Source organism: Hemitrygon akajei, chromosome 5, assembly GCF_048418815.1.
Source record: "Hemitrygon akajei chromosome 5, sHemAka1.3, whole genome shotgun sequence".
In the NCBI taxonomy this organism is placed as follows: Eukaryota; Metazoa; Chordata; class Chondrichthyes; order Myliobatiformes; family Dasyatidae; genus Hemitrygon; species Hemitrygon akajei.
Window position 1 is genome coordinate 132,961,031 of NC_133128.1, and position 144,179 is coordinate 133,105,209.

General features: G+C 46.7%; 1 protein-coding gene across 3 annotated transcripts; it reads right to left on the reverse strand.

The window, feature by feature from the left end:
- Positions 1-6,415: 6,415 nt before the first annotated feature.
- On the reverse strand, positions 6,416-119,429 carry LOC140728184 (neuropilin-2-like). 3 transcript variants are annotated; one of them, XM_073046524.1, is made up of 17 exons: positions 118,554-119,426; positions 94,554-94,734; positions 87,442-87,623; positions 67,969-68,199; positions 66,532-66,687; positions 65,672-65,841; positions 62,031-62,186; positions 52,446-52,590; positions 51,027-51,385; positions 47,348-47,492; positions 39,975-40,091; positions 35,519-35,680; positions 33,437-33,699; positions 32,700-32,796; positions 30,869-30,916; positions 11,122-11,193; positions 6,416-10,043 (listed from the first exon to the last, which is right to left on the reverse strand). In XM_073046524.1, exons 1-17 carry the CDS (start codon positions 118,630-118,632, stop codon positions 9,739-9,741), a joined length of 2,868 nt encoding a protein of 955 aa, XP_072902625.1. In that variant the 5' UTR covers positions 118,633-119,426; the 3' UTR covers positions 6,416-9,738. The 3 variants fall into 3 exon arrangements, with proteins under 3 accessions (XP_072902625.1, XP_072902626.1, XP_072902627.1); XM_073046525.1 differs by lacking the exons at positions 6,416-10,043; positions 11,122-11,193 and adding an exon at positions 13,759-29,977 and having other exon boundaries at positions 118,554-119,429; XM_073046526.1 differs by lacking the exons at positions 6,416-10,043; positions 11,122-11,193 and adding an exon at positions 13,781-18,032.
- Between the last annotated feature and the right edge of the window lie 24,750 nt (positions 119,430-144,179).

The window sequence follows — 144,179 nt, forward strand, 5'->3', positions numbered from 1 at the left end:
CTGCCCCAATTTTATGAACCCTACTTAAGAAAGGATGCTGGCCAGCACCAGGAGAAGGAGAAGGTACAGGTTACTGGAACGATCCGAGGAATGGAGGATTCAGTAACATGGAGAAACTGGAGTTAATTTCCTCAGACAATTGAACATTATCAGCTGATTTGACAGAAGATGTTCAAATTATGAACTACAGAATTATGAGAGGAAGAGGTAGGGTAAATGCAAGCAGGCTTTTTCCACTGACATTGGGTGAGACTACAATTAGAGGTCATGGGTTAAGGGTGATCGGTAAAATAAGGGGAATCTGAGAGGGAACTTCTTCACTCAGCGGGTGGGTCGAGCTGCCAGTAGAAGTAGTGGGTAAGGGTTCGAGTTCAGCATTTGAGAGAAATTTGGATAAGTATATGGCTCAGAGGCAGGTCAATGGGACTAGGCAGAATAATAGTTCAGTATGGACTAGATGGGCTGAAGGGCCTTTTTATAGTGCTCTATGACTCTAGGTGTTTGAATTCACAAACAGACCCAGAACTGGAAGGGTTGGAATCAAAAGACGAGGCAATGGGAATGCTTTCCTCATGGTCTGACGGCAAGGCTAGCAGATGATTGCTTTGCATTCAAAAGTATACATTGTAAAACTGTGGTGATGGTCGGTGGGGGTGTGATCCATCCTTGAAACTCCATTAGTTAAGAAACAAAAGTCAAGGATTTCTGGTGGGAAGTGGCTGGCCTGCCTCCGACCATCTGTGTCTCAATCCAGCCCACGCCCATGGGACGTAGGTTTCTTGTCTCAGTGCCGGCACTGACTGTGGAACAATCTCACTCCAGGTACTTGCAGTGCGGCACGCAGCCCAGAGCTTGGCAGCGATTACAATCAAACTGGTTGCAGTGTTCAGAGAGGCTGCAGGAGCTGGTTGATGACGGAAAGGGAAATGCAGTGCGGATCCAGCCGGGAAGATTTTAGCACAGCTTTGAAATCCTGCTGCCCTTGGGGGTTTCTCCCATGTTTAACCGAGGCTGTAACTGGCCAAGACCTGCTGAGCTGAGCTTTAGAACTCGAACGAGAAAGCAGTGAGAGGGGAGAGCTCACATTACCCCTGCCGCAGCCCAGGCCTGTGATACAATGTTCCTTCCATCTAGCGATGTACGAACATCAGATCAGAATAGGCACAGTGGTGCAACTAGTGGAGTTGCTGCCTCATTGCATTAAGGCTCCAGTTCTGTCTGGGTGGAGTCTGCATGTTCTCCCCGTGACCGCATTGATTTTTTCGGTGCTTGCTTTCCTCCCACGTCTCAAAGACGTACAGGTTGGTAAGTTAATTGGATGCTGCCAATTGCCCCTAGTGTGTAGGTGAGTTGTGGAACCTGGGAGGAGCTGATGGGAATGTGGGGAAAATAAAAACGGGCTTAGTGTAAATGGCTGGGTGAAAGTTGGCATGACTCAATGGGCTGAATTTCCTTACCGTATCTCTGTATGATACACTGACAGAGGAGGCGGCCACTCAGCCCTTCCAACCTGTGCTGCCTTTCAATCTTGGCCATGGTTGGGCCTGTGACCCCACCCACTTCGCCCACCGTGGCTCAGGATTTATCCTGGAAAAGTAGCGCTCGGTCCTATGTTATCCGTTGGTCCCCGGTTTTTTTGCTTTAAGAGCTTTGCATTTCCACCACCACCACCCCCCCCCCCCCCAACATGAAGAAGTGCTTCAAGGCGCCACAGTGAACTGCCCAGCTTAGGTTTTGAACCCTTTGTGCTGGACTCTTCCCCTAGAGGAGTTGGTGTCTCTGTCTAACGCACGCCAACCAGGTCATCTCTGAGGCTTGGTGTCTGGTCGTGGTGAAGAGGCTTGTGAGTTCCTGAAATCCCAGGAGTGATACCATCTGGAGCTTAGCTCCTGGTAGGGTCATGCATGCCAGTTACGTCAAGGCGAAGGTTCCAGACAAAGAGTGATCCAACCAATCATCTCATCGGTGGAGCTGGTGGAAGGTGATGACACATCACAACCCAGTCATCTTGCACTCCATGCCACTGGACCCTGACCCTTTCACTCTGCCTCCTCTTCCAGCTGCCTATCACCTCTCTCATGATTCTGCCTGCTTCTACTACCCATAGTGCTTTCCCCTTACATTCCTTCTTCACCTTTCCTGCCTATCCCCTCCCCCACCCCTTGATCTTTCCTCTGATTGGTTTTTCACCTGGTACCTTCCACCCTCCCCCCACCTTCTTTATAGGGCCCCTGCCCCCTCCTTCAGTCCTGATGAAGGGTCTCGGCCCAAAACGTTGACTGCTCGTTTCAACAGATGCTGCCCGACCTGTTGAGTTCCTCCAGCTTGTTTGTACGTGTTGATTGGACCCTGACCCTGATCTGTCTACAGCCATGTGGTGGCTTCCCCTCCCATTAAACAAAGTCACACATAGATATTCTCTATTAATGGAATAACCATTTAGGAGAATATCGCACTCAACTCGAGTGATCGTACTACCACTATTGACCAGGCTCAGCGTTCTCCCCTCTTTACCTGCTGCTCTAAGTACACTATTTTTTCTATCCAATAGTGCTTCTTAACCTACGTGTAACCTTCAGTTCCATCTAAAAACTGGTTCACTCCAGTTGTGGACTTAACTCAAGTTCTGTTCCTATAGCTCCCTCCGTTCTGTGTTGGAAGCTTTTTGCCCTTCTCCAAATTGCCTTTAGGCTGAATTGCTGGAACAGCACCTCCACTACTCAAAACTACCAGCTCAAGAGTGCAGAAGTACACACCCCACCATCTCAAGGGCCCACAGGTATTTTATTTTATTCTAGAGATCATGAGCCGATGATGCCCAATCCAATCCATATGACCAACTACCCCTACTAACCCGCCCCTCTTCAGAATGCAGGAGGAAACCAAAGCACCCGGAGGAAACCAGCATGGTCACAGGGAGGGCGTGCAAACTTCTCACAGACGGTGGCAGGAATTGAACCGAGGCACTGGCGCTGTAAATCGTTACACTACCGTGCTGGACCTATAGCTATGTCAATTTATAGCCCAAGAATTTTTGTTTAGGTTTACAATGGGCTAAATTCAACTGTTACTCCATGTTGCACACATGATCCTGGCGAAGGGTCTCGATCCGAAACTATTTATTCCACTCCATAGATACTGCCTGGCCTGCTGAGTTCCTCCAGCATTCTGTGGGTGTTAATGTGGATTTGTAGCATCTGCAGAACCTCTTGCATTACTCCATGTATTGTGTCTCTTCTAGAGTTTGCCCTTGAAGCAAGACACAAGGACTAACGAGTGAAGGGCCTGGCACAACAGTTGGACTGGTTGACACTTTCTACCCCTTTCTCCAAAGCCCCCAGTTGACTCAAGCCATTAAATAACACCACTGGCAGCTTCACAATGACCATGGTGTGACTTTAATGAGTGTGAAACAGAATAATTCTGAAGGCTGCTCAGTCTGACCACTTGGCTTTGTTACATGCTCTCAGCTTATTAATGATCTGGCAAATGACAGCCTTCCGGGACAGTCCAGAATTGATTTCTCCAGCGCTGCAATACGGAGGCGTTTCAATTAGACTGAGGACACTGACCTTGTTTATGAATAGAGGAAAGTTTGGCTTTGAGATTCATCCCTCCTACACACTGAATCAAACCTTCCTCGTTTATTTTTCCACTACACCTTGTACTGCTCATTTCTAGCCACAAGATTATCTTTTCAATCTTCTTTTGCTTCATTAGAGCCTTCCCCATGTAGAAGAACATCTCGAGTAATGGCATGTGGATCCAGCGTTCTTAGTCCTCTGGAAAATAGTTACCTTGTAGCACATTTCAGGATAGATTACCCGGGTGTTCCCGACCCTCCTTCCTAATTTGCAAATGTGCGAGCTTCACACTGCTCTTGACAATAACTTGCATTCATGCAGCACCTCTGCATGTGGTTAACCATCCCAAGGTTCCTCTTGGAAGAAATTTGATCCTGAGCTGCATTAGGATGTACTTAGACAGGTGATGTGGGCTTTGGGGAACCATTCGTTGAGCTCCTTCACTCGGTCCCCACAAAAGACAGGCTTTCCCAATGGCCATCCATTTTAATTGTACTTCCCACTGCCATTCTGATACGTCAGTCCATGACTTCCGCTTCTGTCACAATAAGGCCATTTTCCATTCCCCATTCTTATCCTCAGCTGCCCATCACCTCCCTCTGGAGCCTCTCATCCTTCCCTTTCTCCCGTGGTCCGCTCACCTATCAGATTCCTCCTCCTTCAGCCTTTACCTCTCCTACCTATCACCTCCCAGCTTCTCACTTCATCCACCCTGCTCCTAGCCACCCATCTTCCCCCTCACCTGGTTTCACCTATCGCCTGCCAGCTTGTACTTCTTCCCCTTCCCTCCCCCCATCTTCTTATTCTGGCTTATTCCCCCTTCCTGTCCAGTCCTGACGAAGGGTCTCGGCCCGAAATGTCAACTGTTTTTCTCCTCTTCCACAGATGCTGCCTGACCTGCTGAGTTTCTCCAGTGTTTTGCGTGTGTTGCTTTGGATTTCCAGTGTCTGCAGAATCTCTTGATTTGTTAAAAAGGATTGATTTTATCTTGAAGGTCAGAGGTAATGGGGTATAAGGTAGAATGGAAGAGAGGCAGGGGGAAGGAATTTCAAGCCCATAGCTCCCGCAGAGTGGAAAAATGAACTTGGAAGTAGGTTGAAAGGCTGATTTTAAAAGAAAGCACATTGTATGCTTCATTAGTCAAGGAATTGATTTCAGGAGACAGACGGGGGGTTAAGTTGCAGCTTTATAAAACTGATTAGGCTGCATCTGGAGTGTTGCATCTAATTGTGGTAGCCCTATCGCAGGAGCTCAGAAAATGGTTACTAGGATGTCGGCTGGCTTCGAGGATGTACTATGAGGAGAGGCTGGACAAACTTGTGTTGTTCTCTCTGGCCTGATAGAGGAGCATGGATAGAGTGGACAGCCAGTGTGCTTTCCCCAGGATTGAAATACCTAATGCTAGGGAGCCTGCACAAAGTGAGGGGCAAGTTCAAAAGAGATGTGCAGGGTGAGTCGATTTACACAGAGAGGGGCAAGTTCCAGCAGGGCTGGTGGTAGGGACAGGTACAGTAGTGACATTTAAAAGCCTCTTAGACAGGCACATGAATGTGCAGAGAGATAGGGACATTGTGTAGGCACAGGGGATTACTTTAGTTAGGCATTTAATTGCTAGTTTTAATTAGTGGGGCACAACACATTGGGCTGAAGGGCCTGTTCCTGTACTGTACTGTTCGATGTTCCACTGTAATAGAAAAGTCAGGGCCTTGGCAGCTGAAGGTACAGTTGCCACCCAACTCCAAAAGCCACAGGGTCAGAATTGAAAGAGGACTTGTTTGGAAGCCAGTCAGACATCCCTTCCTGGCTTCTGCTGTTTGGTTCTCTCTCTTCCACCTTGTTTGAAGCCATTCCTGCTCTGCCTTCCTTACCCCCCCACCCCCTGCCCATTGCCACCTTCAGGGTGCTGGGAATACTGCCCCTGCCCAGGGTCACATGCTGTCGGTTGAGGTGGAATGTGGTAAACGTGCCAGCCGGCTGTGAGAGTCAAAGTCGGCAAAGCCTGCAGAACGTCTACAACGCTCAAGTCGGGAGTGGGATGGAAAACCCTCCACTCACCTAAATCTTCAAGAAGCTCGACACCCGATGAAGGACATAGCAGCCCTGCTAATAGGCACGTGATCCGGAGACATTCACTCCCTCCACCACCGAAGCACAGTAGCAGCCGTTTGTACCATCGACACATGCACTGTATCAAGTAGCCCCGACTTCTTAGACATCACCTTCCAGACTCACTACCTAGGACAAGGGCAGCAAAAGCAAGGGAACAGCAGCATCTGGACGTTGCCCTTCAAGCCAGACACCGTCCTTACTCGGAATTGTACCCTTCACCGAACTCCCTCCCAAACACCCACACCTGGACTACAAGACAGCCACCACCACCTTCTCCAGGGCAACTAAATGCTGGCTCTCCCTACAAAGCCCTCAGCTCTTGAATGATTTGGACAAAAGCTCCCTCAGTGATGGAGACCAAATTTTCTTTAAAAATTTTGATTTATTCATTGGTATATGCCTGGTCACCAAGGCAAACTCTTGTAGAAAATGGTGGAATACGATTCTGAGAGAGCAGGCCGGTCCTTTGTTTAGTGGCTCCTCCAACGAGGCAGCACTCACTCGTTCAGCATCTGTCCCGCACTGGGCTCTGTGTATCAGTGTGTGTGGGAAAGGGCAGGCTTGAATCTTCCATGATTACTCAGAGTCTAGAGTGTTTGAAGACCAATGCTGAGTTATAGAAAGGTTGATATGTGTAAGTGTAATGGGATGTGAATACTGGAAAAGTTACTAATTTTTCATGCAATAACACTCGATGTAAAAAAAACACGAATGTGCAAAGCTTCTCATTTCTACTTTTTTATGATGACTTTTTTTATTGAGGCATTTATCATACGGAAATATCTCATCAGTAATGTATTCAGCTTGTGAAGTAGCTGTTCCATTACAATGACTTTATTAAGACAGTATTTCAAATCTACAAGGCAAACATCGTCACAGGAGACTAGGTGACATGAGTACCTCCAGCACTGAACTCCAGTCATGACTGTCCTTCCCCACCAGTCGGTACTGGAACTAAGATAAGACCAGCTTAATGCAAATCCCTTGCCGAGGCCAAGACTCCTCGCCTGCAGGGTAGGGGCTGGCTGTGACAATCCCACCCGCACCTCCATCTGTACAGTGTCTGCTGGACTGCTGGGGAAGCACGTGAACACTCACGCGACTGTCTGCACACTCACGCATAGGTGTGCACTGACGCATGTACACACACACACTCACTCTCTCTCACACACATGACTGTCATCACAGCTACGATTTATGTGCGGGTGTATAATCCAGCTTGAATATAAAAATGGCATCATAAAAAATATACACACAGTGCCACACTGGAAATGGTAGAAATACATAGCACTTACATCACAACAACACTCAATGTGGCCCAACAGATTAGTGTCATGGTTGAAATTACAATTGAGCTCCCACTTTATGTCATCTCATCCAATCCACTTCTCCCTATCCCTTTGTCCCTCATGTACATAGAACATTCCCTAAACGGCATTTCACTGTTCCAGCTCACCAGGGCAAACCCTTGTAGAGAACGGTTGACGTTTCGGGCCGAGACTCTTCGTCAGGACGTATTAAGTCCTGACGAAGGGTCTCAGCCCGAAACGTCGACTGTACTTCTTCCTATAGATGCTGCCTGGCCTGCTGCGTTCCACCAGCATTTTGCATGTGTTGCTTGAATTTCCAGCATCTGCAGATTTCCTCGTCTTGTAGGGAATGGTGGAATGTAATTCAGTGAGGGCAGACCAGTCCTCTGTTTAGTGGGTCCTCAGACAAGTCGGAGGATATGGGACTTCTTGCTTGTTAAGCAACAAGACACCGTGACAATGTGATGACCTGCATTTTTCCACGGCTGTTTGCTTTGAGCGGGTTTTGTGGAGCTGGCCTCAAGGTTCAGAGAGGTCATGTGGTGGGAATGAGCACCATACAGACCATACCATTGGAGACAGTGTGCTGGTTGTGTTCATAAGTAATGGGTAATCGACATGAAAGCCCACTTCAGGTATAAATTGTGCACCATGGGTGTGTCACAGGCATAACACTGTACATGCTCTCATGAATGAGCTTGTGCAAGATGGACACTCTATAAAACAAAGTGTATTCCATAGAAAGTGGCGTACCTCACCCCCCCACCCCCCGACCTTGCTGATAATGTCTGTGCACATGGAACAGTTTGGCCAAAAATCTCCTCCGACATTGTAACTTCCTCTGAATCTCCACGTAAGAAGGAGACTGGATCTTCACGTGCACTGTCCTGTGGAAATAAACCTCTGAGGTGGGGAGAGTTGAGGTCTGGGTGACTTTTTGTTCCAGTCTCCCTCTGATGGGAAAGATGGCAACCTCGCAAAGGGGTTTGGTACACTACACAGAGGCCGGGTTTACTCCTTGGCCTGCTGCCTACTGTTACGCTCCCTGGTTGATCTCACAGAGCCAGAAGGTCATCTCCCCACAACCAGCTAGAAGGACAAAGGCAGCTGCTTCAAGCCCCTCTCTAGTACCTGCATCAGCCTGACTTGGTAATAAATCACCGTCCATTCATCCTCACTGGTCAAAGGTCCCAGACTTTCCAAGGTAACAGCCGAGTGAGAGCACCCCCACAACTTGGGCCCAAAAGCGAAGATGGCTCACCAGTCGCTTGGCAAGGGGAAGTGGGGATGAGCAACAAGTGTTCCTAGTTCCAGCTGCACCAGATTTGGCTTCCGTATCACTGAGTGACCTTCTGGTGGCTTTCACAGATCATGGAGTTGCCTGGGCCACTGGTAGCCAAGGAGTTGGCAGTGTCTGTGGGCCTGGACACCACAGCCTTTTTGTAGGGGGGGGGTGGGAGGGGAGGGGGGGAAGGCTAGCGAAGAGGGTGAGTAGCAGGATTCTGCTGAACCCCAAGTGCGAAGAGACGGCCAGCATCATTGTACCCAAACAAAGTACAAATCCAACATTATAACTGCAGGCTGATGGCTCATTTGAACCTATGCAGCCAAGGACCTTTGTAAACTCCCAAAAAGCCTCATTTGAACCCAGACTTGTAGAACTTTTACAGACCAGTCTTACAGAAGCCAGCAGTTCTTCTCGCTTTTCTTAAATTGTCCTACTGGCTACCTGAGTTTGAGGCTGTTCTCTGGTGATGAATAGGGTGCCCACTTTGTGAAGAAGGCCAGTGAATTCTGACAGTCAGCTCTGACCAGAGCTTTTCAAAATCTGTGAATTCGAACTCTTTGTGGTCCAAATGTTTCTTCCCATCTCTGATCCATATGAACAAGCCCCAAAAGAATTATTTGCAACCCCCCCCCCCCCACCATCCAGCCACCATCCTCCCCTCCCAAAGCAGACAAAAACCCTATCTGGGATGTTAATGCACTGTATATTAAATAATAATAGATAAAATCCTCTGATCAGGCACTGCACAGACCTCAAGGCAGTGTCCAATAAAACACTCTTCTGTCACAGACAGGAGGGATGTCAAAACTATTTTGCCAAAGCTAATAGATCACACTTGTCTAAAGGCACTCTGCATATAGTCCACAATTTTCTTTTAAGCTGCTTAAGTGGTTGAAGACACTTCACGCTGCCGACCCCGGAGCTGCAGACCTCGAGGGTACATTCTGGTCTGCCGGGCCTGAGGTGAAGGCCACCTGGAACCATCTTCCGGTTCGGACTGCCCACCAAGGCATTGCGGGCATCGGCTGTTGGCTCGGGAACAGTGAAGCAGGGAATCGGAACGTGAGAAAGTTACATGGCACAGTAGGCCAAACCTCGCGGCCCATGTGAAAGACACAGACTTCCTTTTGCAGCACGGATCAGAATTCATCTCGCCAGTGTCTCTGCAACAGGTGCACCCTTATATCATCCCAAAGATCACAGTCAAGGCAGTAACGATGGCTCATATCCATGGGAAAATAGTCAAGTTAAGGCTCTTTAGTGCTGACCAAGTGGTAATTAAATAGACCCCACATTCAATGGGGGGGGGGAGTGGGAGGGGGTGGAATGTAGTGGTTCTGGGCACATCAGAATGTAAATGGTTACGATTGAAAGGCAGGTCTTTTACACACTGCACCCTCTGGTTCATGGGTTCCAAGTTATTGATGATGGAGTAGTCCTGGGGTGATCAGGCCTCTGAGCAGCGCTTCTGTTGGTTCATCTTCACCTTGTGCTTGATCCCGTCATACAGTTCGAAGTTGTAGTTCTCCAGCGTGGTCGAGCTCCGGCTGGAGAGGCCAGCGTAGGAGCAGGTGCAGTACAGCAGGAGCCCGGCACAGACTGCCCCGAGCAGGACCCCCACCGAGCTCATCACGATGATGGTAACCAGGATCGGGTCGAGAGAGTAGAGCCAGTTCTTGTCCCTTCCGGACTTCGGGGTGACTGACATCCCATTGGAGGGCAGCATCGTACTTGCGTCTCCATCGGGCCCATCTGTAATGCAGCAGGAGTAGCATTGTGTTTTTATTTAGAGATACAGCTTGGCAACAGGCCTTTTCCAGCCCAACACGCCCGCTTGCCCAATTCCACCCATATCACCAATTAACCTACTAACCCTTACGTCTTTGAAACATGGCAGGAAGCTGGAGCACCCTAAGGAAACCCACATGGTCATGGAGAGAACGTACAAACAGAGAGCAGCGGGAATTAAATCTGGAACGCTGGTACTGTAATAGCATTACACTAACCGCAACCTTACCTGAATGTATATTCTCTAATTATCTTTTTGTATAGAGAAGGTGAGAAATAGAATCATATAAATTAGGAACATGAGTAGTCTATTCAGCCCTTCCAATCCTGGCTGATCGTCCAAATGTCCTTCCCTTCTCTCCTACCCCTTGATCTCTTTATCCATTAGACCCCCCTCCTTGAATGCATTGAATACTTTGATCTCAGCTTCCTCCTGGGGTAGAGTGTCCCACAGGACCACCATTCAGTGGGTGAAGAAATTCTCCTCGTTTCGCTCCTAACTCATCTGCCCTGTATTCTCAGGTTTTGACCCCCTGCATCTGGACTACACCACCATACCACAGCTGGTCTACCCAGACCCTTGTCATTTTTCTAAACTCTAAAAATAAGCCTAATCATCTCAATCTCTCTTCATGTGCTTTTCCTGCCATCCCAGGAATCAGTCCGACCAACTTTTGCTGCTCTCCCTCCAGACCAAAGACATCCTTCCTGTCAATGGCGCTATACAGCTAGAGTATTCCAGTATTCATTTCCTCTTGCTACAAAGGCCAACATTTGACTTTTCTGGTCTTCCCTACTATTCACTAAGATCAATGCCACTTTCCTTAACTAACTGTATATCCCTCAATTCCCTTTGTATCTCTAAACTCCCCTCTGCAACGTGCTCAGTGACTCAGTCTCCACAGCCATCTTCACTGGGCCTAATTTTTGTGTCGGTAATGGTTGCAGCTCAGTGATCAAACTACAGTGATCACAGCATCTACTTTTATTCTTTAAATAGTCCTTGGAAACGTGGAAATGGTGTCTTGAGATGGGATTTTACCTTCCTTGGAGTCAGCTTCCTCACCGGGCTCAAACAGCATGCCGTCGCCATCCACAGAGATTATTTCTTTCGCTGTAACACAAAGAGCAAGGTAGAATATTATATCAGGTGTGGGCTGGGTCATACAAACACCTCCACACAGGTAACATCTAGAGTGGCATTTATTCTAGATCAATTTATAGTCACTGAAGGTTTATGAAAGCTGATAAATTCACAGACTGGCGGCTCACTCAAATCAAATGAAAAAAATGTACATTTGCTGTGTTTAGTAGAGTCTTTCACTCCACCTCCACTCAGACTGTGGAACCTCTCTCACTGACCTAATGGATTATAGTTTCTATTCCACCTATCCACTCTGATTCCGCATCTCTCAGCAGCTTCCTGACCAGAATGAGGGTAACACCTTCCCTTATAATTCACAACGTCAAGCCCTGGAATCCATCTTAATTTTCCAAAGTGTTAAGGTGGTGTACGTGAGGATAATTCCAAGATCAGGGTGATAGTGGCTTCAGAACCTTTCACTGTGCCAAGTGCTTCCTTATCCATCTTCGGCCTTTGCTAGCAGCCCTTTTCTCTCCTCTTCCTCCATTCATAACGGATTCTCCATTACACTTCCTTAATCCATTTCATTGGTTGGCCCTAATCTCCCGGAGACTCCACAATCACCACCACAACAATTCACATTTGGCCTCATATGTAGTTTAGTTTCACTGGCCAATGGAATACAGCCCCTCCCCTACTTGCCAACACCTGACATGGAGCCCCTTTCACTGATTATAGTTTCCATTTCACCCACCTACCTTGATTCTACATCTTTCATGACCACAATGAGGACAACTCCTTCCCTTATAGTTCCCAAGATAGGCACGATCAAGTGCTTGGGAGACCGACAAGAAGAGTCTGCTAGATACTGCAGGGCTGCACATCTTCTGCCTTGTGGGAGCTCTCTCTGCGGCTGCATTTCTGACTTGTGAACTGTTTGGGTTACGAGCCGATCTCAGGAATGGAACCTGCCGCAACCTGGGAAGGATCTGTGTGTTGTTACAAACAGTTCTTGGAGAGAGTACAGGTCTCGGTCCGATCAGTATTCCACATTCTGTTTTAGTGACTGCCAATATAACCAGTGCAGATTTGGGATACTGGGGCTTCTATGTTGACGTGCAGTAGAAGAAACAAGTTTTGTGGGGGCTCTTGAGAGGAAGGGACCAATCAGTTTATGATATGTCAAACATACATTTTACAAAGAACTGGGTAACGTAATCCCACTGTGCCCTAGGTCAAGTGAGCTTGCATGATATTTTTCTCAGACCATTGACGCTTTCCCAGAAGCTCCAGTGACTGTTAAAGTTGTAGGCTCGTTCAATGTAATCTTCTTGTTCGAAGTCCGAGTAATAACACTGGAAAGTAAAATTCATCTGAGAACTCCTGAGGGTAAAGATGTTGGAAGCAAATTTCCAGGCTGTGCATGAACAGGGTTCAGTAATCATGAATGCAGAGGACCCAAGAGGGAATAAGTAACTTTGTTAATTCTCAGATGGTCTACTGAGCCCTGAGTGCAACACTTTTAAGGAGATGCCTTGGCAGGGGTATGGGGAGAATTCACAGGAGGGTTAGGCAGTGCAGGGATTCTCTCACATGGTGAATGAGACCATAAAACATAGGAGAATTAGGCTATTTGGTCCATCAAGTCTGCCCCACCATTCCATCAGGGCTGATATATTTGCCTTCTCAACTCCTGCCATTCCTGCCATGTAACCTTTGGTGGACTTATTAATCAGGAACCTATCAACCTGTACTTTACATATAACCAATGACTTGTCCTTCACAGCCATCTGTGGCAATGAATTCCACAGATTCACCACCCGCTGGCTGATGAAATCCCAACTCATCTCTGTTCTAAAGGGTCATTCTTCTATTCTGAGGCTGTGCCATCTAGTCCTGGGCTCCCCCACTATAGGAAACATGCTCTCCACCTCCATTCTTTCTAGGCCTTTCAATATTTGATAAGTTTCAATGTGATCCCTCATCATTCTTCTAAACACCAGTGAGTATATGCCCAGACCCATCAAACGCTCCTCAAATGATAACTCTTTCACAGTTCTGAAATCATTGTTGTGAACCTCCTCTGGACCCAGCACATCCTTTCTTAGATAAGGGGCCCAGAACTGCTCACAATACTCCAAGTGCAATCTGACCAATACCTTTATAAAGCCTCAGCATCACATCCTTGCTCTTATATTCTAGCCCTCTTGAAATGAACGCTAACATTGCATTAGCCTTCCTCACCCACCGACTCAACCTGCAAGTTAACCTTCAGAGAATCCTGCGTGAGGACTCCCAAGTCCCTTTACATTCCTGATATCTGAATTTGCTCCCTGTTAAGAAAATAGTCTATGTCTCTATTCCTATTCCCAAAGTGCATGACCACACACTTCCTTGAACTGTATTCCATCTGCCACTTCTTTGCCCGTTCATTCATTCGAGTTGTTTTCCTTCAAGCAGGTGGGCAAAGAGAGATTCCATTCTAGTGGCCAATTCCTACTGGAAAAGAAGGAACAATTCCCCATAGCCACCAGAGGAAGCAGTTCAACCAAAAGAGAGTTCTTTAAGTTCTACCCATATATTTTATGCTTTAAATAATAACGCAAGCATCATCCTTTTGGAACTCTTCATAAGAATGCAAAATAATATGGCCTGTGGTTGATAGAGTAATAATGATAGAAAAAAAAGTTCCTTCAATGCTTAAACCCGCCAACTGTGAGCTTGCAGTTCCGGGACTGAGGGACATTGATGAGCCTCGAGTGGATTTAGTAGGAGGCAGAGATGACCTGGCAGGAACAGGACACTGGGGCTTCCTGTGCCCAAGGTGTCCCTCCAGGTGGATCCTGCTTCCAGCAGACTTGGCCGTGCTGACTGTGGTGAGGAAACATGTTCCAGGAAGGGTGTTTCTAAGGGAAGCAAGTAATATTAAAAAGTAATCACAAGAGATGCTGCTAATGTGGGAAATCCAGATCAACTCACTTAAAATGCTGGCGGAACTCAGTAAGTCAGAGAATAAACAGCTTGGAAAATGAACAGTCAGTGATTCAGGCCAAGACCATCAGGACTGGAGAAGAAGGGAAAGAAGCTGGAATAAGAAGGTGGTGGGAAGGGAAGGAGTACAAGTGGACGGGTGATAGGTGAGACCAGGTAAGGGGGAATGAAGTGAGAAGCTGGAAAGTGATAGGTATAGGACCCAAGAGGTAGGAATCTGGTAAGGAAGGACAGTGGACTATGGGAGAAAGGAAAGGAGGAGGGGCACCAGAGGGAGGTGATGGGCATCTGAGAAGAGAAGGAGAATGAGGGGAGCCAGAAAGGGGAATGTAAGGGAGGGTGGAGACAAATCCGTAAGTTAGAGAAATTAATGTTCATGTCGTCAGGTTGGAGGCTACCCAGACAGAATATGAGGAGCTGCTCCTCCAGCCTTAGAGTAGCCTCACCACTGCAGCGGAGAAAGCCATGGACTGTGCTATGTTAGAATGCGAATGGGAAGTGGAATTGAAATGACTGGCCACCAAGAAATCATGTTTGATTTAAAAAGTGCTTGGTCACAGATACCCTAGACTGAAGTCAGGACTTCTGTGGGAATGGTACTCGCACGCTCTGACCTGCATTGGGATTTAGTGAGATTTAGCAAAAAGGATACAGGTGTTCCCCCCCCCCCCCTTTACAAAGGTAGAGCGTTCCTATGAAACTTTTCTTAAGTCGAAATGGCGTAAAGTAAAGAACCATTCATTTATATGGGAAAAATTTTCGTAAAAGCGAAAATCTTCTTTGTAATGTGAAAACAGGTTACCAATGTAGGTCTTTTGTCAAAGCAAAATGGCATAAAGTGAACATTCGTAAAATGGGGGACACCAGTATTATACATTGGACGTATAAATATGGGAAATTCCGTGGTTGAGCTAAGACTTTGGAGCAATGCATCATATGGAAATCCATAGATCAGGGGTTCCCAACCTTTTTCATGCCATGGACCAATAACATTAAGCAAGGGGTCCATGGACCTCAGGTTGGTGATCCTTACTGTAGGTGGATGGAATGAGTACAAGGTTGAGTAGGTCTCAAGCACAAGACGATGGAGCTGGATTATTGCATCGAAACCTTGCAGTTTTGACCAGAGGGAAGGGGGATAAGGACAAAGTTCATTCCCAGCCCAGAACTTTAAAGAGATCTTAGACGGCATATTGTTTGTATAAAAATAGCATCTTTATTCCATTCCACAGAGTACATCTCCAGGGCAGCCAACTTACATTCAAACAAACGCAAAGAAACGAGAGCATCCCCGCCCACTGAGTGAGTACGTCATGAGGCACAGGCACTGTACACACCATCCCACTGCAACATTCACATTCAAAAGCACGGAACAGTCAAATGGCGGGAGCTCAGGGTACCGAAAAAGGACACAGGCAAAGTGGGAGGGCAAGACAGATGCAGTATAGGGGAGGAGTCGGCATGCTGACTGACCAGGAGTGAAATCCCAAACAACCAAGAAAAATGTTTAAAAGAGTCACAGTGCATCCCAGTTTATATAAGGCTCTCCCACTCTCAGCTTCCCCCTTTACACTGGACAGTGCTTTCTTAAAGCATCTTCTGAAAATTGCACCCCCTCGCTTCAAGCCCAGCCATTGGGGGGGGGGGGGATTGGAGCAAGCTCCACTACTGATGTACTGAGGGGGCATCATGTTGCTGGAGGTGCTACCTCTGAGGAGAGACGAGGCTTCCTCATTTCTTGTGGTGTGAACGATCCCATGGTGCTACCTTAAAGAGCAGACTAACAGGCCACTGCAGCCCATCATCATACTGCTCTTGGAAAGAGGCTGCTTTGTACAAACTGGCTGCTGGGTCTAGCATCATCACCAGAGAGTCTCCTGAAACCTAGTGGAACTACGAGCTTTTCTTTAACTTACGGCCCTTGTGTCATCCTGTGGGTGGGTGGGAAGCAACTTGAGCACCCTTACACCTTCAGTAGTAGCGAGCAACCCTCTCAGAGGAGCTGCAAGGAGGTAACATTCCCTACCCCCCACGTTTCCCACCCACTCCCCATTATTTGCAAGGCGATCACCAGGGGACAGGACGGTGTGCTAGGGGAAAGGAGCAAGACTAGTAACCAGGGGTAACTAGCCAAGGGGGATCCAGAGTACCTGACCGGGTAATTGGCATGTTCAGTTTAAGTCCCATTCGTAAACTCTTCGCACATCAGACAACAATTGAACAGAAGGAAATCTCTGGTTAAATAACAGGCTAGAAGGTTTTAAATCTTTAAATGTCACCAAAACAAAAACTGTTTCTTAAAAAGAAAAGCTTTCAATTGACTTACCAATTTCCATGAGACGCAACTATCATGAAAAATATTTTGCACTACAATCTGCAACCAAACAACGGGACTCGTGGCACACAGCATTACATTCTCAGAGAGTACGGCCCACTAACGGTTGCCAGGAATGATCCAAAACAACATGACGGAACAGGAACAGGATGGTTAGCCCTGAAAGCCCGTTCTACCACACAGCTGGGTATGACTGATCTCCATCTGTCCTCATTGAACAAGATATCTACCAATCTCTCTTGTGAAGTTTCAACTGATGCCAGCCCCAGCAACTTCATAGACACAGAGAGATACGACATAGAAACAGGACCCCTTTGGCCCACTATGTTGATGCTGATCATCAGACAGTTATTTACCACCAATCCCACATTAACTCCATTGTTTATTCTCCCCACATTCCTGTCAAGTTCCCCTGATCCTACAAGCCACTCACCCACCAGGAGCAATTCACAGCAGCCAATTAACCTACCAATGTGAACAATTTAGGGAACCAGAGCAGTGGGAGGACACGCAAGCACGGCGTAGACAGTGCCCAAGGTCAGGATCGAACCCCCTGTCTCCGGTGTTCTGAGGCAGTGGTTCTTTCTACCTGCTAGACCACTGTGTCTTCATAGGATAGGGGCAGCTATCCATTCACCTCGGCTAATGTAAGCTGAGATTCATCATGTCATCTTTGCATGGTCTAGCTCAGATTTTGAGGCTGTGTCTTTGGTTCTGACCTCCTACCCCAGAGGAAATAGTTTCTTTTTTACCAAATCAACTCCTTTCACTGACTTAAAAACCCCTTAATCTCTGGACTTGAAGGATAATAAGACTGGTCACTGCAATCAGCTCTTGTTATGTCACCCTCCTGGTCTTGAGGGAACAGTCATTTCAAGGTGAAAATTGAGTGTAAGGTTAAGAGTCTAAAATTTGCTGTTTTGACAAAGTGATTTGCACATTCTTAAGCATTCTTCCATCTGCTCCTTTAAGTAGAAGTTAACTAAAAAAAAGGCTTAAAAGCCAAGCTAAAAAAAGAGGGATGCTGCATAAATGCGTTAAACATCATCCGTAGGGAATGTCAAGAGTAAATTCCAGGCAACTGTAAATGATCGAGCAGCTCTTATGTTGGAATTAGGGGTCACAGAATTAATGAGCATGTCAGCTCTCCTGTGGTGCTTTAATCAGCTCTCTTCCTCCATCCCAATGTAGGCCGCTTGCAGATCGAACGCTGCAGTCTGACATTTGAATCTAAAGCTTTAATTAACTCTGCTCTACCATTCTGGCATAAAACATGCTGTTAAAAAATAAAATCACGCTGCATACTTTCACCTATCTAGTTCCATCTCAGCTGTACATAACAGGCATTTGCCAATTGATTCTCAGTCTTGGCCAGGTTGGCAGCAGGGTAAAGCGAGCTCATGCTGGGATCTGGAACAGGGTCAGTAGCGGAGCATCAGTGGTGCTGTCCTTTAAATGATGGCATTGTGGTTAAGTTACTGGACCAGCAGCTGGAGTTCAGGGTCCATTATCCAGATGCGAATTCAGATCGCACCTTGTGGCCCTGTGGACACAAAATAATTATGTAACACACTGTAAGGTTCCACTGCTAATGCAATGGGGGTTTTTTTTTGTAATGTTCATTGCTGAAGTAACGGTTTCCCTGTAGCAGCAATGTTTGGGTTATGGCTGGAGATAACAGGACTGTGGATGCATGTTAGCCAATCAGGATTTTATCGCCCTGTTTTGTGAATCTGGAAGTAGTTGATTTCATGGGCTTTTGCGAGAGAGGGAGAGAGAGAGGGAGGGAGAATTGGTAGACTGCTGGATGGGGTGGACTCAGAGCGAGGGTCCGAGGGGCAGTGACGATTGGAGGAGGTCGATTGGGACCGATCGGCCTATGAGTGAGCTCCAACTTTGTGCACAGATTGATTAATAAGATTAGGCCCTTTTAAAAATTTTGTTTCTCTACTAACCATATAGTCAAAGTAAGAGTTATAAAGCTTAATCGTTTAATTGCATATTGTGTACGGTTTGTTATTTCGGGGTACTGATTTGTAACAGGGGGACACATTGCGCAGCATCCACCTAAACGAGATACCTTAAGTTTGGCCGGGCAGGGGGTTATCACCCCCTATATTGAGCTGCTAGGCGAAGCGAGTGTTACAGTTAAACCAATCCAGGATTAAAGTGTATCTCCAGAATGCTGACTGTGGGATTACTGGATTGTTACAAAACCCACACAGTTCACTAATGAGGAAGGGAATCTGTCTCCTTCCTTCAGACCTACCAACATGGGAGATTCTTATCTGCGTCCTGATTTCAGGCACAATTAAACAAGGACAATAAATGTTGCCTCTTCCAGCAATGTCCAGTCTACTGAGCAAATAAATGTACACTCAGTGGCCACTTTATTAAGTACGTCTGTGCACCTGCTCGTTAATGCAAATATCTAATCGGCCAACCATATGGCAGCAACTCAATGCATAAAAGCATGCAGACATGGTCAAACACCACAATGGGGAGTAAATGTGATCTAAGTGATGACCGTCGAATGATTATTGATGCCAGGTGGATGATTGAGTATCTTAGAAACTGCTGATCACCGGGGATTTTCACACAAAAGTCTCTGAAGTTCATAGAGAATGGTACAAAAACCATCCAGTGAGTGGCAGTTTTGTGGGCAAAAATGCCTTGTTAATAAGAGTTCAGAGGAGAACAGCCAGATTGATTCAAGCTGACAGGAAGATAACAGTAACTCAAATACCCATCTGTTACAACACTGGTGTGCAGAAGAGCATCTCTAAATGCACAACACATCGAAACTTGAAGCGGATGGGCAGAAGACCACAAACATACACTCAGTAGCCACTTTATTTGGAGGTCCCTAATAAACTGGCCACTGAGTGTATAACGTAATGGCTTTCTCACTTGGCAAGATAGACTAGGGCAACATGAAGAAGAGCAGCCTGTTCCTCAAACAATATTCCTTGGCTAAGCCAACATCACCAAAAAGCAGGGAACCTGATGTCTGCAGTGGCCCAAAGTGTAGGAGTTGGTTGTACTTTCCAAAGCAGTTGGGACATCCTAAGATCCTGGAAGGCACCAGGTAAATGCAAACTGTTACTTTCCATCTTCCACCCACATCACTGGCCTCATGCAACAAGCCTGCCCTCCCCCTACCTCCGCACTCATCCAGGGGAATATGTAAGGCACAAGGTTAGGGACACCTGGGCAGAAAGCTACTGTTTGGCATCCATGTGTTTCCCCACACCCCTCATACTCAGCATCTCTTATCTCCTGAACCTCTCCTGCTGACCATCAATGGTGTAGATGTGCCACTGAAAAGGACCTTGTGATCTGTGTCCATCAGGGATTATTTGCACCAGTCCATGGTCTCACTGACATTATTCACTAAGGAGAAGCATGTCCAGAAAAAGCTCTGAAGAGCATTAAGGCGTTCCCTGGGACACTACGGTGAAATGGTCACTGACTTTTTAAAATTGCAACATGTCTTCATATTATGACATAGGTGGCTATTTGGCCCATTGAGTCTATGCCAGCTCACAGAACAATTTTCCCTGTAACCAAGTCTCCTTACGTTCCTAATAACGCCTTTCAGATTCATCCACTCATCTACACACTGGGGTCAACATACAGGGGCCAATGACCCTACTGACCTGCTTACCTCTGGGACGTTGGAAGAAACTGGAGGACATAGCTGAAACCCACGTGATCAACATATAGAGAGCACTGGAGCTTGGGACTGACCCCATGTCCCTGCTGCTCTGAGGCAGTAACTCTATTGACTGTACTTTTGTCATGTCATGTCCATATGAGCCAATTATAAATTTCAGGATTTCCCAAGGCCACAGCTACTGTAGAAATGTGTCAAACCTGACTCCCACAGGTGGAACATACTTTTGGAGGAAAGCCTTGTGAAGATAGACCTGAGAAGAGAACCTGAAACATTCAAACTTTCTCAGCCCAGATGCTCCAAGTAACCTGCCCAGTCCTGTAACTCGTCTTTCTGCAGCAGATATAACAACCGAAAGACATGAGCAGGATTAGGCCTACAGCATTTAGTCTGGACATTCTGCATCCCAATGGAATACAATAAAAGTGATTTTTACAGGGGTTGTTTATCAAATAGTCAATTCTCTTTGGAAAGGCTGCACCAAATTTGAAGTAATTTGTCACAATAAAACTGCTTTGCTCATTCAGAAAGTATCAAATAATTGAAAACACTTGCTGGATTAGAGATAGGAGCTTTTCTTTGTATATGAAAGGGATCCATGCACCTGAACGGAGAGGGCTATCCAGAGTGTTTCACCTTATTGGGGTAATTCGAAGCAGACAACCAAACACTGTCCAATATGGCTGACTGTCACATTCCAAAGTCTAGGACTATATGCTGAGTGACACACTGAATCCTCTTAAAAACTCTGTGAAGGAAGGCTGCTGCACAAGACATTCCTGCCACTGTGCACTGAATGTTGAGCCCATATAAAAACCCTTTGGACTTGTGTGAAAGAAAGCTCACTATCGTGCTGATGTAATGTAAATCTCACAAGCAGACGGAATGCCACCTCAAGAAGGCAACGTCCATCGACAGATTCGTACCATTGGCTCATGCACTGACCTGCACAACCCTAATCACTAACTCAGTACGACCACTCTGTCCGCGGATTCGTACCATTGGCTCATGCACTGACCTGCACAACCCTAATCACTAACTCAGTACGACCACTCTGTCCGCAGAGGACTTCTCCTTCCAATTATATTCTTTCTTGTATAATTTTTTAATTTATGTTCAATTTGTGTTTTATTTTCTTGTGTACGTTTTGCATCAAGTGCAAGTAAGTTTTTCATTGCACCTGTGCATGCATGTACTGTATTTGTGCATACAACAATAAACCTAACTTTGACTTTCAGTTAAAGTGAATGTCCTCCATTGTAAATTTGATGAATAAAGTACAGTTTTGGGAGTAAAAAACAGTCGGAAGCTGGTGTGAGTGGTCTGTTCCCCTGGATACTCGGCAAAGTGTTGAGTGTCAACCTATTGCCATGAATTTAATACAACTCGAATATACCATTGTTACAGAACTGCTGATCCAAGCTTGATAGAGAGACAAGGGTGGAGCTGGTATTTATCCATTCAAATACACATTAGATAAACTTGCTCCCAGAGACATTATGTGAGACATGACACATGGTGAGACCAACAGGCTTTGAGGTGAGCAGGTGACTTTCAGAGAGGCATAGAAAGCTATCATGTTCCTTTGATCTTTATCATTCTATTTCTCAGGACTTGGACAATAACAGCACATCCAATACTATTCCATTCCCTGAAACTATTGATCCCTAAAAGTTTTCCCCTACTCTGGATCTCTTTGGCATTGTAAATTAATTGGAGACAAATTGCTCCCATTTGTAAATGACAGTTGTCATTGTCAACAAAGAGCAATCAGAAATGAAAGAGGAAAACTAGGTGGAAGATTACATTTTCTTTTGCCACCTGGCATGTTCTGTGTGTGCAGAAGGTCAAAGGGGCACAATTAAGAAGTGGAGTCTGGGTTCTCCTGGCTAGAGTGGGAATATTGTATGAAGCTGGTCCAGCTCAGAGCCCACCATTCCCCCAGTGATGTCACTAGCGTACTCTCATAATACACAGGCCCATGTCCATCTGTAATGCCACAGAAACATTACGACACAGCACCACGCATTATGATATCACAGTACTGCTGCAGTGTCACTGTGATGTCATATCGGGGGGCGGGGCAGAATTTTCATGCAGGGCTTTTAAAAGAACTCTGACTTTGTGAACTCGGCCTTGCCTGGGGATGCTATACTTTGAGTGACTGTTTAACTCCCAGGAGACCTAATGTCCCATGCAACTCCATGGGCCAGTGCATGTACACTCAGCAGATGCCCCTCTCAGAAGCAGCAGCATCTGTTAAAACACAGATCAGGTTACACATTTTTTAAAGGAAAATAAACCACAGTAATATTCTCTGAAAGCAAGGATGCCCAAAGTTCACCGTTACTTTTAGGGCTTCTGAGTTGCTATGCACGCCACCAATTCAACATGCCTACATACCACAAGTCCCGTTTCCAGATACATGGCTTTAACAAAGAGCAAAAGGGACATGAACTTGTATTTCAATTGTCTCATTCCAAATCACTTTGAAATCAATTAAAACTACTTAAAATATTGTCGTGATCAAAACTTATGGCCTCAGTGCTTAGCAGGATGCCACAAAACTAAGCTCACCCCCAGTTCAGCGATGTCAGTCGAGGGTTGTAGGTTGTTCAGGACAAAGACTCACAGTAATGCCCAACTTGTCCATGCCAATCAAGAGGCCTATCTCAGCTAGCCCCATTTGCTTGTATTTGGCCCATATCCATCCAAACCCTGCTATTTAGGAGGAGCTCCATCAAAATTTGCTGGTAAGATGGCTAATCTTCCATTCAAGATGCATCACAGCCCTGAATTCCCTCTGCTTCCCCAGGACACCTACGGTTCATCCTGAAGTCTCACAGCGCAAGGACCAACCCCAGTAACTCCTGACTCAGTAAAGCACACAACCACTGTCAGGTGGGTAAGATGAAATTTGCAGAAATATCTCCCTTATCTAGTGCTGGTGATTATGTGGCAATCGCATGATAAGTTAAAGTGCAGAGAATATGAATTACTGTGACATTTGGATTAAGACTGCTTTAGAAAGCATATTTGATAGTAAGAGATCATGCACTTACTGTGAGCAGTGATTGATTGCCGTGCTGAATCATTAACGGCCTTTTGTCAATGGAAGGCAATGTCACGCTGCTCGCTGCAGACTCAAATTACACCCAAACCAGCAGATGTAATTCTTTGCATTTTCCTCTCCCTTGGAGTATATGATTACCATTAGCACAGAGCAAACTCCTCTTCTAGTTAATCGCTGGCAAAATCCCATTTCAATCAAATCTTTCCAAAGACCAACTTCATGTTGACATTTAGTTCTTGTCAAAACTGGCAATCAAAATGACATCATCATCTGGTGACAAGAGGTTCGGGGGTGGGGGGGGTGGGGGGCTGTATTGCCAAGGCTCTGAACGGGTGCTCTTAAAGTGCAGAAAAGAACGATACAAAGTGAACTGTGCGTGTGTGTGCGCGCGCGGACACACAAACACACACACATATCAGTGTATAGTAATGGTGTGTCGGCATGTGTCTATATGTGAATCCATGGTCTGTCGAGACTGACGGAGGCCTACATTTGTGAATGTCAATCGTACATCTGTGACATAGATTGTACGTATGGTTGTTTGTGTTTGTCGATATAGGAGTGCGTCAGAGTCTGTGTGTCAGTGTTTCTTTGTGCATGTATGTACCTGTAAGTGTATGCCTGCAATTGGTGTGTGTGTGTGTGTGTGTGTGTGTGTGTGTGTGTGTGTGTGTGTGTGTGTGTGTGTGTGTGTGTGTGTGTGTGTGTGTGTGTGTGTCTTTATACACATACATGACTGTGTGCCTGTCAAGCACCTCCGCTCCATCCAACAAAAGCAGAATTTCCCAGCGGCCAAACACTTCCCATTCTAACATGTTGTCCGTGGCCTCCTCTTTTTGCCATGATGAAGCCACTGGAGGAGCAACATCTCATTCCATCTAGGTAGCCTCCAACCTGATGGTATGAACATTGATTTCTCCTCCTGCTAATTCCCCTCCCCCATTTGCCTCCTCTATTCTCCACTCTGGCCTTTTACCTCTTCTTCGTTCACCTCACCTGACAATCATCATCCCCTAGTGCCCTCCTTCTTCTCTTTCTCTGATGGTTCACTCTTTTCTCCAGCCCTTACTTTTCCCCCCAACCTTTTCATTCTGGCATCTCCGCCCCTTCCTTTCCAGACCTGAAGAGAGGTCTCGGCCTGAAATGTCAACTGTTTGTTCATGTCCATAGATGCTGACTGAAGCAACCCACGCAAAATGCTGGAGGAACTCAGCAAGAGAATTCCCGTGTTGATGGCAGCACCCTACCTCGGGTCAGCTAACACAATCAGTGATCTCCTCAACCTGCGCTTGAAATGTAACCCTTGTTCTGGCATCAGCCTGATAATTCTTTGCTACAATCTCTCTAAAGCCATTATGCCCTAATCCCAACCCAGAATGGAACCCCTGACCCTCAGAGTAGGTGTAACGAGAGCTCTGTACTAATATCAATCACCCTCCCTCCAAATACGTCACAGTTCCTGCACCGGTGGCCTGGCAGGGAGAATGTCAGTTTGCTGATTTACCTACAGAAAATGGCTTAACTCATTCCCTGTCAAAGTAAGAGTGTGTGTGTGTGTGTGTGTGGGGGGCGGGGGGGGGGGGCGGGTGAGTGGCTAGTGGTCTCCACAGAGAGCAGCCCCTGATTCACCAGCCTGGGCTTGATTCAACCAGCCTCTCATGGATGACAAATCCATCTGCTGACCTTATCTGTCCTATTGTTCATGATGCCAAGGAGTTAAATAAATATCTTTCCTCTGCCTGTCAGACTCCAGCTTGCTGCAAATCTCCAGTTGCCTTTGCCTAGCAGCTGTGTGGTTTTCAGGGAATTTTCTCCCCGAATCTCACACACCTCTTTGACCAAGCTTTTCGTCAAACTGTCGGAGTATCCGGCCATCAAGGTTTCTTCGATAATACCCCTGTGAAGCTCTCACATTTTTCCCTGTCAAGTGCGAGTTGTTTGCTTATTAACACAAGAAGGCAGCATCTAATACCGATTCACTGACCACCCCTGGGGAAGGTGCTATTCCTGACAGGAAATAGGCAAAAAAAATAGTTCACAGAAATCTTGAAAGAGACACTGGCTTGGTTTTGTGTTAATCTGCTTTGTTGGTGGTGTAGGATTGGAATCCAAATTGGAGCTGTAAGACCCTGGCCCTCTCCCAACTCAAGACCGGGGCTGAATCCTGACCTCGGGTGCTACCTGTTCCATGTACTCCCCGTTCTTTGGGAGCTCCATTTCCCTCCTGCTGGGAGGTAGGAGAACTGGCTCTGAAGGTGAGTGCTGGCACCTGGGGGGTGTTGACAGGAGCGTGGATGGAATGCAGTGGGATTAGCGTCAATGGGTGCATGAGCAAAGGAGGACGAGAGGCGACGTGATAGAGGTGTACGAGATGATCAGAGACATAGAGTAAGTGAACAGCCAGAGACCGTTCCCCAGCGCAGAAATGGTTAATACGGGGTGGGGGGGGGGGGGGTATGATTTTAAGGTGATTGGAGGAAAGTATGGAGAGGATGTCAGAGGTAAATTTTGTACACAGAGTGGCGCAGGCTTGGTATGCCCTGCCAGGGTAGTAGCAAAGGCACATTAGGGGCATTTAAAGGACCCTGAGACAGGAACATGGATGTTGGAGGGAAGGGTTAAATTGCTCTTAGAGTAGATCTGCACAACATCATGGGCTGAAGGGTCTTTACTATGCTGTATGACTTAGAGACCAAGATCTTCAATCCTTTCCGCTTCACACAGATGCACAAAATGATGTCTGAACTTTCAGAGGGGCAGTGGGATATCACATTTTTGGCAAATGAGAGGGTAAGCATACCCCATGAGGGAAGAGGCCTTTCTGGTTTCGACTGGGGAAACCTACTCGTCCAAATGACTGGACCAATATATGGTAAGTGGAGTTGAATATGTGGAAGTGTGAGGTCATGCTCATCAGTAAGAGGGATCAAATTGTAGATTATTCTATAAATGGAAAGAAGGCATACGGTACATTGGCCTTTATCAATTGTGGGATTGAGTTTAAGAGCCGAGGGGTAATGTTGCACACTGGTCAGACCCCACTTGGGTACTGTGCTCAGTTCTGGTCGCCTCACTACAGGAAGGATGTGGAAAGCATAGAAAGAGTGTAGAGGAGATTTACAAGGATGTTGCCTGGATTGGGGAGCATGCCTTATGAGAATAGATTGAGTGAACTTGGCCTTTTCTCCTTGGAGTTATGGAGGATGAGAGGTGGCCTGACAGAGGTGTATAAGATGATGAGAGGCATTGATCATGTGGATAGTCAGGGCTGAAATGGCTAACACGAGAGGGTATAGTTTTAAGGTGCTTGGAAGTAGGTACAGAGGAGATGTCAGGGGTAAGTTTTTTTTTACTCAGGGAGTGGTCAGTACGTGGAATGGGCTGCCGGCAACGGTGGTGGAGGCGGATATGATAGGGTCTTTTAAGAGACTCCTGGATAGGTACATGGAGCTTAGAAAAACAGAGGGCTATGGGTAACCCTAGGTAATTTCTAAGGTAAGGACATGTTCGGCACAACTTTGTGGGCCGAAGGGCCTGTATTGTGCTGTAGGTTTTCTATGTTTCTAAATGGAGAAAACAATAAAGTGAAGTTCAAAGGGATCTATCTAGGTGTTTTAATTGCACTGGAGGTGACCTTCTTGTTTATAAAGTTATGAGGGGCTTGGATAGCGTATAGAGTACAGAACTTTTTCCCAGGTGGAAGTCTAAAACTAAAAAGCATAGTTTTAGGATGAGAGGGGAATGATCTACACGGGGAACGGAGAGGAAGGTTTCTCACACACACAGAGCTGTTACCGGGGCTGAGCTGCCAGACGAGCTGGTGTCAGGAACAAATACAAAGACAATTTTACAGGTATTTGGATAGGAAGTATGTAATCAGGTTGATGTAGTTTAGTATCTGGTCAGAATGGACGAGATTGGCCAAAGGACCTGTTTCTGTTCTGTGCTGCTCCAAGGGCCACACAATCATTTTTATTTTCCTACATTTGGAACTGGGAGTTTTAATTGGATGGTATTATACGACATGGTAACTGTCTTAAATACTGTTGAAGGGTCCCGGCCCAAAGCATTGACTGTTTACTCCTCTGCACAGATGCTGCCTGACCTGCTGAGATCCTCCAGCATTCTGTGTGTTTTGCCCGGGAACACTGTCGTCCTTTCTGTCTGGAGAATGCTGCGGTAGATCAGGCACATGTGTTTATTTGCCTTCTCAAGGTTTCACAAGTCTGCCTGATGACGCCTTACAAAGGCACAATTTTCAAACCATGGTGCGCAAGATGGATTTGTTCTCTAATGCAAAGTTTGTTTTTGCAAATTCACAACAATTAAATGTGAATTACACACACACACACACACACACACACACACACACACACACACACACACACACACACACACACACACACACACACACACACACACACACACACACACACACACACACACACACACACACACACACACACACTCACTCACTCTATTTGCCCTGTTAAAGGTGCTCAGTCAGCAGGACGCTGGAGTTTATCCAACATCTGCCAGCCAGGAGCTCCAAGATTTCTATTTACAGTACCTACAACAAAGTACTATTCAACCCATTGGGCCTAACCTGGCTCTTCCATCAGTCCCACTACCCCACTCATTTTCCTGTAAACTAATCTCTTATGTTTCTCAACACCCCACTTGATTCTCACACTGCCCACCCACTCTCACGACAAGTTAAAGCAGGCAGTAACCTCCCAACACATCTTCAGATCTTCAGGACGTGGGGGTGGGGGGGGGGGGTGATCAGAATACTCAAGACACAAGGAGAACATGCAAACTCCACACGGACAGCACCAGAGACAAAGAACATTTTAGTTGTCTGTTTCTTCTAATAACGGCTCGACAATTCTTAACAAAACATGACAATGTCTTTCACAGACCGGCTGGGATTGTTCTCACTAGAGTGCAGGAGGCTGAAGGGGTGGTCTTATAACTTTATCGGGGGCACACAAGGGGCAGATCATCACAGTCATTCCCCCCAGGGTAGGGTAGTCTACAATTAGAGGATATACTGTAGGTTTAAGGTGAGAGAGGAAATATTTAAAGAGGACCTGAGGGGTAACCCTTTGACATACAGGCTTGGAGGGTATATGGAGCGAGCTGCCAGAGGCAGGTACAATCACAGTGTTTAGTAAGCATTTGGACAGGTCTATGAATAGGATGGATATGCGTCACATTCAGAAATATGGGATAAGTGTAGACAGGCATCATAGGTGGCATCGACGAACCGGGCCAAAGGGCCTGTTTCTGTGTTGTATGACCCTCTGAAATCAAATCATGCTACGTCCCTTTATGAAATTGCAAGGTGGGATATCACAAGTGTTCGACGAGCTGAAAGGGCCACCTTACAATGAACACATTTGCCCAACCTGGATTCAACATAAAACCTCTCAAACATAGACAATTGTATCCAATTCTTTAGAACATGAAAGGCTTCAGAGGCAAAGTTATGAAGGTGTTGAGGGGAGCCGAATAAGTCGAGGAACATTATTCCTACTAGGGAAGATAGTATAATCAGAGCCATGTCCTGTTAGAAAGTGCTTGGATGCCCAAGTTTACATTCAACATATTCTTGTCTTCAACAGATATTAAAGGATACGGGGCTTCGATCGGCCATGATCTGAGTGATTAGCAGAACGAGTTTCCGCATCCCAATCTGCATCATACCCCTCTCTCACTGTCAAGTCATCATGAATTGTTTTGGAGTGTAGGTGAAGTCAATCCCACAGATTAACATCAGTGTGTCTGACTTCTTGTCCAGCTATGGATGGTATTGGATGAGGCGGTGATGGGAACCAAGGATTATAACTAATAAGAGATCTTTCTCAACTCTTAATATTAGAAAGTTGGAAGAGGTAGTTTATAAAGGCTTGAGAAAAATTAAGACAGTTTGAGGGAATGAATATCAACAATCATGAAATCATGTATTGCCTAGAATTACCCAGCATTAAAAGCAACCACTTTGCTCCATCATCATTATATTAAATTTCAGTCTGTTCCTAAACAGAAATGACCTCATAGGGAATTGTGATGCACTTCCTTGCTTTCTTAGAAAATATTTTTCATAGATTATGATGGCCGATTCTTTTCTGCCCAAGATTACACAAGGTACCAGCAAGAAGAGTCTTCACAAAGCCATTCCTTCCCAGAGAACTGCAGAAGGCTTGTCCTTAACAGTCTGCCTTGAACACTACAGTGCGGAGATCTTGCACAACCAATTCTCTCCGAAGAAAGGGGAAAGGTACACGATATTTGAGATCGTCACTTTCTTTTTCTTTTTCTATTTATAATCCACAGGTGCGATGTTGAGTAGAGAGAGAAAGAAGTAGCAGGCATTCCCATGGTGATTGCAGTGGAGAGTGCAAGTAGAGCTGGCGATATGAATAACCTTTCTCGGTTTGGTTTGTTTTGTTTTAAGGGCACTCCTAGCAGTGTGTTCTCTCATCTTCCTTCCCCATTTTTATAGTGAGCCCAGGCTCCACACCAGTGACATAGCCGTTGGGGAAGTGGACGTTTACCGAGTGAAGGCTCTTCTTGGCTGCAAATCCATAGCGTTGGCGGTACAGCACCATGCTCAGAGAGACACTGAGCAGCACTATCAGAGCGCCTCCTCCCGCAATAATGTAATACCAGAAATTGGGCATGGGCTGTGCTGACACGGACTCCACTGTGGGTTCACTCCCCGCAGGGCGTTCCCCTGGTGGAGAGACACAAAATAGCGCTGGGAACCAATCTCAATGATTGACAAGAGCATGCTCAGTGGGCCTGGTGCATCATGGAGTATGCCATCGCCATCCACTGGGTCCCTGCCAAGGTGGAAAAGTAAGAGTGGAGGCATGGAAGGAGTGGTGTTCACTAGTTGGCGGCCACCTCGCACTTGAAAGTGGTAGGCCACCTCTGCCGGGGGTAGCAGACGCAGGTGAGCACTGCCCAGCTCTTCTGAGCATTCGAAAAGGCTACCCTTCAGCTGGGCAGGTTTCCATGGCGATGGGCCTGGGAATCTCCCAGAATCCTCCACAACCACAGCAGGAAGTGAGGCCTAGCAAGACCCCATGATGCACAATGGCTTTGCTTCTTTTGTTACTGCGCAAAGTGGTCAATGACATTAAAAAAAAGCACATCCTCAATCACAGCAGCAATCAGAAGGCACTCTTAAAAGAGATTAAATTACCCTGATAGGCCAATCAATTAGAGACTAAAAGACTGAAACTATGCTGTGCCATGAGTGTACAAACACTTGGTATACTCAGCCAAATCACCCCTCTCGGCTACTTTTCAGAGGGAGATAACCTGTTTTAAGACAAATCAATTAACTCCTCTGTAAAAATGGAGTGAGGGGGGAAATTTCAGACAAATTCATCAAGTGTTTGTCCCATAGACTAATTGGAAAACACTCCTATTTTGACAGTTTCAGGTTACTTTTCGCTCTTTCAATATCGTAGCAAGCCTAACTAGGCCCTGTGAGGGCCTTCAGAAATGGAGACATGCCCCTTACATTCGCTCATGCATTTCCATACAGTTAAGTACCTCCAAATAGCTTTCTGCCTGTTAGTCACTAGCAGCCTCAGTAATGGTACAGCACACTCACCTGTCGGTGTTTCACTCGTGTGGATCCCAGGAAAGGCACTGACGGGCTCTGTGAATAAAAATTAAGCAGTGTTAACCCTCTAGATAGCCAGCAGAACTTTGCTACAAAACTGTGAGGCCAAATGTCAAAGAGTTTGATTACACGGAGAGGAGACAAATTCTTTTGCACACGTTTATATGGATGGCACAGAAGCGTCTCCACAAAGCCATTCCTTCCCAGAGAACTGCAGAAGGCTTGTCCTTTCAGTCTGCCTTGTTCACTATTGTGCGGAGATCTTGCACAACCAATTCTCTGGCTGGAAGCACAGCACTGGTGACGTGGGAGCAATCCCGGCCTCAGCCACTATCTTCTCTCTGTGTCCACATGGGTGCTCCTGTACCCTCCCAAATGCCGATGGGTAAGAGCGTTGGGGAAGGAGGGAAATGGGATGAGTGTATGATTAGTGTAAATGGGTAGCAGGCGTTCAGTGGGCCGGACGGCCTGCTTCCATGCAGTACGTTACATCCTTGTGCTGACTTTGTGATGGTGACCAAATTGCAACAAGCCAAGAAGAATATTTCAGCTGATTCTGCAGGTGGTCTATGGAGTGAAATCCAAACTGTCTCTCTTCTTTAAAAAAAGCAAAGCCCTGCCTGCCCTCAAACTTGGGGAGTTATTGGCAATGCCTCACACTAATTTCAACCTCTCAGCTAACATCATTTCAGGCCAGGCTATCAGCTCGTAACTTCATAGCTATCCACGTGATCGTGACAAGTACAAGCAGGTTGCCATGTTTCTGATGTTAACGTGCTCATTGACACCAAGCTGTTGGAAATGACTTTATGTGAATGTTTAGCTTTGTCATTCTCTAGACAGTTTCCATTACCACCCAAATGTCTTGCCGATGACATTTCTCTGTGCCCTAGCTGTGTAACATGACCCTGCCCTCCTCTCCCTGAGCACCACTCTCTCCTTATCCTGTGCCAGTACAGAGCAGAGCGGAATGACCCCAGCCAGATCTCCTTGGTTACGGCAGTAACGACATGCTGTGGGGGTGAAGGTGAGAGGTGGTAATGTGGCAGAGCCAGATACGGACGTACCGGTCCATCGTCACGAACTAGTGAGGAGATTTGCTCGTATTTATTTATGTATTGATACAGTGCAGAGAAGGGCCCTTCTGGCCCTCCAAGCCAGGCTGCCCCAGCGAGCCTGCAGCCCCGACTAACCCGAACCTACTCGCGGGACAATTTGCAACTAACCTGAGGGAGGAAACCGGACCACCCGCACATTCCACGGGGAGAACGTACAAATACTCCTTACCGAACAGCTCAGGAATTGAACTCTGAACTCCAGAATGCCCCAAGCTGTCATAGCATTGGGCTTTCCTTATGCTATAAGGAGGCCATTCAGCCCATCAAGTCTAGATTCCCATCCATCACAAGGGGTGATTTAGAATGTGGAACGTAGAACACTGCAGCATTGGTCAGGCCCCTTTGGCCAATTATGATGAGCCAACCTTATAACCTACTCTAAGATTAAGTTAACCCTTCCATCCTACATAGCCGTCCATTTTCTGTCACTGTCTACAGTTAACTGACCGATCAGCCCATCTTTGGGGCAAGGGAGGAAACCAGATCAACTAGATTGTCACAGGGAGGATATGCTAACTCCATGCAAACAGCATCCTAGATCAGGATCAAACCCAGGATTTTAAATCTGTGAAGCTCATCCAAAGCACTGCCCTTGATGGATTATCTTACAAACCTTACTGACTTTTCTCTGATCTCCTTTGCTCACCCCTTCCCTACTGGCCCAGATAAGTTGCTGTTGATGAAGAGGCTCGGGTACTTACGAATACAGTGATCAAGCGATACATGCGATGCTATAGCAATGTCATCAATAGCCATCTCTCCACTGACACCTCTGCCTACAATGCCTTCAATGATGACCTGGAAGGAGAAGGGAAGCAAGGTGATAGAGTATGAAGAACTTCCTCATCAAACTACAAATGGGCTTGATGACATGAAGGATATGATGCTGAGGCTTTATAAAGCACTGGTTAGAATGCATTTGGAGTATTGTGAGCAGTTTCGGGCCCCTTATATAGCAAAGGATGTGCTGGCGTTGGAGAGGGTTCAGGAGGTTCGCGAGAATGATCCTGGTAATGAAAGCGTCAACGTATGAGGAGTGTCGTATGGCTCTGGCTTAGAAGAGTTTAGAAGAACGAAGGGGGATTTCATTGAAACCCATCGAATATTGGAAAGCCTAGCTAGAGCGGGCGTGGAGAGGATGTTTCCAATAGTGGGACAGTCTATCTCAACTCTTTACGGATGAGGAGAAATTTCTTAAGCCAGAGGGCGGTGAATCTGTGGAATTTATTGCCAAAGACCAGCCATCAAGGCCAGGTCATTGGGTCTATACAAAGCAGGGGCCGATGGGTTTTTGATTATTAAGGGCATCAAAGGTTATGGGGATAAGGCAGGAGAACAGGGTTGAGAGGGAAAATAAATCAACCGTGATTGAATGGTGGAGCAAACTCGATAGGCCAAATGTTCCATTTCTGCCCCCATAACCTAGATAGCAAGTTACCTGATAGTCACTGTTATATCCTGGCAAGATGACCCTTCCTTCCTTCCACTTGTCACCCTGATCTCCCCTCAGCGACCACAGCATCAGGTCATCTGGTCTCTTCCTTAGCAGTACCCGGAGCACACCAACGCCGGCACCGCGCATCCGGTACCAGAACACCATGCACCGGTGGCTGTTAATGGGCGGTACCATGGGACTGAGCAGCCTGGCGTGCTGTCCTTCCAGCAACCTGGAGGTTTCGATGTGCAGGTAGCTCCATTTATCTGGAAAAAGGAGGGAGATGTGTGAAAGGCTCCGTAATGTATTTTTGTATTTGCATTATGCTTTAAGGGGCTAGAGGACTACAGTACAGAAATAGGCCCTTCAGCCCACCTAGTCAGTGCTGACTTGATCTTCTGCCTAGTCCCATCCACCTTCACCCTGTTCATATTCCTGCACCCCCCCCCCCATCCATACACAGTATCTATCCAAACTCCTCTTAGATGTTGCAATTGAACCCACATCTACCTCTTCCACCAGCAGCTTGTTCCGCACTCCCACCACCCTCTGAGGGAAGAATTTTCCCCTCAGACTCCCCTTAAATATTCCACCTTTCACCCTAAACTTATTACTGCTAGCTTCAGTCTTGCTCAACCAGCGGAGAAAACGCCTGCGTGCACTCACCCTGTCTATTACCCGCATAATTCTATTCTGAGCAACGCACTAAATGCTGGAGGAAATCAGTGGCTCACATAACATCTGTGGACAGGCAATGTTTTGGGCCAAGACCCTTCCTCAGGACTAGAAAGAAGGGGGCAGGAAATCAGAATAAGAAGGTGTGGGGAGAGGAAGTGGTACAAGCAAGAAGGCAATAGATGAAGCCAGGTTGGGGGGGTGGGGACGACAAAGTGAGAGGCTGGGAGGTGATAGGTAGGAAAGGTAAAGGGCTGAAGAAGAAGGAATCTGATGGGAGAGGACGGTGAACCATGGGAGAGAGGGAAGGAGGAGGGGCACCAGAGGGAGGTGATGGACAGGTGAGGAGAAGGGAACGGGCAAGAGAGGAGCCAGAATGGGGAATGGAAAGCCTATTCAATGTTCCCCTATAACTCAGGCCCTCAAGTCCCGGCAACGTGCTTGTAAATGTTCTCAAGGATGAGCAAATGAAATGGTTTATGAAAGGATTAACTGCACTTTGGCCCTTGGATAAAGATCATGGATGTGAAAAGACTCAGAAAATTTTAGGGCTGGAGGATGGAGCAGAATAGTAGAAGGACAAGGCCATGGAAGAATGTAAATATAGGCAACACCTCATATTTTGATGAGTTCATGAAGACATGAAGAGGGATTTCTCTAAGTTCTGGTAATTTCCCCCTCCCCCATCTCTTTTACCCCCTTTCCCCATTCTGGCTCCTCTCTTACCCCTTCCCTTTTCCTCATCTGCCCATCACCTCCCTCTGGTGCCCCTCCTCCTTCTCCTGCTCCTATGGTTCACTCTCCTCTCTTGTTAGGTATCTGCTTCTTCAGCCCTTTGCCTTTCCCACATATCACCTCACTTCATCCCCCCCCTCAACGCCCACCAATCTATCCCCTCTCCTAGCTTCACCTATCACCAGCAGGTGGTACTTCCTCCCCACATCACCTTCTTATTCCTGCTCCCCCCACCCACCCCCAACCTTTCCAGTCCTGTTGAAGGGTTTTGGCCAGAAAAGTCAACTGTTTATTCCTCTCCTTAGACGCTGCCTGACTTGCTGAGTTTCTCCAGCATTTTGTGTGTGTTGCTGAAGATTTCCAGCGTCTGCAGAATATTGTGTGTTTTTGAATATGGCCTGTCATCTAAAATTAGCCTGTGAGGAGGAAATGTAAATTGATTTTGTCACCAGCTAGTAAGGTGATGGAAGGCTGGGAAGGAGTGGACTTGTCTGAGCACTGAGAACTGACGCAGCCACACTGAATTACTGACAGAGCCTGACAGTTCAGGAAGAGAGGGAAGACATGAACCAGACTGCTGCTGAACTGCAAATGTAAAACTAGGCCACAAGTTATTGAAAAGCAGGAGGTATCGGCCCTTCAAGCGAGGGTACACTTGCCTTTAGTTTGACTTACCTGCGTTGTGGTAGTGGTTCAGTCGCAAATCTTTCACCTTTGGGCTCCCAGAGTGGACAGACCACCTGGACGGGGCCGAAGGGTCATGTGACCACCCACACAGCTCACTCTCGTGCAAGGCCCCGAAGCTGCAGTTGAAGCCCTCGATGTTGGAGTTGATCTCTGCAGAGCGGGACGTTAATCCTCAATCAAGATGTGTACTCACTCCCTTTCCAGCTACAACCACCCCACCACCCACCACACCAGCCAATGCCGTCAGTAGTCAAAATATCAATGCTCCACCACTGCTGCTCAACCATGTTAACCTCCTCTCCCTACCTTCCCCACAGAACAAGGTAGATTAAACACCACAGATCTACAGCGAGGAGAGGGTCGTAGGCGCAGTGAAGGGTAAGCCAGATGTTCTTGTGAAGGGGAAATAAGGAGAGTGGAACGTCAACACTATTTCTGTACATAGTTAGAACACAAAACAGTAAAATAAGAATGGGCCCTTTGGCCATGATGTTGCACTGAGCTCTTTAAACTTTAATTAAATGCTGAACAAAACTAATCCCTTCGACCTACACAGTGTCTATGTCCCTCCATTCTCTGCTCATTCTTCTGCCTATCTACGAGCCTCTTAAATGCTGCTATTGTATTTGCAATAGGCAGATACAACAGCAGGTAGCACATTCCAGTCACTCACTACACTCTGTACAAAATAAAAGCTTGCCCCTCTCCTCCCCACATCTCCTTGGAATTTCCCCCCTACTACCCCTAGTGTTAAATGTTGTTCTATGTGGATGGAGAAATTTTCCTACTCCGTCTGCATAAACATTTGGCAGGTCAGGTGTGAGGGCCATTGATCACTAGGATGTATCTGGCTGGCTAGGGGGGTATCCCCCTCCTCTCTCAGCTCCATGTGCACCCCTCCAAAAGCTCAGCGTTTGGCCACAGAGGATGTCCCTGTAGAAGAGGACCGCTCTGCAAATCGGGGCCTATGATGTAGCTAATCCACTGCAGAATAAACCTCCAAGAAGAACCAAATTCCATCCTCCCTGCTCCAATAACACACAGCAGCCCACTCTCAGAACGGGCAACTCTCCCAGTTGACACGTACAACACGCTGGAGGAACTCAGCAGGTCGGGCAGCATCCGTGGCAACGAGCAGTCAACGTTTCGGGCCGGACCTACAGTCCTGACGAAGGATCTCGGCCCGAAATGTTGACTGCTCGTTTCCACAGATGCTGCCCGACCTGCTGAGTTCCTCCATCGTGTTGCACGTGTTGATTGGGCCACAGCATCTGCAGTGTACTTTGTGTTAATTCTCCCAGTTGGCTTTCCTTCCAGTGGGAACACCAGATCTAGTTCTATAGACCTCCTCCCCCTGCCCCCCAGTGAATTCAAACAACACTATTCCAATTATCAAACCCCAAAGATCAAAAATGGAGAAACTCTTCCGTTCATCATTTGTTTTCCATTTGTTGAAAAATAAAAGGTTAAATATAAGACTATCATCCTCCAATGAGTTCTGTAGCCCACATCTCAGCTGCTGGGAAAACATTGTACAGTCAAACCTTGAAATCAAGTCCTGGTGAGGACTATCTAACATGACAACTGGAAAGGGGAACATGATCTTTTAGAGTCCTTAATGGTAAAGCTACCTCTCCAACAGAGGTCCTCGTTCCTTAGGGAGTGTGTCTGTGCAGACAACCCCTCCATTTCTTAATGTGAGCTACTTTCTTTGATTGCAAATCCCTTTGCAGCTACGTTTTTTAAGCCTAAGGTCTGACCTTAAATATGCAGGAAACTGATCGAGCAATTATTACAGGAAGTCTTGCAAACAGGTTTGATTAAAACAAACTATGTGTAGGTCAATACAACAGGTCTTGGTGGTGACTGAGGGAGAAGAGGTGGGGGGAGGGGAGAAAGGTGTGAAGTCGAGTTGGAGAGGTAATACTCATGGAACATGAGGGAGAGGGAGAGAGAGGGAGAGAAACCATGTCAAATTTCAATGCCTCCTACTGTCACCGTTGAAACAGGGGCAAGGGAGGCAAATGAGGGGGAAATGGTGCAGAACCTGAGGGATTTTGAGCTGAGGAGTCAGCAGTAAGTAATGGAGTTTGTGCAGATAAAGTTGTAGGCGACATTGGAGAGGTCTAGTTTGGAGCATTGTGTGCACATCTGCTAACCCACCTACAAGAAAGATAGCACTAAGATTGAAAGAGTACAGAGAAAATTTACAAGGATGTTGCCCGGACCTGAGGACCTGAGTTATAGGAGGAGAAGGTTGAACAGGTTAGGGCTTCATTCCCTGGAGCCTAGGAGAATGAGGGGAGATTTGATAGTAGTATGGAAAATTATGAGGAGTCCAGATAGGATAAATGCAAGTAGGCCTTTTCCACTGAGGTTGGGTGAGACAAGAACTAGAGGTCATAGGTTAAGGGTGAAAAGTTAAGGGAAACCTGAGGGGTAACTTCTTAACTCAGAGTGTGGAACAAGCTGTCGGCAGAAGTGGTGGATGTGCGTTCAATTTCAATATTTAAGAGAAGCTTGGATAAGTACATGGACAGGAGGGGTATGGGCCATGCAAATCGATGGGAGCAGGCAGAATAATAACTTGGCATGGACTAGATGGGCCAAAGGGCCTGTGTTTGTGATATAGTGCTCTACAACTCTATGACCCTACATTGGGAAATAGGGGAGATCAAAGTTTCTTCCCCTGCCTTCCAAATGCAATGGGACTAAGGGATGGCCACACCAAGCCTTGCACCAAGTGGGGAAGAGCCACCTCACAGGCACAACACTGCCCGTCGTTCATTTTTCCATGTTACTAAATCACTTGCCCTTTGGACCTGTGTCGTTCGCCATCACTGGCAGAGCTGCTGTCTCCTCGGGATTCAGGGAGGCGCTTGACAAACATTGAGGTGGTCCGGCCCTGACACCAATGAGGGGAGAGACTGGACACATACTTGCGCTGGAGAGGGTGTGGGGAGAGACAGGTCAGGGAGATCCCAGGAGTACAGAGATTACGGTGGCAAAGAGGGAGACCAAGGAGAACCTTTCAAGTGGGAAGCATCAGTGGGGATTCTGAAGGTGACAGGTTATTGCTTTTCTGACTTTGCTTGTGGTTAAGAGCATAGTGGTGTTACCCATCCATCTTCCTGGCCCACTCTAGCCATGCAGACCCTCTTCAATTAACCACCCTTCCCACCAACCTTCAGCCACTGGTTACCATGGTTACTACGAAAGCAAATAAACCCAGTAAGTTGGTCTTCCTATCCTTCACCTGCCACATTTAAGGTCAGAAGTGACAAAATAAGATTCTGTTCGCATCTAAATCTCAGACATGTGCCCATTTATAAGGGCGTGTTGGTGTTCCCCTGACTCATTGGCTAGAGTTTCTCTGAATGTGTTTTTATGTGTCTCTGAATGGTAGTCATCGAGACTGGCTGTGTCTGCAGGCCACTGAATATGCAGAATGACTGGCCTAGTATCTGTCGGCACTTGTTAGGGTCTTGCTCCTGCTTTCCTTGGTTTGTCTGGACTACAGGCTCAGGTTCTTGGGCTGCTGTTCCCCTGAGCTATTGCCCAGTGACCAGCCCATCACTGCTCTGAAGTGTTGGCCTTGTTTCTCTGGTTTATAAGTAAATATTACTCTGGATTACTGGCCTCTGGACTACTGGCTTGTGCTTCTCCAGTATATATTTTATGAGCCTTTAGGTCCTGTGTTTATCAGGATGCTTGGCTCACTGCTTCTTAACGACAATCTGCTAGACTCTAGCTGGCATTATAAGTGCAGTATATGAACCGGAAGGAGATATCTCATGCTGCTACTGTCTGAAAACAAACTGAAACCAGTAAATCTACATCAGACAGCATGGTGACATGGCGGTTAGTACAACTCTTTAGCTGTAGGATCCGGGTTCAATTCCAGCCACCGCCTGTAAGGATGGGTACGTTCTCCCCATGACGTTTCCTCCAGGTTTCCCTGCGTTCCGAGGGTGTACAGATGAATGAAAGTCAGTGAGCTATAGGCAGGTCATGTTGGCACCAGAATCGTGCCGTCATTGTGGGCTGCCTCGCTGATTTGATTTGATGAAACACGATGCATTTCACTGTACGTTTCGATGTACATGTGACAAATAAAGGTCATCTTTGTCTCTTTAAATCTTTCATCTTTACATTGTGGCCTGAGCTTTCCAGGCAGCTTGGCAGGTTGCACAAGCCGTTCCTCTCCTGTTCCGTGCGAGCTCAGTGTTCACACTGGCAGAGGGGCAGCACCCTAGCACAGTGCTTACGGCGGCAGCTGTGAGATCGGGGTTCAGTTCACACCGCTGTCTATAAGGAGCTTGATTGATCTCCCCATGACCCCCACTTGTGTTTCCTCCCACCTTCCGAAGGTTAGACACATTATCTTTAACTCAAGCATCCATGAGTTTTTATCGCTGTGATCCCGGCGTGTAATATCACTCACCAACCACGTGGGGGCCGATCATACACGCAGGGTCGGCTTCGTCCGTGCAAGGGGCCTCAGTGGCGTTCTCCACACCCCACTGCGTAGACACAACGGTGGCAGCAGACGTGGTGGTTGCTGGAAAAGACAGCGTATTCTCAGTGACCTGGCTCTCATTTTCCTTCACAGCATTCAAAACGTTTGCACCCTCTCCCTGTGAGCACACAGATTTCCCCCGGGTGGCCCCAGCTTCCCCCCCTGCGCGGGACTGGGAGGTTAATCGCCCGCTGTAAGTTGCCCTCGGCGTGTAGGTGAGGGTTAGAATCTGGGTGCTGTTACGTAGAACGGTACCGAACAGGATCAGGACTGTCTGCCCGCTATGTCTGTATTAACCATGATACCTATCATATCTGCTTGCACATGAATGCTATCTCTCTATTCCCTGTTCAGGAATCTGTATAAATGCCTCTGAAATGTTGCTCTTGCATCTCCTTCCACCACCTCTCCTGGCTGTGCACTGGAGGCACCCTCTACTTAAAAAGCCTGTTCTGCACATCTGCTTTAAACCTTCCTCCTCACATCTTAAAGCTTTCTCCTCTAGTATCTGACACTCCCACCACAGGAAAAAGACTGTATCTATGCCTTCATAATTTTACGAACCCCTCAGCTCTGACACTCCAGAGAAAATCCAAGACTGTCCCATCTCCAATTCAAACAGCAACTTGGCGAACTACTTCACACCCTTCCTGAGAAATCAATCCAAGTTTAAAAAGGAAATGGGGAGGATGTAAAGAAAAGGAATATTGGATGCCTGACGGTTGGCATGGACTCAGTGGGGCTATGGTGCCTCAACACCAGTTGTGATACCTTGTCAAAAGGCGAAAGGTTTCACCACAACGAACACAAAAGGGAGAAGAGAAGAGTTAGAGGAAAGTGGAGATGTTTATAAATTCCAGAAGGTGTGGCCTAGACATGGTGGCAAACACTGGACAAAAAACACCAGGAGATGTTTTTGCAGCCAGAACTGAAGGAACACATAGATTCCTTTAGATTGGAGGAGGTTACATCATTGAAGGAATATGTATTTCAATCCATCATTGTTTGCCAACTCCCAGCAAAACTTTCTGCAAATGCATTTTATACAAACTCAGCTCGGATCTTACACTTAATTATATTTTAATGGCCTCCTAACAAATTGACAAATGATTACCATTTTGTAACAGAGTGAAATTCTTGCAAATATACTCAACATGAAGTCAAGTCATATAAATACAAGTATTGTTAGGACACACACACACACACACACACACACACACACACACACACACACACACACACACACACACACACACACACACACACACACACACACACACACACACACACACACACACACACACACACACACACACACACACCAAAATCTGTGACTAATTTAAAACGCAATGAACTCTGAATTTATATTTAAAATTGTGGTGCCTGCTCTGTGTCTGAACTTCGCATCACGAAGGGTGGAAGGAATTAAAAGACGAGTAGGTTTTCTGGGTAATATTTACTGTTTCATATTAGAACAAGGTTATTATAAATATGAATGAATCTCTTTATTTCATAGTCCAACTTGGCACACTTTCAAAAACTGCCTGCACCAAATCACTTCTTAATCACAATAGCTTTTTAAAATGCCTCAATGGCCTTGCATTAAATCACTGCTCAAAGCTAACTCCTGCCAGTTTCCCAGAATATCTGGTCTGAGTTCAGTTAACAGAGGTTACGCAGTCGGAAAGAAAACACAGAAGGCCATACTCGTGTCGACAAAAGGACCTAAAAGCCCAGGCTGACTTTTCAGTGCCAGACTGAGGGCTCCAGTTTCAGAGTTATTGTCTTTTAAAAGAAATGTTTTCATTTTCATACTTTATGACTTAGATGGAGGTAATTCTTTCCTATGCAATTCCATCAACCCCTCCCCGATTTCCCTGTGACCCAGTCCCTTCCACATGCCCTTGAACTTCTGACTCTCCCCCAATTCTCCTGCACGAGGGATAATTGACAGAAACCGGCCAGCCTTCCACATGTAGGAGACCAGCTCACAGGGTTGGGAACTGAAGGGAAGAGAATGAAAGAGAAATGCAGCTCAGAGTGGCCCAGGCTCAGTGCTATCACTTAGGATGGATAACAAAGCAGTGTGGATTCACGGCCAGGCCTTTAGCTGGGCCCAGCATTGAAGAAAACACCATTATTTGGCAGGAAGGAAAGTAAAGGATTCGGAAGGAAGAAGCGGGGCTGGGGGAGTCAGGGGATAAAGGGAAAGTGGGGGAGACAGAATGTAAGCTAATGAGAGGGAATTTAAAAAGTCACAAAAAAGAAGAGGGATGAGGATGAGAGCGTGGGTGGGGATTACTCCCGGATCTGAGGAGCCATTGTCAAAGCCTCACAAGTGAGTACAGTGCCGTCGTCCAGAGTAATCGGGAGCAGATGGCTGGGAGTTAGCACTGAAGGCTAATTGAATGAAACCACAAGCCAGCAGCATGTTACATGTGGCCGTGCTTCCTAACCGAACGCAGGAGTAAACAGACTGCCCTCACAGATGCCCCAGCTGAAACCTGTCAGAGTTCAATAGTCCACTTGCTAGCGGTGGAAGAAGTGGCCCGAGGGGAGGTGGGGGGGACTAACAACTGGTGCGTCAGGGGTGACAACAGGCCTGGAGAGCTTGTTAGAGGAGTGACTAACCTCCTCCCTGTGCCTGATTAGGAACAGACCCTTTCTCATGATGACTTCCTGTCCTGGGAACCTAGAAGCCAAGTATTTGAGATGTAGTTTTCGTAAGCACTACCCCACACCCAAACATCTGGTGAGCAGGACTGAGGCGTAAACTTCACTGACTTTCTTTTTCCAAGAAAAAACTTCAGTTGCTGTTTCGTAACACAGCCCGCTGAAGAAGTCACCTAGGGTGGAAAGATGCTTTATTTTGCTTCGGCTAAATGTGCAGGGGAGTAGCAGTTCCACATTTTTCTCATTTCCAATGCTCCGTTCGAAGGAAGTCCATATAACTAAATTTCCAAAGCACCCACTGCTATTTTGCATGCTTAGCACAAGCAGCCAAGAACAATATCTAAGTCCACCTCCGTCATTTCTTAGAACCATTGGGAGATTTATGTCGCATACAAATTCCTTTGAAAAGTCTTTGCTTTAATCAAAATGTAACTGATATGGTCAAGGAGGCTTTTCAGCCCATTGAGCCTATACTGGTTCTTGTTAGTCCTAATCTCCTGCTCCTTCCATGTGCCCTTGTAGATTATGTTCTCTTATTAAATCACGACCAAGCCACTTCCCCGATCATGTGGCCCCTCTCCTGGTTGGGGTCGACGATGGGTATTGCATCCCAGCTGTCTACATGATACGCAAGCCAGGACAGTACGGTGTGGAGAGCAAGCTGTTGCCTACGCAGCAGGCTCCCCCTCTCCGTGCGGCAATGAACCCAAAGAGACGGCAGAGACCGATACAGTTTGGCACCAGCAGCATCGCAGGAGTTGCCAGTCAGCGTGGAACTCAACGTAGGACTGCCTTAGTGACTCCAGCTCTGGATCTTCCCTCGGCTTTTACCCGTTGAAGACTTCCCCACGAGTAGGTACAGCTGCAAGGCAGCGGAGGTTTGAGATCAGAGTTTTCCTTCTAGTTGAGCTCTAGCCATGGCTGATGAGCCGCTACTGCTGTAAGGTGCCGGTAACCTGCCTCTGCCCCTTCTCCAGTCATTAGAAACGGTTCTGCCGGGCTTAGTAGCTAAGCCACATGTGAAGGCCAGGAGCTGGACTTGGTTGTCAGAGGCTATTACAGGCAGACACCATTGGGAACATTTCTAGTAGTGGGAGCTTATCCCTATTACCACCTCTGGCTATGACAACCTGACCATGGAGCCCATTAAATATGAACTTCTGATTGGTTCTGAATTACTACTCATTACCACAACTGAATAAAAAAGGATTTCCTCCCAAATTTTCACTATAAATAACCTCAGCAACTCTGTTTCATAAGACAGTAAGTCCATAAGACATCAGAGCAGAATTAGGCCATTTGGCCCATCAAGTATGCTCCATCATTCTATCATGGCTGATTCATTATCCCTCTCAACACCATTCTCCTGTCTTCTCCCTGTATCCTTTAACATTCTTACTAATCAAAAATCCATTAACCTCCACTTTAAATACACCGAATGACTTGGCCTCCACAGCCATCTGTGGCAATGAATTCCACAAATTCACCACCGTCTGACTAAAGAAATCCCTCCTCATCTCAGTTCTAAAGGGACATGCTTCTATTCTGAGGTTGTGTCCTCTGGTCTGAGAGTCCCCTACTATTGAATACATCCTTTCCACATCCATTCTATCTAGGCCTTTCAATACTTGAAGGTTTCAGTGAGATCTCCCCTCATTCTTCCGCACTGCAGCAAGCACAGACCCAGAGACATCAAATGCTCCTCATACTTTTCATTCCTGGGATCATATTAGAAGTATTTCTCGCAAGATTATTTGGATTAACAATGTCAAGATTATTGTGTGCGGAGAAGCAGGAGACAGCTATAAATAAACAATCCACAATAAATTTTCTGTCTGTTTTCCTCTCTTGCTAGGTTGTGGCAAGCAAAATTATAATGAGAGTGCGTGTGCCTCAGTATTCTGAGTCAGATCAATGGTGACTAAGGTTGTGTGTAAGTGTGACTGTAGATCCAAGAGCTGAGTCCAAGTCTGTGGGAGGGTGGAGGCCTGTCCTGAGGGTGGAGGTCTGTCCTGAGGGTGGAGGCCTGTCCTGAGGGTGGAGGTCTGTCCTGAGGGTGGAGGCCTGTCCTGAGGGTGGAGGTCTGTCCTGAGGGTGGAGGCCTGTCCTGAGGGTGGAGGCCTGTCCTGAGGGTGGAGGCCTGTCCTGAGGGTGGAGGTCTGTGTACGTACATTGGTCGAGAGAGGAATGGGGCTATTTTTGCTGCGGTTATTTTGTTGCTTGTGTTGTGCTCTGCCATGCATTATGGGCACTCTATGTTGGCGTCATAATATGTGGTGACAGATGCAGACAGCCCCCAGCACACCCTCAGACTCGTTGGTTGTTAACGCAGATGACGCATTTCAATGTCCACGTGATTAAAAAGAAAATTGAATCTTCAATCTTGAATCCTGATCCTGACACTGCTGAAGCGGGTGAGGTGTGTGTTTGGGGTACGAGTGTGAGAGCTCAGGAGTGACTGCTAAAGGGAGGGAGGAGAGCAGGCGAGGATGTGTCATTCCGATGCAGAGTGAGATGATTGAAGTGTCTGAGTACCACGTGTACGATTGTTCTCAGGTGTAAGTACTACACTGAGTGATTACAGTGCCGCGAACTGAGTGAAGTTGTGTGCCAGAAAATTACATCACATTTAATAAGAAGGGAGATGTGTATGCGACCCTGAGTGTGCTGAAGACTACAAGGAGCGAGAGTACTTGCCAGTGCGATTCTGTAAATATGTGACTGTTATTGATCAAGATTCTTGTCACTTTGCACAGATGGAATAAGTCACTGTTGTAAAATGTTATTTGCTACTTAACCTGGGGTCACTTGTTAGTGCTACTCTGCCAGGCAGCGGCAACCGCCAAGCACAGATCCCCGTTTTTAAAACTCTCTCTCACACACAAACACACAAAGTCTCTCTCACACACACACAAACTCACACACATACACACAGAGGCATATGCAGAAGCATGTGAACATACATGTTTAAACACACACAGGAGAATGCACAACACACATATACACGTATCGATGCATATCTTCTCAACCACACACATGAACGTACACATAAGCACAGCTGAAAGGTCTGAAGATGGATAAATCACTTGGACCAGATGGACTACACACCAGGGTTCTGAATGAGGTAGCTGAAGAGACTGATGAGGCATTAGTAATGATCTTTCAAGAATCAATAGATTCTGAATGTATCCAAAGGGCTGGAAAATTACAAATGTCACTCCACTCTTTAGGGAGGGAGGTGAAAGGCCATTTAGCCTGACTTTAGTGGTTGGGAAGATGCTGGAGTCTATTATTGACAAGGTGCCACACATGAGGCTGCTTAACAAGATAGCAGCTCATAATATCAGAGGAGAGATACTAGCATGGACAGAATATTGGCTGACTGGCAAGATGCAAAGAGTGGGAACAAAGGGGGCCTATTCTGGTTGGCTGTCAATGATTAGTGTTCCACAGGGGTCGCTATTGGGACCACTTCTTTTCATATTTTACGTCAGCGATTTTGATGACATAATTGATAGCTTTGTGGTCAAGTATGCAGATGATACAAAGATAGGTGGGAGGGGCAGGTAGTGTTGAGGAAGCAGGGCGTCTGCAGAAGGACATGGATGGACTGGAAGTATCGTCAAAGAAATGGCAGATGGAATATAGTGTTGGGAAGTACACGATCATGAACTTTGGTAGAAGGTGTAGTATTTTCTAAATGAGGAGAAAATTGAAAAATCAAAGGTGCAAAAGAACTTGGGCATCCTTGTGCAGGATTCCATGAAGATTAACTTGCAGGTAGGGTCATAGTAAGGAAGGCAAATGTAATGACAGCATTCATTTTATGAGGACTAGAATGTAAGAGCAAAGCTGTGATGCTGAGGCTTTCTAAGGCATTGGTCAGACTGCAGTTGGAGTATTGTGAGCAGTTTTGGCCCTCTTATCTAAGAAAAGAAGTGTTGGCACTGGAGAGGGTCCAGAGGAGGTTCATGAGAATAAATCTGGGAATGAAAGGGTTAATGTGTGAAGAGCATTTGATGGCTCCTGGCCAATAATCACTAGAAGAATCAGTGGGAGATCACATTGAAATTTACCAAATATTGAAAGACCTAGACAGAATGGATGTGGAGAAGATGTTTCCTACAGTGGGTGAGTCGAGGACCATAGGGCACAGCCTCAGAATAGAGGGACATCCATTCAAAACAGAGATGAGGAGGAATTTCTTCAGCCAAAGGGTGGTGAATCTGTGGAAATGATTGCACGGGACAGCTGTGGAGGCCAGGTCATTGAGTATATTTAAAGCAGAGGTTGATAGGTTCTTGATTAGTCAAGGTCTCAAACGTTACAGGGAGAAGACAGGAGAATGGGATTGAGAAGGACCATAAATCAGCCATAATGGAAAGTCGATGGGCCAAATGGCCTAATTCTGCTCCTGTGTCGAATGTTTTTTTTTGTTTTATAAGTACAAATTAAGCAAAAGCAAACAGATATACAAATGTAAATGCACACACGTAAACATGCTTACATAAACACATGAAAACACGTGTACATGTGCATGCACACTAACACACACGTGCATACGTACACGTGTTATTCAAACAGTGTTTGCCGCATCTCTTAGGACAGTTCCTCAACGCACCTACCTAGTAAATCACAGCCCTGCAATTCGAAACGCATCCCAATTCCAGCAGGAGACCATCTTTCCGGGTACACTCGGACAAACCGCGCTGGCACGGGATCAAACCGTCGGATCTCGGGCGTGTCGTAGTTCATGTTCCCTTCAAACATCTGAGGAGGAGGACGAGAGACAGATTAGGGAAAAATAACCAGGCAACTTCGTTGAACAACTGATCCTCCTGTGCAGCGATGCGGAATGCACCCGCACTGTAAAGGAGAAACAAACCTGCTTTTATACAACACCCTTCCCTGGCTCAGGCCGTCCCAAACTCTCCGTGAAGCAATTATATTGTTGGAATGTAGTCATCTGTGCATTGGAGGACTAATTTAGCTAGTTTGTAATGGGCCAGATAATTAATCGCTCGGGGAGGGATGGGGTTGAATATTAGACCCCAACACATGAGATGAACCTCATCAGGACATCGACAAGGACGGGTGTGTAAAAAGGGCCTGTAGGATCATTGGGGACCCAAGCCATCTCAATCACAATCTATTCCAGCTGCTACCATCCAGGAAGTGGTACCGCAGCATAAAAGCCAGGACTAACAGCTTCTTCCACCAGGCCATCAGACTGATGAACTCGCGCTGACTTGAGTGTACTCTATATTACATTGACTGTTCTATTTATTATAAATTACTATGATTGCACATGGCACATTTAGATGGAGATGTAACGTAAAGATTTTTACTCCTCATGTATGTGAAGGATGTCAAAAATAAAGTCAATTCAATTCTTCAAAGAAGGTACTGAGGTATGTTTGGTTTGTACCAGGGAAGGGTAGAGGAGGTTCAGTTGAACATCCAGAACACCCCTTTGTTGTGGCCCTAAGGCACTGGCTTGGCTGAAGACTCCAGGACAGGAAGGTCTTCTGGTGCTTGCTTACCCATAAACACAAGAGATACTGCTGATGCTGGAAATCCAAAGCAACACCTACAAAATGCTGGAGGAACTCAACAGGTCAGGCAGCATCAATGGAATTGAATAAATAGTCAATGTTTCAGGACGAAGCCTTTCATCAGGGCTGGAAAGGAAGTTGTTTACTCAAGGCGATTAGCCAGTATCACTGAAGGAGAAAGAGCTAGGCATAATCTGCTTGCTTTACGTGGAGCCATCGCAGCAGAGACTGCAAGTGAAAAGGCCTTCATTGCTTGGAAAGTACTTTTGGAGCATCTTGGGAGCACCAAGATTGCCCGAGGAATGGAAATTCCTTCTTTGCTCTCCATCACTGTTACATTGGAGGGTCAGCAAACATTATCTGCCACTCTGGATATTAGACTTGCCACAGGTTGGAAATTAAATCAATAAGCTGGAGATTGAATGAAAACAAATTTTATAAATGATTAATTAGCAAGAGCCTGGCAGCCACAAGGTTTATTCCTCTCCTCTTGTAACAAAAAGGCTCTATTTTTAATTAGGGACAGGACTCTGCTGTATCCTATATGAATTCCTTCATTTCATTCTCTTGGTGACCTTGTCCTTCAGTCAGAATAACACAACACAGCAGTCTGTTCACCCTTACCAGAGTCAGGAGAGCTCAGTGATCATTTACTCATCTGCCATCAGGTTTCTGAACAAGCCATGACACCACCTCACTATCTTGCTCTCATTTTGCACTTTAAAAAAATTTCTTACTGGTCCTTAAAGTAATTTTTTGTCTTGCACTGTTCTGCTGCCACAAAACAACAGATTTCACAATATGTCAGCGATAATAACTCGATTCTGATTCCATTCTATTGTATTTTCCCCGAACCCCACCCCCCCCCCCCCAACAATATACTTAATCCAATTTTAGATAGAAACACAAAATGCTGGCAGAACTCAGCAGGACAGACAGCATCTATGGGAGGAGGTAGTGACGATGTTTCGGGCCGAAACCCTTCATCAGGAGGGTGATGAAACCCTGATGAAGGGTTTCGGCCTGAAACGTCATCACTACCTCCTCCCATAGATGCAGTCTGGCCTGCTGAGTTCTGCCAGCATTTTGTGTTTCTATTTATTTCCAGCATCTGCAGATTCACTCGTGTTGCCTTAATCCAATTTTAGAAGCTTTTATTGTTATTTCTCTTCCACACTTTAAGGGACAATTTTGTTTAATTTCTTTACATCCAACCTGAGGTGAACAACAATTTACATAGAACACAGATCTACAGCACAGTACAAGCCCTTCGGCCCACGATGTTGTGCCAACATTTCATCCTCCTCTTCAATCAATCTAGTCCTTCCTTTCTACATAACCCTCCATATTTCCATCATCCATGTGCCTATTTAAGAGTTTCTTAAAAGCCGCTAATGCACCTATCTCTACCACCAGCCCTGGTGGGGGTTCCACGCACTCACCACTCTCTGTGTAAAGAACTTGCCTCTAGCATCCCCTTATACTTTCCTCCAATAACCTTAAAATTATGCCCCTTAGCATTGGCCATTTCCACCCTGGGAGAAATGTCTCTGGCTGCCCACTCGATCTATGCCTTGTATCATCTTCTACACTTCTACCATTGCCTCTCATCTTCCTTCGCTTCAAAGAAGAAAGCCCTAGCTCACTCAGCTTATCCCTTCTAAGATATGCTTTCTAATGCAGGAAACATCCTGGTAAATCTCCTCAGCACCCATTCTAAAGCTTCTACTCCCTTCCAAGGTGACCAGAATTTCCCCAACCTCCCATAGCCCAGGTTCAGTTCCGGCAAGTCTCCCTTGGACCTCTCCAATGTCCTCACACTGTACAGGCCAGCTTTGTGTTCTTTTCAGCACACGGTGAAAAAAAACACTGCTTCAATCCCCCAAAACAGCTGTGCCTGCCCCATATTGTTACACATCAATTTCAAAATCCAGGATATTATTTTAATTATCATAAAGAGGTAAAATAACTCAGGTTAAGATTCCAAGTTGCCTCTTCACTTAATGCTCAAATTACTTGAAATTAATTTAATTATGAAGTACTTTGATAGAGCAATTAAGGAGAATCTGCTTCCACTTGTAACGGAGTTGGTAACCAGACGACATAGATTTAAGATAATTGACAGACGAGGCAAAGGAGACTTTTTTTTTATCTGGAATGTGTTGCCTGAAAGAATAGTAGAAATGAATTCAATCCTCCCGAGGCACCAGAATCAGATATGGGATCAACAGGGTACCTCTTTACTGGGAGCCGGTTAATTCAGTCAAGATGAGAGATGGACCATATCTCTGTCCCTTTCATTATCCCACCAAGAGTAGCCAGTGAGCTGCAGGGAGGTCAGAACAGACTGCAGTTCACTTTCCAACAAACGCTGTTTATTTAAACAGAACTGATTTACAATCTACTTAGTGAGCAAGCTAAGTCTATTTTATAACAGTGAGTTTATTCAAAATTTTTCTGAAGGACCCAAATAGAACTGATACTAAATCCATAGTAACGTTTCCTAATAAAAGCAGGATTGTTCTTTCAGTAAAACTGAGAGAGTAGTTTCGTAAATTCAAACTAATTGCCAACATCACTCACAGCAACCTTCTAGGTGTTTGGAAGGACATACGTCCAATCATTTCCCTCTAGAAGTTACACACACACACACACACGCACACACACACGCACGCACGCACACACGCACGCACACACGCACGCGCACACGCACACGCACACGCACACGCACACACACACACACACGTACCTTGTGCCTCTGTCCTGCAGACTCCTTGACGAAAGTCCAGTTGACTCCGTTCATGCTGTAGGCCAGCTTGAACTTCCTCACAAAGGCTTTGTTCTCCCCGCCCACCCCGCCGCCTACAGCCGATGCCCCTCGTGCCCCCTGGATAATGATGGCAGTGACGGTCTTCGGGGAGGACAGAGCCACTTGGATCCACTCGGTGCCGGGCAAGGGGTGTGGCTGCCTTGGGTACCATCCAGAGCGGCTGGCAACCAGCCGGGCACTGCCCGGCGACCAGTGATAGTCCCGTGTGGAGGAGGCTGTGATCTGTGACTCGGGGATGAGCCCAGAGACCATTCCCAACATATCGGAGCAGGGAACATCTGTTGGAAAAGAAGAAGTCTGTTGGAGCCTGTGGAATTCCTGAAGCCTGTATCAGCACAACAATTAGTTCACTTTGACCCACTTACAGGTTTAAATCAAGGCTAATTATGTCTTCCTTACCACCCTACCCTGGGTAAAGGACTAAACCATCCAGCTATGTATGCCTGTCATTAATTTTTAAACTTGTATAAGTTCGCCACGGATTCTTTCTTCCACGGAATAAGGGCATAGCCTGGCCAACCTTTCCCTATAACTCTCGCATTCTGGTCCTGGCAGTATCTCCTAAATCTTTTCTGGCTCTTTGCAGTCTATTAACATTGTTCCTCTAGCTGGGTGATCAAAACTGTACACAGTACTCCAAGGGTGGCCTCACCTACGACTTGTGCAACGTGCGTCTAGTTAACTAGTTAAGGGAAATTGCAATTGTGAGGCCACAAAACTTTGTACGTAACTCCTTCCCTGAACCCCTGTGCCTCTTAGTCACGCCATCAAACCCACCTGGTTTCTAAACCGTTTGGCCACCCTCTTGTGTGACCCTGTAATTTAATTTCATGCTTTTATAAGGCATGTCAAAATTGCTCACTATTAAATGCATTAGAGAAATGCAGTCCTGTTTTGAGTCAGGGCCCTCGGTGAGAAGATATATTTGGGCTTTGCACAGCTTGTGTGAATTAGATAAGTGATGGTCCATGGACAAGATAAAACATTGTAACCGGGCTACAGGTGTTGAGAAAATGAGGACAGCAGATCCCGTCCTTTCGAGAATCTCTGCATCATTTTGTAAAGCGTTTGCTTTGAGTTCGCTCAGAAAGAAAATCTGGAACTCTTGATCTTGGGTAACTGCAAAGGAAGTGCTTTTGAAGTTTAATGCTGAGGTATCTGCCTTAGTGATGTTAGGTAAACACTGGGGACTACAGTAGTACAAAGTCCTCTGTGGAACTCAATAAAGCCACAAGCTTTCCTAGTTGAAAGGTTACTGGGGTAGGAGTGGAGGGGGAACGTTGAGAGTGTGGGTGGTAGTAGAGGTGGAGTGATGAGGGTCTGGAGGGGGAGACCTACTTGTAATCTGGCAGCCGTAGACCTCGAAACGCATAGAGATGCCATTCGTCCAGAGCTGGGGCCTGATGCGAACAAAGCGAGCCACGACAGGGGGCGTCAGTGTGTTCAGCACTACCTCGTTTCCATCTGTGTTGGCAGCAAATAACTAGGAACAGAGCGGATTGTGTTAGTAACCAGCAAATAACTTGGAACAGAAGCAGATTGTGTTAGTAACTAGGAAATAACTAGGAAAACAGCAAATAACTAGGAGCAGAAGCAGATTGCGTTACTACTACGACTACGTTGACTCCGGCCTAGGGGGCCGGCATCAGGCACGATGATGGACTCTCCACTCCTCCCTCTCCCTCATCAGTGTGTTAAGTTCATTTACATTAGCCACGCCTCTATCTTCTAGGAGCATGTTGACTAGTCTTGGGAGGGTGCCCAGGATTCATCCTCCCATGCGATGACTAGGCTGGCAGGTAGCTCAGGGTGGCTTAGAGAGTGCCCTGCTAGTTGCAGTCTTCTTGCCTCAATTTTAGTAGTGAGCATCAATAGGTTGCCATAGAGCCCGACGTTCGTCATGTGTTAACATGATTGCGTTAATCTATGCTAACACGCGAAGAGTCCCCTTTTCCAAATGCGGTGAATCGTGGAATTATGCAGCACAGAAGCAAGCCCTTCAGCCCACAGAATCCATGCTGACCCATTTACACTAACCCCATTATATTCTCCCCACCACTCACCCAGACACAAGGGGCAATTTACAGCGGCTGGCTAACCTACCAACCTCCCCTCTGCTTTGGGGGCGTACTTAGTTCAGGTTTGGTCCTCGCAGGCAGGGTGAATATAAATGGGCTGATTATGTATTTGAATGCTGCCGGAGCTGATGAATTTAACTTACAATTCTAACCTTTCCAGCACAGTACCTCTGGGGATGAAAGGAATTCAAGGAAATCTAGTGGAACATTAGTCTTATTCAAGTGAACAGGGCTGAGGTTAGCCAGCAGTGAGATTTACTGACTTCTCCTTTTGTTTAAACTGTAAGTAGAGATGTGGTGCACAGAAATTTTCCATTAGAGGCTGCAGCCCCAGCCCCCACTGTACCTACACTCCCTGCGCTTGGCAACATTCCCCCAGTTCCACTTCATGTCCTTGGCTGTTGTTTTAACCTCGCTGACACCTAGGATGCATTCAATCCTTGCCGTGTGCGTGATGAGTGACTGTTCTCTGATGTTACGCTAGTCCATGCTTTGGAAGGATCGATAGGCTAGAGCAACTGATTCCACATTGGACTCACTTTCAAGAGCTCTACAACTTATCTTCTTAGTATTTATTTATTTAGTTTCTTTTTGTTTTTGCTGGTTGTCTTCTTTTGCACATTGGTTCCTGGTCAGTCTTTGTGTGCAGTGTCTCACCGATTTGATCATATTTCTCTGCTCTACTGTGAATGCCTGCAAGGAAATCAATCTTAATATGCTGACCTATACATAATTTGATAATAAATTTACTTTGAACTTCGACATGCAATCAAATAATCTTCTTCTCCTTCTAATTCAGACTCCTGGGATACGAATGCCGGCTTGGATCCCCCCTCCAGTTCTGTGGTCTCTGCGGGTGGCTCGAGGGAGAGCACAGATAGGGTGGGAATTCCTGACCAGCTGGGTGGGGGAGTTGCTTTGTGAGGTGGCGTGCTCCTTCTGATACGTACTGGAGAGCACAGCCCCCCTCACAGATAGGATGGGAACTCTTGAACAGTGGGCAGGGGAGCGGGGGTGGACGGAGGTTTGTGAGGTGCCACGCTCCTTCTGACACACACTGGACTTCTGGTGGAAGGATTCAAGATTCCCCGTGCTCTTTCTCCCTTTACGAGTTGAGGCTTCCTCGTGTTACTGATCTCCACGGATTCCTCTTAGAAAGGAATACTCAAATGTGGGAGGGGTGGAGGTAGGGCTCTGTTTAAGGGAGGGGCTTGCCAATGGCAGCCCTCCATAGGTAACTAGAGGAACGCTTTAGAAAAGGGAGTCTCGCCTTCAGAACATTACACCTCTTTCTTCCCTGAGTGCCCATTTAACGGGACAGTGTCCCCTTCCTGAGTGCCCCTCCCCATTTAAACAAGTGTTCTCACCTCCCTGACTGCCCATTTGAAGGGGCAATATGCCTTCCCGAGACCTCTTTATTTAAAGGGGCATTCTCACCTCCTTGACTGCTCATTAAAGGGCTGATCTCACCTCTCCGATCCCCATTCCATTTAAGGGAGCGTTCTCCCTTCCTGTTCCCCATTTAAAGGGGTGGTCTCACTACTGTGGCTCAGATTAAATGATTGATCTCCCCTTCCTGACCACCCACCTTCCCGAATGTAAAGATTGAAGACATCACCCAGATCCTGAACTGAGAGGTGGTTTTCACCATTCATACACCCATTTAGAGTCAGTCTCACTGGCCATTCCCTCAATGTCGGTGTTGGTCTTCCCATCTGAACTCTACTTTCTGAAATTAAACATTCATAATGTTTTAGTAGTCCGTTTTACAGAACTGAGGTGAATGGTGTAGAAATGGGGTTACTTTTCCTTTGTCTGAATGCCTAAATGCGTATCTCTTCATCATCTTCAAGTGATGATTCAGCTGTAACAATAATATTTTATTGGGCGTGCTCCCTGAACACTTCAGCAGCTCATGTGCTCGTCTAGCCTAAATATAACACCCGTAATTAATTAAGCTCCATGGGATTGGGAGATGGTGGTTTCCACCAGGACCCATTTTTCACAAGCACCTGCTCCCGTAAAGGAGGGTCCTGACTAAAACCTTGTTGCCTCATGTCCATATGTCTCTTGTTACCCAAGGTACTTCCATTGAACATCACAACATGTCTGCCAGAAAGCTTTGTTGTTTGGCCTGATCTTTCCTTTAGGGTCTTGTTTGAGGTCATATTTCAATGATCTGATTCCAAAGCTGCCCTCAACCCCACCCTCCCTAACTCACAGATGTGTCGATCCAATTTCATTTACATTTCCTTTCTAAATCACCAGCTCTCTCTTCTAATTCCACATGACGTTACAGTCATTGTTGCAGTTTACTAACCATAACCTGGCCTTTTCAAATTGGCGTGAAGAATGTCAGTAATTTTGAAAGAAGTGTCACTAAAACCAAACTACAATAGAAACACAACTTTATCATTTCTCTCTTAACTAATTTGAGCGAATTTCATTAAAGCTGTTTGTTGGAATTCGTGGCAGACATTTTACGATGTTTAGATGTAGATAGTGGGATGCCTTTGGAATAAAAAATAACCTACAGGACAGTGATGAGAGTAAAGAAAAATAAAATTGTCATCTGCAGCACTCTGCCTGTCCTCACTCAACTCCTGACCCCTCCCAATGCCCACAAGCATTCTGCGTCCCAAAGCTGCATTTTAAGGTCCCTTAGGTCTCCCGATTGCAAGGGAAAAATTTAGGTAAGGAACAGCAGAAATGGAAAGGATTCCCAAAGGTTTTCTCAGCACAATCATCCTTTGAAAGCTGATTAGGCTTCAGGTCTGTCTCCCCAGAGCATAAAGTCTCTAGGAGTTAATCTCCAGAACTTTGCTGCGACAAAACCCAGGAGAAGAATAAAAAGAAGAGTGTTTGGGTAATTCTTTGCATTCATTTCTTAGATCCTTTTGTTCATGACAATTGATGATCAAGTTGGTTTGAGGCGCTGAACTGACTGTGCATCAAAGTATATATCACCACATACCACCTTGAGATTCTTGCAGGCAATAAAGAAAAACAATAGAATTTATGAAGACTATACATAAGCAAAGACTGACAATCAACAATGTGCAAAAGACTAATTGTGCAAAAATAAATAAATAAATAAAATGATACCATGGGCGTGAGTTGTAGAGTCCTGGAAAGTGTGCCCGTAGATTGTGGAATCTGTTCAGTATTGGGAGTGAAGTTGGTTCAGGAGCCTGATGGTTGTAGGGTAATAACTATCCCTGAAACTGGCAGTAGGACCCAAGGCTCCTGTCACTTCTGCCCAATGGGAGCAGCTAGATGAGAGCATGGCCTGAATCGCTGGGGTCCTTGGTGATGGATCCTGCTTTCTTGTGGCAGTGCTTCCTGTAAGTATGCAGTGCTGGGGAGGATTTTGTCTGTGATGGACTGGGCTGTATCCACCACTTTCTACAGACTTCCTTCCTGGGCACTGACAGTCAAAATGAACAAAGTGCCTTGATCCCTTCCAGTAGACTGTTGGTCATTGTCCTGAGGAGATGCCATGGCAAGAACATTGAGCGAAAGTGTGTGACCATGGGATGAAATGCACCCAGCCACAGATACCAAACGACACACACAAAATGCTGGAGGAACTCAGCAGACCAGGCAGTATCCATGGAAAAGAGTACAGTTGACATTTCGAGCCGAGACCTTTCATCAGGACTGACTTGTCTTTGCAGGTTTGTATGGTCTTTGCTGCATCAGACTGCTTGACCAGAGAAAACCCTTCCATGACTCAACTGTGTGTTCTCATACAGTTGAAAAGACAATGAGAATCTTTTATTGGAAAAGAAGAAGAGCTACGAACATCAGCCATCAGTTTCAGAAAGTGTCAATCCAACATGATTATGAATAAGACACAAGGGACTGCAACTGCTGGAATCTGGAGCAGCACACAATCGGCAGGAGGAACTCAACAGGTCAAGCAGCGTCAGTGGGAGGAAAGGAATTGTGGATGTTTCAGGCTGAAGCCAGGCATCAGGACTGACAGTGGAGAGATAAGATGGCCAATATAGCGAGGAGAAGGAGAGTGTTAGGGAAGGACTCTGATCTGATTGGTGGACTGAGCAGAGGTGGAAGATGACAGGTAGGTAGTGCAGGCAGAAGAGGTAGGTGGGGGTGATTAGACCATAAGATCATAAGACATAGGAGCAGAATTAGACCATTCAGCCCTTCGAGTCTGCTCTGCCATTCAATCATAACTGGTTTCTTATCCCTCTCAACCCCATCCTTCTGCCTTCTCCCTGTAACATTTGATGCCCATCAAGAACCTATCAATTTCACTTTAAATAAACTCAATGACTTGACCTCCACAGTCATCTGTGGCAATGAATTCCACTGATCGATCACCTGCTAGAATAAGAAATTCCTCTTCATCTCTGCTCTGGAGGGATGACCTTGCATTCTGAGGCTGTGCCGTCTCTGCTCCTATACTCCCCCACTACTGGAAATATCCACTCTATCTCAGACTATCCCTCATTCTTCTAAACCCCAGCAAGTACAGTCATCAAATGCTCCTCATATATTAACCCTTTCATTCCCGGCATTGTTCTCGTGAACCTCATCTGGTTATGAGTGAGTTTAACCAGTGACTGGTTGCAGGGGGCTTGGAGCAAGTGATAACGACTCCTGCATAGCACTCCTCTTCAATGGCATCCCCAGTGTCCCCTGTAAATGTTAACCCCAAAGAGTAAGCTCACTAACAAGTCCACTTCAATCATTCCCTTATTGCACGTGAAATGTGCCAACGTCTGTCACATTGAACCACACTGGCCAATGCTGCATTACAAATGCACCAGCAGACATTAAGAGGGATGAGGTGAGTGGCCCTTCTCTCCGGCCATGTGTGAGGAAGGAATATCTGAAATGTGCTGCAGAGTGAAAAGTATTTGTCCTTTCTCACTCCCCCACCCCCGAGCTGTCTCCAATACTCTGTCAGGACAGGGGAACACAAGGGACCGCGGATGCTGGGATCTGGAGCATGAGTACAGCCAATTAAAAACAGTAAATCAAAAAAGCCAATCAGGACATGCTGTGAGGGGCTGATTGTGCAACATTACTCGTTGATTTTACCAGTTTGCTGGCTGAAAGGCGGTCCCCTGTGTGAAGTGATTGCTCCCTCATCCGCTGTCACTGACAGAGATTACCAGGCCATTATCACATTGCGATGTACGTACTGAGAATCTCACTTCCCTCTTCGCAACGGGGACCATCTCCCTCCAAGGATCCTAATGCTCTGACCCAGTGTAAAAACCTTTATAGAAATTCAGCACTAATTTTCCCTTTCACCTCTTGCTGTTTCGTTCATTCCAGGTCTCGAATGTCACCCAGTCGTGCTGTTGTACCTCAGCTGACAACGACCCATTAACAATCAGGCAGGCTTCCCATGGGACTTAAGAGTGCAGCTCTAAGTAATAGTCCAGCTGCCAACATCTGATTAGGGACCATTACTGCCTCCGTCTTCTCCTCCTCCCTCTCACCCGCCCCCATAGCCCACTGTGACCAACAGGTCAACATCTTCCCCCCCCTACCCCCGCTCCACCTAGGCTCTCCACAACAGGGGCACGATTAACACCTTAATTGTGAAAGTGAGAGAAACAACAGATGATGTTTTAAATTTCGCATTCCTTGAACTATTCACTGAGCCACGTTTCTCAAAGAAATCCACTTTGCCCAGACAGAAGATCAGCAGCATAAGTTTATAATTCCTGCTGCTTCTCTGGTTCTCCTCACTGTTAAATGACTCAAAAAGCAAACAGCAAGAAGTCAAACAACCTTCTCACTTCTCGTTCTTTATTTGCTCTCAAGTTGAAGATGATTTTTGTTTTGGTGACCGTAGGGATTGATTAGTTGTTCCGGAGATAAGAAAGTGGACATCAGCAGAAAAACAGACAGCTGCTCAGGAGACAGTGAGCAACGGGAACTGATTTTAGAGGGGTGACGTGTTAGGGATCATATTACACCTTCAATGTAAAGCCCACAGTCATACAGAACAGAAATAGGCCCTTCAGCCCTCTGTGTCTATACTATCCATAATGCCCATTTCTATTAAACTTGTTTGCCTCCATTGTCCCTGGCAGTTCAAGTACTGATCTGGCTGCCTCAGAAATGATGTGAGAATCCTTGCTTCTCCCCTCCTTAGGCACTGTTCCAGATTCCAGACATCCTCTGGGTGAAAAACTCCCCCTCAGACCTCGGATCTCTCGACTTATACTTGTTTTAGACACCCCAGCAACATTCTTACCAACTACCCTGTCTACCTCTCTCATAATTTTGTTCACCTCTATCAGGTCCCTCCCCCCCACCCCCCCCCCCACCAAAAGAAAACCCAGCCTGTCCAGCCCCTCCTTATAACTTACATGTTCCAATCCAGGCAATATAAGAACTCAAGAAAACATGATTAGGCCACTTGGCCCATCAAGAATGCCCTGCCAGTCAGTAGGACCATGGCAGATCCCAAGCTAGTCTCAACACCTTTCATGTGTCAGTTTCCATAGTGCCTAATTCCTCAATCTTTCAAATATTTGTCCCTTTCCACCTTGATTATATCTAATGATTTGTTCTTCCCAACCATTTGGGGCAGAGGTTCACTACCCTCTGAGAAAGGAAATGTCTACACACCTCAGTTTTAAATGACCCAGTCCTCGTTTGATGGTGATGAAGTTTCCAAACTGGAGGGAAGATGCTGAGAGCTTGGAGGGGACTGGATTAACAAGTACAACTGGTAAAGGGGGTTGAGGGTGAGGTTACTCAATGACCAAGTATGGAATCAGTGGGACACAGCAGGCATAGGTCTCCATCCCTCCGGCATCCATCGCCGTCGTGACCGAGAGTTGAAATGCTGGGGCAGGGGGGTGACTATATTATAATATGGTACAGAAACAAGCCCTTCATTCCAACCCAGTCACGTAAACCATGATGCCCAGCAAGCTGATGCCATTTCCCGACACTTGACTCATGTCCCTCTAAACCACGTCCCCCCATTCACATACTTATCCATTTGTCTTCTGAGTCTTGTTATTGTACCTGCCTCAGCCCACTTTCCCCGGCAGCTCATTCCATACATGCACCACCCTCTGCATGAAGAAGTTGCCCCTTAGTTCCCTTTCACCTTAAAGGTATGCCCTCCAGCTGTTAGCTCCCTTTTCCTTGGAGAAAGACGATGGATATTCACCCTGTTTTTGCCCCTCATGATTTTATACACCTCTATAAGGATACCTCTCAGTGTACCATGTTCCAAGGACTCATCCTCTCCATATAACTCTCGCCCTGGAGATTTATCATCACAACTCTTCCCTGCTGTCTTCCCTAGGGTGACTAAATCTGTACACAATATTCCAAGTGTGGTCTCACCAACTGCAACAGAGCAGCCCAACTCTGTACTCAAGTGTTCTGATTGATGGTGAAGGCTGTGTGGAAATAGCTCTAAGTCTCCTGCCCTGACTCCCTCTCGCTATTGCCAAAGCCCCAAAGTTGGGTGAAGAAGCTGCCATTGATATTAGCCCTGTGCTGAGATATGGAGGGGTTTCCACCCTGTGAACTAGGTAGAACATGGGTGTTGTATTTGGAAATCTTCCATTCCTAAAGCAAGAGGAAAAGGTCCCTGGGCCAACCTGGGAACTGCTCCTTCTGCTAGAGAGATCCAAGCAACCCTGGTTCCCAGAGCAGGGGGGAAGACTGGTATGAGTGACACTGACAGTGAGGGAGGGGGCTACTGAGCGATAGTGTGAGTCCCGTCTACAGAAACATATCACAACATGGCGGCATAGGAGTTTGCACATCACAATGGAGCACCAGCGATCACCTGTTGGGGTCAATTCCAGCCACTGCCGAAGGGAGTTTGTACACTCTCCCCGTGATTGGCGGGTTTCCTCTAGTTTCCTTCCGCATTCCATAGGTGTACGTGTGAGGGTCCATGAGGTGTGGGCATGCTACGTTGATGCCGGAAGTCTGGAGACACTTGCAGGCTATTCCCAGCCACTGTTCCCTGTAGGCTGAGCAGCCGCACAGTGACTGAAATGCTCCCATCAGCATAGCCTCTGTTGCCATGCAGCTGAAATTCTCTTTTATATGATGTTAATATAATTTTGAAATTATGCTAATATAATTTTGAAATCTATGTTAATATAATTGTGAAATACCCTGTAATTAATTATGTTTTAATGAATAAAATCCATAAATTTTCTTAATAAATGTACCCAACCTTTTGTTTGAAACATCTTAGAGCTTCAATGTATTTACATTGTCAGTGTTTCAAGTTACATAATTGTTACGTATTGTAACAATAAACACAGAATGGAAGTCAATAGCTATTTATTAATAAACTGCCAGTGCACTGAATGACCACGCCATCTAGTCAGAACATTTTACTTCTACCATTGTGCCTGTCAGTTGTTTTGACTGACTGATGTTGTTGTGGTTTGTATTTGTGCGATGCGCCTATTACAAAATAAAACATTTAAAACGCCGCGCAGCTTTCAGGCTGTGTAAAAATTTTCTGCTCAGAGCAATGGTCGGTCCACACAACTGTAAAAAAAAGTTAGAGGGGACATTACTCATAGCCCAATGCTCGCCAATTTGATTTGATGCAGGTGATGCATTTCACTGTATGTTTCAATGTACATGTGACAAATAAAGCTCATCTTTAATCTTCTTTATTATCAGAAAAAAAACAGAGAAAAATACAAAATGATCCACTTCCCTCTCACCAAGCACCACCCCAGCAAAATAAAATGGTGCAGCTGGGCAGGTGGGAGCAGAAGGCCAGTCACCCCCTCAGACACCTGCACACCTATTCCAGCACATCAAGGCCCACTGCAACCTTGACAAGCAAACCAGCCGGCCTTACCTTGTGGTTCTTCCCTTGTCGGTAGGTCATCCAGTCCTCACCATTGGAGCTCACCTCCAACTTGTAGCTACTGACGAAGTATGTCTTGGACGTATCCACTGAGATTGCCCCTTGAGTAGCAATACCAGTCAGGATCTTCAGAAGCCCCAGGTCGACCTGCGGCAAGAAGAACCAGATCAGCAGAGCTGAGGTGGAGATGGTTGGGAGATCCGTGTCCCTAGATGCAAACAGCACCCAGTCCAACCACGTTGATGCCATGGCCAAGGAAGCTCATTGGAGCCTCTCCCTCCTCAAATTCAGCATGTCCCTCTTGACCCTCACCAACTTTCATTAATGCACCAAGGAAAGCAACCTATCGAGATGCATCACAACTTGACACGACAACTGCACTGCCCGTGACCTCAGGAAACTGCAGAGAGTTGTGGACACAGCCAGTGTTACATAAGCTGGCTTCCACTCCTACACCCTGTCCTCACTTCTTGCTGCCTTGGGAAAGCCTCCAATGTAATCAAAGACCCCTCCTACCCCAGACCCCAGACTCTTCTCCCTTATCTCATCGGGCAGAAGACACAAAAGCTTGAAAACATCGGCAACCAGGCTCAAGGACAATTTCTATCCTTGAACAGACCTCTAATATATTAAAGGGGAACTCTTCACCTTACAATATAACTGGTCATGACCCTTACACCCAATTGTCTACTGAAACTGCACCTTCTTTGTCACTGTAACATTTTATTCTGAACCCTTGTACTACCTCAAAATACTTACAAATGTTTTGAAAAGTCCTGTATTGATGGTTTGCAAAACTAAGTTTTTTCACTGTAATCAACCCCAATTCCAGAAGTCCATACTTTAAGCAACAAAAACATAGTCTTCTAAAACCCTAGCAATTACTTAGTTAAGTAACCATGCTTCCTTGGCAGTTTGGGAAATGAAGAGGTCACAGAGTCATAGAGCACTACAGCATGAAAACAGGCCTTTCAGTCCATCTAGTCTGTAGTGAACTGTACCAGGACCATAGTCCTCCATACCCCTCCCATCCATGTACTTATCCAAATGTCTCTTAAATGTTGAAATTGAACCCGCATCCATCACTTAGTCTGGCAACTTGTTCCACACTCATTTCATCCTCTGAGTGAAGGATTTCCCCCTCAGGTTCCCCTGAAATATTCCCCTTTTCACCCTTAACCTTTAACCTAGTTTCATCCAGAACTAGATGCTTACAGTAACCCTATCTATACCCGTCACAGAACTATCAAATCTTCCCTCATTCTCCTACGCTCCAGGGAATAAAATTCCTACCCATTCAATCTTTGCCTAAAGCTCAGATCCTCAAATCCCGGCAACATCCTTGTAGATTTTCTCTTTCCTTTTCACACAGATCTCCAAATTTGATCTCACCAACATCCTGGATAAGTTCAACATAGCATCCCAACTCCTATACTAAAGGTATGGAGAGATATGGTCCAGGGGCGAGTTGATGGGACTAGGCAGAATAACAGTTTGGCACAGGCTAGATGGGCTGAAGCACCTGTTTCCATGCTGTAGTGCTCTACAACTCTAGTTAAAATGTTCGATTCCTTCTTCCCTCACACATGTATCCAGAATCCTTTCAAAAGCACGTACCCTGGCTACGCTGTACTCTTGGAATGAATTTTGTGCTCCTGCATTCTCTGGGTAGTGTGTTTTCAGAATTGCTTATTGGATTTATTAGACACGATGCATCAGTGACCACTAATCTCCGGTCTCTCCTCAAATGGGAAGATCTTTCCATCTTTCTGATGTTCGTATCAGAACATTTCATAAGCTTAAGACCCTCCCTTGGGTCACTGCTCTCCTCTTTCATTCTAACCTGTTAAAACATCTGAGTACCTCGTTCCATTCCTGCATTGTTAAATTCAATTTTGAAAACTGTGGGTCAAGAGGCACAGGTGTCACTGGCAAGGCCAGCTAATGGTGCTGGTGTAAACCTTGTTGTGGAGAGTGCTTCGGGCTTTAAACCCAAAACTGTTGAGAGGTTCCAAATCTCGGCGCTGACAAGCATGGAATGGAGAGCGGAGGTGGTGGAATTTGCTGGCACCTGCTGTCTCTGCCCTTCAGAGTGGTGGAGGTTGTGGGTTTGGCAGGAGCTCTCGAAGAAGCCTTGCCAAGTTCTGCACTGTGTCCAAAAACTGCAGGTACAACGCAGCAGGTGGAGTGGAAGGATGTTCAAGGAGAAGAGGAAGCTGACGTTTTTGAGTTGATGGGGGAAGCGCGAGGGGTGCATGACATGATGGGGAGGAGTGTTTGAGCTGATGGGGTAAAATAGCTAAGTTGAAGGAAAGGGTGTTTGATGTTGGAGGTGAGGGGAAGGTGCTTCAATTGACAGGGTTTTTTTGTGTAGGAGATACGAGGAAGGGTGATGGACAGACAGCCCTTGAGGTGATGTAAGAAGAGGGTGGTGGGTTCGAAATAAAGAGAGAGGAAGCTGTATTTAAGACATATCTCAAGGCTTTGTGGAAGCAGAGAACCCTTAACAGCATTTATACAATATTCTACACATAACCAAACCCTTTGGCAATTTCTCATCAAATAGCTCCTGTGGCTGAGTGGCCCACACTCTGACTGTGCCAGGGCATGGCTGGCTGGATGTGAGGGCAGCAAGAGAGGGAGTGTGAGAGAACAAGACTGATCTATTATCCCTCTCAGCTCCATTCTCCTGCCTTCTCCCTGTAACCTTTGACGCCCTGACTGTGCAAGAACCTAGCAACTCTGCTTTAAAGATACCCAATGATTTGGCCTCCACAACCATATGGGGTAATGAATTCCACAGATTCAGCACCCTCTGGCTAAATAAATTCTTCCTCATCTCTATTCTAAGGCTGTGCCCTCAAGTTCTGGACTCTCCCACTACTGGAAACATCCGCTCTATCCAGGCATTTCAATATTTGGTACATTTTAATGGGATCCCCCTTCATTTCAGTGAGTACACTGGGCAGCCGTCAAACATTCCTCAAACATTAATCCTTTCATTCTCAGGATCATTCTTGTAACCCTCCTCTGGACCCTCTCCAATGCCAGCAGATCTGCTCATAATACTCCATATGTGGCCTGAGCAACCTTTTATAAACCCTCAACAATACGTCCTTGCTTTTATATTTTAGTCCTCTTGAACTGAACACAACACATTCACAGCCAATGATGCACAGTCACCCCTGCAAGGCGGGAAGCATAGCAATGAATTTGTTTGCTGAAAGCCTCAACAAACTCCAACAGAGACGAGGGCTATTGGGTGAGAAATAATGTTGACTTGAAATCCAGAAGAAATCTCCAGGCTCTGCTTTGAATAGCATCATGGGAACTTAACCAATATCTGAGAGGACAGGTCTTCCCTGAATGGACAGCTAACATGCATCTTGTGCTCAGTCCTCCTACTCACTGTCACCAACTGAACCACAATTCCAACTGTTCCAAGCCCACTCAACCTTGGCAAAGTCAATATGATCTTAATGTGGTGGGATCTGGTCATTGGGCGGGTTGGTAGTTTCAATTGTCTGTTCTTCACTGGGGTCATCGCACTATAGTTTAGCCGATTAGATTGCTGTTCAAGGACTTATGCCATGTGCTCAGAATACAGGCCTTTAGACAATCTCCAGACCTACCTGGATCCATTCCCTAGTGGTGTCCTCATTGGGTGTCCAGCCGTTGATCTGGTGATTGAGTCGACCTTGACTCGCTTCCCAGTTCCCCAAAGAGTAGGAGGACGAAGCCGTGATCTGCAAGTTGCTGATCTGACCAGATTCCATGCCCAATGGGCTGTTGCACTGATAAGCTGCAAATGCAATCAAAGAGTTAAAACCTTGGACTGGCGGGCAGCCGCAGTGAAGCATTCGGCGTTGATTAACACCCAGAAAACATATCAGATATCTTTTGTCCACCTTTGGCTGGCCAACATGCCCATCTTCTCTAAGCAACACCTTCACCATACTGATTGGTGATAAAACAGTCTCTTCCTGTCATGATTGCTTGTATCTTGATTGACATTTTTTGCCCTCTCCTCCATTTTTCTAACCAATAAACAAAGTTTTTCATCTACTCTTTAAAATCCTGGTCATTAGTTCTTGGAGACTCCAAGGTGATGCAGGAGATTCAGCAACTCTGAACTGGGGGTAGGAATGGAAAGGATTCAGATGGGTTCAGCTAACCTGTTGCTCTGACTTACCCTGACTTATTAGCACAGACGGTTAACAGTGGCATTTAAGGAGGGAAGGGGTCAAGAAGGACAGATGGACCTATTTTATTTGTATCTATGTGGGGCTTTGAAACAATCGTCCCATTCGCTCCACACTAACCATCTTTGCAAAACCATTGAGGGTCCATTGACTGAATCCTTGTTAAGTTGCAATCTAAGCTGTGGATGCCCTCCCTAAGAAGAAGATAAGTTATCTAAATTTTACTAGCTCCCCTAACCATGCCGTTTGGTCAGGTCAATGCTACGCACAGTCTGCGCACACATACTCACAGTCCTGAGTGTCTTTCGTGGTGATGTTGTACTCAGCCGAGAAGCCATCTTTTGCCACAGCCATATCAGTATGGAAAGTCAGCGACATGATTCCCGTATCAGAACGAATCACAGTTGGGATCTTTGAGCCACAATAGCGTCCAATTAGAGGACTCACTGCAGCGGAGGTGAAGGAAACACAAAACAAGCATGAAGTTGCAGCAGTCTCCAAAAATCATCTCTTTTCTCTGCTTGAAACTTGATTGAAAAGCCAAAAAAATACAAAACAGATCAAGTGAGATCCTTTGGGGCAGTTCGTCCTTTGGCAGGACAGAGAAGGCAGTGGACAGCAGCGTTAGCAAGCTGTGATAATTGTCTCACCTTCCCCCAGTCCAAACACCAGCCTGGGCCACTTGTTATTTATTAATTTATTTAGAGATACAACTCGGTAACAGGCCCTTCTGGCCTATTGAATCCATGCTGCCTAATTACCGCCGTGTGATCAATTAATCTACTAACCCATACTTCGTTGGAATGTGGGAGAAAAGTGGTCACAGACTCCATGCAGACACCACCAGAGGTCAGTATCGAGCACAGGCAGCTGCTCTACCACTGGCCATGGAAGGCCTCAGATATCATCTGATACCACCTAGCTCTTTCTCTGAGGTCAGTTAAGCAAGGACAAGAGAGGTCAATAAACCAGAGCTGCCCAACCCCCACCGACCCTTCACCCTTGCACAACCCAGCAGCTGCTTTCCCTTGCCTGGAAAAGCCGTATCTTTAACCCTTCACCTCACCATAACGTGAGAGTTGAAGCTTGAAGCCCACAGGACAGGCCCCGACAGCCTCATCACACCACAGATTCATTTATTTCGCCCTCTTCTCCTTCCTCTGAAAGCACCTAAGCTGCCACCCCTCCCCTCTCAGTGTAGCGCTCCCCCACCTTAATGTGTTGGGTGGGATGGGAAACTAATCAGTTCAATCCAGTACCCGACTTTAGTCTGAAAAGTGCCCAGTTTTAAGGAAGGCCTATAGGGGTGAGGATAGTAGTGGATCAGCCTTCAATATCTTGCCCTATTTTTTAAAAAGTGCAAAATATTTAAACAGAAGCATAAGATTTTTGTGGACAAGGCAACCAATGGTCTCACTTTTCAAGGACTCTTCATTTCATGTTCTTGATATTTATTGCTTATTTATTTATTTGTTTATTATTATTATTTTTTCTTTTGTATTTGCACAGTTTGTTGTCTTTTGCAAACTGGTTGTCTGCCTTGTTGGGTGTGGTCTGCCATTGATTCTATTACGGTTATTGGATTTACTGAGTATACCCACAAGAAAATGAATCTCAGAGCTGTATGTGGTGACGTATATGCACTTTGTAAATAAATATACTTGGAACTTGGAACTTTGAACAATTTCAGTTACTTTTGACTCCTCTAGAGCCACCAACAACCTTACCCTCTGGAAAGCCATCCCAGACATCAAGACGATCGTATCTGCAGTCTGCAGGCCCGATCTGCAGAGGGTCGTACTCCAGGTCAAAGGTGAGCATGGTGAGGGTCACCTCTGACCTTGGCGGTGCCAGGATGATGTAGGTACAGTACAGGTTGTGGGGGTACTTGTCAGGGAAACTCGGAGACTCGATCACACCGTTGAGAGCCGTGAAATTCTTGGAGCAATCGTCCGACCCTGCAAAAAGAGAAAATGAAAATCAGAAGGGTGTTGCACTGAGTACAGGTGCCCAGCAACCGTGAGACCTAATGGATGCCAAACCGTGGAAAATTAGACCACAGAAGCAGTCGGCATAACGCCAATTCAGCACCAGCGACGGGTTCAATTCCCACTGCTGTCTGTAAGGAGTTTGTATGTTCTCCCCGTGACCGTGTAGGTTTCCTCCCAGGAGATCCAGTTTCCTCCCACATTCCAAAGACTTACGGGCTAGTATGTTGGTCATATGGGTGTAATTGGATAGCATTGGCTGGAAGAGCCTGTTACCATACTGTATCTCTAAATAAAATAAAATAAAATGAACAATCTGCCCCACTAATCATCTTCCTCTGCGCTGGAGAACTGTCCGTAACCCCAAGTTTCTCCAAGTCAGAAGTCCAGTCATCCACGGTTGCACTGGTAGGTTAATTAGCTGCAGATTAGTGCAGATATTAGTTAATTTTAGATTTTAGATGTAGTTAGTATTAGTTAATTAGCATAGATCTGTGCCACAGATACAAAGCATGCCAGACCACAGGAGTTGCACCAGACTAGAGAGTTTCAACCTGTATAAACAGGAAATGCCTCCGGTAATTCTAAGCGGCATCTGTGTCACTGATTCTCCAAAAGAGTTACAGACATACAGTGAAGATGCAGGCCCTTTGGCTCCCCACGTTCATGCCGAACTTTTTGCCGAACATCGGTCCGGTTTGCCCGCATCGATACCATCTCCTTCTGAGCCTCGCCGATTCCACTGCCAGTCAAAGCTCTTCCCACACGTGTTCACTGTACCTGATTCCACCATGTACTTCAGCTGTGCACCCCACACATCAGCCATTCACTGTGTGAAATTGCAATGGCATTGCAGGACACAAAGGCCAATTCACGCAGCTCAAAAAGCCCACGTAAGCTGAAAATGCCACCTTACATGAATCCCATTTTGTCATTCTCCCCACATTTACATCAGCTTGAGGACCCGAGTTATAGGGAAAGGTTGAATAGGTTAGGATTTGATTCCCTGGAGTGTCGGAGATTGAGGGTAGATTTGATAGAGGTATACAAAATTATGAGGGGTATAGATAGGGTAAATACAAGCAGGCTTTTTCCACTGAGTTTGAGTGAGACAAGAACTAGAGGTCATGGGTTAAAGGTGAAAGGTGTATTTTTTTAAGGTGAACGTGGTGAGAGTGTGTAATGAGCTGCCGGTGGATGCAGGTTTGATTTCAACATTTAAGAGAAGTTTGGATGCCATCCCCTAGGTGAAGATATTTCTTCCCATCTCTCTCTTGACTGGTAATTCCTTGTGTTCAAGTTCAATCCTCCCCTCAGCCAGGTGGATCATTAACTCTCTCAAGTCCTGTTGTTCTGCAGAGCTGGGAAGTTCTGGACTTTTAACCAATCAACATGATCAGGGTCGTGTATGGAGAATTCTCATGAGGTGTCTCGTTCAAGTTCAGACAAGTAAAACCACTGACCCTGATCTTCAGTCACTCTGACTTCATCTTAATCTACCAATTAATCTACCGACCAGCATGTCTCTGGATGTGGGAGAGAACCGGTGGACCAGGGGAAGTCTACACAGTGACCTGCATGTAGACAGCACCCGGGGTCGGTATCGAACCGGGTCACCGGGCCTATAGGGCAGCGGCTTGACCAGCCGGTCCGTAGAGCTGCTTTTCCAGCCATTGAGCCATTTTGCAACTGTCCCCCTTCTGGTCTAGAGAGATTCGCTGTTTTAATCGGTTCTTGTACAAATAATTACCAAGCTGGATATTCTTTGGTGAGTTCAATAAGGGATAGTCTGGGGCCAGTCACGAAAACAGGCCCCTGAGACCACTGCTTCTTCTTCTTCGGCTGTCCACCGATTTTCGATGATGACTGAGGCCTGGGCCAGGTTGTATGGAAGTTGCCCAAGCTGTAAGTCTCCCCTCTCCACACCACCGATGTTGTCCAAGGGAAGGGCAAGGGCTGATACAGCTTGGCAGCAGTGTCATTGCAGAGCAATGTGTGGTTAAGTGCCTTGCTCAAGGACACAACACGCTGCCTCAGCTGAGGCTCGAACTAGCGACCTTCAGGTCACTAGATCAACGTCTTAACCACTTGGACACGTGCCCTGAGACCACTGAAGGCTCACTGGCCAATGACCACCCACTTACACCAATCCTACATGAATCCCATTTTTTTATCCTCCCCACATTAACATCATCGAGCAGCTGAGTTATAGGTAAAGATCGAATAGGTTATGACATTATTCCCTGGAGCGTAGGAGAATGAGGGGAGATTTGATGAAGTATACAAAATTATGAGGGGTATAGATGGGGTAAGTGCTAGCAGGTTTTCCACTGAGTCTGGGCGAGATGAGAACTAGAGGTCATGGGTTAAAGGTGAAAGGTGAAATCTTTAAGGGCAACATGAGGGGGAGCTTCTTCACTCATAGTGTACGGTGAGAGGGTGGAACGAGCGGAAGTGTGGATGCCGGTTTGATTGCAGCATCTATGAGAAGTTTGGATAAATACGTGGATGGGAGGGGTACGGGGGCTATGATCTGGGTGAAGGTTGATGGGACTAGGCTGAATAATAGTCAGCACAGAATAGATGGGCCAAAGGACCTGTTTCTGTCCTGTAGTGTTCTGTGATTCTATCACTCCCACCTCCCCCACCAACCCCTGGCTACCAGATTTGATCATTCATCCACGCATCAGGCTCAACTTAACAGGGGCCATTTAAACTACCGACCTGCAGGTCTTTGAGGTGTGGGAAGAAAGCAGAGCACCCACAGAAACCCACGGGGGGGTGGGGGCGAGCGTGCAAACTCCACGCAGGCAGCACCCGAGATCAGGGTCACACCCCCAGTCAGCCAGCCGCGCCTGGCATTTGCAACCTGCAGCACGATTCCCCGATGGCTGCTCTGAGCGCTAGCGGCAGCCAGCATCAGGAGCAAGCCGCTAGTTCGCTGCACGACACAGTTCACTGACTCTGCAGCGTAACCTCCCAGCCCGCACACATGTTAAATGAAAAACACATTTGTCTGGCAGCCTGGCAAAGTTGTGTCTCCGGCGCTGTTTGCAGAACAGGAGTCACACCATTGTCACACCATATCACCATAATTGCCTCTGGTCCCTCAGGATGTACAGTTAAGTGTGTATGAGTTGAACCATCACACAGCACAAAGGAATTGAAGCCTTTACAAATAACACCAGCTGGCTTCGATCATGCGTGGCAAGCAGCAATTCAGTCATCGCCAGTTCAGATGACTTATTATACCCAACTCCAGCTTCAGGCTTTCCGGCCCGCAACCCATTGCTCTCCTTTCTTTCCACTGACTTAATTTAGCTCCGAAATGAACTGCAGACCTCCTGCTCACCTGTTCAGATTGCCCGCACGATACGTTCTGTCTCATTTGTTCCTGTAATTCCAATCTAAGTGACTTTATTTCCAGCAATTCCCTCGGTGTTAGGAGTTACTGCTCTTTGACTCACTGCGTCCAGTGATGACTTCATGAAAAAATGTGCTGAAGTCAGTCAGCCTGCACATCAGATAATGCTTTTCCCAAGGATCAGGATTGTTCTCCAGAAACGGTAGACAGTGACATATTCATGTCATTTTACCATTTTATTGGGAAGGATATTAGTTGGGGACGAGGCTTTAAAAACTGTTAAACTGGCTATCAGGAGTCACTCTAGGGACAATGAGACTGTGCGGTTGGCATATCAGTCCACCATCGGGATGGTGTGGGGGTGATCTGTGCTCGTGTGATATAAGCAGAGCTGCTGTCAGTGGTAAGTCACAGAGGAAGTGATGCACTGACTGCCCGGGTTAACTGACGGTTACACTGGTCGGAGTGAGGTTGTGGGCTGAGCTTGTCACTGTCTCTGCTCCTCACAGCCGCAGTAAGTAGAGGATTTCTACAAATCTGAGCACCTTTGATCAACATAAAGCCAGTTCTGCTCTAGGATCTTGTATCTTGTATCTGCATCAGGTACTGGCAACATCAGATAATTGTCTTCAAATGACCACACACACACACACACATTACAGATATATTCTTTCTCTCTCCCTCTCCCCCTCCCCCCCTCTCTCACTCTCTCTCATTCTCTCTTACTCTCTCACTCTGTCTCACTCTCTCTCACTCACTCTCTCATTCGCTCTTACTCTCACTCTCTCTCTCTCCCTCTCTCTCACTCTCTCTCTCTCTGCCCCCCCCCACACACCTATGGGTCTCCCATAAGTTGTGCTCTCTCCACTTTGCCCCACCCATTCTGTTGTTCTCTCTTCTGTGTGTCACTGTTTGATTTTCACCGCTCGCTCTTTCACTCTCACTGTCTTGGCTTTTTGTGCGAGGAAATGTTTAGAAATAAACACAATTTATATTTCTTAGCTGCCAGCTGGCTTCAGAACATAAACTCAGAGATAAAGAGAACTGAAAGTAAGAAAGCACAAGGTGAGATGGGTCACATGTTACCTGCCCTCTATGTTGGCAGCTCCACAGTCAAATAAACAAACTACATTCCTGGCTAACTCTTCACCGCTGAACAGAGAAATGATTAACTCCAGTTGCCCTGGTCTGTTACCCACCCTCGTATCAAAGGCACAACATACTGGTTTTCCAAATATTCTTCCTGCTGGTTGCCTCCCCTTTATTTATTCATTCTCAGTGGTTTCCCCATCCCTTCATCATTCTCTGCTTGCGGAGTTTGGAGTTTCCTTCCCAGAAAGTCTTGGCTCCTTCCCAATGGAAGAAGATGGCTAAAAGTATATGCCCTTTGGATGGAGAGGTGATGGGTGGTTGGGATTAATCCAAGGGGTCAAGTTACCTTTTCAGTTGGTTGTGCAAAAGGAGGATAAGCCAATGAGAGGCACTCGAGGGTCAGGTGGTTCAAGAGGAATCACATGATCAAGAGAACAGAGAGAGAGAGCGGGGACACAGATTGGCAGAAGGAGGCAGTTCCTGAATCTGTAGGCAGTGGCCTGGACCACCTACCCAGAGACAGCAAGGCTGGTAAAACTATCGTGATTAAATTAATCTGAAAAGGAACAGCCGGCCTTGGTGACATGTCAAGGCCCAACAGATTCTCCAAGGCCCTTCAGAAAGCCAGTGTGCTGAACTCCCCCATTCTGACCCAGCTTCCTACCCACACCAGGGGCAACTGGAGGTGGACAATATATGTCAGGTTAGCAGCAGGGTTTTTCACGGTAATTAACGGAACACCAGAACACTACAGCATAGTACAGGCCCTTCGGCCCACAATGTTATGCCAACCTTTCAACCTACTCTGAAATCAATCTAACCCTTCCCTCTACAAAGTTGTCCACTCTTCTATCACTATTGCTTATCTAAGAGTTTCATAAATGCTCTTATCACCACTGCTAGGGCATTCCACTCTGTCTAAAGAACTTACCTCCGACATCCCCCCTATACTTTCCTCCAATCACCGTACAATTATGCCATCTCGTAATAGCTATTTCTGCCCTGGGAAAAGGTCTCTGTCCATCCACTCGATCTATGCCTCTTATCATCTTGTACACCTCTGTCACATTACCTCTCATCCTCCTTTGCTCCAAAGAGCAGTGATTTTTATAGGGGATCACAAATCACTTGTTCCAAATCCACTGATACCAACAAATATATCCCCCTATTAATTGATACCTGCCCATACCACCATATATTCATCCATGTTGCCCCAACATCTCATAAACCCAGGTGTTTGATCTTCCTGGGTGGGCCAATTCCAAATGACCCGTCATAAAGCAAGCAGGCTTGAGGTGTAGAACAGAGACATGCCTGGCAGAGCAGGCCCGGGGGCAGAGCTGCGGGCCTACATCAGCAATGGGACATCAGGACACTATTGCCTGTCAGCTAGAAGCTGTCAAATGTTAGCATTGTGCCTCAGTGTCCATGTATGGATATGTATTTATGTGTATGTGCGTACAGACGCACTTGTGTGTGTGTGTGTGTGTGTGTGTGTTTGCATATGCAGATACGTGATGGTGTGAGGTAGGCGCATGTGTGTGTCGGGGTGTGGCCACTTACAGACAGGTTGCTGCTACAACGACGACTGATACAGGTACAAGAACCTCAAGTGGGACTCACTTTATGTCGAGCAAGAGTGTAGAAATCCTCTACCTACTTGGGCCCAACTACGGAAGCAATCACAAAGAAGGCACATGAGCAGCTCCACTTCACTCGGAGCTTGAGGAGATTTGGCATGTTACCAAAGACTTCGGCAGATTTCTACAGATGTCCTGCACAGAGCTTGCTGACTGGAGGCTCCAAGTTACAGGACTGAAAGAGTTGCAGGCTCTGTCAGCTTCCATCATGGGCATTAGCCTCCCCAGCATCGAGGACATCTTCAAAAGCGGCATCCATCACTAAAGACCCACCAAGACCAACCACATCATGCCCTCATCTCATTGCTACCATCAGGCCTGAAGCCCCACACTCAACATTTCAGGACACTTTAGGAACAGCCTCTGCCATCAGATTTCTGAATAGTCCCTAAACCCAGGAACACTATCTAACCATTTTGCTCTCTTCTTTACACTATTTATTTATTTTTTAATATATTTCTTATTACAAATTATAGAAATATTCAACGTCTTGCACCGTACTTCTGCTACTAAACAACACACTTTACAAGAGACGGCATGATAATAAGCATGATTCTGATTTACTGCAGCTTTGAGGAGCAGAGACAGTGACAGCTCAGTCTACACCCGTACCTGGACAGTCAGAGACAGGGACAGGCTCAGTCTACACCCGTACCTGGACAGTCAGAGACAGGGACAGGCTCAGTCTACACCCGTACCCAGACAGTCAGAGACAGTGACAAGCTCAGTCTACACCCGTACCTGGACAGTCAGAGACAGTGACAGCTCAGTCTACACCCGTACCCGGACAGACAGAGACAGTCACAGGCTCAGTCTACACCCGTACCCGGACAGTCAGAGACAGGGACAGGCTCAGTCTACACCCGTACCTGGACAGTCAGAGACAGTGACAGCTCAGTCTACACCCGTACCCGGACAGTCAGAGACAGTCACAGGCTCAGTCTACACCCGTACCCGGACAGTCAGAGACAGGGACAGCTCAGTCTACACCCGTACCCGGACAGTCAGAGACAGGGACAGCTCAGTCTACACCCGTACCCGGACAGTCAGAGACAGTGACAGCTCAGTCTACACCCGTACCCGGACAGTCAGAGACAGGGACAGGCTCAGTCTACACCCATACCCGGACAGTCAGAGACAGTGACAGCTCAGTCTACACCCGTACCCAGACAGTCAGAGACAGTGACAGCTCAGTCTACACACGTACCCGGACAGTCAGAGACAGTGACAGCTCAGTCTACACCCGTACCCGGACAGTCAGAGGCAGTGACAGCTCAGTCTACACACGTACCCGGACAGTCAGAGACATGACAGCTCAGTCTACACCCGTACACAGACAGTCAGAGGCAGTGACAGGCTCTGTCTACACACGTACCCGGACAGTCAGAGGCAGTGACAGCTCAGTCTACACACGTACCCGGACAGTCAGAGACAGTGACAGCTCAGGCTACACACGTACCCGGACAGTCAGAGACAGTGACAGCTCAGTCTACACCCATACCCGGACAGTCAGAGACAGTGACAGCTCAGGCTACACCCGTACACAGACAGTCAGAGACAGTGATAGCTCAGTCTACACACGTACACGGACAGTCAGAGACAGTGACAGCTCAGTCTACACCCGTACACAGACAGTCAGAGACAGTGACAGGCTCATTACGCACCTGTACCCATGATGGAGTAAAGAGATATGTAAATAGGGGTATAGATTCGAAGGGATTAAAAGACAATGATTAGCTAATGTTCAATTACCTTATAGGTACCTTATGTTGGTTGTTGTATAGCCAAAAAGGGAATCTTACCCAGCAGCAAGTGATGTACCAGACATTGTTCCCTAATAGTGTTAGACATAGTTCTAAATAAAGAATTACCTGGTTGCACAAAGCATTTTTGAGGTATACATAACTAAATAGGGGAAGGACAGCGTAGGAGGGGTGTGGTAGAGCATTGGAGAGTAGGGGCAGGTGTCAACATAATGAACTGAGATTGTATCCATGCTGATCTTGGCAGAAATAATTATAACTAACCAATAATGATTTTACATCTAATTGTATCTTAGCATGTGATCGAAACTATTCTAAAACTGTATTAACGCAGGTAATTATAATATTTCCTATAATGATTGCTGTTATAAATTGTGTGGAATTGTGTTCAGGCAGAGGGCAGTGTCCAGATTGTCTCTTAGGGAGATCAGTCCGTAACTTCCCCCATAGCATGCTGTGAATAAAAAGTGAAGTTTGACGAAGTATCGCTTGTTTTGTGGTTTTATTGAATTCATGGTACCTTGTGTTATTGCATCGGGTCGATCCGCCTTTGACATCCGGACAGTCAGAGACAGTGACAGGCTGAGTCTAGAACTGTACCAAGACAGTCAGAGACAGTGACAGGCTGAGTCTAGAACTGTACCAAGACAGTCAGAGACAGTGACAGGCACTGCCCACACCCATACCCAGACCGTCAGAGAGAGTAACAGACTCAGTCTATACGTGTACCCGGATAGTCAGTGATGGTCACTGGCTCAGTCTACACCTGGACTGTTAGAGACACTGACAGGCTCACTCTACACCTGTACCCGGCCAGTCAGAGAAAGGGTCACCTCAGTCTACACCGGTACAAAGACATTCAAAGACAGTAACATGCTCAGTCTACACCCGAACCTGGACAGTCAGAGTCAGTGACAGGCTCATTCTACTCCCGTACACGGCCAATCAGAGACAGTGACAGCTAAGTCCACACCCATACCCAGACAGTTAGAGACAGTGACAGGATCTGTCTACACCTGTACTCAGACAGTCAGAGTCAGTGACAGGCACAGTCTACATCCGTACCCAGACAGTCAGATACAGTGACGGGCTCATTCTACTCCCATACGCTGCCAATCAGAGACAGTGACAGCTGAGTCCACACCCATACCCAGACAGTTAGAGACAGTGACAGGGTCAGTCTACACCCGTGCCCGGAGAGACAGTGACAGTGACAGGCTTGTCCAGAACCGTACCCAGATAGTCAGATACAGTGACGGGCTCATTCTACTCCCATACGCTGCCAATCAGAGACAGTGACAGCTGAGTCCACATCCATACACAGACAGTTAGAGACAGTGACAGGGTCAGTCTACACCTGTACCTGAACAGTCAGAGTCAATGAACGGCTCAGTCCATACCCGTACCCAGATAGTCAAAGACAGAGACAGGCAGAGGCTCAGTCTAGACCATTACCCAGACAGTCAGAGACAGTCACAGGCTCAGTCTACACCCGTACCTGGACAGTCAGAGTCAGTGACAGGCACAGTCTACACCCGTACCCGGACAGTCAGATACAGTGACAGGCTCATTCTACTCCCATACACTGCCAATCAGAGACAGTAACAGCTGAGTCCACACCCATACCCAGACAGTTAGAGACAGTGACAGGGTCAGTCTACACCCGTGCCCGGAGAGACAGTGACAGTGACAGGCTCGTCCAGAACCGTACCCGGACAGTCAGAGACAGTGACAGGCTCAGTCTACTCCCATACACTGACAGTCAGAGACAGTGTCAGCTCAGTCCACACCCGTACCTGCACAGTAGGACAGAGTAAGAGGTTCAGTCCACACCTGTACCCAGATAGTCAGACACAGTCACAGCTCAGTCCACACCCATACCCAGATAGTCAGACACAGTCACAGCTCAGTCCACACCCGTACCTGGACAGTCAATGACAGTGAGAGGTTCTTTCTACACCAGTACCTGCACAGTCAGAGACGGTGAAAGGCTAAGTCCACACGCGTACCCGGACAGTCAGAATAGTCTCAGTCTAAAACCATACCTGGACATTCCGAAACAAGACAGCTCAGTCTACACCTGTAACCGGACAGTCAGTGACAGTGACAGCTCAGTCTACACCCGTACACAGACAGTCAGTGACAGTGACAGCTCAGTCTACACCCGTACCCGGACAGTCAGAGACAGTGACAGCTCAGTCTACACCCATACCCGGACAGTCAGAGACAGTGACAGCTCAGTCTACACCCATACACAGACAGTCAGTGACAGTGACAGCTCAGTCTACACCCGTACCCGGACAGTCAGAGACAGTGACAGCTCAGTCTACCCGTACCCGGACAGTCAGAGACAGTGACAGCTCAGTCTACACCCGTACCCGGACAGTCAGAGACAGTGACAGCTCAGTCTACACCCATACCCAGACAGTCAGAGACAGTGACAGCTCAGTCTACACCCGTACACAGACAGTCAGTGACAGTGACAGCTCAGTCTACACCCGTACCCGGACAGTCAGAGACAGTGACAGCTCAGTCTACACCCGTACCCGGACAGTCAGAGACAGTGACAGCTCAGTCTACACACGTACCCGGACAGTCAGAGACAGTGACAGCTCAGTCTACACCCGTACACAGACAGTCAGTGACAGTGACAGCTCAGTCTAAACCCATACGCAGACAGTCAGAGACATTGACAGGCTCAGTCTACACCCATAACAGGACAGAGACAGTGACAGCTCAGTCTACACACGTACCCGGACAGTCAGAGACAGTGACAGCTCAGTCTACACCCGTACACAGACAGTCAGTGACAGTGACAGCTCAGTCTAAACCCATACGCAGACAGTCAGAGACATTGACAGGCTCAGTCTACACCCATAACAGGACAGAGACAGTGACAGTTCAGTCTACACCCGTACACAGTCAGTCAGTGACAGTGTCAGGCTCAGTCTATCCACGTACACTGACCATCAGAGACAATGACAGATCAGTCCACACCCGTACCTTGACAGTTAGAGCTAGTGACAGGCTCAGTCTACACACGTAGAGAGACAGTCAGTGACAGTGACAGTAACAGTGACCTATGCCCGGACACTCAGAGACAGTGAGAGACTCATTCTACACCTGTACCCGGACAGTCAGAGACAGAGAGAGCTCAGTCTACACCCGTACACAGACAATCAGAGACAGTGACATGCACAGTCCACACCCATACCCAGACCATCAGAGACAGTGACAGGCGCAGTCTACACCCGTACCCAAACAGTCAGTGACAGTGACAGGCTCAGTCTACACCCGTCCACGGAAAGTCAGTGACAGGCTCAGACTACACACGTAACCGGACAGCCAGAGACAGTGACAGCTCAGTCTACACCCATACCCAGACAGTCCGTGACAATGACAGACTCAGTCTACACCTGCATCCGGACAGTCTGTGACAGTGACAGGCTCAGTCTACCCCTGTACCCAGACAGTCAGAGACAGTGACAGGCTAGGTCCACACCTGTACATGGGCAGTCAGACACAGTGACAGCTCAGTCTACACCCGTACCCGGACCACAAGAGACAGAGACAGGCTCATTCTACTCCCATACACGGACAATCAGAGACAGTGACAGCTGAGTCCACACCCGTATCCGGACAGTTAGAGACAGTGACAGGCTCATTCTACACCCGTACCCAGTCAGTGACAGTGACAGGCTCTGTCTACACCCGTACCCAGCCAGTTAGAGACAGGGACAGCTCAGTCTACACCAGTAACCAGACAGTCAGAGATAGTGTCAGGGTCAGTCTACACCCGTAACCAGACAGACAGAGACAGTGACAGGCACAGTCTGCACCCATACCCGGACAGTCAATGACTGTGACAGGCTCAGTCCACACCCGTACCCGCCCAGTCACAGAAAGTAAGAGGCTCAGTCTACACCTGTACCCAGACAGTCAGTGACAGTGACAGGTTCAGTCTACACCCATCCACGGAAAGTCAGTGACAGTCTCAGTCTACACACGTAACCGGACAGCCAGAGACAGTGACAGCTCAGTCTACACCCATACCCAGACAGTCAGTGACAGTGACAGACTCAGTCTACACCTGCATCTGGACAGTCTGTGATAGTGACAGGTTCAGTCTACCCCTGTACCCGGACAGTCAGAGACAGTGACAGGCTAGGTCCACACCCGTATCCGGGCAGTCAGACACAGTGACAGCTCAGTCTACGTCCATAAGCGGACAGTCGGAGACAGTGACAGGCTCAGTCTACACACATACCTGGACAATCAGAGACAGTGAGAGGCTTGGTCTACACACGTACCCGGACAGTCAATGACAGTGACAGGCGCTTTCTACACAAGTAGCCGGTCAGTCAGAAATGGTAAAAGGCTATGTCCACACGCATACCTGGACAGTCAGAGACAGGCTCAGTCTATGCCCGTACCTGGTCATTCAGAAACAATGACAGCTCAGTCTACATCCGTAAGCGGACAGTCAGAGACAGGGACAGGCTCAGTCTACCCGTACCCAGACAGTCAGAGACAGTGACAGGCTCATTCTACACCTGCATCCGGACAGTCTGTGACAGTGACAGGCTCAGTCTACCCCTATACCCAGACAGTCGGAGACAGTGACAGGCTGAGTCTACACACGTACCTGGACAATCAGAGACAGTGAGAGGCTCAGTCTACACACGTACCCGGACAGTCAATGACAGTGACAGGCTCTTTCTACACAAGTAGCCGGTCAGTCAGAGACAGTAACAGGCTGAGTCTACACCCATACCTGGACAGTCAGAAACAGTGACAGCTCTGACTACACCCATACCCAGACAGTCAGAGACAGTGACAGGCACAGTCCACACCTATACCCGCACAGTCACAGAGAGTAAGAGGCTCAGTCTACACCCGTACCCAGACAGTCAGTGACAGTGACAGGCTCAGTCTATACCCATCCACGGAAAGTCAGTGAAAGGCTTAGTCTACACACGTAACCCGACAGTCAGAGACAGTAACAGCTCAGTCTACACATGTAACCCGACAGTCAGAGACAGTAACAGCTCAGTCTACACCCATATCCAGACAGTCAGTGACATTGACAGACTCAGTCTACACCTGCATCCGGACAGTCTGTGACAGTGACAGGCTCAGTCTACCCCTGTACCTGGGCAGCCAGACACAGTGACAGCTCAGTGTACACATGTACCCAGAGAGTCAAGCACCGTGACAGCTCAGACTACACCCGTTGCCGGACAGTCAATGACAGTGACAGGCTCTTTCTACACCAGTACCCGGACAGTCAGAGACAGGCTCAGTCTACGCTCATGCCCGGACATTCAAAAGCAATGACAGCTCAGTTTACGACTGTATCCGGACTGTCTGAAATATTGACAGGCTCTGTCTAAACCCATTCCCAGACAGTCAGAGACAGTGACAGCTCAGTCTACACCCATACCTGTACAGTCAGAGACAGTGACCGTACAGTCTACACCCGTACACAGTCAGGAGTTACAGTCTCAGTCTACACCCATACCCAGACAGTCAGAGATGGTGATGGGCTTGGTCTACAACCATACCTGGACAATTAGAGACAGTGACAGACTCAGTCTACCCACGTAACCAGACAGTTAGAGTCAGTTACAGGCACAGTCTACACACATACCTGTACAGTCAGAGACAGTGACAGGCTCGGTCTACATCCGTACCCAGACAGAGACAGTCACAGGCTCAGTCTACACCCACACCTGGACAATCAGAGGCAGTGACAGGCTCAGTCTACTAGCATACACTGACATTCAGAGACAGTGACAGCTCAGTCCAGACCCGTACCTCGACAGTTAGAGCCAGTTACAGGCTCAGTCTGCAGCAGTACCCGGACAGTCAGTGGCAGTGACAGGCTCAGTCTACACCTGTGCCCGGAGTGACAGTGACAGTGACAGGCTCAGTCTACACCCATTCCCGGACAGTCAGAGACAGTGACAGCTCAGTCTACACCCGTACCCGGACAGTCAGAGACAGTGACAGGCTCAGTCTACACCCGTACCCAGACAGTCAGTGACAGTGACAGGCTCAGTCTACACCCATTCCCGGACAGTCAGAGACAGCAACAGATTCATTCTACATTCGTAACCGGACAGTTTGAGACAGTGACAGGCTCAGTCCACACTCGTACCAGGAGAGTCAGAGACAGTGACAGGCGCAGTCTACACCCGTACCCAGACAGTCAGTGACAGTGACAGGCTCAGTCTACACCTGTACCCAGACAGTCAGTGACAGGCTCAGTCTACACCTGTACCCGCTCAGTCTACCCTAGTACCCAGACAGTCCGAGACAGTGACAGCTCAGTCTATACGCAGACCCGCACAGTCAATGACAGTGACAGACTCTTTCTACCCCAGTAGCCGGACAGTCAGAGACAGTAAAATGCTAAGTCCACACGCATACCCGGACAGTAATAGACAGGCTCAGTCTATGCCCATACACAGACTTTCAGAAACAATGACAGCTCAGTCTACATCCGTAAGCAGACAGTCAGAGACAGTGACAGGCTCAGTCTACACACGTACCCGGATAGTCAGAGACAGTCACTGGCTCAGTCTATACCGGTAACTGGACAGTCAGAGACAGTGACAGGCTCATCTACACCCATACCCAGATAGTCAGAGACAGTCACTGGCTCAGTCTATACCGGTAACTGGACAGTCAGAGACAGTGACAGGCTCATCTACACCCATACCCAGATAGTCAGAGACAGTCACTGGCTCAGTCTATACCGGTAACTGGACAGTCAGAGACAGTGACAGGCTCATCTACACCCGTACCCAGATAGTCAGAGACAGTCACTGGCTCAGTCTATACTGGTAACTGGACAGTCATTGACAGTGACAGGCTCAATCTACATCTGTACCCGGACTGTCAGAGACAGTGACAGCTCAGTCTACACACGTACCTGTTCAGTCAGACACAGTGACAGCTCAGTCTACACACGTACCTGTTCAGTCAGACACAGTGACAGCTCAGTCTACACACGTACCTGTTCAGTCAGAGACAGGGACAGCTCAGTCTACACCCGTACCCGGACAGACAGAGACAGTGACAGCTCAGTCTACACCCATACCCGGATAGTCAGAGACAGTCACTGGCTCAGTCTATACCGGTAACTGGACAGTCAGAGACAGTGACAGGCTCATCTACACCCATACCCAGATAGTCAGAGACAGTCACTGGCTCAGTCTATACCGGTAACTGGACAGTCAGAGACAGTGACAGGCTCATCTACACCCATACCCAGATAGTCAGAGACAGTCACTGGCTCAGTCTATACCGGTAACTGGACAGTCAGAGACAGTGACAGGCTCATCTACACCCATACCCAGATAGTCAGAGACAGTCACTGGCTCAGTCTATACCGGTAACTGGACAGTCAGAGACAGTGACAGGCTCATCTACACCCATACCCAGATAGTCAGAGACAGTCACTGGCTCAGTCTATACCGGTAACTGGACAGTCAGAGACAGTGACAGGCTCATCTACACCCGTACCCAGATAGTCAGAGACAGTCACTGGCTCAGTCTATACTGGTAACTGGACAGTCATTGACAGTGACAGGCTCAATCTACATCTGTACCCGGACTGTCAGAGACAGTGACAGCTCAGTCTACACACGTACCTGTTCAGTCAGACACAGTGACAGCTCAGTCTACACACGTACCTGTTCAGTCAGACACAGTGACAGCTCAGTCTACACACGTACCTGTTCAGTCAGAGACAGTGACTGTACAGTCTACACCCGTACACTGACATTCAGAGACAGTGACAGCTCAGTCCACACCCGTACTTCAACAGTTAGAGCCAGTTACAGGCTCAGTCTACAGCAGTACCTGGACAGTCAGTGGCAGTGACAGGCTCAGTCTAGAACCGGACAGTCAGAAACAGTGACAGGCTTAGTCTACACCTGTGCCCAGGGAGCCAGTGACAGTGACAGGCTCAGTCCACACTCATACCCGGAGAGTCAGAGACACTGATTGGCTCAGTCTACACCCATACCCAGACAGTCAGTGACAGTAACAGGCTCAGTCTACAATCATACCCGGAGAGTGAGAGACAGTGACAGGCTTATTCTCACCTGTACCCAGACAGTCAGAGACAGTGACAGGCTCATTCTACACCCGTACCCAGACAGTCAGAGACAGTGACAGGCTCATTCTACACCCGTACCCGGATAGTCAGAGAGTCACTGGCTCAGTCTACATCGGTAAATGGACAGTCAGAGACAATGACAGCTCAGTCTACACCCGTACCCAGACAGTCAGAGACAGTGACAGCTCAGTCTACACCCGTACCCAGACAGTCAGTGACAGTGACAGGCTCAGTCTACACCCGTCCACGGAAATCAGTGACAGGCTCAGTCTACACCGGTACCCGGACTGTCAGCGGCAGTGACAGGCTCAGTCTAGAACCGGACAGTCAGAAACAGTGACAGGCTCAGTCTACACTGGTACTCAGACCATCAAAGACAGTAACAGGCTGAGTCTACACCCACACCCGGATAGTCAAAAACAGCACAGGCTCAGTCTATGTCCATACCCGGACTTTCAGAAACAATGACAGCTCAGTCTACATCCGTAAGCGGACAGTCAGAGACAGGGACAGGCTCAGTCCACACCCGTACCCGCACAGTCAGAGAGAGCAAGAGGTTCAGTCCACACCTGTACCTGAACAGTTAGAGATAGTGACAGGCTCAGTCTACACCCGTACCTGGACAATCAGAGCCAGTGACAGGCTCAGTGTACAACCGTATCCGGACTGTCAGAAATATTGACAGACTCTGTCTAAACTCATTCCCAGACAGTCAGAGACAGTGACAGGCTCAGTCTACACCTGTACCCAGACAATCAGAGTCAGTTACAAGTTCAGTCTACACCCATACCTGGACAATCAGAGGCAATGACAGGCTCAGTCTACTCGCGTACACTGACGTTCAGAAACAGTGACAGCTCAGTCCACACCCATAAACAGTCAGTGGCAGTGACAGGCTCAGTCTAGAACCAGACAGTCAGAAACAGTGACAGGCTCAGTCTACACCTGTGTCCAGGTAGTCAGAGACAGTGACAGGCTCGGTCTACACCTGTACCCAGACAGACAGAGACAGGGACAGGCTCAGTCTACACCTGTACCTGGTCAGTCAGAGAGAGCAAGAGGTTCAGTCCACACCTGTACCTGAACAGTTAGAGATAGTGACAGGCTCAGTCTACACCCGTACCTGGACAATCAGAGCCAGTGACAGGCTCAGTGTACAACCGTATCCGGACTGTCAGAAATATTGACAGACTCAGTCTACACCCATACCCGGACAGAAAGAGTCAATGACCGGCTCACTCCATACCCCTACCCAGGCAGTCAGAGACAGACACAGGCTCAGTTTACACGCGTCTATGGAAATCAGTGACAGGCTCAGTCCACACCCATACCCAGGCAGTCAGAGACAGTGACAGGCTCATTCTACTCCCGTACACGGACAATCAGAGGCAGTGACAGCTGAGTCCACACCCGTACCCAGACAGTCAGAGACAGTGATAGGCTCAGCCTACACCCATACAGTCAGAGATAGTGACAGGCACAATCTACAACCTTGCTCCGGCCAGTGTAACCATTAGTTAACGCAAGCAGTCAGTGTATCACTGGTCTGACCACTTCCTGTGTGTCTTACCACTGACAGCTGCTCTGCTTATATCACACGAGCACAGATCACCCCTCTCACCCTGATGTTGATTGACCAATATACCACCCACAGGCTCATTGTCCCTAGAGAAGCAGGCGATACCTGACAGCCCCATCCCCAATGAAACAGAATGATAAAATGAGAGCTGGTGGTGCCTCCACTGAGGCACATACCTAACCCACACTACAACCTATGCACCCATATGCACACCGCCATGCAAACTGCCTATAGCCACCCACACCACCCTATATCCATCCATACTGCCCAGAATATCAGAAACCCACGGATGTGATTCTCCTGACTGGCTATCTCTATCATCTCCAGGTAAGTAGGATTAAGGTGCACATGAGCCGCTACCTGTCTGGGTAGAACAAGCTCGAAGGGTTAAATTGCCAGCTCTGGGGAGGATAGTGACAGAGGTGGTGGGACAGGAAACCTTGGCAGGGTTGAGCTAACCCGGGACAGTACAAGAACTTCCTTGGCCTGTGCAACTTATGCAACCTGCGAAGCTGCAAGGGAATCCCAGGTTACAACGTAAAGATGAAAGATTTGAAGAGATAAAGATGAGCTTTATTTGTCACATGCCCGTCGAGACAGACAGTGAATTGCATCACTTCGCTTCAAATCACTGAGAGTTCTGCTGGGCAGCCCACGAGTGTGGGCACGCTTTCACTGCCAACGTAACATGCCCGCAGCCCACTAATCCTAACTAGATCTCTTTGGAACGTGGGAGGAACCCAGAGCACCCAGAGGAAACCCTCATGGTCACGGGGAGAATGTACAAACTCCTTACAGATAGCGGCAGGAATCAAACCCTTCTTAATTCGGGAGGGGGGACGTGGTTTTGGGGGTGTATTCCCTGGAATTTAGAAGCGTGAGAAGTGCGACTTTATTACGACTTAAGATCCTGAGAGGACACAACAGGGTAGATGTTTCCGTTAGTGAGAGAGTCCTGAAAGAGGAGACACAGTCAAGATAAGGGGCATGTCTTTTAAAATCCTGGTAGTAGAAGTGTCTCCTCTCAGAAGGTAATGGACCTCTGGAATTCTCTGCCTCAGATGGATACAAAGGCCAGATCATTACAGTGGAGGCGGACACATGTCTTGTAAAATTGGGGTACTGAGGGCTCGGGGGATCTGAGGGAGTTAAGGCCTGAGGTAGATCAACCATGTTTATGTTGAACAGTGGGGCAGGTTTGAGGAGCCTAATAAAGATCTCAGCTCGAAATATTGACTACTTATTCTCCATAGATGTTGCCTGACCTGCTGAGTTCCTCCAGCATTATGTGTGTGTGTTGCTTTGGATTGCCAGCATCTGCAGAACCTCTTATGTTTATAATTCACTGCTCCTACTTTGGAGCTCCTGTGAACATATGGGCTAGGTCGTATTCATTAATAAACTCCCAACTTCTTAAATTCCCTCCACTCAGTGACTGAGATAAGGCAGATAAATTAGCTTATGTGAGTTATCCTTACTATTTCCCTCTAATTTCCACTTGGATCCCATCCTGAGGTACATCTTGCATTTTCATGCTGCCTCCCACTTGTGTGCAGTGCCTCTAGGAGTTGGCGCAACACTCTCAAGCCCCCAGAATTAGGTTAAAAACTTTCTCCGCAACCACAACATGGAGACGTGAAGCCAACCTGTCCTGAAGATCTCATAGCGCAACGAGAATCCTGCCCCCTGGTGCGCGTAGTCTGACACGAACTTGATGTACAGGGCGGAACCCGAGGAGATGATCGACGTGGGGGCGATGTTTCCACAGTGCTTCCCCAGCAGGTCCGCGTTCTCCCCGTCTCCGTCCCGGATTTCGATGTAGTCGTACCTAAGGCAGATGGAAATACATTAAAAAGTGTAGCCGTCTGAGTGGTCGTCTGCTCTCGTCCTGACCAGGAGGGTCTGGGTGATGGCACTGAGGTCAAAGGAAAGTGGAATCCCCCAGACTCTCGCATCTATCAACGAGCAGCCTCAATGTGGTGTGAAAAGGCCTCCGTTTCCGAGTCACACTCCCTCCTAGGTCACTGGATTTACTCATCCAGATTGAGAATAACATCATCGGAAGAAATTCCTCCTTCGGCATCACCGGCAAAGCCAGCATTTAACTCTGTTTTCAGTCACCATGAGAGGAGAGGCACAGTGGCACACCTGGTAGAGCAGCTGTCCCACAACCCCAGATACGTAGGTTCAAACCTGACCCCGGGCATTGCCCGTGTGGATGAATGGTCTGTGACCGTAGGGGTGCTCTGGAGTCCTCCAACATCCAAAGACAAACTGCAGTTACTTGCCTCCAGTGAGCAGGCGAGAGGGGGAACCTGGAGGCGAGGAGTTATTGTCGGGAAGGAAGTTCTAAACAGGGAGCAAATCCAGAATTCAGCGGTGCAAAGGGACAGCGGAGGATTTCCTAAAGGTTAACTTGCAGGTTGAGTTGGTTGTAAGGAAGGCAACTGCAGTGCTAGAGTTCATTTCGAGAGGACAATGCTGAGGCTTTATACGGCATTGGTCAGACCACCCTTGGAGCAACATTTATCTGAGAAAGAATGTATTGACATTGGAGAGGGTCCAGAGGAGATTCACGAGAATGATTCCAGGAATGAAAGGGTTAACATATAAGCAGCATTTATGACTCTGGGCCTGTACTAGCTGGAATTTACAAGAATGGGAGGGGGGGATCTCATTGAAACCTATCAAATATTGAAAGAGTTACCTAGAGTGGACAGTTTCCTATAATGGGTGAGTCTAGGACCAGAGGACATAATCTCACAGCAGAGGCTGTGCCCTCTGGTCCATTTAGAAGAGAGATGAGGAGGATGTTTTTAACCAGAGGGCGGTAAATATGTGGAATTGATTGCTACAGACGGCTGTGGAGGCCAGGTCATTGGGTATATTTAAAGTGGAGGTTGATAGGTTCTTGATTAGTAAGGGCATCAAAGGGGAAAAGACAGGGGAACAGGGTTGACAGAGATAATAAGTCATCCATGATCAAATGGCAGAGCAGACTTGATGGGCAGAATGGCCTAATTCTGTTCCTATGTTTTACGAATGTGGAGAACATTGGTTACAGGGAAATTAGCTGGAAGTGAGGCCTGCAGCCTGCATTGATTCCATGGTCCAACTGGCTTTGTTCCATGTTATAATGAAATGCAGAATGTCATCAGCTCCCAAATGGAACCACTGCTGTCCTCCTGACGAAGATGCTTCCACAGTGTCTTTGGGGAGGGAGTCCCATTATTTAGACCCACCAACAACGAAGGACAATGACATTTTACCGAGTCAGGATGGAGTGCGACTTGGTTCTCCGATGCACCTTCTAACCTCGCCCATCTGCATGACAGAGCCCATGAGACTATAGACTCTGTCACACAGATGGGACACGGAGGACAGGTTGCACGCGGCCAGAGCAGGCATCAGTTTAGGGGACCTTGATGTCAACTTTGACATTAAGTTCAAAGAATTTTCAGCTTCGAGTTCTGGAGTTGGTGCTTTTGGATCAGAAAGCTGTGTTCTCCAGTCCTAGCAGACACATGTCCTCCCTAGATTTGCCCCATCTGTGTGATAAGAGTCTATAGACTTACAAGCTCTGCCATGCAGGGGGGACAAGATTAGAATGTGCATTAAAGAACAGCCAAAACAATATCCAGGCCTTAATTAACACCTGACAGCTTGATTGTGTCGGTGTGCTTTCTGCATTAAGCCCGCAAGAGTCGCTGCATATTCGACTGTCGGCATAGCATGCCCATCACAAGCAACGAAACAACACACAGCTCCCATGGTCCGGATCGGTTCCCCTTTAAATTTAGTTAGGTTGCGATCCGGACCATTGACTCCTTGTTCCCTTCTAATTCCGTTTCACGCGTCCCTTGAGCTTGGCAATCAAGGTGATCTACCCTCGACCTGAACCGGCAGCTTATAAACCCCTGGCTTTAGCCGTTCGGGGGGAGAGTGTTAAGAAGCCTTTGCAAGTCACCGCCGCTACGACAAGCCAGAGTGATCCAGCCCGAGTCGGAGTACCAGCAATTCACCTTCCTGCACCAGAGTGGGTCCGGGCTCCTCAGCGAAGAGAAAGGGAAGCAGAGCCTATTGAACAGAGGCTGCCCCCAAGTAATGAATGGCTTCCGATGCCGTTGCTTGTGCGAAGAGGTCGTGCCCCAGATTCTGCTGCAAGGAGTGACTGGAGATCACCAGGAAACATAAACTATTCACCAGCGTTCTTCACTAAACTGGAAAACACTTCCCCAATGGTGAAGTCAAAGAAACAGGAGACATTTCGTAAGTTGAATTCCTCTGGCGGCGGAGAGTCTGACATTGCTAATGCTCCACCTGGGACTGAGATATTTAACCTTCCTGCGGTTACCATATCAGGTGTGGTTTCATACAAGACAGGCGGAGTCTTGACTTGACGTTCATGCCCCTTGTCCGTGTCTACCCCTCGAAGAGTCCCGGCTCGATGCCTGATCTGGAGGCGGAGTCCTGACTCGATGTTCATGCCCCTTGTCCGTGTCTACCCCTCGAAGAGTCCTGGCTCGATGCCTGATCTGGAGGCGGAGTCCTGACTCGATGTTCATGCCCCTTGTCCGTGTCTACCCCTTGAAGAGTCCCGGCTCGATGCCTGATCTGGAGGCGGAGTCCTGACTCGATGTTCATGCCCCTTGTCCGTGTCTACCCCTCGAAGAAGTGTTCCGGCTCGGTGCCTGAGTGGAAGGAGGAGTCCTGGCTCAGTGTTCCTTGTCCTGTGTTTTGGTGTCCACGTTGCTGGCTGTGGCGATCCATGGTATCCAAGTGTCTGGCGGCGGTGAATCAAGGTCCCAGTCTCCTAGTCCAAGCCACGGCTGTCCATGTTCCCGCTGTCCCCTAGTCTGAGGTTCATGTTTCTTTGTCCTCCTCGATTCCCTGATCTTCTTTGTAGCGAGTAATAAACGCTATTTTACTGTACCTAAGAAAGTTGTGTTTGTGTCCTGCTTGTGGGTCCTCTCCCAGCACCCTTGTCCCCACCTCATGACAACAGCAAAACACTGCATTTACACGTGTGGGTTAAGTTGATGATACAAGAGCTACCACAGCCCCACACAGTAACCGACCCACCGGCTGGGTGATCAGATCATCGTTGCCTGTTTGTCGCTGCTGAAGCCCAGTTCTGCAATCAAGGTGCAGACCATAAGCGGCCTGTGGGGATTGGGGACCATCTCGCTCTCACTCTGACCCAGTATCTGGGAAGCAGGGTGATAAACTCCCTGCAAAGGGATGCAACACCCCATCCTCTCTGGCCACAAGGTTTATCCCCAACGATGCAAATCAGAAGAGGTGCTCAAAATCCGAAACAAAAGCAGAAAATACTGGAAACACCGGGCGGGGCAGGCAACACCTGTGGAACGAGAAACAGAGTGATGTCGAAGGCCATTTGTCAGAACTGGGGAAGGGTTTTGGACCAGAAATATTAACTGTTTTACTTTTGACAGATGCTGACTGGCTCACTAAATGTTTCCATCACTTCCTCTTTTATCAAATGTGCAGCCGAGAAGCGGGTGATTTGACCCAAAAGGCCACTGGAGACACTAATGCCCCACTTGAACTTCCACTCACCATCTGACTCTGTCACCATATCCTGTGTTCCTTTCTCTGCCAGATAATTATACCGCACCCTCCTCAGCACACCATCACTGTATCCTTTAGCTGCATCGCGTACGTTCCACGCATTATCGCTCAGCTGCCTACTGGATCCACAACTAACCGCATTACAGCAACACCGTGCCTCCCCCTCCACCCCCCACTCTTGGATTTCCCCAGATGCTTTCTCAGTGTGAAACACCTTGTACCATCTTCCTCAGCAGTCTGTCTCCTACATGAGCAGACAAATACGGTCAGTACCTACTTTTCATTCTTGCAGGAGATTTCAGAAGCTGGGAGGAGTAGAACTCACACTAATGCAGTCCAAGGTAAGTGGCAGAAAAGTCTACTTTGCATAGAGGGCTGCTCCCCTGGTGTACATGCACAGCTGATAGGAATAGCAATCCTCTACTGCTGAGCTAAGAATATTAAGCATTCTGTTGGAATCTGGATGATAAAGCCTCGAGAGCTAGGAGAACAGAACAAGGGAGTGTTGCCCTCTGGCTCTTTCACATGTGATATTAAAACCAGACCTCGTCCACTCTCTCAGATAGACATAAAAACCTTTGCAGCATTATTAAGCAAAGGAGCAAGACTATTATTCCCCCCCCCCCACCCTCACCCCCTCACCTTGGGCGATATTAAGGCCTCAACACCATTAAAGCTGGTTATCTGCTTGTAAACATAGTGTGGAAATGGCTGTTTCCAAATTGACACGTCCTACGGTTCAACATTAATTACACTCCAATGCATATTTGATTAGCTGGGCTGATATTAGAGACATCCTGACATTGTGGCAGGTGCCAAATAAATGCAAATTTTTCTCTTTTATCCTGAAAAAGGCTAGGAGCTAAAGGTAGTTCAGACTCTTGCTTGTCCTGAGACTGCAGGGAACCTGAGTTGTTCATCTCAACCTCCGCCACTAGAGGGTAGCAAACACAACGTTGTAGCAGTCTAATTCAGCTCGTCGTGACAGGTGTGTGTGTGTGTGGGTTTGTCTGTGTATGTGAGTGAGTGTGTGTGTGTGTGTGTGTGTGTGTGTGTACGTACGTGGGTCATTGTGTGTGTGTGTGTGTGTGTGTGTGTGTGTGTGTGTGTGTGTGTACGTACGTGGGTCATCGTGTGTGTGTGTGTGTGGGTTTGTCTGTGTATGTGAGTGTGTGTGTGTGTGTGTGTGTGTGTGTGTGTGTGTGTGTGTACGTACGTGGGTCATCGTGTGTGTGTGTGTGTGGGTTTGTCTGTGTATGTGAGTGTGTGTGTGTGTGTGTGTGTGTGTGTGTGTGTGTACGTACGTGGGTCATTGTGTGTGTGTGTGTGTGTGTGTGTGTGTGTGTGTGTGTACGTACGTGGGTCATCGTGTGTGTGTGTGTGTGGGTTTGTCTGTGTATGTGAGTGTGTGTGTGTGTGTGTGTGTGTGTGTGTGTGTGTGTGTGTGTGTGTACGTACGTGGGTCATCGTGTGTGTGTGTGTGTGGGTTTGTCTGTGTATGTGAGTGTGTGTGTGTGTGTGTGTGTGTGTGTGTGTGTGGGTTTGTCTGTGTATGTGAGTGTGAGTTTGTGTGTGTGTGTATATGTATTGCATGCTTCTGTGTGTGTGCATCTGTGTATATGTGTGGATCTGTGTATATGTTATGTGGGTGTGTGTCTATGTATGTGGGTCATTGTGTGTGTATATGTATCAGAGCGTGTGTGTGTGTGTGTGTGTGTGTGTGTGTGTATGTATCAGTGCATGTGTGTGTGTGTACGTGGGTCATTGTGTGTGTGTGTGTGTGTGTGTGTGTGTGTGTGTGTGTGTGTGTATGTATCAGTGCATGTGTGTGTGTGTACGTGGGTCATTGTGTGTGTGTGTGTGTGTGTGTGTGTGTGTGTATGTATCAGTGCATGTGTGTGTGTGTACGTGGGTCATCGTGTGTGTGTGTGTGTGTGTGTGTGTGTGTGTGTGTGTGTGTGTGTGTGTGTGTGTGTGTGGTTTTGAAGGAAGATATGCCCACAGTATTCTACTGAAAGAAGTCTACCAACAGAGCACACTGGCAGCACACACATTTAACCCATCTCTCCCCCATTCCTACTGACCTGTCCTCTTCACACTCCTACATCATCTGAGCTCTGGAACTTCTTCCCTCAGTCCCTCAGCCTCCCTGCCCCTCTATCTTTGCTGGAGAAACCCTAGCAGACCCAAGGCCTTAAAGTCATCTGTCTTGTTCTGAGTGAGAGTCAGCTTCAAAACTATTCTGGAGACTTCCCTCGCAGGTCGCGAGGTGAGTGGGTGTTCTCAATGTACGGGGTATCTTGTCAAAGTTATTCATGGGACCATGGCTGCTTTACTGAGATATAAATGCTTGTTCTTGGGAAAACGGAATATAATTTTAATCTGCTTAAGGGTAAAGTGAAATCAAATACCCTTTCCTTTATAGACAGACTCACTCATCACTACTCATTTATAATAGAGCAACGTTCTGCTTTGTACGTGGCCAAAGGAGATGCATTAGATTTCATGACGCTTTCTTGAGAGTGAAGGTCTCCAAGATCAAGACAGCAAAATATCTTGGCTCAGAGAATGTGGAATTGTATGATTATATACAACTGTGTGGAGTGGTTATATGTAACTCTTGGAGTTTGAGTTCAACTGTTTCTATCTGCTTTTTGACCCTATGGTGAGTTTCTCGTATTTCCTTATGATACACAAGGAGGCCATTTGGCCCATTGAGCCCATGTTGGTATGCTGAACACTTCAATCCCAATCTCTTTCCCTCTAACTACATGTTACAACATCACATTAAAACTTTGGCTGATGTTGGTGAAAGCACACCTGGAATATTCCTTGCAGACCAGGAAAGTCTAAAGTCAGATGGAAACACTCAAACCCAGTCTGAAAGTTGTATATAACCACTCCGCACAGCGCCATGTTCCCCGAGCAAAGATATTTTGTAGAACTATGATGTTTTTGCCATAACAGACACTTAATGAGAGAGGGGCAGGAATGGAAGTTTCATGTTCGAGGGTTTGAGAAATACCGTCCTTGGGCTTTACGTAGAGTTACTTAAACATAGAAAATAAACATAGAATATATGCATAGATCTACAATTTTATCTGGAGAGAGAGAGGTTTACATTCATGGCAAACAGACTTCAATTCACATTGGTTATCTTTGGTACCTGCAGTCATGCTTTTCAAGTTCAAAGTGGGGGTTGAAGTTCAGTAGAATCTTCTGGTGGCTCTCGGGCGCACGAATGACCCACTCACACCTCTGGTGCGGCGTGTAGTCATGAGGGTATCCTGGTGAGGTAATGTATCCTGCTTCCCTTGCATCCAAACTCTCCCCGCAAGGCACAGCACCTTCAAGAGAAACTGGAGTTAACACACTAATCATCAGGGCAGGAGAAACACTTCTCTCTTAGAACCAGATCTTTCAGCATTTACTTTTGTCTGCCAATCTAACAGGTGTTGCCTTAGCTCAGAAGCAGAAACATCCATGGATCAGACACCAGGAAGAGGAAGGTTAGACACAAGCGAGTCTGCAGATGCTGTAAATCCTGAGCAACACAATAGCAGAGGGAATTAGCAAGTCAGGCAGATTCATTCAGGGGAATAACCCTTGTCAGGAGTTCTAATGTCAGGTCTCAGCCCAAAACATTGACTGTTTAATCCCTTCCATGGATGCTGCCTGACCTGCTGAGTTCCTAGAGGAAGGTATTAGCAACGTGGGTCACTTTGCTATGGTAAATGCAAAAAAAACAAAACCCTACAAAAGAAGACACAAGAGATGGAATCTGGAGCAAAAATTAAACTGCTGGAAGAACTCAGCGGGTCAAAGTCAAAGTTTAAAATAAATTTATTATCGAAGTTCATATATATCACCACCTAAGCCCCTGAGATTCATTTACTTGTGGGCATTTACAGGAAAATAAAGAAATACAATAGAATTTATGAAAATCTATACATAAACAAAGATGGACAAACAACCAATATGCAAAAGAAGACAAATTGTGCAAATTAAAATTTAGAAGTAATACTGAAGACATTAATTTGTTGAGTCCTTGAAATGAGGCTGCAGATTGTGGAATCAGTTCAGTGTTGAGCTGAGTAAGTTATCCTCGCTAGTTCAGGAGTTTGATATTTGCAGGGTAGTGACTGTTCCTGAACCTGGTGGTGTGGACCTAAGGCTCCTGTACTTCCTGCCCCAATGGAATAGTGAGAAGGTTCATGATTCAAGATTCAAGATCGTTTCATGTCATTTCCCGTACACAAATGTAAAAGCGAATAAAATAACTGTTACTCCGAATCCGATGCAGAACAAAAAATGCACAAAAAACACACGATAAGATAAAAAACACAATAAATATGAACACATCAGATAGCTCATAGACATTAATCGATTATATGTACATAATGGCACCAGGCACAGGAGTGACTGACCAGAAATGATAAAGTAGTAGTGATGGGTGTGGAAGTGTGGGTTAGTGGGTGGAGGTTTGGATCAGCCTTACTGCTCGGGAAAAGCAACTATTTTTGAGTCTGGTGGTCCAGGCATGAATTCTACATAGCCTCCTCCCTGATGGGAGTGGGACAAGCAGACCGCCAGCAGGGTGGGTGCGATCCTTTATGAAGTTACTGGCACGATTCCTTGATGGTAGGCAGGCTGGTACTGGGGGTATGTTGATCAGTTTTGACTACCCGCGGTAGAGTCTTCCTTTCCACCACAGTGCAGTTTCCGTACCATGTAGTGTCATAGCAGCTCTGTGCCATGCATCTGCAGAAGGACTTGAGTATAGATGTGCGTAGTCCAGCTCTCTTCAGCCTCCTCAGAAAGTAGAGGTGTTGGTGAGGAGGATGTGTTCTGGGATGTGCCAGATCGAAACTGCTCGTGCCACCAGTGTAAGGTGGGGGGGGGTGGGTGGGAGTGGGCGAGTTCTCCTGAAGCTGGTAACAATCTCCGTTGTACTGTGGATCATCAGGAAGAGATTATTAGCTTGTCACCAACCCTCAAGTTCGTGCATCTCTTCTCGAAAGGCCATCTCATCGTTGTTGGTGTCATGTCACTGGCGAACTTGACAGTGTGGCTGCTCGGGTGGTTGGCCGTGCAGTCGTGCGTGAGCAGGTTGTACAGCAAAGGGTTCAGCACACATCCCGTGTACAGGATGATGGGGAGGGAGGAGCGGTTGTGTATTCTGACTCTCTGAGCTCTGGGATTAGGAAGTCCTAGTAGGATAGTGGGGTATTTGGACTGAGGAGTAGGGGAAAGCGTGGTCTACATGGTGGGGACATCAATAACGAATACTGCTTTCTTGTGGCAGCATGCAATGGTGGGGAGTGCTTTGGACTGGGGTAAGTAGGGTGGGGCTGGTGAGATAATGGGGAAGGGGAGGGGAGAGTGTTCAGACAGAGACTGCCAGGCAGTAAGTGGAATCTGATAAGGGAGGGTGACAGGCAGGTAGGACTAAGTGGTGGAGGGTATGGGAGAGGTGAACAGACAGACAGACAGACATACTTTATTGATCCCGAGGGAAATTGGGTTTCATTACAGCCGCACCAAGGATAGTGAAGAAATATAGCAATATAAACCATAAATAATTAAATAATAATAAGTTAATCGTGCCAAGTGGAAATAAGACCAGGACCAGCCCGTTGGCTCAGGGTGTCTGACACTCCGAGGAAGGAGTTGTAAAGTTTGATGGCCACAGGCAGGAATGACTTCCTATGACGCTCAGTGTTACATCTCGGTGGAATGAGTCTCTGGCTGAATGTACTCCTGGTGCCTAACCAGTACATTATGGAGTGGATGGGAGTCATTGTCCAAGATGGCATGCAACTTGGACAGCATCCTCTTTTCAGACACCACCGTCAGAGAGTCCAGTTCCACCCCCACGACATCACTGGCCTTACGAATGAGTTTGTTAATTCTTTTGGTGTCTGCTATCCTCAGCCTGCTGCCCCAGAACACAACAACAAACATGATAGCACTGGCTACCACAGCCTCATGGAACATCCTCAGCATCGTCCAGCAGATGTTAAAGGACCTCAGTCTCTTCAGGAAGTAGAGACAGTTCTGACCCTTCTTGTAGACAGCCTCAGTGTTCTTTGACCAGTCCAGTTTATTGTCAATTCGTATCCCCAGGTATTTGTAATCCTCCACTGTGTCCACACTGACCCCTTGGATGGAAACAGGGGTCACCAGTGCCTTAGCCCTCCTCAGGTCCACCGAGGGACCTGGGAGAATAAACAGAAGTGGATAGGCATGTGGGAGATGGGCAGAAGGAACCATGGAGGGATGGCTAACAAGTCTTGGTAATGAGGGATGGAGAAGGCGAATGAAAGGACAGGGAACTTGGATGGACTAGTTGGACTGGGAAAGGGACATGGTGGTGGTGGTGGGAGAAGGTGGGTTACCTGAAATTAGAAAGTCCATTGTTCATGACATTGAGTTGCAGTGCACCCAGATGTATGAGCTGTTGGTCTTCCAGCTTGCATTTGCCCTCCCTAAAGCAGGGTAAACGGGCAATAACAGACAGGCCAGCGGGAGAGTGGGAAGGGGAGCTTGAAGAAAATGCAAAGCAAATGAAGCGGAAAACAGTAAATGCTGGGAAAACCTTGGCAGGACTGACATCCCCTGTCAAAGGAGAAACTGTTAATGGTTCAGGTCCGGGATCAGATGAAAATCTCTGGGCCTCGGATGTTAACCGTCTCCCTTTCCACAGATGCTGAGTGACCTGTGGAGTTCCTCCTGCACCTTTTATATTCAAGACAGAAATGGTGCAATAGCATCTGAGTTCTAGCAACTGTTGTTGTGACAAACACCATCAAAGGGAAAGATGTTAAAGCCAATTTCACGGTGGGGATTTGGAGTGCTATGGCAAGGAGTGGGTGAGTGCAGAGAAGAATTTCTCTGAAAACAGAATGGGAAGGCTGAAGTCATTCCCAACAAAGCAAGAGTTGATTTCAACCATATACTGCCTCGTGCAGGTTTGGCTTCAAGCTGGTGCACTGTGCACGTGTTATCGATTGGAGCAGATTTAGGCCTTTCGACCCATCGAGCTTGCTACGCCATTAGATGAAGGTTGATTCATTATCATCATTACCTGCTGTCCCACATCCCATGAACCGTTTAGCAGAGAGACTAACAAGCCATCCCAAAAGCAGCAAACATTCGCCACAAAGCGCTTGAAGATTGCAATGGGCACCAGGAGGCACTGAGCAGTCGGGTCCTGTGAAGAAGCCTCTTGAACATTCTAAGCATGTACTGTTTGAAAAGGTCACATGAACGTGGTTTGCACATTGCAAACCCGAACACTATAAATATATAGATCCAACAATGCTATGAATAAACAGACCGGACAACACTATAAACTGCTAATAAAAGAAAAACTTCGTTTCTTCCCCCGGCAGTTCATCTGCTCAATCATTCTAGTCAAACCCCCCCCCCCCCAATCACCCCTCTATCTATTACCCTGGTTGCTGCACTGCACTCTAAACACTTTAAATCATTTTTTATAACACTGTTTACATTGTAAATACATGCTGGTATTTATGTACTTATGCACATTTTATTCCATTAACCTCTAACTTTATTTTTATGTATTTCTTTATTCTTTATCATTGTTGAATGTTGTGTTTTTTGTTGCATGCTGACCAGCACACCACAGCAAATTCCTAATACATGTAAATGTATGTGCTGAATAAAGTTGATCCTTGAACGTGTGCATTGTATATATATTTTATGAATAACGTCCATTTATGAAATAACAAAAAAAACCCAGAATCAATTAAAGACTCCTCCATAGATTCTGCTACAAAATTTTGTTTGCAGTTCTGAGGGAACTTTTCCGATATATTACACTATGACAGCAGCTCGAGGCTTGCTGTGAAACACTTCGAGACTTCCTGAGGTTATTATGGGCGCTGTACAAGTCAAAGGCTTATTAAAGAAGTCAATAAGGGTGAAGGGTCAAGGGCAGGTGAACAAGAGGAAGCAGCCCCCGAGAACTGCATGGTCGTAACTGACAAATAATGCCTCGTAACGCTGTGGAGTTTGTTTCCACAGGGAGAGCTGGTGAAAGACTGGAGCCACAGAGGGAGCCAACGCAATAATAATATCCTACAGGGGTCACGATAAGTAACCTTTGACACAGAGGGATCTGCAGAAGAGCTATGAATGGCTGTGCAGGGGTGAATAGTTCAAAGTTCAAAGCAAATTTACTATCAGATACATACATATCACTATATACTACCTTGGGGTTCATTTTCCTGCAGGAATTTACAGTAGAATCAGTGAAAAACTACACAGAAGCAAAGGCTGACAAATAACCAATAAGCAAAGGACAAGCTGTCCAAATACAAAAATAAATAAATACTGAGACCATGAGCTGTTGAGACCTTGAAAGTGAGTCCATAGTTTGTGGAATCAGTTCAGAGCTGAGGTGAGTGAATATCAGAGAGGGTCACACTCTTCTGCAGCTAAGGGACAATAAAAGTATATTGGGAATTTTAAAAAGCTTCCTGTTCAGTGAAAGGGCAAGACTAAGTATTTCTTGTGAAATTTTCTCAGGAATGGAAGATTTTTTTTCAGTACAGTCCACGCTGAAAGGGCCCCTGCGTTCACCTCTGTAAATGCTAATCCTTTCAGTGTGGGTCTCTGCCTGTGTCAATGTTAACACCTTATTATTCATTAGCAGCCCTGCTGCAGCCTGCATAAAGGTCACACTCTTGGTGTTCCTTAAAGGGCACGGTTGTCTTGGCAACATCTCCCTTACAAGGCACCATGTCTTGCTTAAACACGGGAGGGAAGCGATAATGTGACATCCTCTACAATATGACAATGTCACTGTCCAGTCAACTGCTTCCATCGTTTTTTCACCTTCATATCGACTTGCCCAGAGCGCAGATGCTGGAAACCTGAATTAAAGACAGAGAATGCTAAAAGACTCAGCTGGTCAGGAAGCATCCGTGGAGAAAGGACACGAGAGTGACCATTTCATCAATCCTCTAGACAATAGACAATAGACAGTAGGTGCGGGATTAGGCCATTCGGCCCTTCTAGCCAGCACCGCCATTCACTGTGATCATGGCTGATCATACACAATCAGTACCCCGTTCCTGCCCTCTCCCCATATCCCTTCACCCCGTTATCTATAAGAGCTCTATCTAACTCTCTCTTGAATGCATCCAGAAACTTGGCCTCCACTGCCTTCTGGGTCAGAGCATTCCACATATCCACCACTCTCTGGGTGAAAAAGTTTTTCCGCATCTCAGTTCTAAATGGCCTACCCCTTATTCTTAAACTGTGGCCTTTAGTTCTGGACTCACCCATCAGCGGAAACATGCTTCCTGCTTCCAGCGTGTCCAATCCCTTAATAATCTTATATGTTTCAATCAGCTCCCCTCTCATCCTTCTAAATTCCAGTGTATACAAGCCCAGTCGCTCCAATCTTTCAACATATGACAGTCCCGCCATTCCAGGAATTAACCTTGTGAACCTACGCTGCACTCCCTCAATAGCAAGAATGTCCTTCCTCAAATTTGGAGACCAAAACTGCACACAATACTCCAGGTGGGGTCTCACCAGGGCCCTGCACAGCTGCAGAAGGACCTCTTTACTCCTATACTCAATTCCTCTTGTTATAAAGGGCGGCATGCCATTAGCTTTCTTCACTGCCTGCTGTACCTGCATGCTTGCTTTCATTGACTGATGTACAAGAACACCTAGATCTCGTTGTACTTCCCCTTTTCCTAACTTGACTCCATTTAGATAGTAATCTGCCTTCCTGTTCTTGCCACCAAAATTGATAACCTCACATTTATCCACATTAAACTGCATCTGCCATACATTTGCCCACTCACCCAACCTGTCCAAGTCACCCTGCATTCTCATAACATCCTCCTGATATTTCACACTGCCACCCAGCTTTGTGTCATCGGCAAATTTACTAATGTTACTTTTAATCCCTTCATCTAAATCATTAATGTATATTGTAAACAGCTGCGGTCCCAGCACCGAACCTTGCGGTACCCCACTGGTCACAGCCTGCCATTCCGAAAGGGACCCGTTAATCACTACTCTTTGTTCCCTGTCAGCCAGCCAATTTTCAATCCATGTCAGTACTCTTCCCCCAATATCATGTGCCCTAATTTTGCCCACTAATCTCCTATGTGGGATTTTATCAAAAGCTTTCTGGAAGTCCAGGTACACTACATCCATTGGTTCTCCCTTGTCCATTTTCATAGTTACATCCTCAAAAAACTCCAGAAGATTAGTCAAGCATGATTTTCCCTTCATAAATCCATGCTGACTCGGACTGATCCTTCTACTGCTATCCAAATGTGTCATAATTTCCTCTTTTATAATTGACTCCAGCATCTTTCCCACCACTGACGTCAGACTAACTGGTCTATAATTCCCTGTTTTCTCTCTCCCTCCTTTCTTGAAAAGTGGGACAACATTAGCCACCCTCCAATCAGCAGGAACTGCTCCTGAATCTATAGAACATTGGAAAATGATTACCAATGCGTCCACGATTTCTAGAGCCACCTCTTTAAGTACCCTGGGATGCAGACCATCAGGTCCCAGGGACTTATCAGCCTTCAGACTCAGCAGTCTATCCAACACCGTTTCTTGCCTAATATAAATTTCCTTCAGTTCATCCTTTACCCTAGTTCCTTTGGCCACTATTACATCTGGGAGATTGTTTGTGTCTTCCCTAGTGAAGACAGATCCAAAGTACCTGTTCAACTCATCTGCCATTTCCTTGTTCCCCATAATAAATTCACCCGTTTCTGTCTTCAATGGCCCAATTTTGGTCTTAACTATTTTTTTGCTATTCACATACCTAAAGAAGCTTTATATCCTCCTCTGAAGCTCCCTGGGTGCTTTGAAGGCATTAGGTCACTATCTAGAGCAACAGGGTTGGCGCTGGGTAGCCTTGCCATCTTGCCAGGTGACTGACACTGATGCTGAGGTCAGAGGGAAGCCCGGTGGCACAGGTCACTGAACAACAGCCCCACCACTCCACCAACACGGGTTCAGTCCCGACCTCCAGTGCTATCTGGGTGTGGTCTGAATGTCCTCCCCACGATCAGAGCACCTGGATTTCCTCCAGCTACTCTGGTCTCCTCCCACATCCCAAACTTGTGGAGATAGGTGGGTTAACTGACCACTGTAAATTGCCCCTGCTGTTTGTGGGATGGGGGGGGGGGGGTGTTGTGATATCAGATTAGTGTAAATGTGTTGTTGATTACTGGGATGGTCTGAATGAGCTGAGGGGACTCTGGAGTCAGTGGGGAAGGGTCCTTGGTAATCAATGATAATGGGATAAGCATCGAAAGGGTTTTTCTCTCAGCTGTCATTGGGCGCTTCACCTCTGATACTCGCTTTGGACCGCGTTTGGCTCAGCAGATTTCTCAAACTAAATCTGAAGGTGGTGGGCTGGGTTGCATTCCAGACACCCAAGGGTGAGATTCAAGCTGACACACCTTTCACCTGAAATATTAGCCCAGGGGTTCCCAACCTTTTTTATGCCATGCACCAATACCACTAAGGGGTCCGTGGACCCCAGGTTGGGAACCCCTGTATTAGCCTACGCCAACTTGTCTTCTAAATTAGACACCAAAGATTCCACTATAGCTGTGGAGGAGAACTCTTCTAAATTAGACACCAAAGATCCCATTGTAGCTGTGTAAGAGAACTCTTCTAAAATTGGAGACCAAAGGTGCTGTTGTAGCTGTGTAGGAGAACTCTCTCCTGTGCGGAAACAGAAAACAATGGACACACTCAGCAGATCAGGTGATGTGTGTGGAGAGCGAGCTAGGGTAATGTTTCAGGGCAATAGACTTTCAATGGAGAAATGGTTTCTTTATTCACGGGCGACACCTGCTCTTCTGAGTATTTCTAGCATTTTTGATTTTTTTAATTTCAGATTTCCAATATCTGCAGGTTTTGTCTTTGGGTTTCCCTCCTCAATCCTGGATCCCGCAAACAAAATTACCAACTGTAGATGATCTTCTGATTATTGCCACAATGCAGTTACACAAATCAGATGTCTGTATCCCAACCGCACAACATCCACACCTCACAGCTGTTCCATAAGCTGTGAAGCAATTTAGGATGTTTTATGTTCTATGAGGGGAGGGGGAATGGCATGGCAGCATAATGTAACACTATTACAACGCCAGCGATCACCAAGTGGGGTTCAATTCCTGCTGCTGTCTGAAAGGAGTTTGCACATTCTCCCTGTAGCTGCGTCGATTTCCTCTGGCTTTGACTCTGTGGTTAAGAAGGTATACGGTGCATTGGCCTTCATCAATCGTGGGATTGAGTTTAAGAGCTGAGAGGTGATGTTGCAGCTATATAGGACCCTGGTCAGACCCCACTTGAAGTACTGTGCTCAGTTCTGGTCGCCTCACTACAGGAAGGATGTGGAAATCATAGAAAGGGTGCAGAGGAGGTTTACAAGGATGTTGCCTGGATTGGGGAGCATGCCTTATGAGAACAGGTTGTGTGACGGAGGATGAAGAGGTGACCTGATAGAGGTGTATAAGATGGTGAGAGGCACTGATCATGTGGATAATCAGAGGCTTTTTCCCTGGGGCTGAAATGGCTAGCACAAGAGGGCACAGATTTAAGGTGCTTGGAAGTAGGAACAGAGGAGATGTCAGGGGTAGGATTTTTACGCAGAGAGTGGTGAGTGCGTGGAATGGGCTGCCGGCAGTGGTGGTGGAGGCGGATACGATAGGGTCTTTTAAGAGACTTCTGGACAGGTACATGGAGCTCAGAAAAGCAGAGGACTATGGGTAACACTAGGTAGTTCTAAGGTAAGGACAAGTTCGGCACAGCTTTGTGGGGCGAAGGGCCTGTATTGCGCTGTAGGTTTTCTATGTCTCTGCTCCAGTTTCCTCGCACAGTGCAAAGGCGTGTGGTTAGGGCTAGCAAGCTGTCATCATGCTATCTCAGCAACACCTGCGAGCTGCCCTCCAGCACGCTGCTTGCTGATTTGATTTGACACAAACAGCATTTCACGTGACAAATAAAGCTAATCTTTATCTTATCTTGAATCTTAATTCCAATAAATGCAATGCAAATGTGTGTTTTATTACTAAATGTGGGGGTGGGGGGAAGGAGTGAAACCCCCTCGCCTGGTCACGCTGGAAGGGTCTGCGAACGCCCATTACTACCACCAACCAGTCTGACTAAGCGGTTTTAACCACAAGGAAAGTGACCAAATCAGTTTGATTGATGGATGACTATATTCCTCAGAATGCTTGAATACTTTGTAAAGGGGGCTTCAGAAAGTCTACCCTGGAACGCAGCAGATCCGCACTGCGTGCACACCACTCCTGGTTTCACACCTGAGGTTCAGGTGGATAGCGTGAACCCGGCATCTCTCTGCACTAAAAGCAAAAGGTGTACAATGCCAAGCCGATGATCTCATTTACGTCCGAGCAGACTTTTCAGCCAGCACCACCTACTACTTGGAAGTCTTGGATGCTGGCAACGAGTGTGAAAAAAATGCAAATACTGTATCCCTTATCTCAAGAGTGGGAAAAAGCCACCATAAAAGCAAGCCAACAAAAAAAAGATTTTAAGAAAGACCTTTTCAAAGGTGCATTGTTTCCAGAATATCTTGGATCAATGTGATAGCGTTTTATTTATGATGCCGATAACTGTGCGTATCCCAGATGAATGCAAACCAGCATATCTCAGCATCAGCTTCGTGGATAAGGGAGCCTGGCGATGACAGGAAGCATTTATGTGCTAAACAGCGTCCTTTAAACACAGAAAGGCCTCCTGTCCTTAGTGAGCTTTCCTGATGTTGAGATTAGCTTACTGCAGTTTGCAGAGTGAGTAAAGTTCAGGCGAGAGAGAGAGAGAGAGAGAGAGAGAGAGAGAGAGAGAGAGAGAGATAGGGGTAAATAGAGAAAAGACAGGGAAAGAAAGCAGAGAGAGTGAGGAAAGAGGGAGGGGGCAGAGAGGAAACCAAGGGAGAGGAAAGAGAGAGTGAAGACAGAGAAAGAGAGAGAAAGACAGATAGGGGAAGAGAGGGAGAGGTTAGAGAGAGTGTGTGTGTGTTTGTGAGAGAGAGACAGAGAGAGGGAGAAAGAGGGAGAGAGAGGGAGAGCATCACTTCTTGGGATTTGTTGAATCCCTTCTTGCTTCTTTAGCATTGACCCACTTTTCCCAGGAACAAATACTCAAATCACCAAATTATGCAAAGAATTGAGACAGCACAATGGTGCAACTAGTAGGGCAGCTGCCTCACGGGTCCAGGTTCAACCCCGATCTCAGGTGCTGCCAGTGTGGAGTCTGCATGTTCTCTCTGTGGCCGCAGTGGTTTCCCTGCATGCTCCTGCTTCCTCCCACAGCCCCAAGGACGCGAGGTTTTGTAGTTTGATTGGCCATTGCAAATTGCTCCGAGCATGTAGGCGGCAGGTGGAATCTAGATGGACTTTATGGGAATATGTGGGAAAAAAGATGGAATAAATTGGTGCTTGAAGTCCAAATGGACTTGGCGGGGCTGAAGGGCCAATTTCGAATGACCAGGAATGGAAAAGTCTACAGAAAGTGGTGGATACAGCCCAGTCCATCACAGCAAAAGACCTCCCCATTACTGATCACGTTTACAAGGAGCTCTGCAGCACCCATCCTCAGGGACCCCAACCTCCCAGACCACGCTCTCTTCCACTACTACCAGGTGCTGACACCACCAGGTTCAGGAACAGTTACAACCATCCTAAACGGCTCCTAAACCAGTGTGAGTAACTGAACGGACTCCCCAACCTATACACTCACTTTCAAGGACTCTACAATTCATGTTCTCATCTGTTTGTGTGATTTGTGTGTATTTTTAAAAAATTTGCATAATTTGTCTTCTTTTGTACTTTGTTTGTCGGTTTATGTCAAGATTTTCATAAATTCTGTTGTGTTTCTTTATTTTCCTATAAATGCCTGTAATAAAATGAATCTCAAATTGACATATACACACTTCGATAATAAATTTACTTTGACTTTGACATGACTCCATTAGAGGATCGGTTCCCACCCTACCACACCTCGTACAATCCCTTTCAACCTGCTCCACAAGGTCAATCCCACGCCTCAAATGTTCCTGCCCACATCAACCTCCCTCAAATTCAGGAATCCTTCTCATTCCTCAGTGCCACAATAACGTTCGGAGTTTGGAATTCAACTCTGGCACCGGCTGTAAGGAGCCTGAATATTGTCCGTGTGGGTTTCCTCCGGGTGCTCCGGTTTCCTCCCACAGTCCAGAGACGTGCCGGTTGGTAGGGTAATTGGTGATGGTAAGTTGTCCTGTGACTAGGCCAGGGTTAAGTAGGCAGGTTGCTGGGTGCAGGAGCGGCTCATTAGGCCGAAAGGGCCTGTTCCTCTAAATAAACAAACAAATAAATGGCTCGTAGCAAGCGGAGACACACTTAGGGAGTCGTCTTTCGGATCCCACCCGACCAGATAAGTACAAGTCCCTTCAGTTTGCTTTCTCAATTTTTAATTAGACTGCATGAGTTTTCATATTTACAACAAAGGACAGGAGCCACTCTTCTTCACAACTGTGTCCATGGATGAATGAAAAAGAAAGATAGCACCTCATTAAGAATGATTTACGATGCTTTACAAATGGATATTGCAAACAAAATCATTGGGCTGGATTTAAGATTCATCGAAATGATGATCGTAAATAATTTTTTGCTGAAATATTGCCGAGCCGGCCCATTGGCGTCATGTGACCACACGGTTGGAACATCTGGAAATTCCATCTGTTTGGAAAATCGTCAAAGGAAGCATTCCGCAGGTCAGGTGCCAGAGCTACTGCTCCTAATTCAGTTACAGCACAGATTTCAGCAGCCCAGAGACCGGGGACCTCTGTCGCCTTTTCTGCCAGGACATGGTGGGAGAGCCCTGTGCCTGCAGAGCATCAGGACAGAAGGAAACCACTTGATCCTGTGGCCCTGTGCTGGGTTTTAGCAGGAGCCAGATAACTTTGGGGTTTAGGGGTCAGAAAGGGGAGTTAAGGGTCAGGTTATGCTTTAGGGACAGGGATATGGGGAATCAGAGGTCAGGCTGGAGTCTCGGCCTCAGCTCCACACTTGAAAACTGGCAATGTGAACTTGTGACAGAGGACCTCCGTGTTTGGATATGAGGTTGGCAGAACAGTGAGGACGGGGGCTGGTGCCCTCTGACACCACCAGGTCAGGAATTTGACAGCAAGTTCCATGATTGAAATTCAGTGCAGGCAGAAGGCACGAAGACTGGTGACCCCATACAGGGGTCAGCGAGACCATGGTTCAAGGCCTAGTGTTCAGGGTTCAGTCATCGGCGAGTCCGGAGTTTGGATCCTCAACGTTTTGGGCATCTAGACTTGAGCTTCCTCACCTTACTCTTACTTTGCCTTACATCTGTTCTTTCTGGTATATCCATGGCCCTGCTGGTCCAACTGTTTCACCCTATGTACTGCATCAAAATTTCTCAAAGCAACCATTAATTTCTCAAGTTACCGAGAATGACCATGTGCCACTTTAATCTCCTCAAAGTACCAACGTCCCAAGAATACGGTGAGAGCACCCAATGGTGTTGCCATCCCTCAGCACTGGTGATCTGGGTTCAACCCTGACCTCAGGTGCTGTCTGTGCGGAGTTTGCACGTTCTCCCTGTGACCACGTGGGTTTCCTCCGGGTGCTCTGCTTTTCTCCCACATTCCCAAGGGCATGTGGGTTGGTAAGTTGATTGAGCACTAGTGAGTGGGGGAGAGGGGGGAATAAGAAACGGGACTGGCGCAAGTCGGTGGTTGATGTCAGCAGGCTGAAGGGCCTGTTTTGGTGCTGTTTCTCCCTCGCAGCCTCAAAGTGGTTTCTCAAAGCCCTGTTCCCCTGTCCCCCCCACCATGTGCAGAGCTTAAGTTTCCTCTAAACCAACACAAGTCACCCTGGGTATATTATTTGCTCCCCAGGAGTTCACTGTAATTAACCTACAAAATGCGACTGCTGGTCAGCCCTTCCGGAACTCGTGACTGAAATGTATAAGGGGTTTTAAACGGCTTGTGGCATCCTCTCTCTCCTGCTTTTGAACAGAAGGATACTGTGCTTTGTTGCTGAAGGAGCTGGCCCTGGGTAATGGTCTTCTTGAGGGACGAGGCTCGGTGAGGGAGAGGGCAAGTGGAGGGGTGTAGGAGAAGAAACCCCCGAACCAGAGGCAGGGTGGCTGAAGGACCGGTGCAAATGTTGGGCAAGAAAGTAAAGACGACAGAAACTGGCAAATAATAATGACTAGTTAAATTGCCTGGCATCAGTTTCTTATTTGTTTAAAGATTACAAGGAGAAATATTAGCTTTATGTGTCACATGCGCATCAAAGCATACAGTGAAATGTGTTGTTTGCGTTGGCCACCCCACGAGTGTTGCCTTGCTTCCAGTGCTAACGTACCAGGCCCACAGCTCACTAACCCTAACACGCATGCCTTTGGGTTGTGGGAGGGAACTGGAGCACTTGGAGGAAATCCACATCGCCAGAGGTAGAACATACAGGCAGCAGCAGGAATGGAACCCCAAACAGGTGCTCGCTGGCACTACGCAAAAGTGCTGCCCTTCTCTCATCGTGCTTTTTAGGAAGGAAAGGGCAGCCCCGTCCCGTCTAGTGGTTTTTATTTGTTTATAAACCAACCAAGAAGAACTGGGTAATTTTGGTGAACATTCTGTGACACGCTGAGAGGAGCTGGTTTCTTGAATGAAGCAAATAGCACAGGCGAATGAGGCAGGCAAGGTTGGAAAGGCACTTGCTCAGCCAGCAAGACCCTCCCTTGCCCTGTAAGATACATTAAGCTCAGGAAAAGACTGTTGCTTTGGGAATGTGGAAACAGTTCGGAAAGAATGCACAAAAAAAAACACAAAGAAATCACAATTTAAAGCGGTGGAGTTGAACAAATGTGCGCCAGCATTTTCCAACAAATCACTGAAGGAATGACAGGAGATGTGGGAACAATAATTGTGCAGCAGAAGGGAAATTGGATAAATTGCAGTGAAAGAGAAAAGTAATGGGTAAAGGCTTCCTTCAGAAGAACCACTCTGGCAACAACAGGCCAAAGGGCCTCTATGACTTTGATAGATAATACATACCTGAAAATAAGGGATAGGAGAATGCCAATCACAAACAAGAGAAAACCTGCAGAGATACTGGAGATCCGAGCAACACACACAAAATGCCGGAAGGACTCAGCAGGCCAGGCAGCATCTATAGAAATGAGTAAACAGTCGCTGTTTCAGGCCGAGATCCAAGGGTCTCGGCGCAAAACGTCGACTGTACTCTTTTCCATAGACGCTGCCTGGCCTGCTGAGTTCCTCCAGCATCTTGTGTGTGTTGACAGATGAATGCCACTTGGCCCACCTGACCCACGCTTCATGGGGCCCATCGTCCAGACCCACCTCAAAGCCCACCTGCCCCAGCACACTGCACTCTCCCCTCATCCTGCAATCAGGACATCTGAGGAGGAGTTAAAATAAAACAAGGGAAACCCCTCGGCAAAAAGAAAGTGAAAAAATATGACAGGAAGATGACAGAGTGAGTGCAGCAAATCAGGGGCAATCCCAGCACTGTGTCACACACACACAGGGACTCCCAGATGGGAGCAAGTGGGCAATCAAGCTGGCAGTCTGTCAGTGAACGCTTTGAAGCAGTTCCCCCAATCTGAATCTGAACTCAGCTCACATTTGCCGCAGACACACTGCAGCAGCTGTTAAAATGAAGTATGTTTTTTTTTTCCCTAGGAAGGTAGAAACATTTGATTTCTTGCCAGCTCAAGACTGCTCTCAGCTCTGCGGACTCACTCCCTTTGGCCTTCCACCAGCACGCTGGCCTCAGCTCAGTCCAGTCTGTTCTCCCTCACACGCCAAGGCTCTCAAACACTCTGAGCCACCCCTCTCTCTCACCCTCCCTCCCTATCTCTCGACCTCACATCCTCCTACTGGAAGTGGGGGGGGGGTGGGGGGGAAGGTTTCTAGGAAATCACTGAAGTAAAATAGCTAGAAAGATGAGGAACAGAAATACCTGGATGGCCACAGAGCAGGGCAGACAGCAAAGGCCTGCCGGAGGGATACGACAGAGGTACAACCAGGAAATCACTTCAAGTGTGAATAACAATGTAAAAACCTGACTTCAAATCCCACCACAGAACTTGAATTTAATTAATAATCTGGAATGTTGCTACAACCAATTAGTACTGATGACTTGAAAACTACTGGATTGTTGTAAATGACCCACATGTATTGCTAATATATTCGAGCTGAAGGTAAGTCTCGGCCCACAATCACGTGTTTGGCTCTGAAAATGGCAGAGGAGGATTGTCAGTTCCAGGGGAATGTAGGGATGGGCAATAAATATTGACCCAGCCAGTGTGGTCCAGATCCTGTAAAATGAATGAATCAATTAGAAAGAAGGCCTCAGGCTTCTCAGCTGTGGTGTCGTTTTCAGATTTTTAAGGAAAATCCCAGTTTGGGATTTGGAAGCACAGTGAGGCTCCTGACAAATCACTTAGCTGGCCCAAAGGAGATTCTCTGCACTCTTCAGTGGATTTTCCAAATGGGAATGCCTTAGAGGCAGTGTCAGCTATGGCAGAGGCTCCTGATGAATCACTTAGCTGGCCCAAAGGAAATTCTCTGCACTCTTCAGTGGGTTCCAAATGGGAGTGCCTTAGAGGCAGTGTCAGCTGTGGCTCAGCAGCAGCACCCGAGTCAGCAAGGTTGTGGATTCAAATCCCACGCTGGAGACTATTGTGGTTGGTACTTGCAGCCTAGCAGACAAGATATTAACCACAGCAACCATCTGCTCTCTAAACTAGACATAACAGGTCTCACAATGTAACTGGAAAAATCTCCTGGGGACGCTGGCCCTGGACAAAACCCATTAGAACTGGTTATAGGGTCATGGTGATTTGGGGTGTTGCTGTAAATTTCAGTTAGTTTAAGAGATGCCGTTGGGTACCTCTGTTGTGTACTCAGGTGTGGGGTGCAGACTGGAGGAAATAGAAGGTGGGTATGTCACAGACTGCTTAAATGGATACAACATTCTCTGCTTACTTACTCTCATTAAACTTGACAAACTGTTTCACAGACTTGGGTGGGATTCTTAACACTCAGCTACAAGAAGTTAGTCGGTGGTACAACGTTAAGGTGAAAAGGATAAGGTGGAGCAGAGAGGCTGGAGGTTGAGGATTCCAAGACCAGATCCTGGCACCTTAAAGCGTGGCTGCAAGTGGAAAGGTGTTGACAATAGGGCAATGCACAAGGGTCCAGAGTTACAGCGTCACAGGGATCCCAAGGGTGCACATCTCTTGCGGAGTTTGAGGGTTATGGAGGGCAGAGGAATTGATAGCAGAAGGATCATGTCAAACAGCATCGGTGGAGGAAGAATCAGGGTCAGTGTTTCAGGGTGTTGTTCTACCTTGGGTCTCATGAAAGTGAAATAAAATTTTAGATAAGGAAACCGGATCCTGCTCTCTATCGCCATCTGGTGACACCTTCTGGCTGATGGGATCGTTCTGGGTTCAACTCCGTCTCGGGCACAATGAGTGGAACTTTGATTTGACTCTCCAGGATGGCTGCCGCCCTTTGAAACAAGGGACAATTGTGGTCAGCCTCTGCTAGGCATTGCAATGCACACAAAAAGCTGTCGGGACTCAGCAGGCCAGGCAGCATCAATGGAGATGAGGGAACAATTAATGTTTCGGGCCGACCCTTCATCAGCCTCCATTCTGGGGGGAAATGAATTCAAGTTCCAGCATCAGCTCAAAATTAAAAGGAATAAATCTGCTTTACACAGAATGGATTGAACTCATGGACGAGGACACAATGTCTGTCAGCGTGGCAATGTCTGTCTTTCCTTCCCCTGTGGCTGGAGGTGACCCAAACTCCCCTTTTACTGTGGCACCATGCAAGTCAGTGGTGACAAGCCAGGCACCTGGCACATAGAGCACTGAAGTTGATCTTGGAAAACCTTGTGCTTTCCAACAACACGTCAGGCCTGGATGAGTCTGCTCCCATGGCCATACTGTTTACACGCAAACATTTCCCTTATTTACTGCAGTTGGGCAGCAGTCGCTTCAGGAGTCCCAGTGACACAGTCTGTTAAACTGGGCAATGACAGAAGTCATTGAAGCCCCTCCATTTTTCCTGCGCTTCAATCAGTTCAAGACTCCGTCTGTGGCCTCAGCTCCTTTCAGCTGACCACAATATCCCCCCAGTCCATTTCGGAGTCAGGGAGCACCCATCATTTCCCACCAATGGTGAAAGTTCCAAGGTTTCAGAAGTTTTCAAAACTTTCAGTTTTCCATCCCCCTCAAAGCCACCGGGTTACGTGGTCCTTCTGGGGGCACTTACTGCGCCTTCCGTTTCATAAAACTCTCCCAAGAATCACTGGCTGAGGGGCCGGTCACAGCCTCAGGAGAGCCCAACAACATCACAGCCACTGCTGTGATTTGAACAACAGTGTCAAAATGAGGTAAACTTGGCACAATAATTTGCGCACAGTAAGCTCCCACAAACAGCAATCTGATTGATAATGATCGGACAATTTGTTTTATTGATGTTGAAAGAAGAGCAATTGAATCATAGCAACAGAAACAAGCCCACATCAGACCATCAATCACCATTAAATCTACATTAATCTATTATTTTTCTTCTGCCCAAGTACCCATCAGCCCCCCCCCCCACCCCCACCCCTACACGCAGGGCAATTCACAGTGCCAATTAACCTACTTTGGAATAGAAACCAACACGGGTCACGGGTGAAGGCGACAACACCCTCGACAGCCCCCAAGGTCGGGATTGAACCTAGGGTCTCGGGCGCTGCTAGGTAGCGGCGCTACCAGTTGCGCCTTAAAAACAAATTAACGTTAACCAGGAGAATTCATCTGTTATCCGTCAAGAGAGTGCTGTTTGCATCTTTTGAGAGGGCAGATCGGACCCTTATTTTACCGTTCATCCAAAAATACAGTCCTCTGTCATAAGGTGGTGAGAGAAATCCCTTCGCCAGAAACGGGGGCAAAAAATCCTGGTGTCGCACCGGAGAATCGGCCAATACACCCGAGGCAGGAACACGGGATGCCCTGAAGGGGGCGCTTGCTGCCTCCAGTTGTGTCAGGAGGTCGCTGAGCCCGGAGGTGTTTGAATGGGAAGCTGGCTGGAAAGGCGCTATGAAAGGAGTCCTGTGAAATTTTCAAATTTCAGACAAGCCGATTATCGTTTGTAAAAAAAAGGAAAACGGGCTTCTGATTTCAATCTCTCCAGCAGCCTCAGCACACACTGACATCGGCGATATCAGTGCTCGATTAGTCTATGTGTGAGGAGAGGGGGAAAAAAGAGGAGGATATACTGTAATTGGAATTAGACAGTTTGTACCATACTAATTACAGTTCATTTTCTCAGGATCTGTTATTAACCAGCTTTCTGAGTTATTTGAATTTAAGACTAGAGGTGTCAAGAGCCATTGCTACGGTTATGATACCTATACAGTAAAGCCCTGGTCTGTTAAACTGTAGGCACACACTGCTGGCAAGTTCTTATTTAATTCTCTTGTAAAGGGAAGTTTGGTAATTTTACTACTGCACACCAGTAGAAATTAAAATCTCGCATTATAATACAGTTTGTGAATTATACAGCATCCTTTGTTTAACCCACATCTCAATATCATTTGTCACATCCAAAGCTCTTCCCCAGGTTTGGCATGTTCATATCTCACAACACTGAAAAAACTCAATGCCATCCGTAGTAAAGCCCCCAATCTGATGACGAGCCACCCTCCTGATGAAGTATTTGCTCACCACCACCGCTCTTTGGATATGAGTATGTGTCAGCAAAGAGATAGACTGAGGCAGCTCATCCAGACTTCCATAGCAGCACCTCCCAGACTACAGCCTCTGCACCTCCGAAGGCAGGGAGCACTGACTTGCGGAAACACGGTCACTTCCAAGTCCCACACACAACTTGGACAGTTGTGCCAAGTCGTGCTACAGCAATGCTGCATTAATGCCCAGCTAATGGTAGCTCAGACACATAACTCTCTGAAATCAACACCATTGAAAGGAATTGTCTGGTGGGCATTATTTGAGCAGCCTCATGTTCTAGGGTGTCAACATCTCCGAAGATCTTTCCTGAGCCCAACATCCTGTATGGATGCAATCACCAGGAAGGCAAGCAGGTGGCTATATTCCATTAAGAGTTTGGGGAGACTTGCTAAGTCACTTTAGACTCTGGATCAATGTACAGGATCGGTAAAAGCTGCAGAGGGTTGAAAACTCAGCCAACCCCATCTTGGGCACCAGCCTCCACACCATCGAGGACATTTTCAATAGGCAATGCCTCAAAAAGGCAGCATCCATCACTAAAGACCCTCATCACCCAGGACATGCCCTCTTCTCATTTCCACCATCAGAAAGAAGGTACTGGAGCCTGAAGACAACCACTCAATGTTTTAGCAACAGCTTCTTCCCCTCTGCCATCAGATGTCTGAATGGACAACAAACCCATGAACCCTACCTTACATTTTGCTCTCTTTTTACATTACTTATTTAATATATCGTTGCAATTTTTATGTATTACACTGTACTACAGAGTGCATGACTTGGGTCACAGATAATAAACCTGATTCTGACTCTGACTTGTGGAAGCTTGCTGTGTGCAAATTAGCCAGTGTCTTTCCGTAAACCTCGACTTTAAAAGCACTGCATTGACTGTGGGATCACACTGGGTTTCTGAAAGTTGCAGTGCGAAGGCAGATTTTGATTTCTAAGCGTACATTTTTGGACATCTAAAGGCAGGCTTTAATTGGTGCTCTGATGCATCTGACAGATTGCTCAATGCCAACACAGGATGGGATGGAGCTTTATCTTGACAGACAAAGGTTGAAATGCACCGACACTCTGTCATGACTCACTCGCTGAGGCGAGTCTGCCAGCTAATGACTGGTTCTTGCACCAAAATATCCCATGCAGCTTCAAGCATTCCTTCCCAAACTAAACATTGTCCTAAAAAGGTAGGGAAACATTCCATTGTTAGTGTGGAAATGCCTTGAGGAGGGGAAAAAAATTACATTTCATTTGTTTTATTCACAGCCGAAGCATATCAGGACAAATAACTGGCAGCACTGACCCACTGCGGGGAAGGTGATTTCCTAATATAGCAGGAAGTTTTTCAGCCCATCAGCTCTAGACTGGCTATCACATCAATTCTATTTGTCCATTTATTTTGCTTGAGCTATTCTCTCTCGTACTCTTACTGTAGTTGTCACCCTTACAATAGAGACACGTTTAGTTTGAACAGAGTGAAGATGTGGTGATGTTCTAGTAGTTGGGAGGGACAAGATACAAGGAGCTAAGGAGATGTCACACTGAAATTCAGGGAAGAACTCTCCGTATAGCTTGAGCTAACACGGTGTCAATGTGGGACAGTGTGATGACAGAATAAATAAGGGGAGGAGGGGACTTAACGGAGGCGGAATTACCGGGTGATGCTTATGCAATTACAAACTTGAACTCATCCATTAACCAAGAAACAACTTCTCACAGTCAGATGGAGTGGGCGAGAGTTGGCTGGATCGCCAAGTCTCAGGCACAGGCAGTAGACACGGTACATTTACGTTTGGAGATACCGGGAAACTAAACTCAAAATAGCAGGGAAAGTCTCCAGAGGGAATGGAAAACACCATTACTCAAGATGACAGCTGCAGATATCAACCTATATCGTTTTTCCGGAGAGGTTTCCCCCCACGTCTTTAACTTCTGCTTAAAATCCATGTGTACTATACATATGGTCCAAACGCTGGCAAACCACTTCCACTTTTACAACACACACCCTTACAACCCAACCATTCTCCAAGTTAGCCCACCGGCAGCAAATAGACCAGAAGCCATCAAGATTGCTGCTTGGTGCGTGATGTTAAAAGTGGTCTAAGCCCCTGGTGAGCTAGAATGGGCATGTGACAAAAGGTACCAGAGTGAGAAAGTTACCAGGGGTTTCTGCTCCAGTGACAGTGACCAGTTTGGGTTGTCATTCGATTGTTTTGACTGTTCACTTCCCTTTCATATACACTGGAGCTCCAGAGATTCGGGTTCAATCCCAGCCTCTGGTGTTGTCTGCGTGGGGTTTCCACGTTCTCCCTGTGGCCACCCAGGACACTCAGGTTTCAGCCCACACACCAGCGGTTAACTGGCCTGAGGAGGGACCTGGGCCAGAAGGAGCTGATGGGAATGCGAGAGGGAGGGATCAGTGTGAAATGAATGGGCCGAAGGGCCTGGTTCTTTGCTGTATGATTACATCAATTTCCCCTCAACCCAGACCTTCCCTTATCCTTCTACAGATGGTATATCTGACCTGCCGAGTGTTTGCAGCACTTTCTGTTTTTGGTTTGGGTTTGCGTGTTTTTCATTTTCACCCATCACCTGCAAGCGTCCGCCACTTTGTTCATCAATCCCACACAAATTGTACGGGGTGCTCCAAGATGGGGAGAACGCGGGGCATTTCAGACAGAAAGCAACCTTCTGTCTTCCCTGCAGAATGTAAAGCGATGGACTGGAGTCCCACAGCTCAGCGCCCGTTGACTTTCCCTTGTTTTAAAGGGGAATTCCCCTGCCCTCCGTGATTTTGAACCCACCTCATGAGTCTAACTCCGTGTGCGCCCAGTGTACAGCGGGCTGCCCGTGTCCCCCTTCTGGGGCCCGAGTAACTGGGGCTGTAGTGGGGAATAATTGCTGGAGGTAGAGGTGGAATCTTGGAATTGTCTCTGTGTTGAGAGAGCAGCAGCTCAGAACTCCAAGGCAGCGAGAGACGCGAATGCTTTGCCCGTGCCCCGCTTCTCTGGTGGGGGAACGTTCTCGGCGACCGGTCCGCGTTCTCGGCGCCAGCACAACTGAGCACGCTGGCAAACCGCGCCAGGTCTCCCGATGCGGGGAAGGTCGGCGGGGTGGGACGTGAGTTGGTTATTTTCCCCAGCCGCTTCAAAATGCAGAACGGGAGGTAGACGGAGGGCGATGGGGGAAGAACAGCTGGTGCGCTGGACCCCCGGGGTTAAGCGGTCACTCCCCCCCCCCAACCCCCACGGACGGGTGATCACTTTCCCCGTCAGAGTCCGGGGAACGGGCCGACACTACCCGTCTGGATCTCCGGTGGGGCTTGAGGCGTCGGGTCAGGATCCTGGAGCTCGTTAACTTCTGCTCCACACGCCGGCTAATTTCGGGATGGGAAGCTGCTACGTTAGAAGGAGAGCGGGGCGAGAGCGAGCAGAGCCGGGGACGGTTGGCAGTTCGGTTCGGTTCGGTTCGCTTGCTGCTCCGTTAACGCCAGGGCAGCGGCTTTCTAGCACGGCGACATTAGCCGCCGAAGTGGAGACAGAGACGGAGTAAGCGCTATTACCCGATTACCCGGTAGTCCGGAGTAACAGGTATCCGCGCAGAGATCGCAGTGATAGGAAGCGTCCAGAGTCCCCGGTTACCGGCCCTGCCTCGGGCGGAAGCGGGGAGAACATCTTCACAACTTGCCTTGCCAGTGTACAGAGGAAAGACTAGTGAGTGTGTAGAAGAGAGAGAGGACGGAGATGCGCTTAATGAGAGATACTGGCAGGAGCAGATGCCAGTCTCTCCCACTACCACCACCCAGATATTCAGCCTCTGCCGGGTTAGACCCGCTTGTACCCGCGCCCTGCTCCGTGTATCTGTACCTGTGTGGAAGCCGCGGAGAGCCGGCCGCAGCGGGGAGAACAGTCAGACACACGCTTGGTCCCACTCCAAGCCAGCGAGATTGTTGTTCTGGGTAACTTTGCCCCTTATTCTCCACCCTCTCTTTTTTATGTTGTCTCTCTCCTTAAAAAAAAGACCTATTTTATTTAACCCATATGTCTCCTTAAAACCAGCCAGGATCTACATCTGCCGCTGGTCTCTCCGGAACGCGGTGAGCAAGGAGAGCAAAAATGTGTTCACCGTTAACAGACACAAAATTACGCTGCGATGTTGCCAACTCCCATTAAAACGCCTCGGATGGTGCGATGTGCTGATAAGGAAATGTTAAATGATATGGAATAATTATGAAAGTTTAGAATGACACGGAAGGAAAACTGTTATAACATTCGCGGGAGTCCTCGGCCCAGAGACTTGGAAAGTTTTAAGGGAGCCCTCTTCTTACCGTTCTGCCCAGCGCCAAGTTTAAGAAAACAACAGGAACTGATCCAGAGGAGCGTCGCTGGAACCGCACTCCTGAACATCTCCCCTCCGCGTCCCAGAGGATTCCTTTGGGTTGTTTTTATTTTGTAAATTCCACCTCAGATCGCTTCTGGCGGAACCGAGTCCCGTTATATTCCAAGCCGCGTCTTGTCCCGCTGTGAGATGTGCGATCCCTCTTCACACTCTGCCTTACAAACACACACTCACGGAGGCTTCTCTCTCGGTTGATACGCCACACTACAATCTCCCCCTCTCTTCAAAAACAATTACAGAACTGAGAAAAAAAATTGTCCTCTTTAAGCATAGGCTGGTGTCACTTCCTCTGTTAGCTGGTTTGAAGGCTTCCTGTCTCTCTCTCTCCCTCTCCCTCCCGTGTTACATCCCTGGGGGGTGGTGTAACACCAAACGAGACGCGGTCCGAACAACAAGAAGCAGATATCTCGGCAGAACAGAGATACTAAGAGTAGCGTTTGGTCGGCGATGATCCGGAGACTGACTGCTGCTTTGAAACAACGCAGCCCTCAAACAAGAACTCGCTCTCCTCCACATAAGCCCTCCTTAAAACTTAGCTCAGTGCCAAAGCAGATCTAACTTGAGAGAGGGAGTACCTCTTTTCCAACGTGCAGGGCACCACTTTTGTGTTTCTTGGGATGTATTAAAGAGCTCTGACGCCTTTGAGCTCGCGTTCCTGTCTGCTCTCCTCCTCCCTCCCTCTTTCTCTTTCTCGCCTCTTCCCTTCCCTCGGACTGTTCTACACGCATGAGGGCGAAGGCATAAAAAACGGAGACTATCGCATTACACACACACACACACACACACACGCCCTCCCAGAGCCACGATTAAAGCGAGCCAGACTTTCAACGTAAGATGCGCTCCAGGTCTCTCTCTCTCTCTCTCTCTCTCTCTCTCTCTCACACACACACACACACACACACACACACACACACACACACACACACACACACACACACACACACACACACACACACACACACACACACACACACAGAGTAAGAGTCATTACTCGTTAGCCCCAGTGAACAAAATCTTTAATAAAAGCATTTTTCTCTCTTTAGTGAAACGATCAGCCGCGGAGACTGATGAGTTTGCGCAACAATTTAATTGCTGGGATGTGCGTTCGTTAAGTATTTATGTGCGGTGTTTTTATATCATAATAACAGACCATTAAAAGACAGAAGAACTATTTGATTCATAAGGCGGGAGAGTCACGAAAGGATAATCCCAGGAAGCCGCCACTTTTCCGAGCAACCCTTCTCATGTTCGGGCGCACATTCCTCAAAGCGAGCCGTACAGTACACAGGGATTATACCGCTTGATTCCGTTCAAATGAAGCAGTGATTTAGGAGTTACAATGGGTTGTGTTACAAATGCAAGTGAACTGCAAACACATTATGCATTAAACAGGCGCCATAAGAATGGATGTGTTACACTCTCTCATGTCTGGATTTTTATACATCTGTCTCCAAGTATGCATTCTCAATGTTTATACGTAACATATAATATATATTTTATATATATAACATATAATATATATAATATATAGTATACGGCATGTGAGCGTGTGTGTGTTCAACGTAAATATTTTCCACTATAAATATATTCTCCTCTCATATGACATGTTATCACTATTGCCACTCACGAATATTCTCAAGATAAATTCTCTCGTTAATTATACCTTATCGCTAATCATATACCACGAATGCGCCAGCTTCCCACGTAGCGTATTCCCATCAATGCTCACTTGCCTACTCGGTACCCAAGTACTGATGCCCACTATCTTGCAGTGATCACTGCCTACATATGGGGAAATTAATCACTACAAGTTCATTATCCACTAGACATTCCCGATCACCTTTAACTCATCTCCACACTACAATATGCTGTACATCCCATTATATATAATCGCACGATGCCCTCTCGCCACGCATGCAACCTCGTTCGTTTGATACTCATTCAATCATCGCTCACTCTGTCCCTTCCTATATGTGCTCACTCAGCAGATGGCAATTCCTCCGGATATTCTCGACCATTACATAGAAGCCAGCCCACTTTCTATATGTTTCTCTATAACTGTCCTTGTTAACGATATGCACCGATCTTGCTGAACATGCTTAGTCTTCTCTATGTACAGAGTCACTATCGCCTCACCCAATACAGTAAATACCTCACCACACGTTCCCGCGCACGACATGCATATATACCCATACCCCTCCCATTTCCCCACCATCCGTCCATCTTCTCGCTATCTCACACTTTATTTCTCCTGCCTGGCGACTTATACAACCTCCCATTTGCACCCCCCGCCCCCCGCCACACCCGAATTATTTTACTATCTTCAATTCGATGCGCAGAAATGTTCATCGTATCTGCATTCCCAATGTTGAGATATTTTTGCTTATTATATTTTTCCCGCTGTATATACACTCAACACGTCATATATATGTACGCTTAGTACAAATCACATCTCCCTACACAACATAATTATTTCTCTCTATGCAGTACGTGTAGTCTCTCTCCTTTTTCTGTCTATCTTGACATCTCTCTCTCTCTCTCTCTCTCTCTCTCTCTCACACACACACACACACACACACACACACACACACACATACACACATACACACACACACACACACACACATACACACATACACACACACACACACACACACACACACACACACACACACACACACACACACACTCACACTCACTCACTCTAAGGCTGTGGTCCGTTCCGCTCTCAGCGGGGAAGGAGCGGCACCTGGGGATAAATCGTGCTCTCGGCCAGCCAATGCAGAGTCCGCAGTTACTTTGAAATGCCCAGCATTTTAAAATTTCAGATCCTGGGGCGGGGGTGGGCTGAGGAAGATTAAGAGTGGGAGACCGGGCGGCGTGCGGCGTTACCACAGATTCGCACTGTAAGAACATACAGCGGGAGTCCCCAGCGCTCACAGCTTCCCTCTGCCGGGGCCAGGTTCCGGCTGGAAACTATCCAGCCGCAGGCATCCAGATAACGGCCAGGCTTTCTCTGCCTCTCTTTTCGGGGACTGCACCAATCGTCCCAAGGTACCGGGATGCGCACATCGACCTGTTCACTGCAACATCTTAACCCCATTCCCAGCCGCTTTTACATTGCTCGGAGCGGCGCATTCTGCCGCCCTAACGGGTTATTTACCCTCTCTGCGGCGCTGTCTTCCTGTCCACATCTGATTCCCAAGCCCGGGGGGTACTGGCCGTGCCCGGGAGTATGTTCCTGCCGCATGCACATGCCAACGTGGATCCCGAAAGGCCCGGCTTCAAAGCTGACCGCGAGACACGAATTTGCCGAGCTGTTAACAAGCCCAAACGGCGAAACATATTGTACTTAAGCCGGAATCAAGATAGTATCTGGACCCATTGTGGTACACCTACAGTGGGCAATAACCGCAGGTATCTTATTGTGCCGCAGTTGGATAATATTTGGGGTTAACACTGGATAACAACACTCTTGTTGGGTTGCAACACCCTGAGATAAGGATATTATTATACTCGGGGTTCAAAGCATTACCTCAGGTGCTACAACAGGGCAATTACAGTACCGTAGACCTAGAATGTGCCATCTTTAATAAACTTGGGGAAAACTTTCTGATGTGGGTTCATATAACACCTTGAAACACCTAGGGTATAGTACTTTGATATGTTTATTATATACATTACCGATATGCCTATAAATAGGACAACTTCATATATTTGAAATATAACATCATGGTGTACACACTTTATATATTTAGGACCTTCATACATTTCAGGTATATTTCATATACCTTCAGATATTTCATATCCTATATTTAGTACAAAGGGCGATTGATAAGTTCGTGGCCTAAGGTAGAAGGAGTCAATTTTAGAAAACCTAGCACATCTAATTTTCAACATACTCCCCTCCTACCTTTACACACTTAGTCCAGTGGTCGTGGAGCATACGGATCTTGCACCTCCAGAAAGTGTCCACAGCAGGGGTGATTGATAAGTTTGTGACCTAAGGTAGAAGGAGATGAGTTATACAGCTCTCTTCACACGCACATGCAGAAAGTTTGAAGTTAATAACTCATCGGGGTGATTGATAAGTTCGTGGCCTAAGGTAGGAGATGAACTACTAACTTAAAACTTTCTGTATAATCACTCAAAGAGTTGAACTGCATGTGCATGTAATGAGAGCTGCATAACTCATCTCCTTCTACCTAGGCCACAAACTTATCAATCACCCATCTCTGGACACTGTCTGGAGGTCCAAGATCCGTATGCTCCACGACCGCTGGACTAAGTGTGTAAACGTAGGGGGGAACTATGTCAAAAAATAAACGTGCTAGGTTTTCTAAAATTGACTCCTTCTACTTTAGGTCACGAATATATTAATCACCCCTCGTCTGTCGATATACTCAGGGTAGAACATCTCCAAACACCTGTGATTTAACACCATGGAATTTTTATCTTGGATATAATATTCTGATGTATCTGAGATTATAGCCCCTTCATTTACCTGGGACGTATCATTCTGATGTGCCTAGGAGGATATAACACAAACATTCCCAGAGAGAAATACCAACAACTGTGCGCTGAGGGTGTCCCCTCAACTAGTCGACGAAGAGCCAGCAGGCTAATTGCCAAGCTGTCTGAGCACCACAACGTCAAACGCCTCAGCCCGAGCTAAGAATATTCACCACCGTCCTGGATATCACATAATAGATAACGGTCTGAAATGCTACGATTAGTACATCATGCTCTCCCTGGGATAGAGTGCTTTAGAATACCTGGTACATAACTACAATGTACCTGGGATAGCCTTTCATTTTATACCTGGGATATAAAACCAATACATACCTGGGGTATAACCACGATTCACTGATGTATGTAGCATAAATTTGTAATTTGATAATGATATTTCTAGAATTTTAGACCTTGATAAACCTGGGGATTTAACACTGTGATGTATCCGGGATGTAGCACTGGATCACATGGACTACAACATTTTGGTGTGCCTGGAACCTAACATTGCGAGGATGAGAGGCAACAGGAAAGCTCATGAGTACAACAGAGCAACATACATGAGAAATAACCTGGTGGGTGATATTATCATCCATGCTAAATTAACATTCTAATATATCACCTTGATATATTAAAATATCTGAGAGGCCTATGATATATCTGAGATATACAGCTAAGGTGTCTGATATATTATCCACTTTCAAGACTGGAATATAACACAATGATACAGTAGACTGGAATATTCAGTTTTACCTTCACACACAAAAATGCTTCTTGTTTAGATGGGAAACCAGAATATCCATATTAGACCCAAAAATATCATATCTAGTTGTTTTAAGGTGACAGATATATTGGTTTGTTTTTCTGTTTGTTCTCCTGAAATAAATGGGTTGTGTTAGAACAGTAAGAGATCCCACCCAATTATAACAATGAGGGTCACCACAGCTGGCCATATCCTGCCCTCAGCTCTGTGTGCAGAGGTATGGCCTGCAGTAGCCAACAGAGAAAGGCAGGGGGAGGCAGAATTCTTCTCCCACTCTTGGGTACTTCAGGCCATTTACAACTGATACTGATGGCCTTCCTTTATAAATGGAACCACTGTTAAACTAATTGTTTTTCCTGTAGATGTGCATTCAGTTGTGAACAGCTAAACATGTTCTCTCAAGTCATTGTTAAATTTCCCTGAAATATAACAGTTTAGGTGTATCATATCGGACTATTAATAATAGCCTGGGTATGTTACATTTCCACAATAAAGTTACCTCCATACTATATCTGTACAAAATGTTTTATATTCCTACCCCACGACCCCTCCAAACCCTAATTAGAAAAACACAATACTGGGAATAAACTATGGATCAGTTACTAACAGTGAATAGATTGGCAGAATGGATCTACCCTTCTCTCTGTGGCTAAAAACTTCCAACATCAACTGGAACACGAGGATTCATAGCCAATTTTAGACATAGTTTTCTTTTTGCAACTCATCAGTCAACAAGAACAAGGTTGAAGGGTGAATGGTATGGTGTGAGTTAACCAGGGTTAACTGGGGTGAGTGGTCGTGGTTAATCAAGATTAGATTGGACAGATGGTGAAGGCAAATGATTAATAAATGAAAATCTTGCATTTATAAAGAGCCTTTCATGACCACAGCATATGCCAAAGTGCTCTGGAGTTCATGTTCCTTTTAAGTGTGTCGACCTTGTCAGGGGCATAAGCAAGGGGGGTAGTGGTAGGATCCAGAATGGGCAGATCCCCCCACCATAATCATTGAAAGGACACATGTTTGTGTGTGTGTGTGTGTGTGTGTGTGTGTGTGTGTGTGTGTGTGTGTGTGTGTGTGTGTGTGTGTGTGTGTGTGTGTGTGTATTCACTTTAACAGGGTGCACATGTGTGCCCTGCCAAAGCCCAGCAGGTTTAAGATTTTCCTTGCCTTTTTGGTCATTGTAATTGCAGAAATGTGACAAGCAACAGTAATGTGATTATGATCACATTTTTCATATTGGGTAAGGACTTGAAAATTGCTTACCCAATATGAAATTTGGGGCTCTAAATGTGGCCTTACCCATGATGCTTTAATGCAGGCATATGCTGGTCATGTGGAAAAAGGCCTAAATAGACTGAATCTGAGTCAGAACCTGGCTTACTATCACTGACATGTATCGTGATCTGAGTTGTTTTGTGTGCAGCAGTACAGTGCGAGACATAAAATTACTACATTACAAAATAAATAAATAGTGCAAAAAAGAAATAATAATTTAGTTTTCATGGATTCGTGGGTCATTCAAAAAACTCTTGGTAGAGCCGTTCCTAAAAAGGTTCTTCAGCCCCTTTACCTCCTCCCCAACAGTAGCAATGAGAACGTAGAACATTGAACATTGCCTTTTGTCCTATAATGTTGTGCCAAACTTTTAACCTACTCCAGGTTAGGGTGAACCCCAGATGGTGATGCATGTCACCTTGAGGCATTGCCTCTTGAAAAAGTCCTCGATGGTGGTGATTCAATAACTCTCTGCAGTCTCTTTTGATCTTGCATTTTGGAGCCTCCTAATCCTTGCCAACCATCAATTGCCCATTTACACTAATCCCATTTTATTCTCCACACAAACCCATCAACACCCCCACCACCTGCTGCCTCATCCTTCCCCACTCCCAAACCCAATGCCATCAGCCAACTAACTCACGAGCCCACGTGCGTGCTTTTGGGAAATGGAGCACCTGAAGAAAACGTATGCGTTCAGAGGGAGAGTTTTCAAACTCCCCTGCGCAGTACCAGTGGGCAGGATCACTGAAGCAGCCCTCCAAGCCGTGCTGCCCTTGCCGTGGAATTTGTTTTACAATATTTGTTTAGTGCTTTGCCTTGCTCCATTTTCTTATTCTCTCAAACTCAAATCTAACTTTCTTTTAAGTTCCTTAAATAGTTTGAAAAAAAAATGGAATGAGCTGCCAGCACAAATGGTGCATGCAAGGTTGATTTCAGTATTTAAGAGGGGCTTGGATACGTGCATGGATGGTAGGGGTATGGAGGGCTATGGTTCCAGTGCAGGTCAGTGGGAGTAGGCACTTTAAATGTTTCACCACTAACTAGATGGGCCAAAGGGCTTGTTTCTGTGCTGTACTTTTCTATGACTCTATATGCTAAAAATCTAAAACACAAACAGAAGATGCTAGAAATACTCAGTAAAGATATTAGTAAACTCGATTTTCTTTCCACAGATGATGACTCAGTTTTCAAGCATTTCTATTTTTGTTTAATAAAGAGTTTATAAGCCTTTTGGTGTGAGAATTTTCCTACTCAGACAAGAGATGGTTCCTTAATTATGTTGAACTATTGGAACTTCAGTAGATAGTGCAATTAGTTGGATCAGGTAGGTTCAGACCCTCTGTTGTCCAACAATAGTTGTTGGCACTACTGTTGGTAAAATCTCAGATGGCAATGAGGAGGCATACAAGAGTGAGGTAGATTGGTTGGTTGAGTGTGTCGCAATGTCAACTTCATACTTAATATTAGTAAGACCAAGGAATTGATTGAGAATATCAGGATAGGAAGGTCAGGAGAAAAAGCACAAGACCTCATTGAGGTGTCAGCAGTGGAAAGTAAGAGCAGATTAAGTTCCTGGATGTCAGCATTCCAGAGGATTTGTGCTGGGTCCAAACCATTAATGCAATCAGAAAGAAGACACTCTACTTTGTTGGGAGTTCGAATTTTGGTATTTGAAAAACCCTTGCAAATTTCTACAGACCAGTGGTGGAAAGCATTCTGACTGGTTGCATCAGAGCCTGGGATGGGAGCTCCAATACAAAGGATCACAAGAGGCTGTAGAAGGTTCGATCACAGGCATAACCTATCATCAAGCGCATCTTCTAAAGGCAGTGCCTCAGGAAGGCAGCATCCATCATTAAGGACCCTCACCACTGGGACATGCCCTCTTCAAGCTGCTACCATTGAGGAGGAGGTACAAGACCCACACTCAATGATTTAGAAATGGCTTCTTGCCCTCAGCCATCTGATTTCCGAACAGTCCTTGAACTCTACCGCATTATTTGTTTTCATTATTTATTTTGTCATTTCTGGTAATTTTAAGTGTTTGCTCTGTACAAAACAACAAATTTCATGTCATAATAAAACCTGCTTCTGATTCTGATTTGTGGGCTCCTTGTATTTACATTGTAAATGACATTTACATTGCACTCAATTACATTGCTGGGCTAATTTGAGAGTTAAAACCCTGCACTCAGCCAGCATCCCCCCTCCACAACTTGTTCCTTTATTTGCAGTACACTATCGTACTGTGGACCTTATCTTGCACCAGAATGAGAAGGGAGCTTCCAATCAAAAGCAGTGTTGTAAAGAAAATATTTAGACAGCCCTGTGGTTCTTGTGTGGTGTGAAGATACCATGTCGCAATGTACCCTAACCCCACTGTTATCTTGCACTGCTGACTGGGAGAGAACAAGAGGCTTGCTTTGTTGAACTTATCTCTCGATGATCAGATAACAGAGGACTCACCCTTCCTTCCACTGACAGAAAGGCTACCATTACTCACCACCTGCACCATTCCTTGCTTGTTTTGCATCAAACTCAGTAGATTTACACTCAGTGGCCACTTTATTAGGTACACCTGCTCATTAATGCAAGTATCTAATCAGCCAATCATGTGGCAGCAACTCAATGCATAAAAGCACGCAGACATGCTCAAGAGATTCAGTTGTTGTTCATCATGATGGGGAAGAATGTGATTGAAGTGACTTTGACCGTGGAATGATTATTGGTGTCAGACAGGGTGGTTTGAGTATCTCAGAAAGTGCTGATCTCCTGGGATTTTCACACAGAGACACACACACACACACACACACACACACACAGAGTAGTGAAACCCAATTTCCCTCGAGATCAATAAAGTATGTCTGTCTGTCTGTCTGTCTGACACAGTCTCTAGAGTTTACAAAGAATGGCATGAAAAACAAAAAAATAATCAGTGAGCGCAGCTCTGTAGTTGAAAGTGACTTGTAATGAGAGAGGTGAGAGGTTCATTCTGACAGGAAGGTGATATTAACTCAAATAATCATACATTACAGCAGTGGTGTGCAGAAGAACATCTCTGAACATGGGCGAGCTACAGCAGCAGAAGACCCACACACGTACATTCTGTGGCCAGTGAGTGCATTTCACCGCTCAGCCTGAGCTCTACCTTGTGTCTCCAGGGAACCAATGGAGAGAATACAACATTCCAGGCTGCAGGAGTCCGCACTGAGGGATGCACTGGACGTAGGTGGGGAAGGACCACAGTATAGGGTTCTTCAGCTATTGGAGAGGTAGGGGCCAGGTTGGGAGAGGAAACCCCTTGATTATTGTAGTAGTGTACCACCCCAGGAGGCTACATGTGTTGTAACACTCCTATTGACTTTAAGAAAAGTAATAGAACACTGCTTCATGCATTGACTACAGATGTAAGAATGTAAGATGAAAGACATTGTACAGTTTATTCTTGTAAATACTTTTAAAATTATGAATAAAGTTAATTTTGATATGAAAAACAGACTTGATTGGATTATTGGATAGACCATTGTCTTGGATGGCCCAGTTCCCACTTAAAGCACATCAACTCCACTAATTGTCTTTGTGCAAAATCACACAGACATGCAATGCAAAATAGAGACAGTCAGATATTTCTTACTGTGACTCTGCCAGGATTTATGCCATTAATTATCTTTGCAGTATAAGTTATGTATACTTTTTGGCATTAAGGTGGATGTTAATAAGAAAAAATAATGTGATTGATAGTTTAGGGAAAGGCAATGGAAGAGAGAATTGATGGAATCACTCAGAAAGTCAGTCAACATCCATGGAGGGAGACCACCAGAACTTGGTAAAGTTAAAAATACCGGAGTAGAATGAAAATATGAAAACACTCTGCAGATGCTGGAAATCTGAAACTAAACCATAAGACATATGAGCACAATTATGCCATTCGGCCCATCAATGCTGCTCTGCCGTTCATCGTGGCTGATTTATTACCCCTCTCAATCTCGTTCTCCTGCATAACCTGTAACACCCTGACTAATCAAGAGCCTATAAAGCTTTGCTTTAAATTAAAACCTCTGCTTCAAACCTCTGTTTTATATTAAAATTAAAAATACCCGATGACTTGGCCTCCACAGGTGTCTGTGGCAATGAATTCCATGGATTCATTATCCTCTGGCTTAAAAAAATCTTCTCACCTCTGCTCTAAACCAGAAAATGCAGCAAAATCTCAACAACTCAGGTAGCACCTATGGAGAGAGAAACAGTCAATATTTCTGTCTGTGACTTTATTAGAACTAGGAAAAGTGAGCGATGCACAAAAGTTTTCACTAGGCGGATAGGCAAGGAAAAGAAGTGTAGGACAAAAGGGATGTCCATGATATGATGATCTATACATCTCTCCCCCAACCTCTCTCCTACTGGAAACTAAGATGCATCTCTCTCTTTCCCAGTGTTGAGAAAGGGTTCCATACCGAACCGTTGACTGCTTTTTTTTCCACAGATGCTGCCTGACTTGTTGAGTTTTTCCAACATTTTCTGCTTTTGTTAAAAACACAGTTGTTTACTTTTACTCCAGAGGGATGAAAAGAAAAATTGGTGAGGGCTGTCTGTGATAGGGCTAATACCAAGAGACTAACTGTCTATAGTATTGGTGGTGTTTCCCAAGAGAGAGATAGCACAGAGGTGGTGCAGAAGGATTTTTGACTTAGACCGAGATCACATTCTCGATTCTCTATTCTTTTTTAAATTGTGATTGTTGCATGCATTTGGCTAAAGCAGGGAGCATTGGTTCAGTATCTTGTATTAGACTGGTGTCTCTTGAAAAAAAATCCCCTTTTCACTCTTTCCTAACTTATCTCATCCATGGAATCATGGATGAACCACCGAGACCATTGTATTGCGAGAGGTAGCTAGTCAACTTCAAAAGAGCAACCCAATATGTTTTATTCTCCAGTTTTCTCACTTGCACTATACACAGTTCATTCAGTTTCTCTTTATAAGTTGCTATTGAATTTGCTTCCACCAATATGCTCAATATTTTGGGTTGAGACCCTTCATTAGGATGGGAAAAGAAGGGGGAAGCAGCCAGAATAATAAAGTGGTGGGGAAGCACTCTCCAGCTTCTCACTTCTTCTTCCTCCCTCCCTCCCCCACCCACCTACCTTTTCACTCGCCTGGTCTCACCTGTCACCTACTAGCTAGTACACCTTCCTTGCCTCACACCTTATTCTGGCTTCTTCGCCCTTCCTTTCCAGTCCTGAGGAAGGGTCTTAACACAAATTGTCGACTCTTTATTCCTCTCCATAGATGATGCATGGCCTGCTGAGTTCCTCCAGCGTTTTGTGTGTGTTGCTCCAGATTTCCAGCAACTACAGAATCTTGTGTGTTCATTCTTAATAGAAACAAATGCACAATTGCTCTGTGTCAAAGCAGAATGTTGCAAAGGTTACAGTATGAAATACAATCATCTTTAATTTAAAATGGAAGCCTTCATGATCAGGATAAGGAGTGTTGTCTTTCAAAATTATACATTATTCATAAAATTATCAATTTATAATTTGCCTTTTATTCTACAGCTTATAAGATTTATATGATGCCAGTATGACATTAATTTTTCTTTCATGATGTACATGAGTAATGTCCAAGGCATTTTTTTACATGGGCTCTCAGCCTCAGCGGGTAGTGTTGGCCTTAAGCTGTGGCCTTTCTCAATGTACGGTGACAGTGTTCTCCTCAGTATGTTGCTCCGGACCATGATATGTGCCAGTCTGCAACGTTCTGCTGTGAGCATCTCCATGCACAAGGCAACCAGGCAGATTAGAGGGTGCCATGACATTCATGGAGTTTCGCCCATTGCACATTGCCCCAAGGAGCAGCTTGTTGAACTCCTGTTTGAGATGCACCTCAACAAGGACCAATACATCTTTTTAATGGACTTTTTTGACAAAGGCACACTCAAGATTCAGATGGAAAAGGCTATCTTCCCCGCCATCAAGGGCAGCATATGGTGTTGCTGACACTCTGGCTGTGTGCGGTGGGTCCTGCTCACCAACCAGCCCAAACAAGCTGCTTATTACGTTACTTTGCTGGGATGATGGCATGTTCGACCTGATGCACCATCAATAACTCTCGGAGACGGGAGGCGAATGATAGGCTTTTATTAGCTGCAAGAGACCACGATTAGCAGCAAGAGACCACCACACAACATCCTGGAGACTGAGGGAGGAGCAGTGCCTCCAATCACCTTTATACAGGGGTCTGTGGGAGGAGCCACAGGAGCAGTCAGCAGAGGGGTGTGTCCAGACAGGTATATGTAGTTCACCACATTCACCCCCCCCCCTTTGTTTTAAAAGAGAGTCCCCACGGGGCGAAGTTTCTTACAAGTATATTTACAGGTTAAGTCTATCGGGCGGTTGAATCTGTCGCTGCGATCTATGTAGCACCGGAGACGGTGGTTGTGCTGGTTCCGGCCTGACTTGAGGTGCCAGCCCATTAGGCGTCAGTAATCCCTCATGCGTGTGTGTGGCGCCCAGTATGGGAGTGTCGTGAGGAGTCTGTGTAGGGCTTGGCGTACACGGTGTCTCATGGGTATATACATCGGTGGGTACGGGGTTCATAATCACTGTGGAGTGTTCGGGGTAGGGGTCTGCTGCTCCTGCGGGCACCAGGTCGTGGACAGAGACCGTGTCCTCCCGCCCATCAGGTAAGATCACGTAGGCATACTGGGGGTTCGCATGAAGTAGGTGAACCCTCTCGGCCATCAGGGAGTATTTATTGCTCCTCGCATGTTTCCGGAGCGGCACTGGCCCTGGGGACGTCAGCCAAGCCGGTAGGGTGGTCCCAGTGGCAGTCTTCCTGGGAAAAGAAAAGAGTCGCTCATGAGGGGTGGCATTGGTGGACGTGCATAACAGGGAGCGGATGGAGTGGAGTGCCTCGGGGAGGACCTCCTGCCAGCGAGAGACCGGCAATCCCTTTGACCTAAGGGCTAAGAGTGTGGCCTTCCACACAGTGGCATTCTCCCTCTCCACCTGTCCATTTCCCTGGGGATTATAGCTCGTGGTCCTACTAGTAGCAATGCCCCTAGCCAGCAGGTACTGGCGCAGCTCGTCACTCATAAAGGAGGACCCTCTATCACTGTGGATATAGCAGTGATATCCGAACAGAGTGAAGAGCTGGCGCAGGGCTTTTATGACGGACGTGGCAGTGGTGTCGGGGCAGGGGATGGCAAAGGGGAACCACGAGTACTCGTTAATTATGTTGAGAAAGTAGACATTGCGGTCGGTGGAGGGAAGGGGGCCCTTAAAGTCAACACTCAGTCGCTCAAAGGGGTGGGTGGCCTTGATAAGTTGCGCCTTTTCAGGACGGTAGAAGTGCGGTTTGCACTCAGCGCAGACTTGGCAGTCCCTGGTCATCGTCCTGATGTCCTCAAGGGAGTACGGCAGGTTCCGGGCTTTCACGAAGTGGAAACGCCGGGTGACAAAGATCCACATGGAGGGCATATAGCCAGTCAAGCTGCGCTCTGGCACATGCTCCCCGGGATAGGGCATCAGGGGGCTCATTGAGCCTTCCAGGCCAGTACAGGATATCATAGTTGTAGGTGGAGAGATCTATTCTCCACCTCAAAATTTTATCATTTTTGATTTTGCCTCGCTGTTGGTTGCTAAACATGAACGCAACTGAGTGCTGGTCGGTCAGCAAAGTGAACCTTTTGCCGGCGAGATAGTGCCTCCAGTGCCTAATAGCTTCCACTATGGCCTGGGCTTCTTTCTCCACCGCGGAGTGCTGAATTTCAGGGCCTTGAAGGGTACGAGAGAAGAATGCTACTGGCCTGCCTGCCTGATTGAGGGTAGCAGCCAGCGCGAAGTTGAAAGCGTCACTCTCTACTTGGAAGGGAATGGTCTCATCCACCGCATGCATCGTTGCTTTGGCAATCTCCCCTTTAATGCGGCTGAAGGCCGCGCAGTCCTCGGCTGAGAGGGGAAATGCAGTGGACTTGACCGGGGGCGGGCCTTGTCTGCATAGTGAGGGACCCATTGGGCATAATAGGAAAAGAAGCCCAGGCACCGTTTGAGGGCTCTGAGGGTGGTGGGAAGAGGGAGTTCCAACAGGGGGTGCATACGGTCATAAAGAGCTCTCCATGTTTTAAAATTGCAGCTAATAAAATTGATGCACCATTAATAACTCTCGGAGATGGGAGGCGAACGATAGGCTTTTATTAGCTGCAAGAGACCACGATTAGCAGCAAGAGACCACCACACAACATCCTGGAGACTGAGGGAGGAGCAGTGCCTCCAATCGCCTTTATACAGGGGTCTGTGGGAGGAGCCACAGGAGCAGTCAGCAGAGGGGCGCGTCTAGACAGGTATATGTAGTTCACCACACTACCATAAGACTTTGACAGTCTGCTCTGGGAACCATTGGCCATCTCCTTTCCCCACTGGGTTTCAGGAACATTCCACAAAAGCTGCTGTTTGATTGACTTATGGTGAAAGGTGATCTTCTGCACAAAGGACAGGTGGTATGGCAGGCCCAGATGAACAAGATGCCATAAAAGAAGGTTGGACTCTTCCTTAGGGAGAAGCAGTATCTCAGCACTTGCTTGTTATACAGAATGAGTTGACATACAGTTGAAAGCAGCTGCACACACAGTAGTGGTCATCAGGATGTGTTAGGAACGTTCACCCCCCACACCCAGCTCCAGCGCTCTCTGGAGGTTTGTGCAACTTGTGAATGTTCTGTGAATGCGATCTAGTTTTGATCTCCTGATGAAATGCGACATGGCTTGGATGAGTGCTGTGATATAGGAGCTGGGTATTGGTCACACCTGTATCATTTAGAGCAACTCACACCTGATGACCTGTCTCTTTCCTGTAATAGAAGAATTCACCACCTCCCTCAACCCCACAACTGCAGATTGGCTGTGTTCTGCAAACAGTTCCTGGTTTATCCTGAACTATATCCCCAGTGTCTTCAGGTGATCAGATCCAATGAAAGGGGAAAGCAAAGGGCAATTGGACAAGATGCCCAAGACAGGACTTCAGATTTGCTGTGGTTAACTCTGGCCCCCATGGCTGAAGATGGGAACATCAACCATGTTCAGGGAGGCCTGCTTTAAGTGCCTCTGCTGCCTTCGATCAGCACCCCTCCAAATGGATTCGGTGAAAGGCTCAATACAAGGCACAACTCCAGAGGCTTGGTGTTGATATTGGTAGAGGTTTATTTCCGTCACGTATACCGGGATACAATGATAAGCCTGTCTTGCATACTGTTCACATGGAAAAACAGTAGATAGATAGATAGATACTTTATTCATCCCCATGGGGGAATTCAACACTTTTTCCAATGTCCCATACAATGAAGTATAACAATTACTGAGATAGTGCAGTGCAGGAAAACAACAAAGTGCAAGATCATAACGAGGTAGATTGTGAAGTCAAGAGTATATCTCATCATACTGGGGAACTGTTGAAGAGTCCGGTAACAGTGAGATAGAAGCTGTCCTTGAGCCTGGTGATACGTGCTTTCAGGTTTTTGCCTGGTGGGAGAGCAGGGAAGAGAGAATGATTGTGGTACGTGGGGACTTTGATTACGCTGACTGCTTTAATGAGGCAGTGAGAAATATAGACAGAGTCCATAGACTGGAGGCTGGTTTCCCTGATGTGCTGAGCTGTGCCCACACCTCTCTGTCTGCAGTCTCCTGCGGGCACATGCATATCAGTTGCCATACCAAGATGTTATGTGTCTGGGTAGAATGCTTTCCATGGGGCATCGATAGAGAATGGTAAGGATCAAAGGGGGCATGCTGAATTTCTTTATCCTCTGGTGGAAGTAGAGGTGTCGAGTTTCATTCCTTCAGGGTAACAAATGGGAGAAGGTAGCCCATCATCTCTCAGTGCTTTCCTGTAGATTCTACTCTTTGTCTGACAAATGAAATCCAGGGAAAAAATGAATTGCATTTCTTTAGCATCTTTTACAACTCTAAGACAATGCAACCAGCTAAATAAAACTGAGATGATGTCAACGTTGTAAAGGCAACATGAAATGTTAATTGTGCACAGCAAGATCCGACTAATAGTTTGCTAACAACTCAGCAATCCACTTTGCTGGTGGTAAGTGAGGATTAAATCCCAACAAGGATAACTGGGGAGATCTCCTCTGCTCTTCTTCAGAGCACTGTTTGGGATAACATAACTACCCGAGAGGGGTGATAAAGCCTGAGAATAACATCTCAACAGAAAGGAGTGGATAATCAGAACAATTTGTGTTCAAAATTAATGTCCCTGTATGTTTCAAGGAACTTTTCAAATGCCACTTTACCCAGTACCTGCACAACAGACATCTTGATCTCTGAATTGCTAGCCACTCCACAATTCCACAACTCAGTCTCCTCCTTTGTCAGGGTGAAGCCCGACACAAATGATAAGAACAGCACTTCACAATACACATTGGTCGTTTACATCTCGATGGCACGAACATAGAGTTCTCCAATTTTGGGTGAGCCCAACCCACTGAGTTCCTCTCTTTTTCCTTCTAGTCCACCCACTCACAACCTCTCTCCTTTCCAAAGACCAACCGTTATTTATGATAATTTATGATCAAACTTATTTGCCACATACATTTACAGTACTTGGGTTAGGAATGTGTGTGTGTGTGTGTGTGTGTGTGTGTGTGTGTGTGTGTGTGATTGTGTGTGTGTGTGTGTGTGTGTGTGTGTGCGCGCGCGCACGCCCTTAACTGCTGGTGGAGTCGTCGGGGCGCCATCACGACAAACCTTTTGACAAACTGATGACAAACTGATCATCGTACGGCGTGTCTTGGGCATCTAAAATCTGAAACTTGGTGGGAGCCCATCCCTCTCCAGGTTTTTTTTATGAGGTCGAGTTCCTAGCTCGACACTCAACCCAGCACAGATGGAGAGCGTGCAAGGGAGCCGGCCGGATTCGAACTTGGGACCTCTCGCCCCAAAGTCCAGTGCTGATGCCAGCTGGTGTGACAGAAAACAAAAAAACACTCAACAATTATGAAGAATAAAGAATTACATCAAAAAGTTAGAGGTTAAATTATGGACATGGAATAAAATGTATATAAATACATAAATAACAGCATTTATTTATAATGTAAACAGCATTATACAAAAAGTGGTAAAAAGTGGTTTAAAGTGTTTACAGTGCAGTATAGTTGACTGAGGTAATAGGATGTAGGTAGACTGGTTCATCAGATTAACTGCCTGGGGAAAGAAACATTTAAGAAGGTATGATTTTTTTTAATTTAATAGCGCTTTCCACAAGCAAGCATTTGGAAAAGGCAATTTCATACTACTCCCCCACCTGGTTCCTTCAGTTTACCACAAACACACTCTACCCACTGGGTCTTCTCTCCCCCATCGCATTGCTATCTGCCCAACATCCCTCTGCTTTCCTGTCCCACTCCTCACTCTCCTTTCTCACCAGACTCTATCATCTACAGTCCCTTGTTGTCTCTGCCAATCAGCTCCGAGGCTCTGCCTTTAGCTCCACACACCCCTCACCCACCTGGTCCCATCTGCCCATCAAAAGCTCCTCAGCTGGACTGGCCAATCACCGGCCAGCTCCTACCTCACCTCCTTAAACTCACTCTCAGGGTGTCAACCCGAAGCATCACCATCCCTCTAATTTCACATACGTTGTCTGATTCACTGAATCCATCCAACAGCTTGTCTTATGCAATTGTAATGAGTGTAAAGAGTGAGGGATCTATAAGTGGGTATCCGAGGGTTGGGAACAGTAGGAGAAATAGTTGCAAACATTGCCAAAAGAAAAGTTTAGTGTGGTGAGAGAGCACGGGATTACTTGTGACTTTTCACAAAGTCCACCTCCTAACTTCACACATGTTACTGCAAAATGAAGACTTGTTTAAGATTGACAATTAACTACACCACCTTGGGTATCTTTGAAGAGGATCATGGCAAGTGGCATGGCAGCATAGTGGTCAGCAAATGCTTTACAGAGCCGGGTATAAGATAGAGGTTTGATTTCTGCTGCTGTCTGTGTGGGGTTTGCATGCTCCCCCCGTGAATGCGTGCGTTTCCTCCCAGTGCTCTGGTCTCAACTCACTGTTACCGTTAGTGAGTTGTGGGCTTGCTACACTGGCACCAGAAGTGTGGAGACACTTGCTGGCTGCCCCAGCACAATCCTCACTGATCTGATTTGACGCGAGCGACACATTTCACTGAATGCGTTGATGTACGTCGGACAAAAAAAAAGATAACTTTCTTTCTGTTTTCACTGTTGGATGTCTGAAATATGATCCTTAAGCAGCAGCGTGATACTAACCAGATAATCTGTTTTCATAGTGATGGAGAACGTTGGAGAAGCACGACAGATGTGGCACCATCTGCAGAGAGTGGAACTATCTTTGCATTTGAGGCTGATGACCTCTTGTCGGAAACATTAAGCTGTTTGGGAACAATTTCTGGGCAATCAGCTGGTTTGGTCTTCTTGCACATATTTGGTCTCCCAAAATATAAATCATTAGGTCAGTGTGACATTGTTGTTTTTGGGAACTTGCTTTGCAGATGTTGGCTTGTGAAAATATTCTACCCTCAGTGCCTCTAGCACCCAGACGGGTTGTGGGTACTGTAACCATAACCACCTTCCTTTTCTATCAGATTCCATCATCTTTGTTGCCTCCACCTATCATCTCCAGCCTCTGTTGCTATTTCTCACTCTTCTCTCCTCCCCCACCTATCACAAACCACCCCAGACCCACCACTCTCCTGGATCCACCTGCCAGATCTTGCTCTACCCCTTCTACTCACCCCTGAAAACTGGTAATCTCCCCTCTATCCTTCAGATCTCAAGAAGAGTCTCAACATGTACAAGAGGGTCAGGTTGCACTTGAACCAGGGAGGGGCCAATATCCTTGCAAGAAAGTTTGCCAATACCACATGAAAGATTGGCAGTGGAGTAGGACTCTGAGCAGAAGCACGTCTTGGGTTAAGGCAGTTGCCAGTGATAGCATATTTAGTAATCAGGATAGCCAGGGACACAGCAAAGACAGAGAAAAGAACGCCCAGTTAGTCACACTATATTTATTTCAATGCATGAGGATTGAGGAAATGTGGATGAGCTCAGAGCATGGACTGGCTCTGGAGTCTGAGCTATTAAAGACATAACAGAGACATGGCTGTGAGAAGGGAGGGGTTGGCAGATCATTGTTCCAGAATACAGATGCTATGCTGCAGGCATTACAGGTGTTGCATTTTTGGTCAGGGAAGATTTAACAGCACTGCTCAGAGACTTGGAATCTCCCCACTTCTTGGAGGATTGTCCAGTGAGGCCGTATGGGTAGAACTTGGGAATAATGGGGAGCATGGAGAGGCCTAGAAAGATATAGGCCGAATGCTGGAAATCGTGATCACCTAGGTTGGAAGCATGGTCGGCTTGGACTGGTTGGGTGGAAAGGCCTATATCCGTGCTGATTTGGTCTACGACTCTGACTTTCTGACCCTACATGCCGATTGTGCATTTCCTTCCACGGAGGCTACCTGACCCACTGAGCTCCTCCAGCAGTTTGTAATCTTGCTCCTGATTCCAGCATCTGCTGACTCTTGTGTCTTCCTAAGAATACAATAGGAGCAGGAGTAACACACACAAAATGCAGGAGGAACTCAGAAGGCCAGGCAGCATCTGTGGAAAAGAGTAAACAATCGACGTTTCTGCCCTGATGGAGGGTCTCGGCCCGAAACATCGACTGTTTACTCTTTTCCATAGATCCTGCCTGGCTTGCTGAGTGCCTACAGCATTTTGTGTGTGTTGTTTGGATTTCCAGCATCTGCAGATTTTCTCTTGTTTGTGATAGAAACAAGAGTAGGCCATTTTACCTCTTAGGCCAGCCTTCCTTTTTGTGCTTAATCTTCCTCAGGTCTCCTTCACACATGTCCTGTTCAATGTGTCACAGCAAGGCTAGACTGGAATAGAGAGCAGGAAAATGCTTACATCTTATACTGCCTTTGATGACCTTTAATTCCCAAACCAGAGAATTACCTTCATTTTTATTCCTCTCAACGCCATTGTTCACAGAAGGACTGGCTTCACATTATAAACAGAGAATGCCAAAGGATGGATCAGTTAGTTTATTCTCCTAAGTCCTGGGCTATAGTGTAAAGGCAGCTTAATCTTTGGCTGAAAGCTTACATAGACTGGCATGAAATAGCTGCATAAAACATAAAACTCCAGGTGAAAATCTAAAAAAAAATATTCCTTATAAATCTGGGTCTGCCATTGATATCTCTGTAAAAGATGCTGGGGATAAAATAAAGGGAAAATAAGTAAAAGTACAAAATATGACATGAATTTCTGCTTCCGCCTTACAAAAGCAGACACCTCTCCAACACATTCTTGTAATATTGCAGAACTAATTTTAAATTCTGCTTCCACTTAATTTTTTTTAGTGTTCTCTCCTTTGTTTGTAGAGATGAAAGATCTGGAGTAATAAACAATCCACTGGGGAACTCGATGGGTTGAACAGCATCCATGGGAGGAAAGAAATTGTCGATGTTTTGAGTCGAAATCCTGATGTATGGTTTCAACCTGAAAGCTTGACAAATCCTTCCTCCATTCCACTCCTCACCATAGATGCTGCCCGACTTGCTGAGTTCTTCCAGCAAATTGTTTGTTCCTCTCATATACTTGCACCATGCTGATACAGGGTACTCAAATTATAGTCTCCAGAGGTGGACAGTCTGAGGAAAGGCTTGATCCAAATTATAAAGTGCTTTGTTTCTCAAGGGGTAAATACACAGCTAAAGGAGTCACCAAGCTCCCATTCTAGCTTACAACTTGTGAGAATTTCAACTCAAGTCCCTCTCATCCATCACTTTCAGGGTTTCTGGCTTTCATTTGGTCCTGGTCTGGCCACACCTCATATTTACAATCTGTGCACTTGTACCCAGCCCCTTACCCCTCCCTAACTCAGTAGCCTCTGCAATATCCTCCCAGATACTGAGGAATTAGGGCAATAGGGCATAAATGCTGGAGCCTCTGTATCACCAGAGACCCCAGTTTGATCCTAACCTTCAATGCTGTCTGTGTGGAGTTTGCATGATAGACAATAGACAATAGGTGCAGGAGTAGGCCATTTGGCCCTTCTAGCCAGCACCACCATTCACTGTGATCATGGCTGATCATACACAATCAGTACCCCGTTCCTGCTCTCTCCCCATATCCCTTGACCCCGCTACCTATAAGAGCTCTATCTAACTCTCTCTTGAATGCATCCAGAGACTTGGCCTCCACTGCCTTCTGGGGCAGAGCATTCCATAGATCCACAACTCTCTGGGTGAAAAAGTTTTTCCGCATCTCAGTTCTAAATGGCCTACCCCTTATTCTTAAACTGTGGCCTTTAGTTCTGGACTCACCCATCAGCGGGAACATGCTTCCTGCCTCCAGCATGTCCAATCCCTTAATAATCTTATATGTCTCAATCAGATCCCCTCTCATCCTTCTAAATTCCAGTGTATACAAGCCCAGTCACTCCAATCTTTCAACATATGACAGTCCCGCCATTCTGGGAATTAACCTTGTGAACCTACGCGGCACTCCCTCAATAGCAAGAATGTCCTTCCTCAAATTTGGAGACCAAAACTGCACACAATACTCCAGGTGGGGTGATCTCCCCAAGACCCTGTGGGTTTCCTATGGGGTGCTCCAGTTTTCTTCCACTTCCCAAAAACATGCTGATTGGTGTTAATTGGCCCCAGTAAATTGCCCCTGAGGTATAGAATTTGAACAGACTTGATTAGGATATGAAGAGAATAACAAAATTGGGATTATTGTAGGATCATTGACAGGTTAATTATTATTGACATGTGAAATTTGATCATTTGCAGCAGCAGTATGTTGCTATAGATAATTTAAAAACTATAAAATGATTTAAATAAGTTACGCACAAAGAAAGGTAAAAATAATGAGGCAGTGTTCATGGATTCATTGTTCATTCAGATTTCCATGTTCCACCATAGCTGACAAAGCCCTAACTCCTATCCCACTTTTCTTTTTGATTTTCTTCCTGAGCATCACATCTTGGAGGACCTATCTTAGACTCAACAGATTAATGCAATCGTAAAGAAGACATGCCAGTGGGTCGACTCCATTAGGTGTTTAAGCAGGTTTGATATGTAACCATAGGCTTGCATATTTCTAACTTACGGTGGAGAATATTCTGACAGTTTGCATCACCATTTGGTATGGAAACTCTAAAGTGCAGGATCAAAAAGAGGCTGCAGAGGGTTATAGACTCAGCCAGCTCCACCTTGGGCATAACCTTACCCACCAACAAGAATATCTGCAAGAGGGAGTCTATACATCCAGTGCATGCCCTCTTCTCATTATTACCTTTGGATACAAGATCCACACTCAAAGTTTTATGAACAGCTTTTTTCTTCCTGCCATCAGATTTCCAAATGGTGCATGAACCCATGAAGACCATCTTGTCGTTCCTCTTCTGCATGATTTATTTTTGTAAATTAAAGTTCTTTTATGTCTTATGCTGTGCTGGTGATGCAAAACAACAAATTTCATAAGTCAGTGAAAATAAACCTGATTCTAATTCTGATTCCAACCAACCTCTTTGAGCAGGAAGATTGGAGGAAGGTGCCTCAAAATGCACTTCTAAATCTCAATCTGAACAGTATAAACTATTTACAAACCTGTGGTAGTCTTGTCTAAAACCCCCAAGTAGTGGTTCTCTGAGGCACTGTGGTGTCCAGGACAGGTTACTGTAAGGCTATCTTTGTCAGGGTCTGTCCTCTTGCCAACTGATGTTGTAGTTCTTGCTGACCTTTTTACCAAGCCGTTATTTAGCACAGAGACACTATGATCTATGGACTGTTCCCAAGGACGCACCAAGGCAAACATCGAGTACTGGCAGAAGATCATCAGCTTGGTGGAAGATGTGTTTTGGTCTGCCAAGTACTTGCTGGCCTCCCTGTGTGAGGTGAGGTCCACAGACAAAAAACTGTTGCCACCTGGAACCGCTCTGGGACGCAGCGATCCATGCTGAAGATCACCTCGAAGCTCACGGTAGTCTTTATGAAAGCACACTGCCACCACTGAAACTGTGTAACAGCTTCTCACAGCTTCAACAGGAAACACAAGCGGTGATGTTGAAATGTGAAGAAATGTGTGGAATCAATAGTACAATAAAAAGTAAAGAAAGATTTGTATCAATTATAGAGAAAGATGATCCAAATGATAGGCACTTTTGCAAAGTTATACATTATTCATATACGTTATTATGAATGAAGTAGTTTTGAAAATGTGCTTATCACTTGGATTATCCTTATCATCGAGAGGCTATGGATATTGGGTTGCATTTGCATAGATAGAAGGCCCACCCAGAGCATTCCACTATCAGCTACTGTACCGCCAGTTAAAAAGGCAGCTCACACTGAATAACACACTAAACAGTTGATGTTTCAGGCCAAGACCCGAAGACTCAGCTCAAAAAGGCAGACTGTTTATTCCCCTTTGCATATGCTGTCTGGCCTGCTGAGTTCCTCCAGCATTTTGTGTGCGTTGCTCTGGATTTCCAGCGTCTGCAAAATCTCTTGTGTTCAACTCACACAGAGCACTCTGAACCTTTTAAACCACTTGTGTCTCACCACTACCATCCTCAATACCAAAATGCTCATAAGTCTATATTGGCATTTAACAGCCAATTGATTTATAATGTTTTCTTTCGATGTGTTGTTAAGTGCAAAATTGCCTCAATTTATAGTTTAAACAGAAACAAATAAAATCTCATTTGCAAGCAGTAGAATGGAGTAAATCTCCTTGACTGCACTAATCCACGTTTGGAATGATGTGGAGTCCCGACAGGTGGTCCAGGAGTACAACCTCCATCTACATGACTCCAGAATACTTCACAGCCAACCAAGTGGTTTTGTTGTTTCAACCTAAGGAAATGCAAACTCCCGTAAGCTATGAGAATGACCATGTTGCCTGCTTTTTAGGTGTCTTTGTAGAGGAATAAGCTTTTGGATGAGGTTAGGAAGAGAATGGTCCTTCTTAATGCTTTTCCATGGAATCTCCCACAGAAGGAGAAATGGACCTCGTTGTAATGCATCAGTGCAAGCGCAGCTGTGGCATTAGTTTAACCTTAGTTCAACAGAAGGTGATGGACACAGCCTCGTCCATCACAAGCAAGGCCCTCTCCACAAATGAGCACATCTCCAAGGAAGGCTGCCACAAGAAAGCAGCATCCATCATCAAAGACCCCCACCAGCCAGGGCATGCTGCCCCCTCGCTGCCACCAGCAAAGATCCAAAGTACGTTAATTACGTACGAAGTATACAACCCTGAGATTCGCCTTCCCCGCAGACAGTCACGAAAGAAATAAAACCGTGGAGCACATTGATGCACCATCAATAACTCTCGGAGACGTGAGGCGAGATATAGGCTTTTATTGGCTGGAAGAAAGAACAAGCAGCAAATGACCACCACACTACATCCTGGAGGCTGAGGGCAGGGTTCAGGCCCCAATCGCCTTTATACCGGGGCCCGTGGGAGGAGCCATGGTCTGTGGGAGGAGCCACAGGAGCAGTCAGCGGGGGGGTGGGGGCGTGTCCAGACAGGTATATGTAGTTCACCACACACGTCCAAAGAAAAACATTGACCTCCTTCCCCAGGCACAAAAAAAACAAATTATGTAAACCAAACAAATAAAAAGAGCTAAAACACAGAATATAAAACACGAAATCAAAAGTGTCCAGGCATACTCAGCTCACCTCATTCTTTGTTATCTGCCCAAAATAGCAACAACAAAAGGAGCGACCAGAAACCAGAAACAGAACTACAGAGTCCAATCCACAAAATGCATCAATTAAACCTTGCCCAAAACCCACACACTCCGGCACCATCCTCTGACAGCATCAAGGGACAGCGAGACCATCTGAACGCAGGGACACTTCAAACATCGACTATGCTATGGGTGTTTGTATATAGTAGCTGCTTTATATATTGTGTAAATAGTTGAGATGCA

Excerpts from the sequence above, each read along its gene's own strand:
- LOC140728184 (XM_073046524.1), bottom strand. The coding sequence starts at position 118,632 with ATGTTCAGGAGTGCGGTTCCAGCGACGCTCCTCTGGATCAGTTCCTGT. Across the intron at positions 32,797-33,436 it reads GATATAACAGTGACTATCAG|GTCATCATTGAAGGCATTGT; the intron begins GTAACTTGCTAT and ends TTCTCCTTCCAG. Across the intron at positions 11,194-30,868 it reads CACGAGTGAAACACCGACAG|CGAAAGAAATAATCTCTGTG; the intron begins GTGAGTGTGCTG and ends TTTGTGTTACAG.